We start from the raw sequence: 144179 nt of genomic DNA, 5'->3' as shown, positions 1-144179 counted from the left end.
TTGATCCAGTCTGTTCATATCCGTCTGCAGAGGGCTCCTACCCACAAGCAGATCGACACTCCTGCCCTATTTAGTGTCATCTGCAAACTTACTGAGGGAGCACTCAATCCTCCATTTTATCTTGGCTATAAATAACTCCTCATTGTTGTATTTTTACATTTATATATAAATGCACTCACAGATCTTACCCTGGAAAATAGTCGTTTGTAGGTTAAACCATTTAATCTATATTGCAGATTATTAAGTGCTATCCTATGTATGGAAAATATCTAACTACAACAACTCTATTTCTTCTTTGATTTTGTGAAGCAGTGCTTTTACTGTCATCATTGAAGGCCAGATGAAACCTACAAATGACTCTTTCACCAGTCTTAACCATTTAGCAATCCTTATTTAAAAAAAAATAATTTCTGAAACACATAAGAAAAATCTTTAGGTTTTTAAATTTTACTGAGTAAATCAAATAACATTATTTATTCAGAATCTTCATGTCCTTGCCTTTTATATAGCTTTCCTCACCATACATATCTGTCTATACAGTGATATCAAAACAGCAAGCTCAAAATTTGAAACTCTAAACATTTCTTTTTTTAGGACAGATTGATTATGTTAAAGATAAGAACAATGATGTCATTCATCTCAACCAGCATTAGAATCCTGTGTTATAGAAATAATCTGTATTTGAGCTATTTGTCTGGATGCTCTTTATCACTAACAAAAACAAAAAAGGATTCTCTTGAACAATTCATGTGTACTGTATTAGGTGTTTTAGAAAGAAACAAACAATTCCTTGAAGATATTATAGATTACAAAGGGAATTGAAAGAGGAAAAAATGTCGACTACATGCAGATATTTATATAGTGAAGGTCACTAGTCTGCCCAAGTCACTTTAGGCTTTCTTTCTGATTAATGAAGATAAAGACACAGTGGTATGCCAAAAGAAGTTCAAAGATAGCAAAAACAGCCCTCTGGGTTAAACAGATATAGAGGACACCATCATCAAATTCACAGCCAATGCAGAGACTGTGTCTGAAACAATCAGATTAGTTCCTGGCCCCTGTGGCCCTTCCTGTGAAATAAAGCCATATCAGGTACTTGCCATGTGTAGGCTTATATATGTCAGGTTTAGAACTGACCTTCTACTAGAATTCTTGCAAGCAAACATAAAGTTCTTCACCAAAGTGTGTCTATATTTAAGTGTCTCTTGCCTTACCTGCCCTAAGATGAGACATCTCCTTGGGGCACCTCAAATAATTCTAATTCTTTGTGTTTAGGCAATCGCATTAAGTTATGAGGGGGAGATTCAATTATAGAGAAACTATTGGAAATCAGGTGATAACACGTAGTCTAGGTGATTAAGCATTTATTTTATTTTTTTAAAAAGAAGAGTGGTTTAAAGAATACAGTCAATAGAGCTTCTAGAGATGCAGTTCTGTAGCCTCAACAGAGGCACTGGCAGCCATGTAAAATTCACAAAGCCATCCATCCTGATTTTCAGATGCTTCTCAGAGAGGATCTAGGTCTATCACGTATCTTCTGTTATAACTTCTAGCCTCATTCATATTTTTTCACATACCAGAAGGCATCTCAAAAGACCTTAGAAGATCTTGTTTGGTGAATCAAGCCCCTAATCTCTAATGACAATAGTATGAATTTAGATGTTTAGCTCAGATATTTAGTTCTCTGTTAAGTGTGTCTTAACTGCAGACTGAACCTCATCCTAAACTACTATGGAATCTGCACACTTCTAAACTATGCCAGTAGCCACTTCTGTACTGACACAGACATGAAGTTCCTTTGCCTCATAGATTTGAAAACTGTTGTGAAAAATGTGGCAGAGTACAACAGCATTTTCAATCTCCATTCTATATACTATCTCTGATTTGCTGTATTGGATTTGCATGGCAAGGTTTTCATAGCGGGGGGGTCTACAGAGGTGGCTTCTGTGAGAAGCTGCTAGAAGATTCCCCGAAGTCTGATAAGGCCAACGCCAGCTGGCTCCAGGACAGACCCGCCACTCACCAAGGCCAAGCTAATCAGCAGTGGTGGTAGCATCTCTGTGTTAACATATTTAAGGAAAAATAGAAACAACCTGCAGCTGAATGAAGGAGTGACAACATGTGAGACAAATAACTCTGGAGACAACAAAGTCAGTGAAGAAAGAGGGGGAGGCATTGCTCCAGGCACTAGAGCAGAGATTCCCCTGCAGCCTGTGGTGAAGACCAAGGTGAGACAGGCTGTCCCCCTGCAGCCCACGACGGTCCATAGTTGAGCAGATAGCCACCTGCAGGCTGTGGAGGGCCCTACGCTGGAGCAGGTGGATATGCCCAAAGGAGGCTCTGACCCTGTGGGGAGCCCCACCCTGGAGCAGGCGCCTGGCAGAACCTGTGGACCCATGGAGACAGAGGAGCATATGCTGGAGCAGGTTTGCTGGCAGGACTTGTGACCCTGTGGGGACCCATGCTGGAGCAGCCTGTTCCTGAAGGACTGCACCTCGTGGGAAGGACACACACTGGAACAGTTTATGAAGAACTGCTGCCCATGGGAAGGACCAACATCAGAGCAGTTCATAGATTCGTAGAATCATAGAATCATAAAATGCTTTGGGTTGGAAGGGACATTTAGACGTCATCTAGACCAACTCCCCTGCAGTGAGCAGGGATATCTTCAACTAGAACAGGTTGCTCAGAGCCCTGTCCAACCTGACCCTGAATATTTCCAGGGATGGGACCACCACTACCTCTCTGGGCAACCCATTCCAGTGTTTCACCACCCTGTTGTAAAAAATTTCTTCCTTACATCTAGCCTAAATCTACCCTCCCCTAGTTTAACGCCATTGCTCCTTGAACTATCGCAACAAGCCCTGCTGAAAATATTTTCCCCATCTTTCCTATAGGCCTCCTTCACGTACTGAAAGGTTGCTATAAGGTCTCCCCGCAGCCTTCTCTTCTCTAGACTGAACAATCCCAACTCTCTCAGCCTTTCTTCATAGGAGAGGTGCTCCAGCCCTTTCATCATTTTTGTCATCCTCCTCTGGACCCACTCCAAAAGCTCCATGTCCTTCTTGTGCTGGGGGCTCCAGATCTGAACGCAGGATTCCAGATGGGTTCTCACCAGGGCCGAATAGAGTGGCAGATTCACGTTCCTCGACCTGCTGGCTACTCTTTTTTTAATGCAACCCAGGATATGGCTGGCCTTCCTGGACTGCAAGCGCACATTGGTGGCTCATGTCCAGCTTTTCATCCACCGGTACCTTGAAGTCCTTCTCTGCAGGGCTGCTCTCAATCCCTTCATCCTCCAGCCTGTATTGACAGAAGGAATTGTCCCCCACCCATGTGCAGGACCTTGCACTTGGCCTTGTTGAATCCCATGAGGTTCACACAGGCCCAATTCTCAAGCTTGTCCAAGTCCCTCTGGATGGCATCTTGTCCTTCTGGCGTGTCAGCTTCATGGAGGACTGTGTCCCTTGGGAAGGACCCCACACTGGAGCAGGGGAAGAATGTGAGGAGTCCTTCCGCCAAGCAGGAAGCAGTGGTAGAGACAACGCGTGATGAACTGACCACAACCTCCATTCCCTGTCACCCTGCACCACTCAGGGGGATGACGTACAGAACTCATGAGTAAAGTTGAGTCCAGGAAGAAGGAAGTGGTTGGGGGAAGGTGGTTTAAGACTTAGTTTTTCTTTCTCATTACTCTACTCTGATTTGATTGGCAATAAATTAAACTAATTCCCCTAAGTTGAGTTTGTTTTGCCAGTGACTGTAATTGCTGAGTGATCTCCCTGTCCTTATCTTGACTCACGAGCCTTTCGTTGTATTTTTTCTCTCCTGTCCAGTTGAGGAGGGGGAGTAATACAGCACCTTTGGTAGGTACCTGGCATCCAGCCAGGGTCAACCCATCACAATGATCTACAGCCATAAGCTATAGCAAGGTGAGCCAACAGAATACAAGTAACATTCCACAAGCCATGATCACATATGACAGACTATAAATTGCTATTAGATATTGCTCACCAGTACATTAACTAGTCTTTTTCCGGAACTTTGCCTAGCTGCTCTTCATGACTCCTTTTACAAAATCCTGTGACAACTTAAAGTTTTTTTTTGGCCTGCTTAAGTATGCTAAGGGAGATGTCAGAGAAATGGAAGTGCACATTTTCCAATTTTCTCTATTGCATCAAAGAAGAAATGAAACTTTCACCTACGTGAGACCTGAAAAAAGACAGGAACAATATTTCTGTACCTGTCTTGGTTTTGTGATGACCAATTCATAAGCGAAGTGAAATAAAGCCACAAAAAAATAGGTTGTATATCTCATGTAACAGGAGAAGCATTTCCATTCTGTTTCTAGGGGGTCCACAGAATATATTATATACCTACAATAGGAGTAGCCATGACTGTGACGATATTGTTGGGTTCCGTATGGCACAGAAAGGGTTCACTAAGGTCAGCAATCTTTTTTATTTGAGAAAGCAAATATTTCCTTTTATCCACAGGTGATTCATAATCAGCAGCAGAATGCAGACCAAAAAAAGCTCTATGTTTAGTCAAGTGCCTGTTCTTGTAAGGCTCTTGATAAAGTGTTTTAAAAGTGTGTCTCTAGATGATTTGCAGCTTCAACTAGAAGTCTTTAAACAAAGGGCAAAGATCTTTTGTTTGTTCTAATGTTCAACTAGCAAGCCAAGTGTAGATAGCAGTGTAATAAGCTAAGTCTAGTAAGCCTAGTAAGCTTAGTTAGGCAAGTATTAACTGACTGTTCACATATCCAATATATTAATAAGTATATATTGGTAAATGCAGTAAATGCAGTAAATTAAAATATATAAGATTAAGAGATATTCACTTGTTTTACACAAACTTGAATTTTAGGAAGAGTGTTCCAATATGTAGAAGTCTTGATGGTTTTTTATTTCTTATGAGGTTAACAGGGTTCTGTGCAGAAACACGGATTCATATCCCTCCAAGATCTCCAAAGTAAGTCTGTGAGAAGTTTTTCTATGTGCTTATTATAATTAAATAAAAACCCAAAACAAAATAACCAAACTCAAAAAAACCCACTCAGCACATTGTTATCAGTAGAATTTTCATTTACTTTTCAAGGAAAGGCCAAGGAAGAATAAATAAAGAACGCTGGCATCCTGAAGCCAGCAACCAGTAACAACTAAACCAAAATCCTAAATGGAGCAGACAATTCAGTTACGTAATAATTACTCTGAATGTGCATGAAGAGACTTGTTTCACATAAATAAAAAAAGTTATGAAAAAGTTAGACTTTTTCTCATCAAAGATCAATAAGAACTTCCAGGGAGTAATTTTTTTTTTAAATTGAGGACTAAAAGTGTCTAGTAAAGCTAGACATCTAGGAAACCTCTTTTACTCAGGAAAGGGAAAGATTAGGAAATTTGAGACAGTTCTTTTTTCATTAAAAGCCTTGCTTTTCAATGGACAGCTATTAGACAGCTGTTGTACTGTCTCTGAAAAGGTAGCACTTATCCTAGTGAACAGCATACTAGTTATAACAAAGAAAAGAAAATAAATAATTTAGTAATTACTTCAGAATTGAGCCATATGTAAAGTAATAATTACCTAGCGTACTTTTAAAAAATAGTGGTGGGAAAAAAGTGTTTGTAAGCCAATTTTTCTTTGCGTGCAGAAACATCTGTTACTCTTTGTTCCTATTCGTCTGTTTTGAAACATCTGGCTTTGGAGTTTTTTAATATACTGCAGATAAGAAAAAAACAAAATGGCAACTAACAAACATCAATGTTTGTTAGAACAAAGCATTAATGAATCTTTCCACTACACTTTATGACACTCTGTCTGGACTGTTATATCTCTAACATGTCTATGAAATAAAATCATTAACAAAAGCTCTGTTGTACTTTGTTCATTTTATTTTCTCTTCTCAAAATTACTGAAAACTAAGACACAGAATAATAGGTCATTTTTGGCCTTCGCTGGCAACAAAGGACCACGCAGTCTCTCTATTGCCCCTCCCTCTGCTGGGGTGGGGAGGAGAATGGAAAGAAAAAGGCAAAAATTCATGGGTTGGGATAAGGGCAGTTTAACAGAACAGCAAATGAAGTGAACTGTAACAACAACAATACTGATAAGGAGAATATACAAAACAAACAGTGGAAATGCACAGAGCAACTCTCACTGCCCGATGCCCTGTGCACTCCCGAGAAGCGACTAAACTTCCTACCCCGGCCAGCTCCCCACACGGAACCCAGCATGACGGCACATGGTATCGAATACCCTGTTTTGTTTGGCCAGTTTGGATCAGCCAGCCCAGCTGTGTCCCCTCCTGGCCTCTGGTGAAATTCAACCCTGTCCTGACAGAACCCAGGACATAGTGGTTACATGTGCCAGGACTTAGATTGTCTCCAATATCAAAGAATATTTGATAACATATTTTTTTATATTTTGTGAACAAGTAAAATTTTTAAGCCAACTCTCGATAACAACTGTAAGCTATTGCTTTCCTCTTAGCAGTGGCACATTTTAATTAGTGCTGGCTCTCTTGTTCAGGATGTTGTTGAACTGTCAGGGTCAGCAAACTTTTGATTCAGATGAAAACTTTTATGAGCCAGATTTTATTTTCTGTCCTGCCCCTATAACTTCAAAATGCACTAAGTCCCTCTAGGATAACCCAAGGCAAAATTTATTCCTGTCATTAAGGCAACACAAGAATAAAGGGAGAAAAAATTCTGAATAAACATTTCTGAAAAACCAGAGATAATGCAACATCCTCACAGAGTAGAGAAACTGCATTATTGAATGAATATATTCATATATCATAAAAAATACATATTGTCACGTTTTTGGCAATTAGAAAAACAGTCCTTTGAGATTTTTCCCAGGGGACCAGTTACTCACCATGTTTCATAACTGAGAAATAGTTTGCAGGTGACATGTTTCTACATGCAATACATCAAGACTCATCATCTTCTTATGTAGAACGTCTATTGTAGAGAAGAAATGCATTTTTGCAGACAGATATAAAAAACAACACTTTGAGTTGAAAATGGTTAATTTAAAATTTATGAAAATCCTTGGAAATTAAGGAATTAATTAATTAAGAATTAATTTCTCTGGAAAAGAAGTTTTATTATCTGTAATTGATGGCCAACTGGACTTGTCAGTGCAAGAGGAAAGACATGATCAGACTCCGGCGTTAAGAGCCAAAGAGTTAACAAATGGAACAATTAACTTGTGTTTATCTTACCAGCCAGAAGTAAGGGGGATAGCCCATTATTGTAAATCAAGTGATCTGTGGGGCGTGGTGGAGGTTGCACAGCCAGAGATTGCTTCAGATAAAGAGCAGATGGCCCCCTTGAAGACATACCAAGATGCCCGCTCCATAGGCGTGTCAAACTGCCGAGTCCCACTTGTGACAACACAACATTCCATGCCAAGGGCAAATCGACACATAAGAATTGACTTAGTCCCACCTTGTCAAAAGATTTTCTAACATATAAAAATTGCACTTGAAAAACTCTCTTTGGGAGGAGGAGCCAAGAAAAACTCTCTTTGGGAGGAGGAGCCAAGCGAGAACCTTATCTGATGGACGGGTTGAGGGGCCTGAACCTCTCTCCCCTGTCCAAGAAGGGATGTGTTTTGGTAAGAGTTACACCTCTGACTTTGTCAGGTGTATCCCTGGGAACACATTGTTAACTAAAGCACTAAATCATTACTTTGAGCTCAATTTTTGTAAATAATGCATTTATCAACAGCAATCCTGAATGCGTGATACCCATCACGTGAATAAATTACCTATTGTTTCAACTTTGCAAAACTGTTTCAGTGAAAGTCCTTGGAGGGGCTCTGACAGGCAAGTTGAATCTGGTCAACTGTTTATGTCTAAAGAGTTAGGTGTGTAGCCACTTAGCAGACTGCCTTACCCCTTTTAAAGTGACAATTATCTCATTCTACAACTTGGTCTTACTTGTCTTGTTCCCTATTAATATTTTAAAATTAATTCTTGGATTGACATCAGCTTTAGAAAAGTATTTACATGATGTAGCTGTCATATACTGACACTAGGAACGCTGTAGAGCCTACTGAATTTAATGGAAGTGGCTAATACTTTCCACCTGCTGTAGATTAGACCCTGGATATTACCAATTTCATAATTTCTGTTAGATGCCTTTAATATAGTATTTAGTAAAAAAAAAAATCCAGGAAATAGAATTTTATCCCTGTTTTTCACCTCTTGTGGTGCTTAGAACAATGAGGATATACCTGTAGCACAAGCCACAGTAAATGTATTCAGTATAATCTGAAGAAAAATTGAAAAAATTTAGTGCAAAAGTTTTTATAAAGCCTGTTTTTACAGATGCCTAAGTTCAGGTTATTTTTCTACCTGAGAATGGAGCACTGACTAGAGATCTCTTAAGAGCTCAAATTAGAAGGTAGGTTTTGCATTCGTTGGTACAGAACTATTTAAGGATACTAACTCATGGCATAAGAAAAGCACAGTCAGGTCAACAGGGCACTGTTTAGCCTAGAGCTGATGCTGTTCCAATATCATAACTAGCTTCTTAATAACTAGCTGAGACTTTTCTGTGCAACACACCACACTGTGGACAGGACATACCTGTAGGCTGTTAAACCCATGGTAAATCACATTTGCTGAGCAAATGGCATGATGTTCAGAGTGACTGAAGCTCTTCAAATAACCCTGTAGATTTTAAAGAAAATTATAAAAAGTTCAGACATAAATGTAGTTAGTTATGAATGAAAAATTCATTATATTTTTACTCACATAGTTCTGAAGTAAGTTTGGGGGTGGAGGTGGTGGTATGAGTGTTGTTTGGATTTTTAATTCCAAATGTAATATTATTTTTTACAGCATAAACCAATTAACTCTATTCAGAAATTCAGTATCAGTATGTCACATAGAAATGTTAAAACTTGGGTTTATTAACCTTGGAGAAACAAAATTCCCTATACGATTTTGGATACAAAGGTGAAATTAATTAGACAGATAACTTGTACCCAAACTTCAGAAGTTTAAATGGATGATTTGGGGGGAGGGGGTGTTTGGATTTTTTAAAGTCAAGTACAGTTTTCCTCATATAAAAATGAAGTGATATGTCTGTCTTTGACTTCCCCAGAGACACATCTGTGAAACTAAGTTTAAGTATTTAAGTTAGACAGACTGGAGCTGTTCCATCCTTTCTGGGAAGAAGTGATAGACTATTCCTGTGGTTTATATTCTAGCCATATGAGTAATGTGCTTTGATTATGTAGAAATATATATACATATATTTAACCATTTAGAATCTTAATTTCCTTTCATTTACTCTTTGAAACAATTGGGACTTAAACAAGTACTTAATCTGTCACTTGTATGCTTTGTGAAATAGTTTACATCATCAGAATCAGAAAGACCGTATAGATGCAGGAAGAACTTTTTCCAGAGACTTCAATTTGAGGAGATATAAGACTGATTTGAATAGAATCGGACCTTATTTAGTCATTTCTCAGACAATGCTTTTGACCTCCTATCAAGATGTAACATATCAGACTATTACCCTGAAAAGAGAAATGAGAGATAGAACAAATAATTTAATTGAAGTTGCTTTCATTTATTACTAAAAACATTCCTACCAAAAGCTATTACCCATGTGTTGTGGGTTTGCATGGCAAATTTTTGGTAGCGGGGGGGCTACAGGGGTGGCTTCTGTGAGAAGCTGCAAGAAGCTTCTCCCATGTCTGGTAAAGCCAGTGCCAGCTGGCTCTAAGACGAACTTGCTGCTGGCCAAGGCCAAGCCAAACAGCGACAGTGGTAGCATCTCTGTGATTACATATTCAAGAAGGGGAAAAAAAGCTGCAGTGAAATGACAGTGGAGAGAGAGGAGTGGGACTATGTGAGAGAAAGAAGTCTGCAGACACCAAGGTCGGTGAAGAAGGAGGGGGAGGAGGTACTCCAGATGCCAGGCCAGAGATTTTTCCCCTACAGGCCATGATGAAGACCATAGTGAGGCAGGCTGTCCCCCTGCAGCCCATGGAGATCTGTGGTGGAGCAGATATCTACTTGCAGCCCGTATAAGGGACGCCATGCCGGAGCAGGTGGATGTCCAAAGGAGGCTGTGATCCCATGGGGAGCTCCGCGCTGGAGCAGGTTCCTGCCAGGACCTGTGGACCTCTGGAGAGAGGACCCCATACCGGAGCAAGTTTGTTGGCAGGGCCTGTGACCCAGTGGGGAGCCCATGCTGGAGCAGCCTGTTCCTGAAGGACTGCACCTGTGGGAAGGACCCATGCTGGGGCAGTTTGTGAAGAACTACAGCCCTTGGGAAGGACTCACATTGGGGAATTTTGTGGAGAACTGTCTCCCCTGAGAGGGACTTCACACTGGAGCAGGATCAGAGTGTGAGTAATCCTCCCCCTGAGGAGGAAGGAGCGGCAGAGACAATGTGTGATGAACTGACCATAACCCCACCATTTCCCATCCCCCTGTGCCCCTTGGCGGGGGCAGACGTAGAGAAACGGGAGTGAAGTTGAGCCCAGGTAGAAGGGAGGGGTGGGGGCAATGTGTTTTAAGATCTAGTTTTATTTCTCATTATCCTACTCTGATTTGATTGGTGATAAATTAAGCTTTCTTTTTCCCCCAAGTTCAATCTGTTTTGTCTGTGAGAGTAACTGGTGAGTTATCTCTCCCTGTCCTTATCCTGACCCATGAGCCTTTCATAATATATCCTCTCTCCTATCCAGTTGTGGAGTGGGAGCGATAGCGCAATTTTGGTGGGCACCCGGCATTTTTCCAGGCTAAACCAAAACACCACGAAAGCCTCCTAATGCATCATCCGCTGCTCTTCCAGGTTGTACTAAGTCCTTGCTTCATTGCAGAGCAATTTGTATAGGGAACAATGTTTATTGGTCTTTTTTATCTCCTTTTTATAATAGAACTTCCTAATTCTTTATTTCTGCTATACTTTCAAGCATGTTTTTTTTTCACCATGCTTTCTTAGAAACAGAAAACACTGACAGTCATTTACACCTGATATTAAAAGATGCATCAGTTTTATATACTTCATTGAGAACCTTTTTCCACAATATTTAAGACCATTATTTTGCCAAAGGACTGGGAATAACAGCACAAGACAGAAGTTAAGTATAGAAGAGAATGATGTAGACAAATAGGTGTCTATTGGGTGGATGCATACAAAAGTATGTGCACAGATCAAGATACACATAAATACATGCACAGACATATAATCTATTTTTAGTAGAAATTATATCCATACTAACAATTATTGGAAAGACTAGATTTATGTTGATTCCCCTAATTTTTAAGACAAATCTATTTTTATTTTTCCTCCAGGTTATGCTTCCAGGTATGAGTTTTAGGGCGGTAAGAATCAAGGAAAAACTACTTCTCTGTGTTTAGATAAAAAGAAGAAATGTTTCCTTTTACCTGTTGCTTTTTTCCCCCCAATCCTAGTGACTGTCCTGAGAAAGTATGTATGAGAATGTAGAGAGTACATGTGTATTTTTAGATACTTTCTGTCATTAATAGATCATTTTCTGTCACAAATCAGCAATTTCTAATTCAGATCAAATACCTCTATTTGGTACAAATAGACCATCCCTCTGAAAGGGAGGCACATGAGGTATTCTGCATTATGGGAGCTAAGGTCCAGGTAGTTGCTGAGAGGGTGTCACAACTTGTCAAGGGCACTGACTGCTATCCACTGCTACTCTTTCCTGTGGGTACAGGTGACACTGCAAGCCGGAACCTGGGCAGAATTCAGGCAGACTTCAAAGGCCTGGGGGTGCAAGTGAAAAATGTTGGTGCCTAAGTTATCTTTTCCTTCATTTTGCTGGTTGGACGAAAGGGGGCAGCCAGAAATAGACACATAATACATATCAACTCCTGGCTTCATGGCTGGTGCCGTCACGAGGATTTCGGCTTTCATGGGAACAGGACATTCTTTGATGACTATAACTTGTTAGGGAGGGATGGGATCCACTTGCCTAGAAGAGGCAAGGTAATCTTTGGCAACAGGTTGTACAGCTTGGTGTGGGGGGTTTTAAACCAAAGGACTTTGGGGGGCAGGGTTCAAAATCACAATGCTCATGCCATTGCAGACAACTGGAGAATAAGCCAGGACAACCAAAGCAGTGACAAATGTTCCTTAGCTTCCTCCCAAGCTGAGAACCAGAAGTCCAAGCACCTTAAGGGGGTGTATGGCTATGGTGAATCCTCTTGAACCCCTCCAGGGAAACCTGCTTACTCCATCAGCTCTCTGAAAAGCCTGTACACCAACACACACAGCATGGGGAATAAACAGGAAGAACTAGACATCTGTGTGCAGTCACAGGGCCACGACCTCATTGCAATCACAGAGATATGGTGGGACAGCTTGCATGACTGGAATTTTGTCATAGATGACTAAGTAATTTCGAGGAAACACAAGCCAACAAGGTGAGGTGGTGGAGTTGCTCTGTATGTGAGGGAGCAACTGAAATGTATTGAACTCTGCCTAGGGGTGGATAAAGAATGAGTCAAGAGCTTAAGGGTAAGAATTAAGGGACAGACTGATATGGGTGACACTGTTGTGGGTGTTTACTACAGGCCACCTAATCAGGAAGAGGAAGTCGATGAGGTCTTCTACAAACAGCTGAAAGTAGCCTCACAATCACAGGGCCCAGTTCTCATGGGAGACTTCCACCACTGTGACATCTGATGGGAAGACCACACAGTAAGGCACATACAGTCCAGGGGCTTCCTGCAGAGCATTGGTGATAACTTTTTGACTCAGGTGGTGGAGGACCCAACAAGGAGAGGTGTGTTGCTGGACCTTCTGCTGACAAATAGAGATAGACTGGGTGAGGTTGTGAAGTTTGGGGGCAGCCTCAACTGCAGTGACCGTGAGATGGTAGAGTTCAGGATCTTGCATGAAGGAAGCAGGGCAATAAGTAGGATCAGAAGATCCTTAACCTATGGGATTCCTCCAAGTAGGTCCCTGAAGAGGCTAAAATTAACTCTCCTGAAGTCCAAGTTTCTGATCCCTGAACCTTCATTCCTCGATCTTTTGTTCCACATATAAATAGCAAAACAATAGGTAAAAAAATTATTAATCCTAAACAAAATAATAATTGGCCTTGGGGTACTCAACTTCTACATAAGCAAGTCCTCATTTCCAGATACAATTCATAGAAGGTCTGTGGTCAACCAAAGTTTAAATTCTCCAGTTGGTGCTTGGTAATGTTTTGGCGCCTTGTTTTACCTGCATATAATGAATCCAGGAATCAATTCCCTCTACCTTGAATATATTGTAAGTCTTGTATTGCACAGTATACGGTCCTTTCCACTTCTCTTTCAATGGTTCATCTTTCCAGGACCATATATAAAAGTGACCCCTGGAAAAAATGGGTGAACTTGTGAATTCAAGGGAAGTGAAACCTTTTTATTTAAGTATGTATGTAGCAAAGACAGAGTCTGCAAAAGAAAAATCAAATATTTTTTAATTGCAGCCTGTCCTTTTATATACATTTTATTTCCCTTGATATTTAAAAGATTTGTGGGATATGATTTCCCATATATGAACTCAAAAGGACTTACTCCTTCCTTGACCCTAGGGGTTATTCTAATACGCAAAAGAGCAAAGACTAAGGTCCACTTAAGGAGTGCTTCCTGAAAATCTTTAGAATAATCTGTCACTTGAAAGTCTGATTCTTTTTTTCTCTTTCCGAGGGGTATACAAATCCCACTTAAATTGGAGAAATATTAACATTACCTGAACTACTTCTGAAAGAAAGTGATGTCCACAGTCAGAAGATAAAACTTCAGGGATCGCAAAAGTGGGGAAAATTTCTTTTAATAAAATTTTTTAAACTTTCCTAGACTGATTGTAGTGATAAAAGAAATCTTCAGGACACCCAGAAAGCGTATCTACTAGAACAAGTAGATAATGAGTTTGTCCACATTTTGGTAACCCCAAGAAATATATTTGCCAGTACTCCCTAGGGGCTGTTCCCCTTTTTACTTTACCTATTGGTGGCTTTCTTGGGTTCTTAGGGTTAGACATACATTGTTTGTACATTGTTTGTACAAGGTAGTCAGGCCTAAATTAAACAGTGGAAGGACCTGTGAGTCCTGGTGGATGATCAGTTAACCACGAGCTAGCAGTGTGCTCTGGTTGCCAAGAAGGCCAGTGGGATCCTGGAGTGCGTTGAGAAGAGTGTGGCCAGCAGGTCGAGGGAAGTTGTCCTCCCCCTCGACTCTGCTCTAGTGAGGCCCCATCTGGAGTACGGTGTCCAGTTCTGGGTTCCCCAGTTCAAGAAAAATGAGAAACTACTGGAGAGAGTCCAGCAGAGGGCCACAAGGATGATGAGGGGACCAGAGCATCTCTCCTGTGAGGCAAGGCTGAGGGAGCTGGGCTTGTTCAGCCTGAAGAAGAGAAGGCTGAGAGGGGACCTTATGAATGCTTCTAAATATCTGAAGGGTGGGTGTCAAGCCGATGGGGCCAGACTCTTTTCAGTGGTGCCCAGTGACAGGACAAGGGGCAACAGGCACAAACTGAAGCATAGGAAGTTCCATCTGAACAGGAGGAAGCACTTCCTCACTTTGAGAGTGACGGAGCACTGGAACAGGTTGCCCAGAGAGGTTTTGGATTCTCCTTCTCCAGAAGAGGTATTTAAAGCCTCTGGAGTCTCTTTCACTGCAGATATTCAAAACCCACCTGGACATGGTCCTGTGCAGCCTGCTCTAGATTACCCTGCTTTGGCAGGGGGGTTGGAATAGATGACACACAGACATCCCCTCCAACACCTACCGTTCTGTGATTCTGTGATTTGTGCATTGAGAGCGCGGGTGCCAAAGCTCTACCAAAAACAGAAAAAATGTGCTTTTACGGAATTGTTGAATATCGAAGAACAATGAAGGTTATCAAGAGATTAATTTCACCAGAAAATCTCCCAGTTCTCAGAGTCTTACACAACTTTCCAGAGTTTCACACAACATGTAAAGGATGAATTTATAACATTCAGGCAAGATTTTTAAAAGTAAGTGATAACTTTGAATATCCATTTTTTGACATATGACCTAATTTTTTAAGCATCTGTGTTTAGGAGTACCTGAAAAGTTAAAATAAGCTTCAGGTTTTTCTTTGATAACTAGATTTATGCACCTGCTGAATTTAGACTAATTTCATTTAGAGAGAGAAAACTCAATTTCTTTTCACTTTGCTTTTTCTAACCTAACTCTTTAGCAATTTGTTGAAATTAATTTGCATTTCCCACTGAAAAATGCTCCATCCATACCTGGCTCAAACATTTCGGTCCACTGCCTACTGCTGATTTCGGTTCTGTCTACCACACATCTCTCTCTGTGAGATATTTCCCTCTCATGTGGCCTCAAATGAATTTCATAATTTACTTTATCCAAATGAAAAGTAATTCAATTTTTTCAAGATTTTCCTGTACTTGGATGAGAAAGGTAATATGACACCTTGCAGAAGCACAAAAGCAAACACTGTAAGAGGAGTGTTCAGGCAGGATTCAGAAAACAGGAGAGTAGGTTCAGACTACCTTTTCAGCTCGGTGCAATCACAGATCAGATTAAAGTCAAATGAGGAGCTACGTTACATATCCAACAGAGACACCCTAGTAAATAATCTGACTATAGGCCTAGGTTCTTTACAGTCCTGTCACCTTTGTTACGGTGTCTGTTTCATTGAAGTACAAATTAGTAACATGTTGACATAATAAAATGGTAGCATTTCTTAGTCTTTAGATATTTATATTAATACCTTTAAATGTTTTTAATAATCAAAATATACAATAGGATTTTTTTCAAAATTATTGTGTAAAATGTTGCATATCTTTAAAAATAACTACCAGAGAAAGAAATCTTAATTGTTCTGAAGGCATGCAGAAAATACAAACGTTAAAAATAGTAGAAATGAGCATTTCAGTTCGGTACTACTTATAACATTATTTTCTGCTGTTGTTTTACATGTAAATCCAAACAGAAGTTCTTATTTTTAATACAAAAAGATATTTTTTTTTTTTCTGTGAGACATTTATGTACTCGTTTTTTTAATCAAACATGAAAAATATTCCTTTACTAAGGTTATTTTGCTTCTTAGTGTAATTTTGCATCTACTCTCCAATCTTAGTTTTTGCTACAGTGTCCACAACTATAAATAAATTAAAATGTATATAAATACAATGTTCTATAAAGTATACCAGACAGTAACCTTCTTGCTTTTATTACATAGGTAGATTTTTAAAGAACTGTATTATTAAAAAATTTTAATGTGGGATTTATATGTGTCATACAAAAAGAAAAGTCTTTTTGTGCATATAACTAACTTGCCATTTCTGGAAGACTCCTCCCATTAGTAAAATAGAGGATGCTTGCACAGTCCTAGTAATGAAACAAATCCTGAGGTTTGGACAAAGGACATCACAGATTTTGGCTTATTTCTGTCCTTGCACACCCCAACAGTATCAAACTTGGGTTTTTTGTCTACGTAAGTATAAGCAAAATAACACAGTTGAAATAGTTTGTCAAGAATGAAAGGAATAATCAACTGAAATCCACAGTTTTAGTTGCAGGTTTGAAAGAAGGCAAGGAAAACACTAAAAGAGCGACGTGATCTTTTTTCACTTTATCTGAACCCTTCTCCTTGCCATTCCCAGGATGGTTGCTTCAATGCCACACAATTGTCCTCCCACTCAACAGATGTCACTCCCTTCACTGGTATCTCACAGTTTCCTCTTTATCCCAGCAGCCCATCACTGAGCAATAAGCACCGTCCCACACTGACATGCACAGGGTGAAACCCATACACCTGGAAGAGCTTCATTAGTTTAGATTTTGTGTGCAACTCTGCTCCTACTTTGGAGAGCTGGATAGCAGACCCACACACTTGCACGCAGGTACACACGTGGACCATTGCTGTGAACGAAACAGGTTGTTCTGAAATCTACGATAGCCTTCTTAAAAAAAAATCTAAACAGAGCCCTAGAACAAATTACAAGAAAACCTCAAATGAAAAAGGCATAGATATCTGGTCCAGCCCTACTAATAGTAATTGAAGTCAGACACTCCTTACACTTGCTAGATGGCATAAATAGCTTTTATAAATTATTTGTATGATGAAATCCAAAATCGCATTTTTTTCACAAAAAAGTCTTTTATTCAGATGAACTTGTGACAATAAACTTGGTCATTACTTTAGACTGCTATGGAGCTAGGCAGCCAATTCATTTTCGGTTTTGCTGTTCATTTTCTGCACATCAAAACATGTTGCTCCATATCAAATAATGGTCCTAATTCAATAGAAGAATGAGGCACTGCCAATGTGTTTCTTAAAATCTTGGTTTTTTCTCCAAGTTTGGTGTTCTTTATAGGGTTAACTAATATTTTTTACAGAAGATATACAAATATACTGTTACATGCTTTTTATGCAACCACTATATCGGTCTTTTTCTTCCTTTATAGTTTTCTCTTAGACACTTTGAGACGATAAATCAGAAAATACTTTCTCAGAATACAACAGGCACTCTGAAGTACGGTTTCCTTTCCTTACTCTTCCTCTTACAAAAAAAACCAAACTTAAAAAAGTAGCATTAATGATCATCTTTTTGACATATATGGCAAGCACTTACAGGAGGGGAAAACTGAAAGTATTGTTTATCTTTTCTGGAACAACTTTATAAGATGCAGTATCTTCTCATCCCATGACAGGTGATTGGTGCTGAGATCGGGCCAGTTATGGGTGTTATTCCTTTCATGCTGAGGAAAATCTAAGTTACCTGCAAGTTAGCTGAGTGTCTTAATCACAAAATATTATTTGGAAAGTGTAAGACGGAGAGAGAGATGCCATTACTATTCTGTCATCCTGTATGTTTTCTTTTCAAAGAAAGCAGTGTCAGCTGAAGATTTTTTTGTACAGAGCTCAATCACAAATAGTGCTCCAACAATAACAACTGGAATGAATCACTCAGGCAGAAGTGTGTCTAGTTTCTGGATATACCGCATGCTTATGTGGGATATAGAATCATAGAATCATAGAATCATAGAAAAGAATCATAGAAAATCTCCAGTTGGATAGGATCAATAAAGATCATGGAGTCCAACTCCTTGCTCCTCACAGGACTACCTGACACTAAACAATATGACAAAGAGCACTGGCCCTAAATATGATCCCTGGGGAACCCCTCCGGTGATTGACTGTCAGCCTATTGTAACCCCATTCACTATGACACTTTGAGAAACACCCATCAGCCAATTGATCACCCACTGTATTACTGGACATTTTGTCCGGAAGGATACTGTGAGACACAGTATCAAAAGTTTTGCTAAAATTCAAACCCACCACATCTACTGTCTTCCCTTGATCAAATAGATGACCTTGTCATAAAAGGAAATTAAATTGGTTAAGCAGGACTTTTTCCCCATGAACGCATGCTGGCTATGACCAGTGCCTGTGCTGTCTCTCAAGTGTTTTTCAATAACTCCCAGAATAACGGAATAATCTTTTCCATAATTTTACCAGGCACTGAACTGAGACTAACAAGCCTGTAATTACTAGGGTCTTCCTTCTTACCCTTCTTAAAAATTTGGATATTTGTCAGCTTCTAGTCGACTGGGACCTCTCCAGACTCATGAGACCAATGAAAAATAATGGAGAGAGGTCCTGTGATGCTATCAGCCAGCTCTTTCAGTACCCTGGGATGAATCCCATTGGGTACCATAGATTTGTGCACTTCCAGCTGGAGCAGCAAGTCTCAAACAATTTCAGGGTCGTCTGGGAGTTTATCATCCCTTGCAGTCACAGCCTTCTAACACAGGGCTCCGGGGGTTCCAGGGCCCATCACCAGTGTTGAAGACAGAGGCAAAACAAGCATTAAACATCTTCACTTTGTCTCTTCACTATTTGTGAGGTGATTGACCTCATCAAACAACAGACCAATTTTCTCTCTGATTTTCACTATAGAAGTAGGCACCTAATGGCTCATCTCTGTCAAGGCTGAAGCGTTTCTGAATTGAAGCAAGAGCCAAATGGTAGGCTTCTGTGTAACTTTGAGAATGGAGTCAGAGTTCTGAGATATGGAGATTGAATACGACTCATTATTTCAGATTTGGTACAGGAACATAATTTCGGGACTGGGGGGAAGGTTCAACTGTATAAATACTTATATTTTATAGGAAGTTTACAGCTCATGGGTAAGTTTAGATTATTCATAAGAAAACTTAGATACTCCACAGAATGTTTTGAACTGAGGTTGACAGAAACAGAAAAAAGAATGGATGAAGAATTGCTTCATTCTGGTCATATCTGAAAGCTGCATCTTGCACTATTTATTTCTGAAGCTGTTTTTATAGACTCTATCCACTTGCTGTAGAAAGAGGTTTTTTTCCAACAGTTCACAAAACAGTTTTACAAACTGTGCTTAAGATCTGTACAAATGACAACTTGGAAACAAAGGGAAAATAAACCATTACCCAAACTCTTGTCTTGACATAACTTGCTCAAATGCATCAATCTCTCATGCTTTCTGAATGAAATTAACTTTAGCCGCGAGAGTTCTGCAAAAATCTGTTTAGTTTTTGACACTTGGTGGGCAAGGAAACATCTTTAAGATGATATGACCACAAGGTTAGTGTGATTGGGAAGTGACTTTTTATGGATTTCTCAAGGTAGATTTCAAATCTGAAAAACTAGGCTTTCTAATTTGAGAGTTCTTATAACCTATATTGAAATTTAATTTAATATGAACAACCTTTGTTAATGAATGTAAGGAACAGTCATTCATGTAGTTTAAAGCTATGCTACTTTCTATTAGGCTTTTTTTTTTACTTTTGTCTTTCAGATTAACACGTTTGTTACATAAATTAAAAGAATTCATCAAATATCCTGGTATGTAATAAATATTTTTGATGGATAGATTTGATTATCATACATTTGTGGCATGTATGGTAACACTTACAATGAAGATAGTCTTTTGAGACCAAGTAAGAATATAACATAATCAGACATAACTTTGTTTCTTTTTACAGAATTGCATTTATTCATACCATCATCAGTTCTTTAATATTTCTGATATATTTACTGCTGTCTAAAAATTTCTCCTAGCAGTAAATTGTGCTTATCTTCAAGCACAGATATAAACGAAGTTTCTGTTATCTGTGTAGCAGGTTTACCAGGCTGTGGAGACGTTCTCTTTGTTGTGGGCACCAGAAAGAACTCCGTGGTCCTTGGGCCAGATTGTGCATCCTGTCTCACGTCAGTATGTAGGGTTCAGAAATCAGCACAGATGACTCTTGGGTCCATTATCATTTTTTTACCAAAAATTCTATTAATTCTTTCCTGAATGGAACAAGCATTTCTATTAAAATATATGGACTGTAAATCATCAGAGCTACATAAACTAAATAGAGAAGGTTTCCTTGGAGCCTTCTCTTCTCCAGGCTGAACGGCCCCAACTCCCTCAGCTTGTCCTCGTAGGATAGGTACTCCAGCCCTCTGATTATCTTCGTGGCCCTCCTCTGGACCCGCTCCAACACATCCATGTCCTACTTATGTTGGGGGCTCCAGAGCTGTATGAAATACCTCGGGTGGGGTCTCACGAGAGCGGACTAAAGGGACAGAATGACCTCCCTTGACCTGCTGGCCATGCTTCTGTTCATGCAGCCCAGGATACAGTTGGCCTTCTGGGCTGCAAGAGCATGTTGCTGGCTCATGTTGGACTTCCCATCCACCAGTACCCTCAAGTCCTTCTCCTCAGGGCTGCTCTAGAGCCACTCTCTGCCCAGCCTGTAATTGTGTTTCGGATTGCCCTGACCCACTTGCAGGACCTTGCACTTGGCCTTGTTGAACTTCATGCGGTTCATGCAGGCTCACCTCTCCAGCCTGTCAAGGTCCCACTGAATGGCATCCCTTCCCTCCAGTGTGTCAACCACACCACACAGCTTCTTATCATCTGCAAACTTTCTGGGGATGCACTCAGTCCCACTCTCCATGTCACCGACAAAGATATTAAACAGCACGGGCCCCACTACCGACCCCTGAGGCACACCACTCGTCACTGGTCTCCACCTGGATATCGAGTCATTGACTGTAACCCTTTGAGTGCATCCATCGAGCCAGTTCCTTATCCAATGAGTGGTCCATCTGTCAAAACCATGTCCTTCCAACTTAGAGACAAGGACATCATGCAGGACAGTGTTGAATGTCTTACACAAGTCCAGGTAGATGATGTTAGTTGCCCGCTCTTTGTCCACAAATGCTGTAACCCCATCAGAGAAGGATACCAAGTTAGTCAGGCATGATTTGCCCTTGGTGAAGCCATGTTGGCTGTCCCCAGTCACCTCCTTGTTATCCATGTGCCTTTGCATGGTTTCGAGGAGGATCTGCTCCATCATCTTGCCAGGCACAGAGATGAGGCTGACTGGGCTCCCTGGGTCTTCCTTTCTTCACTTTTTAAAAATGGGGGTGATGTTGCCCCTTCTCCAGTCGGTGGGGACTTCCCCAGACCTTCACGACCTCACAAATAGAATAGAGAGTGGTCTGACAACTTTGTCCGCCAGTTCCCTCAGGACCCGCGGATGCGTCTCATCAGGCCCCATGGACTTGTGCACCTTCAGGTTCCTTAGGCAGTCTCAAACCTGGTCTTCTCCTACAGTGGGTGGTTCTTCATTCTCCCAGTCCCTGCCTTTGCCTTCTGCAACCTGGGCGGTGTGGCTAGAGCACTTGCTGTTGAAGACTGAGGCAAAAAAGTCATTCAGCACCTCAGCTTTCTCCACATCCTGGGTAACCAGGTCTCCAGCTTCCTTCCAGAGAGGGCCCATGTTTTCCCTAGTCTTCCTTCTATCAGTGACATACCTATAGAATGCTTTCTTGTTCGCTTTGACATGCCTGGCCAGATTTAATTCTGTCAGGGCTTTGGCTTCCCTAACTTGCTCCCTGACTACATGGACAATTTCTCTGTATTGCTCCTAAGCTACCTGTTCTTGTTTCCATCCTCTGTAGGCCTCCTTTTTCTGCTTGAGTTTGGCCAGGAGCATCTTGTTCATCCATATAGGCCTCCTGGTGTTTCTGCCTGACTTCCTCTTGGTCAGGATGCATCACTCCTGAACTTGGAGGAGGTGATCCTTGAATATTAACCAGCTTTCTTGAGCCCCTCTTCCCTCTAGGGCTTTATCCCATGGTATTCTACCAAGCAGATCCCTGAGGAGGCCAAAGTCTGCTCTCCTGAGGTCCAGGGTAGTGGACTTGGTGTGTGCTCTTCTTGCTGCCCTCGGGATCTTAAACTCCATCATTTCGTGGTCACTGCAGCCAAGGCTGCCCTTGACTTTCACATTCCCCACCAGCCCCTCCTTGTTGGTGAGAACAAGGTCCAGCATCCCACCTCTCCTCATGGGCTTCTCTATCACTTGGAGGAGGTAATTGTCCTTAACGCATTCCAGGAACTTCCTGGATTGCTTGTGCCCTGCTGTGTTTTCCCTCCAACAGGTGTTGGGGTGGTTGAAGTCCTCCATGAGGACCAGGGCTTTTGAACGTGAGGCTTCTCCTATCTGCCTATAGAGGGCCTCATCCACTCGCTTGTCCTGGTCTGGTGATCTGTAGCAGACTCCCACTGTAATGTCCCTCATCCCTGCCCTGCCTTGAATCTTGACCCATAAGCTCTCTGTGGGCTCCTGATCCATTCCCAGGTGGATCTCCATGCACTCCTCCTCATCTTTGACATAGAGGGCAACACCTACTCCTCGTCTCCCCTGCCTGTCTTTCCTAAAGAGCCTTTATCCTCCCATCCCAATACTCCAGTCATAGGAGCTGTCCCACCACGTCTCTGTGATGCCAATGATATCATAGCCGCACAGATGTGTGCACATCTCTAGCTCCTCTTGATATTCCCCATGCTATGTGCATTTGCATAAAGGCATTTGAGCTGAGCTCCCAGTGAAGCTGCACTGTTGCTGCCGCACAGCTGCCTGTTCCGTACCCTCACAGACTCAGCAGAGTGAAGGTCCTTGCTAGAACACCATCCACTAGCAGCTGAGTTGCCACCCCCAGGCTTTTCACTAGCTAGCCTGGTTTTATCCCCTTCCTCCTTCCAATCTAGTTTAAAGCCCTGTTGATGAACCCTGCTAACTCCTGAGCTAGGATCCTCTTCCCTTTTTGCGACAGGTGTAGCCCATCTGTTGCTAGTAGGCCTGGTGCCATGTAAACTGACCCATGATCAAAGAACCTCAAATTTTGCCTATGACACCAGGCTTGGAGCCAGGTATTGATCTGTTGACTCTTCCTGTTTCTTCCCTCGTCTTCCCCTGCAATTGGAAGGATAGAGGAGAACACTACTTGTGCTCCTGATCCCTTAGCCTGTTGCTCCAGAGCCCTGAAGCCCCTTTTGATTGCCCATATACTTTTGTCCCTAACCTCATCACTGCAAACCTGAACAACTAAGAGTGGGTAATAGTCAGAGGGCCACACCAGACCAGGGAGTGTCCTAGTGATATCTCTCACCTGGGCCCCAGGGGGGCAGCAGACTTCCCTGTGGGATGGGTCCGGTCAGCATATACGGCCCTCTGTTTCCTTCAGAAGTGAATTGCCTATGACAATTACCCTTCTTTTTTGATTCGTGGAGGCAGTCGTGATGCGTGGGGCTGACTGTCTAGTTCTAGGCAACCCCATGCATGGGCCTTCGTCCACCTTGTCATTTGCCTGGCTCCACCTTGTCATTTGCCTGGCTCCACCTTGTCATTTGCCTGGCATAACAGATGGCAAGTCATAGGACTAGAGACAAAGGACATTTCCATTTACTTATCAAGAAGTGAAAAATGAACAGATCTGCATAATTTTTTGGTAAGGTAAATAACTAGAAACCAGTTTTTAGACTGGATAGAATAGAATGGGATTAAAATTGCTTCTTAAGCAAACGTATTAAGTGCCTCTTCTTCTCAAAGAAGAACCTGTAATTCATGGGCACAGATAACAGCTGTACTGGCCTCTGTGTGTCAGTGCAGTTATATTTCAAATAGAATATTCTCATATATTATATGATTTATGTAAGAATTTATAATTATTCAAAAGCACCAGAAAAGCAATTTATACATTTACTACTTATAAGACTTGTCAAAGCATTAACAACAGTAGATTTACTTTTGCAAATTTTGTTGTCATTATATATCATACCGCTTCTAATATCACATCCCTGGACTACAAGAAGCTCATTATAAAGTAACGGAAAGGATAAAATTAACCTGTAGAAATTATTGTGAAAATAACTATATTATACATATCTATTTGTGAAAAATTTTTGTGTCTAGAATTTTTTTCATGGAGAAATGATAAAGAGTTCATTTGCACAATGCTTTCATCTCTTTAGTCTGTTTACATATTCTGACAACCAAAAAAGCAAAGGATTCTCTTATTTATTGACTTGAATCTTTTCAGATTTGGTATGATTTTCCTATTATCAGTGTTTGTAACAGGTTAAGTCTTTCAGAGATCTTGCCACAACGTAAACCATGCTGGCACTGTACCTCACAACTTATTGTTATTCTGAATACTCTCTGCATACTAGTGATTCAGCAAATTTAACAAACAAGTAGAGGCTGTTTTTCCTTTCTTATAAAATGAAGTCTAGACAAACCTTTTTGACTATCACTTATGCTTAGTTCATTGAAATTGAAACTAAGACATCCTTGAAATATTTCTAACAAGTCAAGTTTAATATGCACATGATTATATGAATGATTGCCATAAATAACCAAAGTGGTGTGGTATAGATGTCCTTACAAATGCAATCTTCTCAGAGTCTGAAATTATTAATAGGCTATTGCTCTAGCATTCTATATTTGGTCTTAGTGTCTTCTATGTGGCAAACATCTGTCTTTTCAGAGTAAACATTCTCTAACAGTTTTTTCTCTGTGGACCTTATAGCACAGTTTACTACTGTTACTGAAGAACTGTAAAATGTTGAGTGCAAAATATTAAGTAATCTAATGTGCCTTTACCTGGTATAACTCGCTATAAAAGCTTACTTATAAAGGTAGTGTATGACATCTCTAATAAATAAATAATGCTGTCAGTGAAAACAAAGTTCAAAAGTTTAAATAAAAATCAAAGTAAGAATCCTTAAGCCATCCTTTTTTTGAAAAATAATCAGCCATAATAAGTAACAAATAAAAAATTTTGAATTTCCCATACCTCTCACCATCGCATTCCTGCTCAAAAGCTGTTTAGTCTTGCAAACAAGTAGATTCATCTCAATCAGATTCAGCCATCTATACTAGGGGTTACTTACAAAATACAATATACAGAAATTATTTAAAAGCATGATCTTATCTGCTAAAGTTGAAGTTAAACTTCTCTTTGTTATTAGTTTGTGTTGAGTTCATTGAAACTGAAACTACTTTTCCCAGGGACATCTTCTAAGAAGAGAAATATGATCTTCTTCATCCTTGCTCGGTGACTCACAGTCCTTAGCTGCCTTATTTCTGTCAAGAAACGATGGAGAACTTAAAATCCAATCTTCAAAAGATTCTGCATTAGTAACTGTATGCATGTACATACGTGAAAGTTATGTGTCTTTTGAATAGTCATAAGCATAAAGTACAGATATTTACATTATCAGAAACAACCCTGACATACTTGATGCACAGTTCTTACCAATTCATAACTTTAGACAGAGAATCTCCCTTAGATCTCTTGAATATCTTTCAACCTTTTCCTATCAATCTATTTCTTCCAGAACCTGCCAGGTCCATTTACTCTAAGCTTGTCAACGCTTTTCAGAATGTCTATTCTAATATCAGTCTTATAACAAGGGGAAATGTTTCTAAAAATATCTTTTTTTATCCAAGAACTACTTAATTTAAGGATCCTATCTTGCCCTAGTAAGTGTCTACAAAACAGTTACCACAGTACGCTTTGAAAGAATTGTCTTGAAACACCAAAAGCTTTCTAGGCTTCAACGGAATATGTAGATATTTCACACAGCTCTATTTTAATGTGTCTTACTGGGAATTTTATAAATAATATCTTAATGGAAGGTGATAGGGCAGCTTTCAGGCATTTCAAACCTGGGTAGAGATGTACCTGGTATATATACAATCTACCTGTTTCGTGAAACTTCTATACTGTCCTTTACTCAGAGCCCACTGTGAAATTGGAAGCAAAAACTGTCGCTTATTTTGTTTGAGTGCCAGAATTTACTTGGGAATGTTAATACTCTAGCTGTCTTTCTGTGTCGATCTACAGCAATCCTGAACAAAATAATAAAGTTCAGCCTGTATTAGAAATGGTTTACAGGATTACAACATAACTAATTACAGTCAAAATTATTTTCTTACTAGTGGGTCTTCTGAAAAATCTTGTCTTTGGGCAAGAAATTGAAAAGGAATATTTACTATTACGTATTTAGATAGCTTTCAAAGGGGTAATTATATGCCATCCTGATTCAAATCAACAAAGAATACTAGTTTATGCTCTAGCAGTTACAAATATTTCATGTATTATTCATACAGAAGAAAAAAGTCATCTGTCCTACTACAGGCACATGGATATGATCATCCCAATGTACAAGGCCTAGGAGAAATCGGAATATAAGAAAAATTGAAAAATATGAAAAGAGTTTCAAAGAAAATTAATTTTTTCCATTTACTTGATAACATATATATATGCATATCTCATAAGGTGTATGTGCTTGAATCTATCAGAGGAATGAAATAAGAAGCTTCTGTCTGCCTAGACTTCAACAAAGTACTGATATCGCACAATATGAAAAACCACAGGTCAGATTAGAAAAGAAAACAATTAGTAGAACTACAAAATTATCAAGATTCTAATTTAAGGGAAGAAGACAGCAAAAATTATTGATACTAAACATGTGATGAAAGAAAAATGAAACAATGGTGGTTTTCAAGGACTTGGCCGGTAATAATCTAACGTAAAATTAATGATCTTGCATATGAATGAGGAATATCTTGATGAATTTTGCCAGTGTTGTAAAGGTAGAAGTCATTTTAATCCTAGAGATAGTGAAGATTAATTCCACACATGTGCTACTCAAATAATTAAAAGTAATCAGAATACAGTTGTTGAAGAATACAAGCAAAACAGGAAACAACTTCCTTTGAACATGTTTGCCCTTCTGTACTATAAAAAAAATTTGGTTACTTTGAATTTCAGTGCCAATTTCAGCTAATATATTCTTCGTGTGGTAGAAGGTTACTTGTACAGGTGTGTACATTTCGCTAACTGGTGAGTAACTGATGAATCAGTTCTACCTGGTAGACTGTTAAATTCAGCAACTTTAATCTGATTTTTTACAAATTGTTCATATTCACAGGAGAAAAGTTGGGTGAATCATGGGACCAAGGAAATAGACATAGTAATACAATATTTGGTAATGCAAAATTCTCTATTGTGAATTTGGAAACTAGTAAGAAAAATCATTGACAAAACCTGAGGGCAGAAATTCAGGCTTATTGAAGCAGCTGTGTCATATTCAAAGAAAAATCGTTGACAAAACCTGAGGGTAGAAATTCAGGCTTATTGAAGCAGCTGTGTCATATTCAGTCCTTTGAGGTACCAATATGTCACAGCTGTGAAAAATGCAAATTCTGTCCTATGATTTGTCAGCAGAGTTAGGACAATATTAGTTCCATTATACAAATTTCTGGTGAGATCTCCCCCGAAATATGTGCTCTTGTCATTCATATTGAAAGAAGACTAATACAAACTGACAGATGGAAAAAAGACCTTCTGTGATAATGAGGGAAATTGGAAGTCTGTTACACGAGAAGAGACTAGAAGCACTGGTTTTGGTTAGCTTGGTGAAATAAAGGCTTAAAAGAGAATAAGATTGCTGTCTATAAATTCAGCAAAGGGTACAGACTCTGTAAGTTAAAGGATAATATTGGTACAGGAACAAATGGATATAATGAGTACTTTTTGCCTGAAATTGGAGAATAGCTAGTAATTCTACCCAGCAACTATGGGTGTCCAGCTTTTATGAAGAGTAATAAAGAGAATAACAAAGCATTAACAAAAAAAACCTACCTTTAAAACAGATTTTTTTTTTTTTTTTTAAGGATAAACAGGTGTGATTCCTGCAATAAAAGAAACTGTTGTCATATCTATGGATTTCATGGACATTAAAGAGTGCCAGTGTCGGGGGTGAGATCCACAGCCCAGCTCAAGTGCATCTACACCAGTGCACGTAGCAGGCTTGCTTTGATTCTACAGAGCTCGAAGATTGTGACAACAAAGTTGAATGTTTATGGGTAAAGATGACAGGGAATGCCAATGAGGCAGATACCTTTTTTGGGGTCTGTTGTAGACCACCCAACCAGGATGAAGAGGTAGATGAAGTTTTCTACAAGAGGTTAGCAGAAGTCTCACAAACACTATCCCTTGTTCTCTTGGGGGACTTTAACTTACCGGACATCTGCTGGAAATACAACACAGCAGAGACAAAACAGTCTAGAATGTTCCTGGAGTGTGTGGAAGATAACTTCCTGACGCAGCTGGTAAGTGAGCCTACCTGGGGAGGTGCCTCGCTAGACCTGCTGTTTACTAACAGAGAAGGACTGGTGGGAGATGTGGTGGTCGGAGGCTGTCTTGGGCACAGCGACCATGAAATGATAGAGTTCTCGGTTCGAGGTGAAGTTAAGAGGGGGGCCAGCAAAACCACCACCACGGACTTTCGGAGGGCAGACTTTGGCCTGTTCAGAATGGTGGTTGAGAGGGTCCCCTGGGAGAGAGTCCTGCAGGGCAAAAGGGTCTAGGAAGGCTGGACATTCTTCAAGGAGGAAGTTTTAAAGGCACAGGAGGAGGCTGCCGCAAGACGAACTGGAGGGGAGGACGATGGGCCTGACTGAACAGGGAGCTCTTGCTGTGACTCAGGGAAAAAAGGAGGGTCTACTACCTAAGAAAGAAAGGGCAGGCAACTCAAGGGGAGTACAGAGGTCTCGTTAGGCTGTGCAGAGAGGAAATTAACAAGGCAAAAGCCCAGGTAGAACTCAGGCTGGCCACTGTTTTAAGGGACAACAAAAAATGTTTTTACAAATACATCAACAACAAAATGAGGGACAAGGAGGGTCTCCATCCCTTATTGGATTCGAGGGGGAATATTGTCAACAAGGATGAGGAAAAGGCTGAGGTACTTAATGCCTTCTTTGCCTCAGTCGTTAATAGTCAGACTAGTTATTCCCAGGATACTCAGCCCCCAGTGCTGGAAGATACAGTAGGATTGTGGAACAAACCTCCCGTAATCCAGGAGGAAGCAGTTAAGAAGCTGCTATGCCACCTGAACACTTTCAAGTCTATGGGGCCAGGTGGGATCTACCCAGGACTGCTGAGGGAACTGGCAGAGAAACCGGCCAAGCCACTCTCCATCATTTGTCACCAGTCTTGGCTGACAGGGGAGGTCCCAGATGACCGGAGGACAGACAATGTAAAACCCATCTACAAGAAGGGCCAGAAGGAGGATCCCAGGAACTACAGCCCTGTCAGCCTGACCTCAGTGCCGGGGAAAATTAGGGAGCAATTCATCCTGAATGCGCTCACCGGGCATGTGAAGGACAACCAGGGGATCAGGCCCAGCCAGCATGGATTCATGAAAGGCGGATCCTGCTTGACCAACCTGATCTCCTTCTATGACCAGGTGACCTGCCTAGTGGATGAAGGTAAGGCTGTGGATGTTGTCTGCCTGGACTTTAGGAAGTCCTTTGACACTGTTCCCCACAGTATCCCCCTGGAGAAACTAGCTGTCCATGGTTTGGATGGGTGTAGTCTTCGCTGGATAAAGAACTGGCTGAATGGCCGAGCGCAGAGTGGTGGTGAATGGAGTTAAATCCAGCTGGCAGCTGGTCCTGAGTGGTGTTCCCCCAGGGCTCAGTTTTGGGTCCGGTCTTGTATAACATCTTTGTCAATGATCTGGATGAGGGGAATGAGTGCTCCCTCAGTAAGTTTGCACATGACACCAAGCTGGGTAAGAATGTTGATCGACTTAAGGTTAGGGAGCCTCTGCAGAGGGATCTGGACAGGCTGGATCAATGGGCCAGCTGTATGAGGTTCAACAAGGCCAAATGCCAGGTCCTCCACTTGGGTCACAACAACACCATGCAATGCCACAGGCTTGGGGAGGAGTGGCTGGAAAGCTGCGCAGCTGAAAAGGACCTTGGGCAGTCGGTCGACAGCCGGCTGAACATGAGCCAGCAATGTGCCCAGGTGGCCAAGAAGGCCAACAGCATCCTGGCTTCTATCAGGAACAATGTGACCAACAGGAGCAGGGAGGTGATCGCATCCCTGTACTTGGCACTGGTGAACCTCTACCTCATATGCTGTGTTCAGTTTTGGTTCCAAAACTTTTTTTTTTTTTTACTTTTGGAAAACACTGAGGCAGCACTTATTACTTGTGCATACCAGAGACTGTCATGAACATGCAAAAAAGCAACTAGGACTCAGTTCCTCATCAGAAACTCCTTATCCCATGCTCATAGTGAATTCTTAGTAGACTAACAAGTGCAAAGATAATATTTTACTCAATTCCTCTTAGCTTTACAAACTTTGCAAATACTTAATATTTTTTCCAGAGTTTTTCCTGATTTGTACTGTTAGATGGATAGATATACATACAGATTATTTAGATCTGCTCAAAATTGATTGTTTTGTCTAGTTAGTTGAAGAAAATCTTAAAAATAAAAATATTATAAACAAAACACTACCCTACGCTCCAATCCTTAAAGCCCGCACAGACTAATACCAAAAAACAGCTTACCATTCTTTTTATCCCACAATGGCAAGTAAATTTTCCCATAAGGAAACAGGAATCAAGCTGCTGTAATGAGCTTCCCAGAACGATTCCTAAAAACATCATGTGCTTTCCGATATATGTTCATCAAGATGATTTCTGAGAGTGTACAATGCTCTCTGGAAAAAAAATATGATATAATGTATGAAAAAATTATGAAGAATTTTTTTAAAGAAGAAATTCAGAAAGTGTGCTTTTTTAAAGTATTTTAGAAGAGCAGTAGGTTTTTATACAAGACCTCCTTCTCATAGTTCTTTATAGGGATAACATAATTTTATAGATTTATTATTGATTTGACTACATGAATATCTTCTAAATCTTGCTACTTGTCAGCTTGCCATAAAATCAGGCCTAATTTCAATAAACTGAATAATTTGATAGAAAAGCCTAAATGCAGACAGCTGCATTAAACCATCTTCGTCTAAAAACACATAAGAGCCCCTAGGGTCTCTGAAACTGATAAGGTGATATGAGATTATACAGGACCTACAAGAGACCTGCACTGGCTGCTGGGAGGCAGAATATTCTGCAGCATCTCAAACAGTATTAGATGCCTGTGTGTAGGCAGAAGAATCAAACCCCTGGTATCTAACTTAAGATGAGCTGAATTGTTCTCCAGGCAACACAGACTATGCTGATTAGCTTTCCACTGACTATAGTCTAAACCCAGACACCCAGCTGACATAGAGACAGCTAGATATAGACAGATAAATACAGTGAGCTCAATCTCACCGCTTAGGCTCATTTTATTTGTTTATGTTCAGGCAGTTGAACAAAGCCCTCTGTTTCCTTGGCTATCATTATCATGAATAACCTTATGCAGTGTTTAGGAACACTTCAGAGAATTTTAGCTCTGAAATACCTGACATGGAATACCAAGGAACTTTTGGAGCTATAAACACTTCCTGGTTTATTTAAATACATCTTTGAGAAAGAGGTTTTTAAAGATACAAGTGGAGAGTAGATGCATATAAATCATCAGTTTTGATCCTGATTTAAACAATCAGTTGCAGTTCTGCGTTTTTTTCTACACAAAACTTGAGTTTCATTAATTAGTAAACATTAAGGCATTCAACTAAACAAAGCTTTTACAGTAAATTGACTGTTTCTTTTTTGCTAGATTAGTAGGTACTCCACATACCTGTTGAGAACTAGAGAACTTCATAAAAACATATTAATTATATTTGCCTTTTTTAAAAACTTTTCCTTATTTTATAATTCTTCTTATTGCTGTTGTTGTTAGTATTGATGTTATTATTATTATTATTATATTTATTTGTGCAAGGCTTGCTGTGAGTTTAAACTGGAATTCAAATAAAAATGGAGAAAAAGAGCATTTGAAATTGTTAATTAAATACTTTATTTTTTAAATTCAAATTTTAAAATTCACATTACATACACATTTTATTTTTATACACTTATATCTCAGGATAACAATTTACAAAGTATGACCAGTGTCATATATTTTAACACATAGAACTATTTCTGCTTTTTATCCACTGTGAATTTGTACCACTTCATGGCCTATTTCCCATTAACGTTTACTGGAAGAAAGGCACCCAGCTGCCATTGATGCCTTTGAAAATAATTCCTGAACCCTTATCTGCAGGGAGAGAAACTGCAATTAGCTTGGTTACTAATAAAACCTGACAATTAAAACGGATTTTACTTTTTCAGTAAAGCTAAGTTGTGCAGCCCAAATCCAAGCCATGTCATAATCTGAAAATAGAGTACAATTTCATTCTAGCTATCTGTTATGGTTTTAAGAAGAAAGTACTGTCTATTTTAACACAAGTGGTAAATAGATTGTTATAAACAGCTCAGAAAATTACAACTCCTTGTTTGTGTGATCTGACAACTAAAAGAAATTTATTCAAATCAATACAAGTCACATGTTCACATGATGCTAAGAAAAACTTGTAAGCATCAAACACATAGATCCCCAGATGTTTCAGAGATGTAAATGGTTCAGGTGGCCTACTTTTAATAGCTGAACTCTACAGGGGTATATCTTTCAAAGTATATGTTTTAGGCAAGATACCTTCATTTTTCAGTAGCTTGACATATGAATCACATTAAGCATCTTTGACATGACAACAACAACAACTAAACAGAACAAAGAAAAACAGCAACAAAAACCAGTCAAAATATGCCAAAATCAGGACTGAGATGTAAGTTTTGAAAATGTATAATACAGCAAGACCTAACACCAGAGTTGTGTAGGGAACACTTGGATAACTTCAGGTGATCTTTCTCCTGTCATAAGGGGATGTTGACAGGTTTAGAAATGGATCACAGAATCACACAGTCTAGAAGTGACCTCCAGAGGTCATCTAGTTCCATCTCTTGTGCAGAGCTGGCTTGGTTAAAGCAGATTACTCTGGGATGTGTGCAGTCAGGTTTTGACTATTTCCACAGACGGACATCCCACAACTTCTCTGGGCAACCTGTTCCAGTGTTTGACCACGATAACTTTAAGAACTCTTTACATTTTTCTTGGAAAATTTCACAGTGTGTTTCTTTCTCAGGTCCAGTAGGGATATGATTCATTCTTCCAGAGCTGAAAGGTATCCAAGCATTAAAAAAACAGTTCACTGAGCATTACTGATTTGTTTGGCTCTCCATAACTATTCACTCTCTTCATTTCGTGCTATTAAAATCAGTATTACCACAGGTGTAAGGTGTAAGATTCCTTTAAGGAAAGAAGGGGATTAATAGCACTGCAAGCTCCTCGAGCAGTCTTGTCTTGTCTTTGAAATTATGTTGATCTCTTAGAGCCTGAATCTGTTAAATTTTTGTGCGTGACTGCCATTTTCTCCTGTCTTCTGGTGAAATGTTTCGGATTCGGGTCTGGATAAAAACAAGACTGGGAGACCTGTTGCAGGAAAAGGGAAAGAACTGAATGTGTGAAAACAGACAGCAGATGTGTTTATATGCCTTATACCTCCTAATGGTTCATTGCTTTATTATACAAAAGAAAGCTATAGAGAACAAGGGACTAAACTCTTGGCTTACTTTTTTCTATTTTTACCTTCATTTACTTTTTCTTTCTCTTCTTTCCATTTTCCTCTCTCTTTTGATTTTAAAAAATATATTTATTTATTATATATTCATGTACAATTATTTATATATACCAAACCACAATAAAACTAAAACACCCTGCTATTATAAATCTGTAATATTCTTTTTCTATGCTTTAAACAAGCTCAAGAGTAGATGGGGGAAATGCAAGACAAAGGTGAACATAGAATCATAGATTCATAGAATTCTTTGGGTTGGAAGGGACCTTTAGAGATCATCTACACCAACCCTCTTGCAGGGAGCAGGGACATCTTCAACTATATCAAGTTGCTCAGAGAGTCATCTAACCTGACCTTGAATGTTTCCAGGGATAGGGACTCCACTACTTCTTTCGGCAATCTGTTCCACTCTTTCACCACCCTTATGGTAAAAAATTTCTTCCTTATATCTAGTCTAAATCTACCACCCCTCAGTTTAAAGCCACTGCTTCTTGTCCTATTGCAACAAGTCCTGCTAAATTGATATTCCCCATCTTTCCTATAGGCCCCCTTCAGGTACTGAAAGGCTGTTATAAAGTCTCCTAGCAGCCTTCTCCAGGCTGAGCGAGTCATAACACTTTTGCAGTCAAAGAAGTGAAATGGGTACTTCCTTTGTAGAGACCTTGACGACATTCTAAGACTGGCAGACAAGAAAGGTCAGAAATACTATCATTTGCGTGTGTTTATTTCTCAATTCCAGTCCAGAAGATGAAAGTCATATAGTGTAGACCTCTGGAGCATATGCAGAATAAGTGAAGAATGCTTTCTTGGAGGCAAAAAGAAGTGTTGTCTTGCTCTTTGAGTAGCCCTTTACATGGCAAGAATGGGCATGGTCAATCTTTCAATAAATTAGGACTGTTCAGACAACATGTGCGTGTGTGTATACATGTGTTCTTAGTGAAACTTGTTTAAAGCTGTTCTTTTTCATATCAGAATGACATCGACACACTTAGAATTTCTGTAAAAATTCAGAAACAAGAGCATAAGTGATCCTTAGACATTAAAAAAAATTCTCTGCACTCTGCTTTATCACTCTATGAAGTGTGTGTGGCAAGGTTTTGGTAGCAGGGGTGCTGCAGGAGTGGCCTCTGCAAGAAGAGTTTGGAGTTGTCCTGTGCCAGGGACAGACAGTTCCAGTCTGCTCTACAATGGATCTTTCTCTCATCAGCAAGATTGGTGGTGCTTCCGTGAAAACAGATTTAAGAAAAGGTAAAATACACACAGACAGACAAGGAGGAAAAAAAGAGCAAGAAATAGTAGTGCAAGCACCAAGGTGTGAGAAGAAGTGGGGGGATGAGGTGCTCCAGCAGCCGGAGCAGTGGAAGAGACCACAACAGAATAAACGTCCACACTGCAGCCTGTGGAGGAGCCCATGCCAGAGCTGTGGGATACTTCTTGAAGGGATTGAGCCCTGCTGAGAACCCATGGTGGAGTAGATTGTTTCTGACAGAAATAGCACCTGTGCATAACCCACTGTAAAGCAGATTTTTCCTGAAGGACCTCAACCTGTGAGAGGACCCATGCTGGAGCAGGAGACAAGTGCGAGCAGAAAGGCAAGACAGAGAAGAGTTAATAGGGACCCATAACACTGAATTGCCCATCCCACCTTCACGTCTCTGGGTGTTTCTGTAAAGGGATCAGAAAAGAAGGAGTGAAGTTGAGTCTGGGGTAGCAGGGACAGGGGAGAAGTGTTTTAATTTTTTGTCTTTGTTTCTCTTTTCATAAATCTATTTTACTTGTCAATAAATTAAATTATTTTTCCCTAAGTTGAGATCATTTTGTCCATGACAGTAAATAGTAAGCAGTCTCTCTATCTTTATCTTGACCCATGAGGTTTTTCTTCCTATTTTCTCCCCCTGTCCTGTTGAGGAGGGGGCGTGAGTGAAAGGCTGGGTGGGCATCTGGCTGCAAGTGTTGCTAAACAACTATAATCACAAAGAAGTTGTTTTTCTCTGTTTCCTTCCCAACAAGTATTTGAATCTGATTGATAAGGTAAGTATGAAATTTTTACACTCAAATTACGTTCAGATTCACATTACAGAGATTTGAAATACTTTTTTCTAGTAAAATATATATATATTTCAAGATAATATAATTAATCTTCAGATATTGAAATAATTTTAAAATGCTATGGCCTCTTACAAGGAGTTCTTAGTAATATTGACAGAGCTAACTTCACAATTAAATGCAGAATACGTGTATGAGTGTAACAGTGTATCTGAAATTATTAGTTAGGGAAAATCGTAATAAGTCTTACCCCAGTGCCACACTCTCAAGACTACCTGTGATTTCAGTCCTAGTCAGAATCACTACAGTACAATGTATCATGCTTCACTGACACACTAGGTTACTCACAGTTCTCAGATATGAAACTACGTTGCACAGTTCTCAGATATGAAACTACATTGCACATATCCACTATCTCTCTGACGGAGCCTGTTGTTGTCTGTTTATGTGTATCCATTGTGCAGAAAGAAAGCAGGGCTTTGTATTGCCATTGATCCAGACAGTTCTCTGGACACTAAAAAAGTGAGACATATCTCCTAAATCACCATCATAGACATGATTATGTCTAAAATATAATGGACATTTGGACAACTCTAGTGTCTGGTGAAAGTCAAAACAGAAGAGCACCTAATTTAAAAAATATTCAAAAGCCTCTATCCTACAAATTCCTACGAGATTTCAAGAAAAGCTGCTTTGTATGGTTATTTTGAAAGTGTGGCCTTTTGTTTTCAGTATCTGCATGGAAGCTTCTGGTTGATAAACAGTAGAAAGATGTAGGTCTTCATATCCGATGTCTAAATATGAATTTATCAGCATTTGAACTTGACAGTCTTAGCTTCATCTACAGTTCTTTATTATCCTCAGATGCCTTTTTCTCATTACTCCTCTCACAGAGCTGTTCTTGAATGTAGCTGTCTGTATTTAAGCTTCAAAAGAGGTTACTTTATCACTTCTAAAACGCTGTGATAGATGTGTAAATGCTTTGACATTTGTGGGTAAACATTTATTTCGAAGTTATTTTCTATCAGTTGCCTCTTATTTAACTATCTGTGTTTTTTCTGGTGGTGTTTAACTTCTAAAAGAATTCTTGAACTAATAAAAGCTAGTGTGAGCTATCAACATTGATAACAGTACAGCTGAATGTTCATAAACCCATCAGTAGGACCTAGTGAACAGCAATGAACCAGGGGAGGAACAACCCCATGCACTAGTACAGGCTTGGGGCTGACCTGCTGCAGAGCAGCAACTTGGAGACAGACCTGGGTGTCCTGGTGGATGACAGGTTAACCATGAGCCAGCAGTGTGCCCTGGCTGCCAAGAAGGCCAATGGGATCCTGGGGTACATTAAGAAGAGTGTGGCCAGTAGGTCAAGGAAGGTTCTCCTCCCCCTCTACTCTGCCCTAGTGAGGCCCCATCTGGAGTACTGTGTCCAGATCTGGGCTCCCCAGTTCAAGAAAGATGAAGAGCTACTGGAGAGAGTCCAGTGGAGGGCTACGAAGATGATGAGGGGACTGGAACATCTCTCCTACAAGGAGAGGCTGAGGGAGCTGGGCTTGTTCAGCCTGCTAACTGTTTCGACAAAGGTAAAGGTTGAGGAGCAGTCTAGGGATACTCCTACCCCGAATATGTGTCATGCTGTTAATTCAACTGTGTTTCTAATTTTCTACTGAATTTTTACTAGAAAAAACTTAGAAGCCCTTATTTTCCATTTTGTAATCTTTTTTTTTTCATCTTTTGAAACCCTAGATTTTATTTTATGCAGCAGAAATAGTGGTTTATGGCCAGCTGTTTTTTTTCCCTTTTTTTGATGAACCATACAGCTGAGATCTTTTTACATACATGGATATTCATTAATATTTACTGTTTGGTTTCTTAGATTACGTTACACATTGGATTAGACTTCAGGTACTTTATATTATTTAACTGCATGTTGAATTTCTAGACCAATTATGGAATTCATTTAGGTACCATTTAATTTCTTATGACATATCGTATTTCTCTGAATATAAAACTAGTAGTAATAAAATTCTGGTTAAATGATGGCAGTACACATATAATTTACCCACATGTCATTTAATCTTTTAAAGTCATTTGCCTGTCTGCATTTACACTGTTGAAGTACTTGGTGGCAGGGAGAGAGGAAAGATATTCTGCTCTGGTTATTTGTTTGCTTCATTTTTGTCTTTTTATTTTTCTAAACATAAGACAATATTGTTTCTAAAATTTCTTTAAAGGTCCTACAGTGGGAGATATCTGGGTTTTAATTTGGTTAATAATTACATAGCTGTTCCAGTGGTAGGTGAACCATCAATCCATTAGTTTTAAAAATATTTTTTTCTGAAAATTCTGTTCTCTGTCTCACTGAGATATTCTGTGTCAGTATGGAAACAGCAGTGCATTAGCCTTCACAGCTTTCAGGTATTGGGAGGATTCTTGAGCTAAATACACTGACTTGTGCGTCATGTTTGAGGGACCATTGTGGGCTGTACTTACAAGATCTGTGTAGGCACTAGGTTCACTATGCTATAACAAGAAAAAAAACCTGTTTTCTGATGTCAGTATCACTTTGTTCAGACTATTAAGACATTTTACATCAGCGATAATCGGAAATAATAAAAATAAAAAATAAACAGAAAAAAAATCCAAAAATATTCCTAGGATATCTGATGAAGAAGTCAGTCTTCCCTCTACCACTGCAGTGGTGTACAATAATCACTAGATTATACCTTTTATCTACTCCTTATGAGTATCTGGATTTTGTTGTATAGTAATTCAGTTTCAGTAGAAAGCATGTAAGACTTCCAGTGAGGTCCCTTTTTCCCCAGAACTAACTGTAGTGTGGCTACTTACTGAGATATTTTGTTTTGCAAGATGAGGAACAAACTGAACCACAGTGTTCTATTTTTCGTTCAACGGACTTATTTAGTAAATCTTTATTAACACTATATTGGTAAAGCTCTGTCCTGACTACCTTTTTCTGTAGTTGTGTTTTAGGAAGAATGTCCTCCAAATACCACTGTAAGCACCTAAAAAGGTATGTAAAGAGAAAGTTTTCAGATTCTGGATACCAGCTACAGGGGGCCACTATTTAGTCTACTATCTTCCTTGAGTAAAAATGTTCAAAAAGATACTTAGAAATTAAAAAATGCTCAAATAATAAAAAATGGTTTGATTATCTTTTATTTATCTTAAATCAAAACATTTTAGTCTTTCATAGAGAACACAAGTATAAAAATTTATACACTGAAATGGTCTATAAATTTCAAGAGCTGTCATAGAAGTCTTTTTTTTGTAATATTTCTTTTTCCAGACAAAGAAACATGAATAATGAAACAAAAATAAAAAGCAAATAAGAAAATACAGTGAATAGTTTAATATGCACACACAAAGCATATAACAAACACTGAACCAAAGTCTTCTCTGCAGTAGCACTTTTTGAATATTTAATGTTCTGTTGGTGGCTTTCTACCTGCACTAGAGCTATTAGTATTAATGCAAATTGCAGCTCTGTAGCCTCAGATGTTACATTCAAAGCTCATTTTCTGATGTCATTATAATATGGCTTTTTGGAAAAGTGATTTACTTTATTTTCTAAAATACTGTTCACAAGAATGTTCTGATATAATTAAATCAATAACATTACTTATAATCTCCACATAAAAGTAATTATTTCATTGTGAAATATTATGCTGATGAATGTAGACTGACCATGTCATTTTCTACAATTACTGTTCTTTTCTGAAAAATCTGTTTCAGCATGTAACCCTACAGGCCTGTGATTTCTTAAAGGCAGAACCAGTGGAAAGTAACTCCAGATTACTCAGAAACTGACAGGCTGCATTCCCCCTATTTTGAGGAATCCAGGATGAGCATTTCAAAAACTAGGAAACTATCCTACTTGTGGCTCCAAATGCTTTCTCTATATTTGCTCCAGAAAAGCAAGCCACGAGGTTTTGTGCTGTTCCACGTGCTGAAATAAACAATACGCTTTAACTATAGAGATATAATCCACTGTGGTGGCCTCAATAGCATGCTTAGACACTGTACATGAGGAATGTGTTACATCTGAAATTTATTAATAGAAAACTTGACAAGCTTTTGGGTAAGTCTAAAGTGGGATTACAAAGCACTGTATGTAATGCTCTCCAAAATAACAGTATTACTATCTTTCTGCTAGAGGTGCTTAAAAACCTTAAACTGACAAGTCCTAGTGCTGATCCCAGCCTCACCTGCTCGCTCCTTGTATAGCTCCTAATTAAGTCACTGTGGCATTAAATTTGTCTGTACTCTTTCTTCTTCTACCTTGAAACATCTGAATATGCATATGCATATACTTAACAAGTTTATTTTATACTGCCCACGGTGGTCCGCAGCACCTGAACAGCCCTGGCAGGGGCAGGCAGGTCTCTCTCAGGGGACTGGGGCAGCCTTGGACTGTTGGAGATGGTTGGAACCGGTTGGAGCCGATTCCCCCAACCCTCACATGACTGTCACCTGCCCAGCGGGAGCTGCTCTTCGCTCAGGTGCAATGACCTGACAGACCCCAGGGGTGGGAGGGACAACAGCCCTTTGTGTCATGGAAAGGGTGGGCATCTGCCACCTCCCTGAAGGAGGCCAGAGCCAGACAGGGACTCATGACATGGGAGAAGAAGGGTTGGTGTTAATGTTGGTTCTCTTGTGCAACAGTTTTAAATGTGGTGTTGATGAGTTTTCTGAATGAATTCTGACTGTGTGTATAGGCATTGGTGTAATGGCTGGTGATAACTCTTTCAGTTAAATTGTTGGGTTTTTAACTGGGATAACAGTGAGTCCTTGGCTTCACATGTAAGTGCTGGTCTGTTTCTACCAAGTGTATGCATGAGTCTGTACCAACACACACAAAAAAAAGTATATGAAATCTACTTTTCTGAAAAATAGAACTGGAATACTTCGAATTTCTGTCCACATCACCCACTTCTATTTTTCACTACTGATGACTTCTGCCTGGAAGCAAAAGGAGTAGAATAATCAGTGAGGACGCAGGAACAATAAAAACCTTGCATGATGACTCGTACAATGAAGTTAGAAGGCACTGTTTCCTTTATACCTCTTCAAATATGATTTTATAGTGTATTGAATTTCCTGAGATCTGTGGCTAGGCTGAGGTATAAATAGAAGCATACTTGTTTCATCTGAGTTAGCTGCAGAGCCAGAAAACAGGAAAGAGCAAGCAGAGACTTTCCGAATAAATACTCACAGACCATTTCAGGCAAGGTGGCAGTACAACCACATCCAGACCATTATGATGAAGATAAGTGGATAGAAGGGTTCTTTCAAGAAGTACACAGACATGCTATTTGCCTTCTGAAATGCAGTTGTCAGAGAAGAAATTGGAAGGACTGTGATGGTTCTGCTGCTTGTCTGTTAAGTGATCTCTCCCACTGAGAGATTAGATCATGTTCCAGCTAAACTAAAAGGAGAACAAAAACGCCAGACACTTTCCAGCAAAAGACTTGTAAACCCCCAAACTTCTATTTCACATATTGCTGTAATTCCTACCTTGGAAGACCTTACTGTTAAAACTTAGGATCTGAGAAAGCAGAATTTACAGAATGAGAAAACAGTTTTCAGATTGGAGTCCACATCGCTTGGATGGGCCTTAATTACCCTTTTTTCCCCAGAGATTATTTCCTTTAAACCATCTGACCAGCATGCCATATTTAATTTGAAATGATGGTCTATCATCAAAGATTCCTTTTGTCTGACAATTTTAAGTTCTTTTTCCCTTTAATATTTTGTTCCAAAAAGGTAATTGTTGTGCAGCAGCTTTCCATTCCCTGGGGCAAAGAAATCTGCTAAATTCTTTTATTCAAGCATTTAGTCAATGAGGGTACTATTCTTCCAGCATGTTTTTTCTTTTCCCCTATTAATTTCAGTCCTCTCTTTGGTAACAAATCTGATCCTGGAAGTTATGATAGGTATACGATTAGAGACAGCCAATGTGGCTTCAAAAGGGCAAATCATGCCTGATATTTCTGTTGGTCTGCTATGATGGAGTGACTGCATCAGCAGACATGAGAAGAGCAACAGATGTCATCTACCTGGACTTCTGTAGCGCCTTTGTTACAGTCCCCCACAACATCACTGCTGCTGAATTGAAGAGACGGGGGTTTGATAGATGGACTATTTGGTCAATAAGGAATTGGCTAGATGACCATGTGCAAAGACTCACAGTCAAAGGTTCAGTGTCAAAATGGAGATCAGTAACAAATGATGACTACTCAGGGGTCCATACTGCGACAGTACCGTATAATATCTTTATTAATGACATAGGACGTAGGACTGAGTGCACCCTCAACAAGTTTGCGGATAAGTCCAAGCTAAGTGGTGAAGCTGATATGCTTGAGGAAAGAGATGCCATCCAGAGGAACATCAATAAACTTGAGGAGTGGGGCCCATGTGGATCACATGAAGTTCAACAAGGCCAAGTGCAGGGTCCTGCACCTGGGTCAGGGCAATCACAAGTATCAATACAGACTGAGGGATGAGTGGATTGAGAGCAGACCTGCGGACAAGGATTTTGGGATACTGGTGGATGAAAAGCTGGACATGAGATGGCAATGTGTGCTCACAGCTCAGAAAGCCAACCATATCCTGGGCTGCACAAAAAGAAGCGTGGCCAGCAGGTCAAGGGAGGTGATTCTTCTGCTTTACTCCACCCTAGTGAGATCCCTCCTGGAGTACTGCATTCAGGTCTAGAGCCCTTAGCTCAGGAAAGACATGGACTTGTAGGAGTGGGTCCAGAGAAGGGCGACAAAAATGATCAGAGGAGTGGAACACCTCTCCTATGCAGAAACACAGAGAGTTGGGGCTGTTCAGCCTGCAGAAGAGAAGGCTGTGGGAAGACCTTATTGTGGCCTTTCAATAATTAAAGTGGACTGATAAGAAAGACTTACGAGAAAGACTTTTTACGAAGACCTGTAGTGATAGGAAAAGGGGATTTAAACTGAAAGAGTTTAGATTTAGATTGGTTTTAAGGAAGAAATTTTTTATGATGAGGCTGGAACAGGTTGCCAGAGAAGTTGTGGATGTCCCATCATTGGAATTGTGCAAGTCAGGTTGGATGGGGCTTTGAGCAACCTTATCTAGAGTAAGATGTCCCTGCTTATTGGGGGAGGTTTGGACTAGATGACCTATAAAAGGTCCTTTCCAACACAAACCATTATACGATTCTATTATTCTGAGATTTGATTAATAAAGCTTCTATGTTCATAACAGTGCTATTGTGTAAAAGTGCTAACAAGAAAGACTGAAAAACATGGAAAGATGCTTTTAAGGACAGATAAATTAAATGTGTGAAGCCTGAACCTAAACTGCAAAACACATATAGAAAACAAAACAAAGCAGGGAAGAAGTGCATGCCTACACATTTCTTTTGTGTGTTCCATTTGAGGCCTCATAGATATTGACAAACTGGAGAGAGTACAGTGAAAAGCCAGTAAAGAGCATATGACATGTGAGGTGTGACTGAACAGCTTGGAGAAGAGATAGTTAAGGGGCCATTTAATGGCAGTCTTCTACTGCCTAAAGGCAGGGTACAGACAAAAGAGTGTCAGACTCCTTTCAGGGATGCACAGTGAAAGAACAAGGGACAGTGATCACAAGCTGCATGAAGCGAAATTCTGATAGGACATGGGAGGGAAGAACAAACAGAAAAAAACGCAGTGAGAATGGACAAACACTGGAACAGCTTGTCCAGAGATGCTATGGAATCTCTGTCTTTGGAAATATTAAAAATATGACTAGATAAGAGTCTAAGTTATCTGATCTAACCTGAAGGTTATCTAGGGTTTGAGCAGGAGGTTCAAACACAAGACTACCCCAGTAGAGCCATTCAAACATTTATTTTTTCTGTGATTCCATAATTCAGTATATTTTCAGTAGCTAAATTACAGATAAGGACAGCAAAAAATACCAATGGAAAAAACAAATCTGCGTGCAGCAGAAGTGAGGTCAATAATCATAAATTTCTTAATATATGTTCAGAGGAAATGAAGTAGTAATGTTGGTACAGATACCAGATAAGAAGGAGTAAGAAAGGCATTAATTGTTCAGATACAATAGATATACACAAAGAATACATTTATTCTTCAGTAAAAAACCTCAGACACTTTATATTGATAAAAATTCTTTTGCGTTTCATGTTTAACTGGGTGAATGGTAAACTTTCTGAAAACTCTCACCACAAAGACCATTAAATGAATGGATCAATGGAAAGGATTTAAAAGTATGTGTGATTTGATATTTGGAAAACAGACTGCCTAGTGAAAAACAAATGTAATTCCGGCTATTTAATTCACCCAGAGAGTAAGAAGTGACTTGATGATATTCCAAAGTGTGTTCATAAATAATGGATTCTTCACTGTTTCTATAATACAGCAGCAAAAGGTGTCATGAGGAAGGTATCTAATATTTCTTAATCTTATTCCACCAAAGAATCAGGAGATGGGGCTGGTAATCAGAAGCCTAATGTGGGGCTCAGAGTATGCTTTACTTTGCTCATACGTGTGATGTAATAACATATTTAAAGGTGCTGGTACAATGCAGTTTCTATTTTGTGGTGGTGGTAAGTATCTGAGTGAACTAATTCTGGCACTGCTGTTAGAGATATTAATTTGACAGAGTAGTATGTGGTACTCAGTCTATACAATGAAGTTTAATCCAAATCACCCTTGGAGTCTCTGCTTTCTGAAATTTGCTTTTATCTCAATCTGTTACTTGAACAAGAAGAAAAGGTTCTAATATTTACAAAAATATATTCATCACTATGAAGCTCAGCAACAGACCTATAAAAGACTGAAGACTGTGAGCCTCATCCTAAAGTATACTAAGGGTGTAATCAAATCTAATATTTGCCGTGGAAAGAGTAAATGACTGCGTAGAATTATGTGGGAAGTGAGTGCCTTTTGTTACGTAACATGAAAAGTGTCTGAATCAGGCCTTCCTAGTAAGTTATATTATGTATGACAGAAGTTCTTCAGAAATTTAGAAGGTACTTTAGTATTTATTTTAAAAGGAAGCTTGTGATTCTCATGCAGAAGTGAATCAAAAAACCCATGTAATGTTATTTTATATTTAAATATATTTACATGCCTCATCAAAAGGCAGTAGATGTCTTCAACAACATTCTTAAAGATTCCTGCAGATAAACTACAAGAAATAGTGAGTCATTGCCCAGAGGAATTAATAAAGGCTCTGTAAATGTGTACATATACTGTCACGATGTTGAAGCATTCAGTATTTGCAAAAAAATATTTTGAATAGAAGTAAAAATCGATAAAACAACAAAGCTGAGGAATGACCTTTTTTAAAAAAAATTGTCTCAAAATACTAGGAAGCAGAAAGCAGAAAACAGAAAACATGCAAGTTACTATTTTTGCCAATCTATACAGTTACTGAAATCAACATGAAGTTTGCAAGATTTCAGTGAGTTGCATTTTCATTCTCGGGAAAAATATAGTAGTTTGTCTAAAACGACATAAACTGAAAGCAGTGCCATTTTAAACATAACAGCTCTTCACTGTCTGTTCAAACGTAAAGCTGGTTTTATAATTGGTGATGTTCATTGAGCTATACCTGTAGAAAAGGTATTTTCAGGGAGTGTATCTTTAAGGTACTCTCCAGAGTATTTTAGCAGTAGTTGTTATGCAATGTGAGTGCTCATTTTATCCCGTACTGATTAGCTAAAATAAAAACCCTTAATTTCCATGAGATTCCTTGACTTTGATCGCTGACGATCGTAGTGATCAACTCTTAGAAAGGGAGAAGACATGTCCTGGTATGGTTGGACTATAACACTATCTTGGGCCTCAAAGGCACACACCTGTGCAAGGCAGTAGTGATCTACTGCACCTTCGTGGTTACTACTTATGAAGATCTATATTTACCCTAGAAAACACGTCGTGAGGGTAAACAGCTAAAAAACATACTTAAATTCAAAAACACTTAAATGTGTGTATATGGGCATTGCTTTAGGAAGAGATTTGTGTACTCGCAAAGGATAGAAGAAAAAGGAAAAGAGATGGGAATTACAGAATCACAGAATCACAGAATAGTAGGGTTTGGAAGGGACCTCTGTGGGTCATCTAGTCCAACCCTCCTGCCGAAGCAGTGTCACCTACAGCAAGCTGCACAGGACCTTGTCCAGGCGGGTCTTGAATATCTCCAGAGAGGAGAATCCACAACCTCCCTGGGCAGCCTGTTCCAGTGCTCCGTCACTCTCAGAGGGAAGAAGTTCTTCCTGATGTTCAGACGGAACTTCCTGTGCCTCAGTTTGTGCCCATTGCCCCTTGTCCTGTCACTGGGCACCACTGAAAAGAGCTTGGCCCCATCCTCCTGACACCCACCCTTCAGATATTTGTAGGCATTTATAAGGTCCCCTCTCAACCTTCTCTTCTTCAGGCTGAACAAGCCCAGTTCCCTCAACCTCTCCTCATAGGGGAGATGTTCCAGTCCCCTCATCATCTTCGTAGCCCTCCGCTGGACTCTCTCCAGTAGCTCTTCATCTTTCTTGAACTGGGGAGCCCAGACCTGGACACAGTACTCCAGATGAGGCCTCACCAGGGCAGTGTAGAGGGGAGGAGAACCTCCCTCGTCCTGCTGGCCACACTCTTCTTGATGCACCCCAGGATCCCATTGGCTTTCTTGGCAGCCAGGGCACACTGCTGGCTCATGGTTAACCTGTCGTCCACCAGGACACCCAGGTCCCTCTCCGCAGAGCTGCTCTCCAGCAGGTCCACCCCAAGCCTGTACTGGTGCATGAGGTTGTTCCTCCCCAGGTGCAGGACCCTGCACTTGCCCTTGTTGAACCTCATCAGGTTCCTCTCTGCCCAGCTTTCCAGCCTATCCAGGTCACGCTGAATGGCAGCACAGACTTCTGGTGTATCTACCACACCTCCCAGTTTGGTGTCATCAGCAAACTTGCTGAGGGTACATTCTAACTCTTCATCCAGGTCGTTGATGAAGAAGTTAAACAAGAGTAAGCCCAGTACTGACCCCTGGGGGACACCACTAGTTACAGGCCTCCAACTAGACTCAGCACCGCTGATGACAACCCTCTGAGTTCTGCCATTCAGCCAGTTCTCTATCCACTTCACCGACCACTCATCCAGCCCACACTTCTTCAGCTTCCCTAGGAGGATATCATGGGAGACTCTGTCGAAAGCCTTGCTGAAGTCTAGGTGGACAACATCCACGGCTCTCCCTTCGTCTACCCAGCCAGTCATGTCATTGTAGAAAGCTATCAGATTGGTCAGGCATGATTTCCCCTTGGTGAATCCATGCTGACTACTCCTGATAACCTTCTTTTCTTCCACTTGCTTGATGATGACCTCCAGGATAAGCTGCTCCATCACCTTTCCCGGGATGGAGGTGAGGCTGACCGGCCTGTAGTTCCCTGGGTCCTCCTTCTTGCCCTTTTTGAAGACTGGAGTGACATTGGCCTTTCTCCAGTCCTCGGGCACCTCTCCTGTCCTCCAGGACCTCTCAAAGATGATGGAGAGTGGCTCAGCAATGACATCCGCCAGCTCCCTCAGCACTCGTGGGTGCATTCCATCGGGGCCCATGGATTTGTGGATGTCCAGATCGCTTAAGCGATCCCTCACACAGTCCTCCTCGACCAAGGGAAAATCATCCTCTTTGTAGGCTTGTTCTCTTACCTCTGGGGCCTGGGATTCCTGAGGGCCAGTCTTAGCACTGAAGACTGAAGCAAAGAAGGCATTCAGTAGCTCTGCCTTCTCCGCATCCTCCGTCACCAGGACAACCGCCTCATTCAACAGCGGGCCCACGTTGTCCCTAGCCTTCCTTTTGCTGCTGCTGTAGTTGAAGAAGCCCTTCTTGTTGTTTTTGACATCCCTTGCCAGCTTCAATTCCAGGTGAGCCTTGGCCTTCCTCGTCGCATCACTACATGCTCTCACCACGTTTCTGTACTCTTCCCAAGTGGCCTGTCCCTCTTTCCACATTCCATGGACCTTTCTCTTCTGCCTGAGCTCCGCTAGAAGCTCCTTGTTTAACCATGCAGGTCTCCTGCCTTCTTTGCTAAATTTCTTTCTCAGGGGGATGCATTGCTCCTGAGCATGGAAGAAGTGTTGTTTAAAGAGCGACCAGTGCTCTTGGACCCCCCTGCCTTCGAGAGCCCTGGCCCACGGGATTCCTCCCAGTAGCTCCTTGAAGAGGGCAAAGTCAGCCCTCCTGAGGTCCAGGGTTTTGATCCTGCTTATCGCCCTGCTTCCTCCACGCAGGATCCTGAAGTTCACCATTTCATGGTAACTGCAGCCGAGTCTACCTCCAGCCTTCACATCCTCCACCAGTCCCTCCTTGTTTGTTAACAGAAGGTCCAGCAGCGCACCTTTCCTTGCTGGTCCTCCACCACTTGCATCAGAAAGTTATCATCGATGCTCTGTAGGAACCTCCTGGATTGCACCTGCCTAGCTGTATGGTCTTCCCAGCTGATGTCAGGGTGGTTGAAGTCCCCCATGAGAACCAGGGCCTGTGACTGTGAGGCTGCTTGCAGCTGCCTGTAGAAGGCCTCATCAACCTCCTCCTCCTGGTCAGGTGGCCTGTAGTACACACCCACCATAATGTCACCCTTATGAGCCTGTCCCTTAATTCTAACCCACAAGCTTTCAACTTGTTCCTCATTTGCCCCCGGGCCAAGCTCAATGCATTCTACTTGCTCCCTGACATATAGAGCAACTCCCCCACCTCTCCTTGTTGGTCTGTCTTTCCTAAAGAGTCTGTAGCCATCTATGACACCATGCCAGTCATGCGAGTTGTCCCACCACGTTTCTGTGATGGCGACCAAGTCGTAGCCGTCCTGCTGTACAATGGCTTCCATCTCCTCCTGTTTATTGCCCATGCTACATGCATTGGTGTAAACACATTTGAGCTGGGCTGTCAATCTCACCCCTGGCCTTGGCACGCCAAGCCTAGGCTCATCCCTAGTGAGCTGGGCAATATCCCCTTCCCCCTTTGAACCTAGTTTAAAGCCCTCTCAATGAGCCCCGCCAGCTCGTGGCCAAGAATTCCTTTCCCCCTTTCAGATAGCTGAGTTCCACCTGTCACCAGCAGGCCTGGTTCTGTGTACACCTCCCCATGATCAAAGAAGCCAAAATTTGACTGATGGCACCAGTCCCTGAGCCACCTGTTAACCAGGTGAGTTTTCCTGCCCCTTTCAGTGCTGTTCCCTGCCACTGATGGGATGGAGGATGGGAAGATGATGTCTGTGATTACACCATTCTGCAGAAGCTGTCCCAATCTGTATTTGTGGCATGCTTTGTGGTTTTACAGTTTTACCAGTTCAGGATTAATAGGGGAAGTAGAAATTTTATTTTTTTTTGTCTTCGGGGAAAAAAATTACAGTGGGAGAACTCAGAAATGTTTCAATGTATGATGGAATTGTTCTGTACAGAGACTAGTTACGTGTCACTAGGAAAAAACAGGTAGAACTTCTTATTGACTCTAGAATTGCTAATACAATTACAATACAATATCCATACATCCCTATTTCATTCGTCTGGAAATCTTGATTAGAATTCTTTTTTACCACGACATAGTGCCAAGAAATGACAAAGGAACTGAAGAAACTGCAAACAAAATGCAACCTAGCACACAAGGGAAAGATTTGATGAGAAAGAACAGCATTACTACCATAGCAACAAGCTGTCATGTATAGTGTTTCTTAACTTTAAATGCAGCTTTATCATTTTAGTGGGTGAGGGAAGTGCTCAGCTGTAGCATTTTCATGTCTAAATCTTAAACTTAGACTTCCAGCACTGAAGATATTTTTATTGGTATTAGATCTGTTCCACTGAAAAGACGTTAAATTGGTTCACTGTATTCTAATATAACAGATGGATTTAGGCAGTGAAAAATTTTAGTGTGATAGAGAACATTTACTGCCAAAAAAAAAAAAATGGAGGTGTTGCCATAATAGTAATTAAAAGAAGCAAACATCTAGTGTATGAGGAATGAACTGAAGATATTAAAGTGGAATCTGATCTTAGAAGAGGTGAAATGAAGGACAGAAATAGCCACAAACCACAAGGTGGGTAAGGGTTATAGGTGATTCACAGAATCACAGAATCACAGAATGGTAGGAGTTGGAAGGGACCTCTGTGGGTCATCTAGTCCAACCCCCCTGCCAAAGCAGGGTCACCTACAGCAGGCTGCACAGAACCTTGTCCAGGCGGGTCTTGAATGTCTCTAGAGAAGGAGACTCCACAACCTCCCTGGGCAGCCTGTTCCAGTGCTCCGTCACCCTCAGAGGGAAGAAGTTCTTCCTCATGTTCAGATGGAACTTTCTGTTCCTCAGTTTTTGATTCACCTGAGTCACATGAATATGTGCATGTTGCTTTGATATTTCTGCCTAGAAAACTCCATGAAAAATGCATGTGCATGTCATTCATGCATGTGCTATACAATTGCCTGAACACTGAAGCTGAAATAGAGGATATACTATAATTGTAAAACATTCTGAAGGACTGCAAGTCAATTCTGCAGGTCATGAAATACATCAAAAGGGCATTAAAGTTGCTATGCCTGAGCAAACCACATGCACTGGGAATTTATAGTACACTAAATGCATCCCAAATCTATCAACACATTGAACTAATTGAATTTGTGCTATGCTGTTAAACTGCATATACGTTACAGCCATTTTTTTCAGGACTCAGGATTCCAGCTATTACGCAGCCTAGTCAGAACAACTATTCTTTCTCTGTAGAATACCATGGATTAGACTCAAAAATCTCTATCAAAAGTTTTATAGTTAGGATACCAAAGACTCACTGGGTCCCTCTTTCAAAATGGCACCTGAGTACAAGAAAAAAGAATTCCTTTGAATAAGTACAAAAGAAGAAATCAGAGGAACGTGAACAGAAATTGAAAAATTGAATTAAGGTTGTTCTAAACAAAGAGTACAGAAATAGAATATTAAAAGGATTTTAAAGCAATTGTCTTAATTTTTGCTGGCTTATAGTATGTTATCATGTAAAAAAGGACTTTCAAAATGGTGTGGGAGCTTTAGTGTGAATAAGAATAGATTATCTTACTTTATGAGCCTGGCTAGGCTATGACAGAGAAATGGGTACATCTATTCCTACTGATGTATCTTCCAAAGGTATGTGCACAGTGTCATCATACTTGAAGACTTCACACCGTTTTCAGGATTCTCCTGCCATTATACCTTGAAATGATATACAGAGACACTTTCAAGGTTCAGCCTTCCTCTTACAGGTAATGCAGACATAATTAGCTATGGCAAGATGGTCTATTACACTCCAATATGCCCTCCAACATTAAAATACAGGCATAGCCAGAAAAGGTAGGTCCAAATACAATACATAGGTAGGACACCCAGAAAAGATCCTGTGCACATTAGCATCTTCGGACACTGATTAAAGTGTACAGACACACAAGTTTTCAGATTTCTGAAATCTATTGCTCCCCACCACCAGACTAATTTTCATTGTGGGCCAGGAAGGTCAACACCTGTTCCAAAAATAAGAGACATGCTCAGCTGGAGCGAAGATTCACCTAGAACTGTATCCCATCTCTGAAACCAGCCAATACAGAAGCCTAAACAGCAGTAAATCCATAAATATTTATTTCCTTGCTATCCATCAACTGCTTCCAGATATTAGTGACTTAGATGTCTTAGTAAAAAACAAGTGTCTTACTACAGCACATTTTGCTTAATTTTAGATGTCTTCTGTCAATGCATGCAGCTCTACATCTCAGCTAGTGTCCAACATCAGTAGTCCATGGAGAGAAAGAGAAAGTCTGGGAACAGTTTAAAGAAACCACAGAGACTGAGGTGACTACCTCAGATTTAGATCATTTCTTCAATTTCCACACTTGCGTTGTGAACCAGTATAAATATTTGGTATACAAATGTCTGGCACTCAGTTCCACAACTTAGCTGTGTTCTGTGATCTATGTTTTACGCTCTTCTTCAGACCAGAAAGGTTCCCTTCAGTGAAGGACACTGAATAATAGGGTGAACATTTCATTTTCTTACAGTGATACTGTGTCACCTTGCTGAAAGTATTAAAGAGAAGTGACACCCAGGTATCCCACATCCTGCATAATTATTTTGTAAGAAAATCATTGAATAATGTTGTTGGAAGGCCACATACTTATGTGGCAAAACTGTTTACAATTTGAGTACTTAAATCCATGACAAGGATCTTGTTCTGGGTATATAATATGGTGTTAATTCTCCTACGTAATTTGTCTAATTTAATGTCTTAATCAAGGATACGAACTACATTCCAGGAACATCAACAAAGGAACAGGTTTCAGTACTGCCGATCCCAAATTATCTTTGGATGTACTCCTACAACAGCTCCTGGGGTTACACTGGATTAATGTAAACCTGCAAAGGTAGGCAGATACAATTGCAGGACAGGTATGCATGAATGCCTGCTTCAAAAATACATGAGCAGGCTATGCACAAAGCATCCACCTACAGGAGCAGGAAAGGCAGACTATTTTCATTGTCGCAGCTTGTCAGTCCAACCAAATGTCTGCCTGATTTTCAACTCAAGTTTAGTGTGCCTGGAAATGTAATAAATCCACTTTAAAGATGGAAACTATTCTAAGAAAGGTGAATAAGTTTTCATGTCATGTATTGTGTCTCACTAATGCCCATATGCTAGTGTTTCCAGTTTCTCCTGTTCCCATCCTCATACATGAACTTAAAAGATCGTGGGAGAAATTCCTTGTTACTGTAATGTGATTTACAGACTGTGCATTGACTGAGGCAGAATTAGTTTTTTACTTTTTTTTCTAACTGATATTCTTACAAATTCAACCAGGGATCTGACATACAAGTTAAATGTTTCTGTGTTTGTTTGGTCTACTTTTTATAAATCAAAGCCAGCAAAAGGTGTTTTCTCAAAGTATATCCTCCTGTACCCTTTTGCAACTGATTTGTCTTTAGATCCAAAATTACATATTCAATGTTATAATTGTACGCATAACTTTGTCAAAAAATCAATTTGGTTTTGTCTTACTGTAGTACATTGGATAAGAAAAACTAATTTTACACATCAAAGTCCAGATGGGGTTCAATTTGATGTTATGAAAAATATATATTTTACTGGAAAAAAAGGAAAAAAAATAATATCTGATATGAAAATTAGTAGGACTCATTATCAACAGTACATCATTTACATTTCAAACTTGCAACTCCTTTCTAATATCAAATATTCAATATTTGTAATTTTCTGGAAAATGTGTCCTGGGAAAACTTTTGTATATTATGTATTTCATAGGTTTTCATTTTCTTGTCATTGGAAGTTCAGTAAAAATAGTTCTTCTTCAAGACACAAGAGAAAAAAATCACCTTCCATAACATTATCTGTAACCTTCCGCTAACCTGGTGATCGCTGGATGTTGAATGCAAAGTTAATGCGTTCATCCTGAAAGGCACTAGTCAAGGCATGCAAAATCACAGATAGACCAACTTCTGGGCTTAAGCTTCAGAATAAATAATTGTCAAAATTAATTCTTGCTTCTATCTTATAAATGTGATAAAGTGTATAAAATGAGTGATGATGTGTGAGTGTGCATGCACATGCATGTGTGTGCATAAAGTAACTGACATAAAAGATTTCTTTGTGTGAATATTTTGTGATAAAATTATAATGCAACATTCTAAATTGACATGATAACAGAATTCTTTAGAAGAGAGCAAACCAAAACCACAGATGGAACCCATGACAGTTTTTAGAACATTACATTTGAGCTTAAAGACGGCTTTGACTTGTAAGAAACGAGCCAATTTGCCTTACAAGGCCAAGTAAGTATTTTTAACCATGAAATCTGCTAAGAAAAAGAAATAATTTTCTCTAGTTCTTCTCTCTCTATATATAGTATAAGTGAAAGGAAGGAAATAGACCTTGATTTTGATTCTCTATCTGCTATTGAAATATTTTTTGTAAGGTTGAAATATTTCAGTGGGAAAAATAATCCTGATAACTTTTAAAAGTTCATGTTTCAGAATAACAATTTAAATCATTATACACATCAAACCCCTTCATTTTGACTACTGAACACCCTTGCAAAACCATGAACTTTGTGATTGTTCAAATACAGAAATAGATATATATAGATTCATTGATATACAGAACATATTGATTATATTGTAAAATTACCTTGACTTGTTTTCTGTAGCGTGATGTAGTAATCTATGTACAAAGTTGATTCCTTGTACAACAGAATGTGACCTTTCTTTAAGACCATGTGTCATTTTGCTGTACGCTACACATAGCGAATTAAAATCTTATTCTAATACATTCTTACTTAGAAGCCTTTTTTGAGTTTTTTTATTATTATTATAAAATCACTGATGTCTTTTTTTTTAAGGACTGAATGGGCTTTTATTTATTGTTACAAGAAATTATATTTTTTCCCTCCTCCAGAACTACAATTTTGATTCTCTTAACAATTGAATACGTGGGGTATCCCTTGAATAACTTTAACAGAGGGTTTGTTTGTGTGGGGTTTCTTACTATTAGCTTTATTGTGCATACTAAAAAGATAATGGACAACTACGTTTGTGAATGTATGGGAGGCTCCCTATAGACCATAAGATTAATTACTGAATGCATATACAGTTATACTGGGCTGTGTAAGAATTTAGGAATCCATTGGTTCTTTATTTTCCCAGGTTGTGCTTTAAACAAAAGTCCATGTTTTTTGCTTATGATCATACTTTCACCGTTAGCTTTTTTATGATTACAGCATGATTCTACTTGGATACAGATAGATTGATTAAGGGCAGTTCCTTCACTCATCTTTGAGAAGTGCATACTTCTCTGATCGATCCAATAATTGCTGTAGGATAACTGTATTTATATACAGGAGTTACTTTAAATTGACCTGAATCTTCTTAAAACAAGGTAAGAACAATGCAAAGTAAAACAACTAATAAAATAATAATAATAAAATTATGTAAAATTATAGCAAATAAAATAATATAAATTAATATAAAAAGAAAATAATAAAATAATGTAGAAGTGCTATGTCAATTCTGCTTTTATCTCACTGGCTTTATTCTCTGACTCAATTGTCTTGGCTCTCATGTGTCAAGTCAGACTGCTGCACCACATCTTTTGGAATACATGACAGCTTCAAACTTGCTGCAGCTCAGTTCTGTCACTGGTGGGCTCAGATTTCCATATGTTCTTTCTCTTATACTATAGTTGGATTTTCTCTTGTGTCGCAACATATCATGCAAGGTCTGTCACTGAAGTTACTCTATAAAATATCTTTATCTATCTACCCATCAATCTATATATTTATCTACCTATTTATTTACAATGTTGAAATTTAGTTTTTTCTAGACTTCTGCTTAAATATCCATTCTGAAACTCATGGAGCAGGTTTGATGGGTCTATCTGGTGTCCTACCCTGCTGGGATATTTTGGGACACAAACCACAATGGCCTAGTCTGCTTGTCTGTGATCATTTTGAGCAAAGTATACATCTCATTCAGACACCATTTCATTTTTGTGGTGGAGAGGACTGTGTAGGCACATCGTGTTCCAATTCAGAGGCAAAATGTGAATGAAGAGGAAGAAATAGGAATAATGGTGTAGATAGAGCTGCAGAACTTGGGGAGATTCCAAAAATCTTAGAACAAAGTCAGTGCTACATTTCATAAATGGGCTTTTTGCCTTTTCCAGTGTCTGCCAATTTCCTTTTGTGTTTGCTGTTCATTAGCACTTCATACAGCACTACTCATCATCCTGTCCAACTATTCCAGAAGATACATATTCTAGTTCTGTTGAAAACCTGTAGAAAAAATATTGCTCTTGTGCAGTGGAATTTGACTTCTCTCTAAAATCTATCATATGAAGAAAAGGTACTAATAGTTAGAATTCTCAATTATTGGGATTTTTTTTTAATTAAAAAAATTAAAAAGAAAGAAATATGAAAGCCAGTCAAGCCATTGATAGAGAATTAATTTCATAGAATCATAGAATAGTTTGAGTTGGAAAGGACCTTTAAAGGTCATTTAGTGTAGCCCCTCCTACAATGAGCAGGGACATCTTCAACTAGATCAGGTTGCTCAGAGCCCCATCCAACATGACCCTGAAGTTTCCTGGGGATGGGGCATCTACCACCTCTCTGGGCAACCTGTTTCACTGTTTCACCACCCCTGTGAAATATTTCTTCCTTATAGGAACTCTATATCTACCTTCTTTTAGTTTAAAACCATTACCCCTTGTCCTATCACAATAATTTCCAACAATCTGAACAATTTCCATCTTTGGATTCTTGGTTTAATAAAATATGAAACAGAAAAGATAATGAAGGTTAGTAGGGCTAATCCTCATGCAACTTGCGACAGTGATGTACGTCAGAAGTACTCCCAGATAGAATGGCAAAGGAAAAAATACGAAGAAAATAGGAATGCAGAGTAAAAGTGACAAAACACAAAAGCTGCGAAGTATTATAAATTACAGCTGTGATAAAGAGGGAGGAAATGAAACATCTTTTTCTGCTTCTATCAGAACACCAGAAAGACTATGTTTAACTTCTGCAAACATACATGAGACTGCTGAAGTATTTTCACTTTTGTCAGCCATGCATTACCTCTGCCTACTGGAGAGTGGACAGCTACTTAGTATAGTATAAATTCTTTCACTCCCCAAAATCCATTATTACTAACTCTATATATGTCCTGCACATGTCTCTATTGTAACACCCAGAAAGAAAACAATGAAAAAAGGATGGAGCAATATATCAACATTTTTTCCATAATCTCAGGTGAATTTCTGTCTTTGCAGAAACTCCAACATTGCTTAAGGAAATATAAAAAAGTGGTAAGAAAATAAATACTTTCTCCATAATGTGTCCCTGTGTCTTGTCATAGGTGTATTTCATCTGTGAAGGATGTATTCTGTAATGTATTCTGGATGCCCAATGGCAAGCTATTTCCCACAGCAGTGGTTCTACAGAAGTAGAAGTCACAGAGGTTAAGCTGGTGGCTCTGGGACTGATTTTCAGCTGCTGAGGCTACAGGCATCCTGACCTTCTGTTAGTGTGAGACTCAAGGGCGCATTCACAGTCAAGATGCAACCAAAATTTTTAAAAAACTGAGTTAATTTCTCTGAAGCACGAATGAATGCCATGAAATCCTTTACCTTATGCTTGATACTGTTAAGGAATCTTGCCCCAGAAGAAGCAGCGTATTCCAGAAAGCAAATATTCCTACGAGAAGAAAAAAAATTATATTATTTGACTTCTACAAGTTTCTATATATGTGAAGGAAAATAATTTCCTATTGCTGGGAAACTATCCTAATTAAAATGTGTAGAAATACAAATGTGAGCAAATGCAGCATAGCATCTTTTTAAGAATATAGACATGAAAACCACCAATTAGTTCTTAATGTGAACTATCCAGTGTTATGACTCACTTTACGATTCATGCAGTGCGTATTGTAGAAAGCTGTTTATATTATCTTCCAAACCATTGTTACTTTTCCGTGGCCAGTTGTTTGGCCTCCACTCTTAAAAAAACTTCTATATTTTATTCCATAAGGTATTCCAGTTGAATGGACCAGTTAAAGGTAACAAGTTAAATCTCCCTATGTCTGTTTCTTTATGTAGTGATTGACTAATTAAAAATATATGGAGAGATGTCGTATTGACCCTATAGATCTCTGCTCCCAAGAAAATCACCTAATCATTTGTCAATGGTGCAATCCATTCATCCTGTATGACTTCTACATTCCTGACTGCATAGTGATCCAGCTTCAAATAAAGGAAAAGGTAGCACCTTTTCCCAGAATGCCTAAGAGTCTAATAGTTAAGATATTTTCCAGCACTGAGAGAAGTAGAATTTTCCTCAGGTTCTAGAGAAAAACAGAACCCAGGTTTCACATTTCTGAACACAGGACCCTAGCAGCTTTCTGTTATTTAACTGATGTGTACCAACACTGGCTACCTTTGATAAATGCAGACGTTCGGTTCAGTGCCTACTAAAGGACACTCGTCAATATTGAACATTTTTTTTGGCTAGCTCTAGGTAGTGCTTCATTGAGCACATGGACATTTTAGCGTATGCTTTGGATTAGTCTAACTTAAAGGACTATCATGGCACAGCAGGTGCATACAGCTCACAAGGTGTCATGTGTCTCGTGCTCAAATGCTAAGTCAAGGTTAGTTATACTTTTAAGCAAAAGATAAAAATAAGTGTTTCCAAAGAAAAAATAATTCTATCCTAGATCAGTATCCAAAATAACTCAGCGAAATCAGTCTTTGTAAAAACTGTTTCCCTTTTTAGCTATCTGAAAATAACAGGCTGATTTCTTTGGGGAATTTTTTTAGGAATTACAATGTGTAACTTTTACAATCCAAACCTTGAGTCAAAATATAAAGACCATAACCAATCTCAAATGTTAAACCAAAAATAATAAGTAGGCAGTAATGACAAACAAGATCCAAGTATCATTGTAGTTATATGAGATACACTGATTTAGATCCATCTCAAATGAAACAAAGTAACAAAACAATACAGGAGAGATATTATATAAGTAGCTGCTTGTTCATAACCTTGGGACAATTTGGTGAGAGTCAGAAGACACAAACCTCCAGTCTTTAGAATTCCTTCAATTCACAGAATGTTCAGTACCTGTTTGCCTGTGCTCAGTTTGTCTTGTTCTTACTTTTGTCTTCTGAACTACAATATTGTTAATCTCCTATTGACTATATTTAAATACCTTTCTCATGGATGAATCCAGGTAAAATTGACTTCTGTTTTCTTGGTTGCTACTTTCCTTGATAAATTCTGAATCTGTGATGTCTTGTCTCTTGTTTACTTACCTTATCAGTCATGCCCTTCTTTTACATTGTCTCACAAGTATTTACAATATACATCAACAGCAATCAAGAGCCTGGTCAAATCTGCATTTCTTTGTTTCAGAATTATTGTGGTTGTTCATTAAAAGAAAGAGAAAGAATACAGAATGTGATTTTCTTATTAAAGCAAAATGGAATCTCAACACAAAAAATGGTCTTACTTTCACTTTACTATGTCACAAAGAGATTTTAATTTTTTTTACAAACAACAAATAGAATTGTTTATGCACTAAATAGATATTTTATTTAGACTGAAAGTCTGAGGGATTATTTCACTGGAGATTTATACATTTGAAATATCAAGCAGCTTTCATATCAGCTATTAACATTGTTTATAATTACTTTTTACCAAGAAGAAAATATATCTTTTCTTACAGTCTTGACTCTGTTTTAAACTAATATATTATGTTTGTCACTATTCACTGACAAATAAAGCACACAGGTAGAGAAAATAAAAGACTGATCTTGTGTTGTATCACTTTTACCTTTAGACTGCTTACTTTAGATTACACAACAAAGATTATTTACCTTTTTTAAAAAAATAAAAATCCCAGATTTTATGTGCAAATACACTTCAGAATAGGGATGAAAAGAGGTTATTTGTTTTTTATGCTTAAAGTTAAAGGAGGTTATTATATATATAATTATATGTAAGTATACACACAAGGACATGAAGTAGTAGTTTTCCCACAAGAAATGTCCTACAATTTTCATTTTCCTATCATTATCGCTTTAAAAGGTATGTGATTTGTTGTGCTATGATGTGAAGCACTCACTGGTACAATGAGTAATAGATGGTTCTTTTGGTCTGTTCCATTTAATAGAGAGATTTTTCCTCTCGTAGTTTGATTGTTCTGTTCATTCTTTCTGTCTCTCCTGAAGACTGACATTTTTGTTTCAGTCCTGATGTTATCTGAAAATATTTTCATTAAAGGAAAAAAAAAATCCTGTAAAGCAGTTTTCTGAGCCAATTATAGTTTTGCAACTAAACCCCAAAGGGAGAACACCTGTTTTACAAGTACGTGAGATGTTACTTTTTCTCATATTGGAAAAGTTTCTGTCCATTGCAGGGGCCAAGAGGAAATAAAAAAAATTTAGAAAACTATTCTATACTTACTTTATTTTCTCATCATAATGAGGGAGGGTCCAGGAAAAAGCATTTGTAGCAGAGACCTTAGATGATTTTTGTTGAGTTCTGAAGTAGTCCTTCTTGCTCCTCATGGCTGGTCTGTGTATGGAGTGAGGTAAACTCTCAGAATTATCTCATATGATTCTTTTTGTGTCCATCACTGTCCTGTTTTCAATCTTTTTGTGGATTTTTTTGTTCCCTCAAGTCCTACTGAAGGTACTTGATTTGCCTAAATTCTGCTAAATTTGCTCCAGTATTAACTTATTTTCTTTGCACGTGAACAAGCAGCTGTATTTTACTAAAGTTAATTTTGGTTCATAGGATTTTAATGGAGGCTTCTGTGGCAGGAGTTTGCTTCTGCCAGCAACAGAAGAGTTTCTCTCTTTTTTACTATTATTGCAGCAATATTTCTGATGTATGAGACAAGTAGAAGAGATGAACACATTACCACTGTAGTTATTCATGAAGAAAAACAGTGAAAGTTATAACAGGAATTTTTAAATTAACTTTGTAATTTTACGAAGTTCTGGGTAGAAGAAGTATGTACTTCTCACTTTATTAAAAACAAACAGAACAGGACAGAATATAAAACAAGCAAAAGGAAAACTCTGTAGTAACTCTGTAGTGCTGCTTCACAAGCGAGCCTGATGTTTCGGTGTTATGGAGATTGTTGTGTGACTGAAGAAGCAATTGAAAAGTAATAAAATCTTGATATATTTATTAAAATCACAGCTCTTTCATTTTTTATAAATTTCATTTCAGCCTGAGTTTTTGTCTGCAGAAACAATATGAGAAAGAAAACTTGCAGGTTCTGGATAATCTAAACCAGACCTCAATATCTTTTACTGCTTTGGAGCTGACAACTGCTATTCACCAGTGAAGAGAGTTTAGATAACCTTGATAGTTCTGCGTCCATACAGTGAAAACTTTTCTTTGGGAAAACAAGAAAGTAAGCAAAGAAAAATTTAGTCTGTCATAAATTTAGAAGTATAAAATTATCTATTTAAGCCGGAGCTAGTTATCTTAAGCTGTCTGTATAGTCAATAGAAATTGACACCTTCAGAACACAGATCATCTCCTTCTATCTATCTGTGACAGATTAAAAGTCACTCCGAGAAGATGGCTGCTTTCTTTGTTGCCTATAAGAAATCATGAAGTGCCCACCTAAGAATCAGACATGTAATTCTTAGCTGCTTAAGTTGGTAAAATGAAATCAAGCCTAGGATTTTTTTTTTTATGTAATTACAACTGTTCTTCTGCTTGAAGGCTCATGGAATTTTAAAAGCATAGAAGAAACAAGCAAACTTTAGAGAAAGCATGGATATCTGCACACCTCATTCATTTTCTTTTTGATGGATATCATCTTAATTAAATGAATAAATACTTTGGGGATGGGATTCAATTTTAAAGTAGCTCACATCCTAAACTCTTTAAGATATTAATGGGCTTCCAAGATACTTATTTAGGATTCATAGATATGACACAGGACCCAAAGGAGATCCATCTCCTTCTGAAACAATAACTAGACAAAGGTGGAACAACTCTGAGCATGTAAAATGACATCTATGATTAGGCCTCTGGGTGGGACTCAGCTTGTCCTGGCTTGATATGTCCACAATGAGGATGCCTTTATGTGAACTAGGTGCTTAAGCTCCTGTTATGTTCAACAGAGATTAAAGGAAGAAATCACCCATAAGCACTTAGTACCCTTTTATATGTTCCAATATATGAAAGATATCTGTTGACTTGTGTGACTTCTTGCTGACACAGGCTTTAAGAGAAAGTCACACCTTTCTGAGTGGCAAGATAATCTATGATACCTGAAATGGCACTGATATGGTATGTCATTTGATTAAGCTGCTAATGTATATGTACCTACATATTTATGCATGTATATATGTGTATATATACACTTGTATATATGGACAAATTTTCAGAATATCCTAATAATGTTGTGTGGATAAACAACAATATTTCAGAAATAAAAAGACAGGAAGAAAGAACTTAAAAGAAAGTACTTGGGAGTATACGTTACTTTATGTGTGCAGAAAAATAAAAAAAAATGAAGTATACATGAAGATAAAAAGAGAAAAAAAAAAATTCTGTAGCTCAAATTTACATGAGGGACTATTCTTACACTTATTTTCCCCCTTTTTTCCCTGCTACATTGGAACACATCTAATAAACAATTTCTTTGGTATATTGTCTATGTTTCTGCAAAGTACTAATCATACCTGTGAGTGTCTCCGTTTAGAGCAAGGCAGCAATAAACAAAGTGGCAGATGCTCTTTATTAAGCCTTGCCCTCCCCACCAGGGGAAAGGAAAAAGGAGCAAAAGGGAGACAGACTTACAAATCGGAAACCAAAACTGTTTTACTAATAATCCTAATAATAATAGAAATGATGCAAAATATACAAAACCAATGTTGAGTTTCCAGAAACTGCGTGCTGTAGGGGCTGGGGTGGTGCCAGTGGTTGCAGCGCAGACACCAGAGAGTCCTGGACTGCACTTCATACTAGATGGGAACCGCATTCAGGAATGCACGGATTGGAATCTGGATCAGGATCGCAGGTAGGACAAGGAGCAGGGTCCTCTTCAGAAGGTGGCCATGGACAAAGAGAGCAAGACCCTCATGATCACTCCAGCTTTAAACTGAGTGTGATGTTTATAGCACGGAATATCTAGTTGGTCAATATTGCGTCCCCTGTTCTGTCTGTCCCTCCTTGCAAGTACGACCTAAACCAAGAGGTCTATCAATGATCTTGGCTGCTGTGGAAATGACGATAAACATGGGCCTTTTCTGCATTCTATTCCTACTGTTACCTCAGTAAAACTATAAACATCAGTTGTTATCAGCTCTGGAGCGGACACTGAAAAAACATGCCACCAACTTCTGAAAAATGCAGTTACTTAGAAGAACTTAGCTGAAAGGAAAATTCACTAAAAGATAATTGCCTCTGTTTTAACCAAAACAAGGATAGTGAGTAATATAAATCTAGTAAATAACAACCCTCATGGTCTTGAGCAGAAAACAGTTCTCAGAGAAATGTGAGTATAGGACGGCTATCACTATAGAAATACTGAAATTCTTTGTCATTTTTGGGAAGAACATTAGTGCCTGATCTTATGTACAAGAAAAAGACCAGAAATCCTTCTGGAGACCTGTAGACTGCTGATATGATTTGAAAAGCTCAGTGTGTCAAACATATCGATCAAAATGTCCTAAATAACTATTACATCCTTTGCAAATAACACAAAGACCTCGGTAAAATGTATTGACTGACCTTTTTTACTTTGAAGTCACAGATTATTTCCTCATGGTGCACAGGCTTGCTATTTATTTTTTTCTTGTAAGACATATTGACAATATACATTAACTCATCAGGAGCAGAACAGCGATACTGAAGTAGGAATGAAATACAAATCTTTGTTTCCACCAGCCTGTGAAGTGTGCATGTGTGTTTATGTGTATGCGTCTTTATCTATCTATCTATCCATCCATCTATCTATCTATCTATCTATCTATCTATCTATCTATCTATTTATCTTTAACTGTGTATTTTCACTTTTGAAATGCATTTTAGCAACATTAGCAACATCAGATTCACTTCACTTGTGCTTCATGCTGTGTTCTGGCAAACACAATATGCCACAGCTGAGACTCCGCACATCCCTTGGCTTTACCAGAGACCTTTGTGATGAAAACAGCTCTCCCTGGTTTCCATACCACTGATCTGCCTAAGCTGTAACAGTGGTCCTCTAGGTTTGCCTTAGAGTCACTATAAATAGGTAAAGTCCTCTGAGAGCATTTATCCTATTAAATTGTACTGCAGAGGTTGATCTCCATCTGTCTCCTTCCAGCGGCCTCATTAAACCTTCCCTCTGGAAATTTATCAACAAAAATGACAGCAATATCTGTAACTTCTAATTACTGTGATGTCATCACAAGGAATACGTTAAAGATACTGGGTGTTAAAACACAGGCCATTTACCCGCTGAGCTTTTCTTTTGTGGGAATCTACACACAATGGAGCCATGTCTAGCTTTAGCCACTCATTATTTCTAGTAAACTCAAGAAGAAATTATACTCAATTGACACCTTAAGTTTTTAAGGTTCTTTCGGCTTAAACAATCATCTGTAGGGCTTTTTATGATTATTTTTGCACAACATACCAACCCATGAGATTGCTTTAAAGTCAGAGTGGCATTATCTGGAGAGTTTAGGTTATCACTAGAATCTGCCTTGCCCTAGCTAGTCTATCAGCTTCTTATCACAACATTCATAGATCATCTGTCTCCAGTATCATTCTTTTTTTGTCAGAGGTATTGTTTCTTGATAGTATGTTGCTTACACTTGAACTGTATTGTTTTGGTAGCACCATTAAATCCTCATTTTAGACCTCTTCCTATGCCATAGAGGCTTACATAATTTAAACTGCTGCTTGACAAAATCACTTGTGTTCTAAACTAAAAGTAAAAACACGTATTCTTCAAGATGTTTAACTAAATGCTCTGCTTCTTATTCATGTTAAAAACAAAATGCAAAAACTTAACTCCCTTTCTATACTGGCACAATGACAGAGAAAACTGTTTTGAAAAACACAGTTAGTAGCAAAATAGTATTAACTGTAAAATACCATTAACAGTAAAATACCATGAGTAATATTGTTAGCCACACTAAGTTGTCCTGAAACATCGGTGCCGTAGATGTCCATTATATAGCCCTACCCTTGCTGGTTTAAAACCAGACAAGAAATTAATCTTATTTAAACAATGTGCCTTTGTCTAATAAGCAGGAGATGGTGGTTGAGAGCAGAAGTTTAACTGATCTATTACTAGCCCAGCTAGTAAACCATGAAGAAATGCCTAGACTTGCCAAAAGAAACAGGCAACTAGGGGAAAGGTAATTCAGGCAAGGGGAGACTGCAACCACCAACTCACAGACCACCTACCCCAATTACACCCTAAAATCCAAAGATGAAGAAGCTAAGCATGCATACTAATTTACATGCAGGACAAAGAGACTTTAACCAATCTTTTAATAGAATAACAAAGCATATGTATTAGGAAGTTGAATATATTAATGCTTTGTGTGTAAATAACTGTTGATTTGGAATCTTAATGCTGTCTTGGGCCAGACACAAATATTTGCGCAAGTATGCAATAAAATACATCTGCTCCATGTGTATAATGGCATACTGCACACCAGGTAAATGAACCCCAGGTTTTGGGTCAACATTTTTGGCAACCCAGATGGGACCACACTGACAACCTTGCCTGGATTGACTTGCTGTACGCAATGGGGAGAGGCGGCCCGACTGGACTCCAGCGCCCACTGACCTGTTGATCGGGGACTCCATCGGCTGCTCTCCTGCAGTCAGACGGGAAGTGACACAACAGTGCAATGCTAATGGATAAGAGGTATTTTCTGATAAATAAGGAAGCGAAAAAGGAAAAGTCTTTTGGGAAGTAGCAGGCATTTGGGAACATTTTTGTCCCATTTGGGATCTGCATAAGATGTACTGGGAGCGATACCCAGCAGTAGCATAGTTCTATTGCTTCTTACACGTTTTCTTAGTCACAGGAGATATCCCTTGTTTTGTGTTTGAATTTGTATGTAATAAATGTTGGATTCCATACCGATATGGGCAGTGCTACTTCTCAGGAGACTCCCCTTTGCTCTCCCTTGGGATGCATCCTAAAAAACTGGAATAAGTTTGGAGGGGACCTCACGTCTAAGGATAAATAGAAACAATACTGTAATCAGGGGTGGCCACAATACAAATTGGATGAAGGGGAAAAATGTCCTGAAAATGGATCTATTCAATATAATACAGTATAGAAATTGATCTTATTTTGTAAAAGAAGAGACAAAAGGGATGGATACCTTATGGGCATTTATTTTTTTGCTTTACAGAATGACTGAGATGTCAGAAAGAAATGTGGGTTAATGGACCCTAAATAACAAGATGGTATTTACTTACTTAAAAAGAAAGATAATAATGCTTGTTGTGCTTCTTGTAGAACTCAGAAAAAGGGTGCAGAGGAAACTGGTGAAGATGTTCAGTTGCCAGTTGTTCCCCCTCATGAAAAGAATTAAAGTTCTAGTGAAGATGAAGTTAGTACTCTGTAGCTGGAAGAATTAGGGGCCAGAAAACTAGTATACAAGCTCCTCTCAGACAAGCTGTTGGTCCAGGTGGTGATCCTGTATATGTGCCTGTACCTTTTACTACTTCAGATTTGTTAAAATCAAAACAAACTGTGGGATCATATCGAGAAAATCCGGAAAGAATATACAGTACAATTAAAACTGTAATGATGATCCATAATCCTAGTTGAGGGGATCTACAAGCTCTTTTAGAATATTTGTTTACAGCAGAGGAGAGAAGAACAGTTGCAGAAAAAAACTAGACATGGAGTAATGCAGGAACATGAGGGAGTGCCTAACATAGATACTTATCTCCCAACAGGGGATCCTGGGTGGAATCCAAATACTGGGGGAAGATTACAGAAAACAAAAGAATACCAAAAAATTATTCTATATGGTATCCAACATGGATTTCAGAAATTTCTAATTTGGGCAAAATTGTATGAATGCAACAGGAAGATAAAGAATTCCTATCTGTTTTTGGTTTGGGGTTTTCTCAGTGAAAAATTAGGCAAAGAAATGTTTGAAAAAGTCATAGTAATGCTCCGTTAGGAGCAAATCAGTGTGCCTACTGTAGACAGGACAGGCACTGGAAGAAAAATTGTCCACTTTTATTTTGGTTGAGGAAAAGGAACGGAGGCAGCTGCCAAGATATTGACAGAGTTAGGATTAGACTGAAGCGGACCAGAGGAATCTATGAAAGTCTCCCCAGCCAATCCTCTGGTTCCAATAAAGCTGGGGAACGAAACAATAGTTTTTTTTAATAGTGGAGCAGCTCGTTCAGTACTTACTGATTGTAAAGGACCTTTAAGTGGAATAAAACTAATGTAGTTGGTGCCACCAGGGAAAGCACTCTAAGGTAATTTTTTTGCAGCCAACGGAACATACTATTGGGAATACTACAGTAACTCATTCATTTATCTACATGCCAGTGTCCCTTGCCACTGTTGGGGTGAGATTTGTTATGTAAACTAAAAGCACAAATAACTTTTTTTTTAAATTTGGTACAATTACATATTCCTCAAAAATATGCCTGGAAAGCACAGATGTGTTTGCTGACTCAAGGTGAAAAGGATCCTGAAGAAGTATTGAACGCAGTGATACCACTGATTTGGGCACCAAGGAAACCGAGACGAGCAAGAAGTGTTACCGCAGTTAAAAATGAGTTGAAATCTGGAGCCCATCTAGTAAGCAAGAATATATGTTGGTACAGGACTTGTAGGAAATTAACACTCAAACAGTCACTGTCCATCCTGTGATGCCAAACCGGTGAACATTCCAATGAACAGTCTTTGCTTTCAAATGGGAAAGCCCAACCACTGGACAAAAGACTCAGCTATGCTAGACTGTATTACCACAAGGATTCAAAAACAGCCCAGTATTACTTGGTAATGTACTGGCAAAAGAAATAGAACAATGGCAAGGTAATAATAGACACATAACATTGTGGCAATATGTGGATGAATTATTAATTGGCTCAAGTAATCATAGTGAATGTTTAGAAGCTACAGTTAGCCTCTTGTATTTTCGGGGGCTCGCAGGATATCGCATCTCAGAAGAGAAGACACAAATAGCAAAAGACAGAGTTTAATACCTGGGATTTAAAATCATGCAGGGACAAAGGAGACTGAACACAGAATAGAAGGAAGCACTTTGTAGAATTTCTGTGCCAACAACAAAGAAACATCTGAGGGTATTCTTGGGTACGGTTGGAGTCGGTTGTGGATTCCTAATTTTGGGCTGATTGCTAAACCTCTATATGCTGCCATCAAGGCTCCAGAGCGACTATTTGAATGGACTACTGAGTGTCAAAAGGCTTTTGATTAAATCAAGAAAAGACTTATGGAAGTTCCTGCATTGGGACTTACAAATGTAGGAAAACCCTTTCAGCTATATGTACTTGACAGGCAACAAGTGGCTTTAGGAGTCCTAACTCAAATGTTAGGTAGCTGGAAGAGACCTGTGGGGTATTTCTCTAAGCAGTTGGATGAAGTCAGTAAAGGATGACCTACTTGCTTGAGAGCTGTTGCTGTAGCAGTTGTTTTAATTGAAGAGGCCCGGAAACTGACCTTAGGACAATCTACAGCTGTGTTTGTATGTCATGCTGTGATCTCTCTCCTAGAAAAGAAAGGACGCTATTGGATTTCTCCTAGCAGACTGGCCAAATACCAGGCTGTTCTGCTAAAGCAGGATGATGTCACCCTTTGTATGTCTGCCACTTTAAATCTTGTGACTCTGCTGCCTATCTCACAACTAAATGAATTACAGCACGATTGTCTGACACCAATAAAGCAAGTCTACTCCAGCCCACCAAATCTTCAGGATACTTGCCTGTCTGATTCTGATTTAGAGTTATATACAGATGGAAGTAGTTTCATATCCAGAGGAAAGCAATGTGCTGGATATGCAACGGTAACCAGGGACCATGTTCTGGAAGCCAAACCTTTAGCTTATAAAGCTTCAGCCCTAAAAGTGAAATTGATTGCTTACTGGCATACAGCACACTGGGTAAATGAAACCCAGGTTTTGAGACGACAATAATATCTTTCCCCTGTGTTAAACATTAGTTTTTTTCTGAAATTCTGGAATCTTTCTTCAAGCTAGTGTATCAACATTAACCACATCCAAGCTGTAGAGGTTTCTCTCTTCTTTCTCCCTCAATCATGTCCTCTCTCCTGTGACAGACTATATTTTTATAAATAGGACTTTTTGAATAATTTATTTTCATTTATGATAGCTAGTCACATTGTTTAATGTTATACCAACAGCATTAAGAGAACCACATACTTACAGTGCGCAGAACAAGTGAGAAATTACTTCAGAATGACAGACACATCCAACAGTAGAGTGAATACTTTCCCTTTGCTATTTTGTGCTGTAAAAGGTGTGTTTCCATTTAAAAAATAAATCTCTGCATATTAAGGCTACAGAAATATTCTGCTGTTTTGTGACAGTAGGGTGCAGCCCAGGTATTACTCTCTACAACTCACTTCATGTAAGAATCTGATGATTCTTTTGCATTTTACATTAGCAGATAGATTTGGAAAAATTATGAAAACGACTCCTTTAAGGGAGATTATATCTGTAGTACTTGTAAATTGTATCTTTTTGAGAAGGCTGTGTTTGGTTTTGTTTTATTACTTGTTGATTACATCGGCACACAAGCTGCAAGCACAGGGTAAAGAATCAAATCAAAGGTCACCACTATACAGGTCACACAGCAAGAACCATAGACAGGCCCTCAAGGAAAAGCAAGAACAGTGAAAGCATACATGGTATTTCCCCTAATATCCTTATATTTTCCTGTCATTTTCAGTTTAGGTGATTTCTTGAGCTGGGTTTTGTTTTGCACATTTTATCTCCCTCAGCGTTGGAGTTTTTTTGGTCCAAGACGGTATTTTTGAGCCTATGTATTTTTTTGCAACCACAAGGATTTCTTTCCAAAGAATTCACAAGATTACTAGCTACTGACTGAAGAATCAATACTTTTTATGCATTTAAATTGCACTATGCCTTCCTAAAGATTTGTAAATGCTTCTTTCTGATGCATTTCTTCGGTGTACCAATATATGCCATTTTACTTGGCATCATTTTACCTGACATCATGGAGCCATTTCTGAGAAAACTTACTGCAGTTCAGGATGAATAGTGTATCAAATGGTACATCAGAGACAGTCTTTGTCACTACCGGTCCAGGATCTGTGCTGGTTTCAAAATGTAGTCTAAATGTGTATTTTGGAATTTTTGTTGGTTGTGTGGGGAATGTTTCTATTTCAGTTTTTAATAATTCATTGGCTGTGTATTTTTTGTCACTTTTGCAGAGAATATTTAAAATCCTCAGTATGAACATCAACTGCTACCAGAGTGGTTACATTTTTTGCTTCTGGAATACTCTCATAGCTTTGGCTGGCAGAGGTACTCAGAATATATCCTCCTATGCATTCTGAGTCACAGCAAATTTTCACACAAGTGGCTCAGCAGAGCCTTAATCTAAAAGGGAGTAAGCTCTCATTAGAGTGCATTCAACAAGAAAAGCTTGGTTCTGAAACAGATTGGAAAAATTATATTTAGTAGTCTTCAGAAAAAGTTGTTAGAGTACCTATTACTACAGGTTTCTATTCAGGCTGAGCTTTGATAAGAATTGATCTTTGAAGCCAGCCCTAAATATACTGTTCTTCATTAACTCAATGTTCTGTTGTTCTAGGCTAACTTCTATTAAGTACTTTTTGTGTTGATTTTTACCTCATTAAAATAACACATTTCTGTGAAGCTTGAAGTTCTACAGCACAGATCCACAATGGATTTCAGGCTTCTAATTCTCTTTGGTTTTAACACAATGCAGATTTCTCAATCTGATTGTCTATGTTTTGCTAAAGCACTTGGTAAAAATCACTCATGTCTTGTTTTTGAAGGATTGCGCTTTCCTTTCGATGAATAAAAATATGTAGCAACATTATTTGTGATTTCAATACTCTAAGTGCAGGTTTTCATTACTTCATTTTAATGGGCATCATTAGCTATGGTAAAAAAAAGACGTAATGTTAGCCATCAAGATGCTTCCAGAAGTTTTAAAGGGGTAAATGAACTGTAAAATGTGAATATCTGTTAGCCTTGGATTATACTTCTTGATTAAGCTATTAATATCTGTTGATCGCTTAGAGTTAAAAGCAGTATAATCACTTCAGGTGCATGAAAAGTCAAAAAATGTTCCTCAGTTCCTCTAGTATACAAAAGGTAAAACAAAGAATCCTAGTTGATAGAAATTGTGTTTGACCCTAAAAAAACTTTAATAATTTCCATATTTATTAAAAATATTTCTGTTTTTTCCATTTCCTTTTTTGTCCATTTCTCCCAGCTGATGTTAACAACTATAACTTCGATGTTCCTCTGCAACAGTGACTTTCAGCCTCCTTCAGTCTACAGACCGCTACAGAATTTTGAATGGACACTTTATAAAAGTTAAATCAACTGACAGTTGGATTAGAGGATTGTTTTTCTTACTTGTCCTTCACAGACTCCTTTTATATACTTTGTAAACCTTTACAGGTCCATGTATCACTATTTTAAAATACACTATTCATATTGTCCGTAATCAGCTGAAACAAATAACTCAGTCTAATTCATTAGCAAAATTTCAGGGTTTTTTTCCATGCCTAGGGACATAGAACGTAATCTAATCCCTTTTGTCTGAGTCACAGTTTGGGATATGGACCTCAAGTCACCATCTGCAACTCCTATTTATTACCTATTTACATATGTGCCTCCCATAACCGTCTAGGCTTTGGGCATAGCAGCATTCTTTTTTGATTTCTCATAGGACAGTAAAGTAGTAAAGAAAAAAAAAAAGTATTGGCAAAGAATTGCCTTAACCACAAAAATGTCTCTAGTTATATTAAGCAAGAGCTAAAAGTATCTGAAAATAGGTAACAATCCCGAGATAACCTTTTCCAGTATGTGATACCTTTGAAGATATATGTGCTGTGTGAGTGGGCCAGAGTCAAGTGTGGTCTATACAGAAGTGACACATGCTCTTGCAGTGCTGCCTGCTTTCCATTGCTTAAAGTTTTCAGGCCTCCATGGAGACTGTGTCAAAACTGCCAAACTCCCTCTGAAGTAGGATATCTGAAATGACACACAATCTGACAATTTAATCCTGACACTTGTTTAGGCACAAGAGTTCAGGCACAGAAGATTAACTGCAGATAACAGGGACACTGACTAATGTGCTCGAGCAGGAGGAACATCAGAACCCTGTTGGTGTCTAGGGGGCCAGAAACACACTGACGAGAAGATATGATGTCCCTTTGATCATTTGTGCAGGTTCCTACACAAGAAAAAACTTTAATTTATATTTTATTACATTGCATTTTATTGTCTTCTATTCTTGTCTCTAAATTGAAGAGACGTGGATTTGACAGATGGACAACTCGGTAGATGAGAATTGGCTGGATGGTCACACTCAAAGAGTTGCTGTCAAAGGCTCGATGCCCAAGTGGAGGCTGGTGATGAGTGGGTTGGTATTGATACTGGCACAGTTTAACATATATTTTAACATATTTGTCAGCCACATGGACTGTGTGATTGAGTGCCCCTTCAGCAAGCCTGTCAACAACACCAAGACTTGTGGTGTAGTCAACGCGCCTGAGGGAAGGGATGCCATTCAGAGGGACCTGGACAGGTTTGAGAGGTAGGCCTGTGCAAACCTCATGAGGTTCAACAAGGCCAGGTGCAAGGTCCTGCACGTGGGTCAGGGCATTTCCAAGCTGAAATACAGGCTTGGCAGAGGATGGATTGAGAGCAGCTCTGGCGACAAGGACTCGAGGGTGCTGATTGATGAGAAGTTCAACTTGACCGGGCAATGTGTTATTGCAGTCAAGGAAGCCAACCGTACCCTGGGCTGCGTAAAAAGAAGCATGGCCAGCAGGTTAAGGGAGGTGATTCTGCCCCTCTACTCTGCTCTGGTGAGACCTCACCTGGAGTGCTGTGTCCAGCTCTGGAGCCCTCAGCACAAGAAAGACATCAACCTGTTGGAGTGGGTCCAGAGGAGGGCCACAAACATGATCAGAGGAATGGAATACCTCTCCCACGAGGAAAGGCTAAGAGAGTTGGGGCTGTTCAGCCTGGAGAAGAGAAGACTCTAGGGAGACCTTATAACAGCCTACCAGTACTTGAAGAGGGCCTACGAGAAAGCTGGAGGGGGACTGTTTACACACACATGCAGTGACAGGACAAAGAGTAATGGCTTTAAACTGAAAGAAGGCAGATTTAGATTAGGCATAAGAAAGAAATTCTTTACTATGAGGGTGGTGAGGCACTGGAACAGGTTGCCCAGAGAAGTTGTGGATATCCACTCCCTGGAGGTGTCCACGGTCAGGCTGAATGTGGCTTTGAGCTACCTGGTCTAGTGGAAGGTGCCCCTGCCCAAGGCAGGGGAGTTGGAACTAGATGATTTATATGGTCCTTTCCAATCCAAACCATTCTATGATTCTATGATTCTATGGTATTTTCCATAATTTTACCTTACTTTCTAACTTTCCTCTCATTCTTGTATTCACCCCCAAACAGTAATTTACCTTCAGAGGAAACAGAAAGAAAGTTTCCTATAAAACTAATAAAATGTTGAATTGTTTGACAGGATTTGGTTTGAACGCAGTGCTTTATTCTTAAAAAGAAGAAAAAAAGGGAAATTTAAAACTTAAATCAAGACACAGAAAATATCTTAAACAAGAACACAAGCTTCAGAAACATCAATGGGCTAAATCCAAAACTGTAATCTGAAAAACCCATCGTCATGTGCCATATAATTTTATGTTTTCCAAACTTCTGTGTATAGTTCTTGGGATAAGCAGAAAAGAGACAGCTGAGCACATTTCAGTGTTCTGGAAATGAAGTCTTGCCAGTGAGTCATTATGTCAAAGAAACTTTCATGTTTTTAATCACACCTCTATTTCACAAAAAAAAAAAAAAAACCCTCAAATCATTCTAGGAGCAGAGAAAAGTACTCACATATGGCATTGTGCAACATATAATATGTGCTCATGGTAGCCCTGTGAACTTCTCAATGTGACAGGTGTATGCTGATTTACATTCTCTTCTGTGGAGTGTAAAACAGACCATTGGGTCACAACTACCTTCTTCGGTGTCTTATGATATATCTAAAAAGACCAAACCCATATTATTCTTTTTCTACTCCCTGCTAAAAGATCCCATCCATTCACTCAAATAAATAGATATATAAACAAATAAATAAATGGGATAAAACTACCATAATGGGATAAGCTAAGCTTTGAAGGCTCAATGAAGGAAATCTTCCCACATCCTGTCCTAGTGAGTTCTTCTACAGCTTTACACCAAGTGTCCTAATTTCAGCAATATTTCCATTTACAATATTTATTTTATTTTAAACACCCACATATTACACTGTCTAAAATCTCTTTCTGAAACGCACTACTCCGAGTAACTCTCTGTATACATTACAAAGCATCTGGAAACCTTACTCATGGCTCTGGTTTCAACTTTGGTGGCCAGAGATCTAACCATTAGAAGTTGCAGCAGCTAAATTTTGACACGTAAATCTTATTAGTCTCTTTCTGTCTAATGAATAAGAAAAGGATGCCATTCAGAAGCATAACTTGTCTCTGGACTGATGGTAGAATTTCCAGAAGTGCTATCACATATCCAAGTGCAATACCAGTGCAGTAAAAATTTATACAGTACAGTTACTATAAATTATTAATAGACAAGATTTTTTTTAAATTCAGTTAACAGATTATGGTCATATTTACTCCATATATTGCTTTTTATTTTTTTAAAGTAATGAACAATAAGGCAAGAAGAAACACAAATAAGTTTTGGAGAAATTTCCATATTGCTGCTCCTACATAATGTTATAATAATTATGTGGGGGGAAATTGTCCTGGGCTGTGTATTTATCTTTTACTCTTACAGTCAAATACACTTGTTACACTGTGATGTGCTCAGAAATTCCTTCATTATGCTGCTTAACAGGATCGTGAGAGGTCAATAGTTTAGTTGTGAACCATAAGAAAAATTTCAGGGATGTTTGTCAGAGGTAACTAGAAAAGAACATATTTTTTCATGTCTACATGATCAATAAGAAAAAAGTCCAGGTCAGTGGTAACAAGCACATTTTTTCCTGATAATTACTGGATCATTTGGTGTCTTTCTACCCAATCTGAAATGTCACATGTCAATTTTTGCTGCAGAGCTTTTAAGTTTACTGGACATCAGCACCGACTGTCACCCTTTTCACTGCCAGCAAGAAAGTCGTAGACCATGTAAGTGTTTGAATTAGTATTACTGTATTTCTAGTCACTTTTTAAAGTAACTCCTTGAGGCTGAAGAAAAGACATAGTGGGAGGAAGTCCATACTGTTAAATGTTATGTTGATCCAGGCAGGGTGGTAGAAGATACCAGTACACAGCATTCTGGTACATTTTTGAAAGTGATATGGTGACACAGTGTTGCAGATATTGAGGAACAGGGAGGGGGGAAAGCAAGAAAATGAAAAACCTCAAACCAAACCCAACCAAACAAAAAGCTATCGAATCCAAGCTAAAATACCAAAATCAGAAAAATTATTACAAAAAAATTTATACAATGTATTTGGCTAGCAAGTACACTTGTGACTGTGTTTAACTTAAAATTTGGAAGAAGACAGGAAACAAGAAGTTGCTTAGACAGTGGATAGCAGAGCCAGAGGCAAGCGAAGAAAATGTGTACAAATCCCTGTGGAACTCACCATGAGGTCCAGATGCTATTGTTAGACTATCCTCCAGAGGTAGTAGGATATGTTTGTGTGTCTTGTTAAATACATACAACAGTGAAGTTCCCAAGCTGAATACCATCTTCCACTTGTGGCAGTGGAAGTCAATCCTGTTAAACCGAAAAAGTGAATGTACCTAACTGGGCACATTCATTGAGAGTTATAAAGTTTCCTTTGCAATATTTAAGCCAAGTATTTTATTCTATCCAGCTGTTTGGAAATTAGATGGGGTGGGGAGGGACAGATTTGGACTTCTCTAAATGTTTTTCAACAGCCCTGTTGGATTTCCAGAAGTACCCAGGCTGTAACAAGAGTTCTTCTCTATTGCAGCACTGCTGGCAAGCTACACGGCAGCACAGGGAAGGGAGAAAGAAAGAAAGAAAGAAAAAAAAAAGTCATTCTGGTTGTTCCAGTAGTTTTTTTTTGCATGTTCAACTGTGGAAACCCTGTTGAAACCACAGCTCAGCCTGGGGAAAGGACTAATAAAAATTTGTTCTCCTTCCCCATAGAGAAACCAAAGGCAGACCAGGAGAGAGAGAAAAGAAAGCCTCAAGCCAAGTCTCATATTTTTTGATCGAATCCTAGTGTAAATTAGAAGGATGAAGAAAAAAATAATTCTAAACTCTTCTTTCAGGGATTAAACAGTGTTCTTCACGTCAGCTGTTCCTCTTTCTTCTGTATGCCCCTCCACACTAGGTAGAATAGAATAGAATAGAATAGAATAGAATAGAATAGAATAGAATAGAATAGAATAGAATAGAATAGAATAGAATAGAATAGAATAGGTTTGGCTCAGAAGGGACCTTTAAAGGTCACCTAGTCCAACCCTCCTGCAATGAGCAGGGACAGCTTCAACTAGACCAGGTTGCTCAGAGTCCCATCCAACCTAACCTTGAAGGTTCCTGGGGATGGGGCATCTACCACCTCTCTGGGCAACCTGTTCCTGTGCTTCACCACCCTCATCGTACAAAATTTTTTCCTTAGGTCCAGTCTAAACCTACCCTCTTTTAGTTTAAAGCCATCACCTCTTCTCTTATCGCAACAGGCCCTACTATAAAGCTTGTCCCCATCTTTCTCGTAAGCTCACTTTAAGTACTGAAATGCCACAAGAAGATGTCCCCCGAGCCTTCTCTTCTCCAGGCTGAACAACCCCAACTCTATCAGCCTTTCCTTATAGGAGAGATGTTCTATCCCCTTCATTGTTTTGGTGGGCCTCCTCTGTACCCACTCCAACAGGTGCATATCTTTCCTGTGCTGAGGTCTCCAGAGCTGGACACAGTACTCCAGGTGGGGTCTTACCAGAGCAGAGTAGAGGGGCAGAATCACCTCCCTCGAGCTGCTGGCCACGCTTCTTTTTATGCAGCCAAGGACATGGTTGGCCTTCTGGGCTGCCAGTAGAAGGCAGAAAGATGAAAGTAAAGGAACTATTTATGCTGATTTAGAGCTCCTGTGTGATGACTTTTACTGCCCTTACTCTGTGCACGTGGCATGTCCGAAGTTACTCTATACAGCCCTTGTGAATTCAAAATGAATGTTCATTGTTGAGTGTTGAACTTTGTGTTATCCATTAATGATCAATAATATGCCTAGAGAAATGTATTTGCTTTTATCGCTTCTATATTTTAAACTGAGGCTAAAAAATATGTTCCTAAACCAGTGTCTTTTTAAGACTGTTGCCTTACAACCTTTAGAAATAACAAAAGATTTTTAATAGAAAGAATCTGGTTTTCAATGAACATATTTTAAATAAGTCTACAACATGTAATAATTTATGTTTACCTTAATGATAAATTTTCTTTCATGTTAAATACGAGCAATTCAGTGATCGAGGAATAATATCACATGTCTTCACTACCCATCTTAAAACAGAAGCAGTGGATTCGGAGTCACTGCAACTTGTGAAATACGTGAACTTGAAGAAAAAGCCACAGGTAATAATCAACCACAAAGAGTATTTTATGTGCCAATGTCTGTATAACTCTTTGCCACAGGGAAGTGTTACAGTACTGTAGTTAAAAATTCTCTGAAGTATTGTCTTAATGGCTATGAACTTTTTCCTCTGCTATGATTAGAGATATGCTTCTGCCACCAGCTGAACGTTTTTTTGCTAACAAGCTGATGTTTTTCTCTTCTGTTTAGAGATTCATCAGAGATGTAAACATTGAGGATAAAACAGTGAGTTTTGCATCCCAGCTCTTCTGCAGAAAGAAGTATTTGTGCAAGGAAAGCTTGCTAATAAATATATTGTTTTAGTCAGTGAATGAATGATGATTTTTTTCTGATTCTGCATCAACAGATTTTTAAATATCTGCCTTAGACTTTTTCAATAAGCTTGTTTCTTCTCCATATTTTTGTAGGTTTTTGATTAACTACACATCTCCTAATTTCTGTTAAAATAATTTGAGCTGATGGGAGCTGTACATATATCATGTGGCATTAACCACTGAACAGTTCATTATAGCTGATTTATTGAAGGGAATATGATTGTCAGTCAATTTAACTAGGAGTTTGCCAAACAAAATGCAAAATTATGTGGTGTCCTGGTGAGGGCAGCAAAACATTCAACATACATGCTTTTAATAAGCCAGTTGCTGTTCTGTGCAAAATAATTCTGAAATTGCAAATGACAGGCAAGTATGCTTTTTGATTTAGGAACAGATGCTAGGAAGTTGTGTTTTTTCCATTTTATCAGTCACTGTCTAATAAAGTTTTCTAATATTAATAAAAAAACTTATTCTTAGAAATTTTTCTTCAAACATATCCCAAATTAGAATGGGTCTGCAGGTGAAAACAGTGTTTGAACTGGAAGGGATTCAGAGCATTAAACTCAAATGATGGTGAAAAATGTGGAAGTAACCTGAATTTTTTTCCTTCTCTTGACTTGATATACGCTTTTAAAGAAAATGCTGCAACTGGGATAGGTTATGTCCTATGAAGAACACATTATATTTTGATGATTTAGACTAACTGCTAAATGAATTCTTTTAAAACTAATTCTGATTGCCTTTTATTGCTCAAAAATATAGAATGAGGAAAAATATAAAAAGTAGATCTCAACAGCTAAGTATCTGGAAACAAGTAGAGAGAAATTCACTCATCTTCCCTCCAGGATGAAGATTCTCTTTTTTAGTGATTCATTCAACAGCATCTACTCATGTCTTTTTATTTGTGGTAGAAACAGCTACCCAAAATGGAAGACAGTTGCCAAATTCACAAATATTTAGCCATATGTAAAACTAAAATGAGTAGTTGCTCTTCTTTTTTTCTTGAAATATAAAAAAAAAGACTTTGTAAATATCTATTAATATTGCCGATATGGTACTGAGTTTGACTTCATTTTTTGCCTGCTTTATGTCAGAATCTGAAATACCTATGAGGGAAAAATGGTTATCACAGAATCACAGAATAGTAGGGTTTGGAAGGGACCTCTGTGGGTCATCTAGTCCAACCCTCCTGCCGAAGCAGGGTCACCTACAGCAGGCTGCACAGGACCTTGTCCAGGCGGGTCTTGAATATCTCCAGAGAAGGAGACTCCACAACCTCCCTGGGCAGCCTGTTCCAGTGCTCCGTCAACCTCAGAGGGAAGAAATTCTTCCTGATGTTCAGACGGAACTTCCTGTGCTTCAGTTTGTGCCCATTGCCCCTTGTCCTGTCACTGGGCACTACTGAAAAGAGCTTGGCCCCATCCTCCTGACACCCACCCTTCGGACATTTATAAGCATTTATTAGGTCCCCTCTCAGCCTTCTCTTCTTCAGGCTGAACAAGCCCAGCTCCCTCAGCCTCTCCTTGTAGGGGAGATGTTCCAGTCCCCTCATCATCCTTGTAGCCCTCCGCTGGACTCTCTCCAGTAGCTCTTCATCTTTCTTGAACTGGGGCGCCCAGAACTGGACACAGTACTCCAGATGAGGCCTCACCAGGGCAGTGTTATAGGTTTTTGTCAAATGGAAAAATAATGTTATGTTTCATGCCGAGCAATAAGCAGAGAACATTTTTAAAGAAAATGTGGACTGGAATTACTTTTAAGCATATTTCTTAGGTTTATGTTTGGAATTATTTCCAGCATTCAGTCTCAAACTAACCCTGAATATGAATTACACTTTACATTTTGAATATATCTGTTGCTCTGTGTAATATAGATGTTTTTATTTTGTATGATGTGCATTCTGTTTAGAAGGAAAGGAAAGCAGTTCAGATCTTAAAAGGGTTGTTTTTAAAGACACTGTCATGAAGCTCTGCTTTCTCAAATTACATAAACTAGTAAGTCATCTGAAATGATATGTGGTTATTCATTTCTTAAAATTTCACTGTCTAGGGGATTATTTGAATATCTATTGCTAGGTTAATTCTCTGTCCTCTTTTTTTTTGTTTATCTAACACTATAAAAATTATGTGTTACTACATAACTGTCCTGAGGCTATTTTATGCAAGTGTAGAGATGAATAACCAAAACATATTTTTAAAGGTGTACTGTTGTTAAATAAATCTTGGCAAACACTGCATTCTTTGAAATTTACAGTGGAGGTACTACACAGCATACTTCTTCAAGAAGGATATTCATGATATTTGAAGAAAGAAGACATTGACATTATACATAAATAAATAAATAAATAAATAACCTGATATAAAAAATCTCACGTTTTGACTGTATTATTCTTATGGGCGTTTCTTCTGGCTTTCATAATAAATATTAGGTAAACTGCTACAGATTAGTTGCTCCTCATCATATTAAAAAAGTTACGTTTTTGTGACTGCATTTCTGATTCTTTAATGATTTCTCTGAAGTCTCTAATTGTGGGGTTTTCAGGAAAAAAAGGAAAGGACAAATCATGAAATTATGAAATCTAAAATATGTGTGGGGTTTTTTTTAAATACATGAACAAAAACATAAAAGATGTCGTGAGCATAGTTACATAACCACACACAAGACTGAAGTTTGAGGGAGTCTCATTCATCGTCCTGTTCAGATTGACCACTGCTGGATACCCTTTCACTCTCATAAAGTGAACAGCAAATGGATAGATGGACTTCAGGATAACCTATACATTAGAATTTCTCTGTGAGAAAGAAGATGAACACTTAGCAGTGGATTCTTTGAGGTGGTGTGCTGTGTGGTCTTCAGTGCAGGGTTTCAGAGACAGGAGGGTAATAAAGGGATTAAAGTGTATTAAGTGAGGACAGAATCTTTGTCGGATAGGGTTTATTTGCTCTCTGACTTTTTGCAGTTGAAGTCTTTAGGCCAAGGAAAACAGTGTAAGGAAACAGGGAAAGAAAAAGAAAAAAGGAAAGAAAGGGAAATTCTGCTAACGAAAGCAATGTTTCTATGCATGAGAAGTAATAAATCTCCTTTCACCTCCTAGTGCTATCTTTCCTTTTTTTTCCCCATGAAGGTCAGTGGTCAAGACTGCAAGTTAGCTTTCTGGGTTTTGAGGAAAATTAAACAAAAAGGAGACTCATAAAAGAGAATTAGTCATCATGGAACCTAAGAGAAAAAACAGATTTGTTATTCTTATCCAACCTGAAGGAGGAAGTGAATAGTATAAATAGCCAGAAAAAGATCTCTAAAACCCTGAAAGGAAACAAAATTCCTTCCTTCCTTCCTTCCTTCCTTCCTTCCTTCCTTCCTTCCTTCCTTCCTTCCTTCCTGCCTGCCTGCCTGCCTGCCTGCCTGCCTGCCTGCCTGCCTGCCTGCCTTCCCTACATCATCTATCACTTATCATTAACAATTCCAGAGAGAATTTAGATAGGCCAAGCTGGTGTCATGTTGACACATCTATTTTAATTGCTAAGTATAAGAATTATATTTACAGTCATGAGAATTACAATTATTGCAGTCCTATTTCTTCTTCCAGAATGTAAACTTCTTTTCAAGACTTCTGAAATTGCCCCGGGCTAAGATTTGTGGATGATATGTACAACGACAGTAGTCAGAAGTCCTAACCCTATAATTCATGTTAGTATTTTTCTCTGTTTCTGCTGGACAGAACTGGAACTAAAAGCTAGAGCATAGCAATTACTGTTCTGTGGCTTGTATTATGCTAAATAGCTTTGCTAAGGACAATGGCACATGCTCTTCTTGAAATCTACCTGACAGAGTAATTGTCAGCACAGGAAAATGAAAACATAAGAATGCACCAGATAGGTAAATCCTTTTATCAAACTAATCTGCACATATCTTTGCTTCAGCTTCACTAGGCAGTATGATATCTATATTTAGGTTTTCATTAGCATCCTTGGGGAAGTAAATATTCCTCCGACTCATTTGATTAATCTCTGCTTGTTTTCTACCTACCTTCTCACTCTACTTTTTAATAAAAAATCCACAGTTTAATTTTTATAGGATTGCATACTTTACACTTCAGTAACTTGCCAATAATACGGAATGTCTTTCTTTCCCCCAACCCTCCTATGCTTGAGTTGATGACTGGGAGTTTTATAGCTCTGTCTGCTAGCATTTGCATATAAAGACAAGGATTTTTAACTTTAAATATAGATTTATGAATAATAAATTCTTTGCATTTTCTTAACATTTTTAAATTTGTTGCTGTACAACTATGTATTGCTATGCATATGAGGTAGAGCAAATGCATCCACACACAAAAATGCAAAAAAGTATACAGAAGAAAGTATATTTAAACATCTGGAGTTGAGTTCTCTACAGAATAACTTTGGATTTAACTATACAAATAACCCCTCTGAAAATCACCTACAAAGTGTCCAGATTATATTGTGTGAATATTTTTACAAGATCAGAAGGGAGGACTAGATCATAATCCTACAGGAAGCAGATATATGCATAGATGTTATGTTACCTAGCAACATAGATCCCAATCTGCTGTTTACTCCAATTCTCCAATCTTACTATAGTACATAGGGGGAAAATGACACACGTTAGATCTACAAAGTCCTTAATCTCTGGTTTCACAGGTCCAGAAAGAAATGGAAAATGTGTATTTGTGTGTGTCATTCTGGAAAAATATTATGAAAGGCTTATCTTCCTGTACATGGCAAAAACCAGTCCCTATTATTAGCTAGTGTTTCACAGGAATAAGAAATGTGTGAAAGTCTTTACAGATCACAAGAAGAAGAAGAAAACAAAAGCCAAACCAGAAAAAAATCTAAACCTCACAGCCCCAACTGTTGTAATTAGAGCAAGTAATTTACTTTAGGTTCTACTGATGTGACATCATGGGACAATAGCGTCCGTTATTCGGTCTTACATACAATGAGTATCACAGGGGATACATTTGAAAGAAAAGCTGTTAATATGCGCAAATGTTTATCAGCTCAGAGGGTTTTTTACATAAAAAGGTTAGGAAACTTGCAGGGGAGTAGTAACAGTTACAATTAGGCAAAAATGGAAAATGTGCCTACTTTTTTTCTTTCATAGATGCAGATTATCTATTTTTTTTTATCCATAACTCTCACTCTGTACAGTCTTCTTTCTACCTGAAGATCAATCACTAAAAAGTAAGGAAGAAAGCATGAAAAGTTTATGATCTAAAGCTTGTTTAGATAATTTTTTTTTCTGCTAGTTGACTAGGGTAAGTTTGGTGCTCAATTTAAGGAAATTACTGATTTATACATGCCCATGTGCCTGTCTCTGTGGGTAACTTCTGGATATCAGATTTTTTTCATGCTGGAAAGGATGATCAGTCCCTCTGTTATGTTGGGTCTTCGAGGGATACTAATGTAGTTTTACAGGCTTTCAGAGAATCTTGGAAACCCTCTAATCTTGTACAAACTGGAAAATTCTCCACAGGCAAAGACTTCTGACTAACTGTAAAATCTGCCATTAATAGAGCAACCCCAATGACTTTGCATGCGTAAGGGTGTGTATGTGTGTCTAGGATTGGACCTGCCATCCATGTAAGTCTTCTGTTTAGGAGTCTTTTTTAATTTCTACTGCTGAACAGAATGGTCTACAGGGTCACTTGGCTGTTCCTCAGATATTATGTAGCACAGCATATCCATTTATGTCTCTTTTTTGGGTCCCGACTCAAGCATGTTTAATTAGTACAAAGGTTAAAGTTTAGCTACTGCACTGGGCTATTAGAGGGTCTTTTAATCTTCTGAAAGGCACTACAGTAATCACAGTGCATTGTGTGGCCTTGTGTACAAGAAGTGCAGCAAAACTACTCTGAAGCCCAAGATACATGATTAGATCCGCGTGCTCCAGATAACACCGAGCTCGCTGAAAGTAAGGACTACTTGAGGAATAATTCACTACTCAACACTGAGAAAGGACAACCACTAGGCCTCAGAAAGGCTACAGAAACATAATTAGGAGATCAGAGAAGCTATGACACATTGGTAGATGATGCTGAACACTAAAAGAAAAGGAGATTTTCTTGGGACTAGCCCAAGTAATAGCTAAAACTGGATGTCTACCTCATGAAAACAAAGTATATATTTATTTAAATAAATAATTCAGGTTAAAAAGCCAAAATTTTCAATATTTCTTTTCTAAAACAAATCAGAACACTTTTCCGCACTTGCAATTTTTTGTATTACTTTAATTCATGTGTGTGTTTCTATCTACATTTCAAAGCAAAATAATTTTGGAATGAAAATCTAAACTTCTCATTGTAAAATGTAAAACTAGGATTTTACAGTTCAGAAGTCTCCTCTTCATGTCAGTTTTCATTTCTTCTCAATTAAATACCACCTGAATCAAATTATTAGTTAATTATTTTTTGTTGTTAAAAAGGTGTTTTCTCAGGAAAGCCTCTTAGACATTTTATTTCCTAAAAGGATCTAGTCATGAAGCACTGAGCATCTGGCTGTGTCTTACCATTTCCAGAGGGCTTCTGGAAGCAATGTTATTTGACTTCCATCACTGCTGCTTTCTTGTGAGTGCAAACCATAAATACTCAACAGTAAGCAAAAATGAATGAAACTACTAATAATGGCTACTACATGCATCAAAAGCCTTCACTGCCTTACCCTTTAACAGTAAAGCTCCTGTGTGCTTTGGAAAGTCAGGCACTGATGTAGCTGCCGTTGTGCAGCTTGTTTTCTGACAGGCAAGTTTTCAGTCAACCAATACTGAGAAGCAGTGGCAATAAGATTTTGCTTCTCTACATCTCTTCAACTCCACCAATGCCTACAATCAGGGCAATTTAGAAGTGAAAAAATAAGGCCAAGGACCATTGCTTTGGTTCTTCTCTCTTGGAGTTTCACGTCCCAGAGGATCAAATGTCCTGGCATTTTTTTCTGTTAATAAAAAGAAAAGAAACAGCTCCACAGTATGTAAGAGATGACACAGTATTTTCTAGTACAACAAAGTTCTTCTTTGCTAACTTTGTTCCTTTAATTAATTTTGTAATTAATAACAGAGTTTTTTGAATTCTGTTTCCTTTTTCTTAAGCATTCTGGATTACAGCTGAAAAAAGTGCCTTCTGTAGAGTGCTACTAATCAGAAGCCCACAAGGAACTGTAAGCAGCAGCTTAGCAAAAGCAATCCAAATTCCTATAATCCAGGAAATAGAAAGGAAAAGAACCCAAATCAAATACACTTATGAATCCACAGAGGCAATTAGAGAAGGCAATAAAAGGCAACAATGATGAGTATCCGTATCACTGTAGTAGCCCTATATTTTCATCAGCTGTTCTGCTATATTTTAAATTTTTTCAGCTAAATGTTTTTGTAAATTCTCACTGCATTAGAAGGACAGGCTCCTTTGGCAGGTCATTTTCTTCTCATTTGTTTTGCGAAGAGACTATTATGTGGAGTGTACTCTTAATTAAAAATAATTGGTTTTAATTCTCAAGAATTATGAAATTAAAAGAGAAAATAAGCTCTGGTTATTTTGGAGAAACCGAGGAGCCAAGCATTACCCTGAATTACAGTGATGCAGTCAATTCTTACAATATAATCATGAATTACCTTTTCAATGTTTTAGATAAAGTTTAGCTGGCAAACTTTTTTTTTTTTTAAATCATCCAATTTTACTTAGCAATGTTTTCCACAGTCTTGAAAAAACAATTCAATACTGTCCATGCTGGTAGTTGGTAGAAGTTGGGAGTAGAGAAGTCTGTGTTCAGCCCTAGTCAGTGAAGAAAATCTTTTGTGGTTATTGCCTTCTTACAACTACTGTTACCGGTATTGATCACAGCTAACTATTGAAGTACACTGAAATCAATCCAGCTGTGTTCCTCGAAGCCACCTAAAACTATAGTACTCCATTGTTGAATGAAGTCCATTGACTTAAAATAGCTTTATTTGCACTGGAATGTTACCACAACACAGAGAGAGCATTTGAATGTTAACAAAACACAGAGAAATACAGGGGCATTCCCCCTTCTCATGACTCGGAAGCTTGCACAAAACAACAACTGGTGGGGTTTGTGCTGCAAATAATAGGATCTGAAGGGAAAGAAATCCTTTCCTATACGTAGTTTCCTTTATACCCTAGAAAACAGAGGGTGTAGAAAGTGCAGTCTCCATAAGAACTGATTTAACTGTAGAAATATCATCATTAACCTTACTGTTAACAATCCTGACTGTTTCTGTTTTGGTGTAACTTTCTTGGCAGAGATGTGCTATTTTAGTCAAGATGGCTCATATTCAGACTATTTTGTAGATGAAGGCCTAAAACATCCAGTGTGTGAGCACCCAATGATTATATGCTGCCATGAAGACAGAGCAACAAGCATGACCACCATATGTCCTATCTGTCTGTTCATTAGTGCAGATTAAACATTGCTATTGTTTGTGGGACTTACTGCTAGTAAGGGTAACCATTAAGGAAACATTGAAAAAAAAGGTTACTTTGGACTGGTTTAGCTGTTAGATAACCATGAACGTGATTGTCTATACTGTCTTCTATACTTCTGCAACTGAATCAAACTGCCAGATAAAAAAGTGAGATACCCTTATGCCCCTACTTAAATGCTAGGAATTAACCTCATGTATCTACTTCTAGTAAAGCAACAGGAGCCTGCCTCACCTAAAAATCGATGGTGATATAGTTAATGTCCATTTTTATCTCCCTACGGAAAATAGTGTTTTCATAAAATCATAGAATCATAGAATGATTTGGGTTGTAAGTGACCTTTAGGGGTCATCTAGTTCCAGCTTCCCTGCCGTGGCCAGGGACACCTTCCACTAGACCAGGTAGCTCAAAGCCACATCCAACCTGACCATGGACACCTCCAGGGAGTGGGCATCCACAGCTTCTCTGGGTAACCTATTCCAGTGCCTCACCACCCTCATAGTAAAGAATTTCTTTCTTATATCTAATCTAAATCTACCCTCTTTCAGTTTAAAGCTGTTACCCATTGTCCTATTACTGTATGCCCTTGTAAAATGTCCCTCTCCAGCTTTCTCATAGGCCCTCTTCACGTACTGGAAGGCTGTTATAAGGTCTCCCCAAAACCTTCTCTTCTCCAAGCTGAACAGCCCCAAATCTCTCAGTCTTTCCTCACTGGAGAGGTGTTCCAGCCCTCTGATCATATTTGTGGCCTTGCTCTGGACCGGCTCCAAAAGGTCATGTCTTTTCTGTGCTGAGAACTGTTTGAGGCAGTTAGGGTTTAGCCTAAGGTAGAGCTGAGGGACTATTATTTATGCTACTTTATTTTCTTAGCCTACACAAATTTGCATCAGCTTTTTCATTCATCACACTCATTTGCATGTATAAGCTGCTTGAATACATATATGTATATAAACATATACATACATACACACAAACATATGCATAGATGCATGTAGCTGTACGTGTGCATTTATACAAAAAAGAATCTGGTGAGCTGCTGTGTGGCCTGTTAGTAAATATTTCTTGGTTGCTCTCTTCCTCAAATAGCAGTGTTTCATTTGTTCTGCTGTGCCAAGATCCTTCTCTCATTCACTAATCCACCTTTACTTATATCTTGAATCCAATAGGATGTACAGAATATTGTACCGGAAATAATGTAGGCTAGACAGTTAGACCACCAAAAACCAGAAAAATCTACCCTCATGGATAAACCAGTCTTAATGGATTTTTTTTTTAATTGTCCCACTTGAGTGGCTCCTAAACATCTTTAGTGCACATACTATTTTTGGTGTATCAAAATTAGTTAATACTTTTGCAATTGCATCCTTAATCTTTCAAAATCTAAAACCAAAACTGCATTCTTCTTGTACAATGTACATAAAAGATGCCAAAGCACCTCTGACTGCTTAGGATGGTGTCGCGTTAAAGGGTTTGAAGAAATCTGGTAAGCGGCAAGGAGGGGGGGAAAGCACTCCAGTTGAGTCACACAATTCAGAGTGGACCTGCTTGCTTTTCTAAAGTCCTTCTCAGAGAGAGGAGCCTGGGTGGGGCTAAATCCACTCCTAGTCCCAAACTTGGTCAAAAGTTTATGTCTAAGGGGTTAAGTATGTAGCTACTTGTCAGAGCCAATCTTTTCCTGTCAGAGTTCTCCCAGGGACTTTCAATGAGACAGTTTTGCAAAGTTGAAAGAGTAGGCAATGTAATCACGCAGCAGGTATCACAGTTGCAGGACTGCTGTTGATAAATGCACTATCTACAAAAATAGGGCTCAAGTTAATAGTTCATCACTTTAGTTAATAATATTTTCGAACGGATACATGCATCAAAGTCAGAGGTGTGACTCTTACGAAAAAGGCATCCATTCTTGGAGGAGAAGAGTTCTAGGCCCGTCGACTGTCCATCAGATAAAGTTTTCATTTGACTCCTCCTCCCAACAAGGGTTTTCAAGCACTTGTTTTATACTTTTGAAAAATCTTTGGCAGATCTTGGTGAGGTGGGACTAAGTCAATTATTATGTGTTGATTGGCTCTTGACATGTGATGTTGTGTTGTCAGAAGTGGGACTCAGTTGTTCAGTACACCTTTGGGGCAGGGAGCTTAGTATGTACTTGCAGGAGGCCTTTTCTTCTTTAACTAAAGCAACATCTGGCTGTGAAGATTTTGCTTCACTCCAGGTGTCACACAGTTGATCTAAGCGTTGGGCCATCACCCGTTATTTCTGTCTGGTAAGATAAACTAAGCTCATTGTTCAAGTCAAACTACTCCCTTTTGTTAACTCTTTGACATTTGACTCATCAGTCCGAGCAAGACGTCCTCTGGCAAGGACAAGTCTGGCAAGGCCACCAACCCACAGATGGATTTCACTATAGTTTAAAGCAAGGTCCCTTTCTAAAGAGAAAATTTTATTAAACAGGTCTGCTGGTTCAGATCAGTTTAATGAAAAAAACTTGAAAGAAATTTTAAAAAGGAAAATAAATCTTTGCTTTATTGCCATGTTTTTTCAGGATGAATGTGTTCCTCTACTCTTCTGTTCTAGTTCAGCAATTTTCTCTTTTTAGGCTTTCTAGTTTAGGTCATGGCTATCAAGGAACATCCATCTTTCTATCACCCTGAATCTTAAAGCCATTTGCTGTCTTCCTGATCTGGACTAATTAACCCTCTTCTTTGCACAGGGACGTCCACTATCATTAAAGAGAAAGGGATCTCCTGACACCAAAGTAGTACTCAGCATAAGGGTCAAGTTTCCAGGATGACACTGGCTGCAAAACATTAAACAAAACTAAAAGTAATTTTAAATTCCAATTTGATAGCTTTGAGATGTGGTATAATGCTTGTTTCTTGCAAATGATAAATTGCTTGTCTCTTGCTAGTGATAAACATTTGTTTATTTGTTTAATGATAATTCCCAAGTTGTTTTGATTACTTTATATATCTTAAATACAGTACCAGATGTTCAGAAAACAAATATCAAATTGACAAATTATGAAACAAACACATAAAGGTCAAAATATATTGTGCATTTCTGTTAGAGAAGTCCTGGTTTAGGAATTATTCTGGCTTTATTTTTCAAACTCCTGACTGCACTGAAGATGGTATAACAAATCCAAAAATGATCACAAAACACTTTAAAAATGTCAGTAAAATAAACATCATATATCTTCTCCTGATTTAATGACTTGGGCTGTGAGCACATATGACTGAATGACAAAAATTCTTAGCTCTTCCTCAAGTGATCTGTAACTTGCGGGAGCAGTTGAGCTTATTTGTTCTTTATTTTTCATTCTAATGCATGCAAGTGGCAAAGCTTGGAGCAAGAGTACCTTACAATAAAAATTTTTATTTTTAAATAATTTTTAATTTTAGGGGGCTATTTTTAAGATTCTGCAAACTCTAGAATATTCTTATTAGTGGTGGAGGTAACTATACATGTGATGATCTAACATGGTTTTGTAATAGATCTTCATTTCCAGTTTTTTTACACCTTTGCCAAACTGAAACATTTAGGCTGATATTTTATATGACTAAGTTGGACTGGATATTTGGAAAAGAAAAGTTTAAGTTAAAATAGCTTAGTTATTTATCTCACTGTGATACATAGTTAAATTATATTTAAGAACACATTTTTAAAAAATTGAGAATTTCTAGTCAGTTGCAGAAAAACTTGAAACTTGCCAAGGTCTTCTTGAGCAATGTCTTACGATTTAGTTTCTTTATGAAACCTTGACTGCTTCAAAGCTAAAACAATATCCCATTATATCTACTGAGCTAGGTGGTGATAGCTAAATTAATTATAGTTTTGAATTACACACAGGCTGAACAGAGGACTATAATAAATATTCTACTATAATGGACAAATTGTCCATCTAAGCTTATAGCCCTTTTCTCACAGTGACCAATATTAATTAATGTGGTTGTTTGCAGCACCAGGAAGAAGTAGCTTCACAGGTTAAACAAATAATTGCAAGCATGGCCTACTTTTTCTCCCCGTCCTTTCTTTGTGTTATCAATCTGCTTTCAAGATTTTTTGTTGTTGCTGCTTAATCAGATTATACATTAGAAGATTCTACACAAATTTACTAAAAGGTTGAAATTTATTTATTTAACTATTCATTAATCATTTTTTTAATTTAAAAGAAAGACACATTCACCCCATAAACAGTAGCTGGAATCTGCTAGCAACAACAATACCATTAAGATGTAATTCTTTCTTATCCTTTTATTTTTTAATCATTACTATTATAAATATCTTTGACTCTTCAGAGTGTCTGAATTAAAATGCTATCTTGTCATAAGACTGAGATCTTAATAAAGGTTGATTTCTTTGATGTTAAAAAGATAATGTTAACTTATAAAACAGATAATATTCAAAATGCTTGTAAGAAATAACTTACGGAATAAAATATTCCTAATTATTCACAGAAAATCATTAATTCAAGGAGTTTTTGTAGTAATTAGGGAAATTGCTTCCCAAGCATATTTTTTTATGAATCAAGATTCAGAAAAATACAGCTACTGATACACATAATATAATAAATAAAATTCTGCTTTTATGACAGTAATTATCATAGCACTCTTTTGTTTCACCCCTCATTTCTTTCTGATATGTTGGGAAAGACATAAAAGAGAAAATTAGTGAACAGCCCTCTGAAATACCGCAAGGTAAGAAATAACAAAATAACATTCCTCTTGTATATTTATCCTTTCAAAAAGACATTTTAAAGACACAGCTTGATGACTTTTCTTCTGCTTATTTTGCTTTGAACAATAATTTCATATTTTTATATTGAATATCTGACTGCACCTAGATGACAACTTCTGTTCAGCTGTTCTTGAAGTACACTAATGAACTAAAATATTTCAACTGTTCTTTCTGTTCAAAAAGTGAGTGAAAAACAGACTTCAATAATTTTTTTTTTTACAATAACGGCTTTGTTGTTTTTAATAAAAGACTATTTCTCATAAACATCCCCTTGATGTCAGAGTTAATCCCTTGAATGGGATTAGCCACCTCTACAATTAGTCATCTAAAAGTTAGCTAGTTTAGTGTAAATTAATGTAAACTGTAAGGGTCTTAGTAAAAAAGTGTCACAACCTAATCTATTCTACATGTTTTGTACGTATTTCAGTACAAGCTGAATGACTAATTTCTCTCCACTGACTATAAGGATGCCTACATGGGTATCTCAGACTACATGTTAAAAGCTAAAGCTATCACCAGAATACTGAAGTGTTCCATTATAGATTTGCTTCAGTTTCACTTCTAAAAGCAAAGTTTAAAAACAGCAAAATATTTTATTTAAATGATTTAAATATTTAAATAAAACAAAAAAAAATTGTAATCTCTTCCCACTTTCCTCAAAAAAAGCCAGAAACTATATTAATTAAGAAAAACAAGGAAATGGTTTAATCCAAAAATCAGGTTTTTGTTATATTCCAGCAGTGACCTAAAAAAAAAAAAATCAATTGTTCAGTGAAATGTAGCTCTACCCTTTAATCTCTTTAGATTTTGAGAAATTCACCAAAAAGAAGAGCTGTTACTCTGAGTCCTCAGACAAAAAGCCTTATATTTTCAGCTGATCTCTTTTTCTCTTTGTTTTGGTTTTTCTTTACCTTTAGTTGACCTTCCATGGTTAGAGTGAAAGTACACAAGTTATTGAGTCAGTCCTCAATAACTTGAACTTTCATGAAGAGTGTTATGAGGAAGAAAAATAAAGAAGAGTGTCAGAGAAAAGTGAAGTGGGTCCTTCAGCACCAATCCTGCGTGACCTCCTACAGGTATTTCCAACTTGTGGCTATGGAGTCCTTTAGCAACCTTTTACACGCTCATAGAGAGGGCAGTGCAACTACAATTTAGGGATGTTACTCACAACCAGATGCAATAAAAATAAAAAAGTGCATAATTCCTACAGCTGGAGGGGTATATTTGGACTATGGTATGTCTGTGCTCCCTTGAGGGTTAGGCCACTTTATTTCTCTTGGTCTAAGAACGGAAATAATATATTTTTCTATGGGTTCATCAGATGTCTGGTAGCAGGAATCACTCTGCATTGTGTGCAGCATAGTGGGTTTATGATGTCTGTCAATTCATCTGAGGCTCACTTGTGTGGTTCTGCAGTGCAAATCCTGCACCTTCTGCACCAAACAATTTGTCTGTTTTAGAGCCAAGCACGTGAATCCCAGATCATATGCGTTCTACAGGACCATGTAATGCAGATGTGGTCTAGAGCTTATGAATTTTTTTTCCTAGTTATAAATGCTGAAACTCTAGAATGCAAATAAGTAGTCATGTCAAAGAAGGCAAAAGAGTAAATGTAAACACTATTTGAATCATGTGGTAAATTATTTTGATTTTCCTCAATCTCTCCAACTGAGAACATGCCCTTGTACTTGAGAGCTTGAGAGTAAGCGAGGAACTTCCATCAAAAAGAGAGAGTAGAAGCTTACTTGATAAACTACAGCCCAATTTTCAGGCCAAGTATTAAAAGCAAATACGAAGCATACTATTTTCAAATATTTTTTGCAGAAGTTAAGAATACATTTATGAGTTTTAAATATCTATGTAGCTTATGGAGTAGTTTATGGAGTAAGTATTTATTTTGCTTAAATAGAAGACTTGCTCACAAAGCAGAGACCTGTTGCACCTATAAAGTCTAAACACATTGAGGAGGGCATATTTGGTATTTGTTTGCCTGGAATCTAAACACAAGCAAACTAAAGTGGTTGAACAGCGACACTATAACTGTGAGATTGTACATTTTGTGATGTTACTAGTGGCATAACCAGCAACAATGTCTGAGCACCTGGACACAGCTAACTATACATGTAAAGGTAATATGTAACTCCAAGAGGCAAAAAGAGACTTCTGTGATGTAATTGCACAAACACGGTACAATGAAAATCATGTACAAGGCATAAATTCTACAAGATAGTGGATGTAGAACAGGTAGGAAACACGGCTGGGAAAATGACCAAGTCTTCCTGCTGGAAATAAGATAATCTGTGTTGCTAGCATATGAGATTCATCCTTCATTGTGGGGAGGTTGTGAGGTTCGTAAAAATATCATGGATATATAATAAAAAAGAGGAAGAAAGATGACTCTTGACTTTGGCCTCAGTTTTTCTCATCAAAGAGATATCAAAACTGATCCTCAAGCCTGACTGCAGCCATCCCTGCTGACTACATGGCATCAGCTCTGTGGTGTTGAATACACACAGTTGATGTAGGAGATGGTCATTAAGGACCATTTGAATATGCAGTAATTATAGCTAACAATGTGGAAGAACTTACTGTTGGAAAACGTGTGTTGTTAATGAATGCCAGTCTAGTGAAACACTATTTTGATTCTGGCCTGATTTCTGTCTTTTAAATACTCCCATCACAGTTGCATCCAACTACTTGATACACACATACATTTATACCTGTACACACGCACGTGTGCTCAGTTGCAAGAGTCTCAAGTGAAATTGCATTGTTGCAAGCATCTCAAGTGAAGTTACATTTTAGATTCAGTATATTTCGTATAATAATTTAAAGATAATAAGGTCTAGATTCATACAAGCTACGGTTTTGTAGGGGCTGAATTCTGGACTTCAGTAGATACCCACCCCATCTAGGTATAGGAATAATTCCTTAGCCACCTCAGCAGCAATACTGATTTGATCCTCTCATCAACTCAGGAAGGACAGAACTGTTTGTGGACTGTGATATGAACTGGACCAAAAAAATTATCTTGGTTAAAGAAAAAGCCTGAAGAAGTTAGAAATAGTGGCTAGAGGCCCCTAAGGCAGTAAGCGATTTCTCAGATCAGCTTTGCCAATGGTGAAAAAAATAACAAACTACAACCTGAGTCAGCACTGCAATACTCTAGCATTACATTGCAATTACACATTTGAAATCATTTGAAATGCTGTGGTGCAAAATCAAGTAGTACAATGATTAATTGGGTCACCAACCTCTTCTCCCTTATGTTTCTCAAATGCTATTTAATTAAAGCTAAAATACCACATTGGACTGGTCCCAGGGCATGGTTTCTAGGCACTGCATAAATAGGAAGAAAGTATTATTGTATTTTTAATAATGTTTCATCTATTCAGTATTCCCACAGTTTGATAATGCCCAGTATGTCTCTTTTTAATATGCAGACATCACTGGATGCTCTCCTAATGGACAGTTTCAGAAAGCTTTTCAGAAATTTTCTATCAGAAAATTCCAATTCAAGTTAATCAAAGGAAAGGAAAAATAATTTTGACAATTTTGAAAAAAAAATATGGAAGACAATGAGAGACATCAAATTCTGATTTCCTGGTATTCTATTCTGGTTTTGTATTTCAAAATGTGCATTGTTTTGTATTAGAAAACAAAAATCACAAAACCAGAACAAACATTTTTCATTTTAATCAACTCAAATGGTTTGGTTCAGGTTTCTGTTTCGAACTACAAAGAGAATTATTAATTTGGTTTACATCTTTACCTGGTTGCTTGGTTTTGTTTTCATTTTGATTCATAGCAGAAAATAGGAACTGATAGACTTCGAGAAAACAAAATCAATTCTTCACAGTTCTCGTGCTTTAGCAGGGTTTTTGATTTTTTTTTCTGAAATGTTTCTGAAGTGAGAGGTACTTTGTGTTTCAAATAGTGTATTATTTGTCTCTCAAATCCCTGTGTTTATTGAAGTCTGAAGTCTGAGTCAGGAGAAGACAGAGGAAAGAAAACATTCTTCTTCCTCACTTAAAATAATTCAATTACAGTGAATTAAGATGTGAATTAATACAAAAACCAAATTTTGGTATTACTGTCACACTACAGAACTACATTAGGCCTCCAGAAAGAAAATGACTGGCATATGAAACCTTTGATGCATAAAATCAAGTCTGAGAGAGGAGGAGAAGGAGGCAGGAAGCCTTTAGCTTTTATTTTGGAACAGGCTTATTTCTATAAATCAGTAGTTCTGCATCTCTAAAATACTGGGGTAGGAGGCAGGGCTGGGCCTTCTGAGACTTGGGTCTATTTCTAGCGCTATCAACAGCTTGACATGTGACCTTCCCAAGGTCAGTGCTTCTGTTTTCCAATCTGTTGAGCAAATAAGTTTATACTCTATTCCATTGTAAAAGCCTCTGAGATGGGTTGATAAAAAGAGGAAGAACTGGATATTGCTCTTACATAAGTTTTGACTTTTCACATTGTACCCCTGAGTAATGACGGTAATCACCTCAGTCACCACGCTTGTTCATCATGGATTTCAGAGCACCTTTGGGCTGTATAATTCCTTCCACTTCATGAGACTAGGAAACTGAGGCATGGGAAAAAGGAATGAGTCATCCAGAGCGGTGTCAGGAAACTATTTGTGGAGCAAGTAATAGACCAGATCTTTGTCTCTGTGGTGTGTTTTGTGCGCTAAGAAGCATTTCCCTCTCCATTATTAAACAATGGAAATACTTTCTCATTAGAGAGAGCAAAGACAAACTCTTATCTGCTTTTGTCCATTTAAATGATCCTTATGTTGCTCTGAGACTGTGCCATGAAAATGGATGAGAAAAGAAATAATTATTGAAAACACATTATAGACCTATTATTCAAGTTGATGTGATTCAGTGGGATTATTTGTGTAAGCAACAGATGTAAAGTTTGGACACTTTTTTGTTGGGTTTTTTTGTCTCTTTTTGGTTGAGAAAGATACTTTCTAACACCTTGTGTAGGTCTAAATGACACCATGATTTGTGTTGCGTGAGTTAACTCAAGTTCTTCCTATCTTGATGTGTGAGTTTTAATAACATGACGAAAGCAATTTTTAACTAGCTTTAAATTGTACGAAAGCACTTCAGTAAACTACCACAGTTAGTTAGATATGTTGCAGAGTGACCAGCTATCTCAACATTTTGCAAGTTGGCAGTCTCTAATGTTTCAGGAAAGAATGAAATCAGCAAGCAAGCAAACTACAAAAAGGTCACATTAGTAAAAGTGCAGTACTATACTGTGTATTGATCACACTACATGGCAGTCAAGCCTTGCAAGATGTTGAGAACTGTTGTAACAGATACTTAAAACAATAACGCTGGACTCTGTTCCAAAAGAAAAAAAAAAAATGTGCTGAGGTTAGAATATGGTGCAAATGTTCTCACTTCTTATGAAGGGCTATGACATTATACTAGTACTTTCCCTGCTACAGCTGACCAAAGAAACAAATATGTCTCACAGCTCCGGTTAATTTCACTGTAATATTTTTCCCGAGCCTAAATGCATGTCTTTTATCACAAAGGAAAAAAAAAATCTGTGTACTTCAGTGCTGCAGTGCTGAATACTGCAATGCCAAACTTATGAAGCAGAAGCCTGGGGTGAAATCCCAGTCCCCAAGTCAGGCAACCAATCATCTCATGTGCTACACTGGGAAAAGCAGAAATCAGACCTTCACATCAGGATCGAGAGCATCGAAGATGCAGTTCAGAGGACATTTCCATGAAACGCTCAGTTCGCTTTCTGGGGTCAGGGCTGCAGCAAAACTATGTCCTTCCAGCTTGGTTCACAACTTGAAATTCTCCTCTGAAAATGGATAACCCACTTCTGTTCTACCAAACTTTTAAAGCGTAAGTGAGAACGTACGTGTGTGTGTGCATGCATGTGAGAGTTTTTGGGATGAAATGAATGAAAAGAGAAGGATGACTCAGCTCCTTATCTCTCTCCTTCTAAGCAACAGCACAGTGGGCAGAAAATGCTTTCCTGGTGGAGACACAGGGTCAATCCACTGCTAAATTGGAAGGGGCTTAAGTCTGTCCCTTGACCTCCCTACAGTATCCTCTTCATACCACTCCAGAAGATTATGCTGAAGACCATAGGCTGGGGGGGAGGGAGGGGCAAAAAAATGTGAAAGGAACAGCAAATGAAAAGAGAAAGGAAGATAAAATATAAATGTCTGTGTGAATTCAGTTCTTCACCAAACAGCTATTCTGGATACTGTCACCAGTAAGGACAATAGTTCTGGGACTCAGTCTTGTCCGAAGAACTACTCAGGTATTTCAGTTATTTTAATGCAAGTAATCTCAGTGGAAATTGGGTCAGAAACTCCAATCAATATATACGGTTTAAATAAGAAATTCTGATCAGGACCTTGGCCTGGCCTACTCACTAAATACACCTCTTCTTTTCATACCATCAGAATTTCAAAATGAAATGGCTACTTGGCTTTTATGGCAACCTACACCCAGGCTGGATGAAAAATCTTTCCACCTTTGTGACTCCTGTTCACTTTTCTAATACCTAGTGTTTGAAGCTTTGAAGACTAACCCTGACACCTATTCAGGCCAATGTTTCCAACACAAAATTATCGCAAGGTCTGATTGATATGTATACTGGAGAAAGAATGTTTATGGGCTTTGCTACTGGGTCCGTAGTCTAAACATCTGATGTGTGAAGTCTGTAAGGTCAAGCTCAGTCTTATGTGAAAGCACAAAGCAAGTGAGTCCTGACAGGGTGCTGCAAACCCTGGTGGGTGCTGTAAGCAATAGCCTGTAAACTCATTCTTCCCCCACTGCCTTCCTCTGATTCAAGGGTTCTCAAAACTATTTTTCTTGTAAAGTCGAACAGCTGCAGCAAGAGGGCTGGTAGCCTAGTGGTTGAGGGTATGAGCCAAGAAAGAGGAACATGTGGGCTGGCTCTTACACAGCAAAAGATATAGAATTTTTATTTTCTTATCCTGAGCCAGTCTCCTACCCACTAGACAGAAGTAACAGAAGTAGGCAAACCACTTCTCTAATTTTTTTTTTTTATTAAATCATCATCATCCTCCACTGCATCGTTTTGCAAAGCTCCATCTGGTGAACATATCACAGGGAGATTTGAAACACACTCACACATCACTGCCCTCAGGAAAGTGAAGAAAAACATCTAGTTTCAGAAACTTTCTTAGGCCTAAATGCAATTTAGGTAGAAATCCAGTAGTGCTGTGAGGACTGGCCTGTGAAACATACTGAGATGACAGAGAATTCTTGGAGGAGATCCTAGTATTAGTTCAACCCCTTCTAACCTTAGTTAAAATTGGATAATCTGAACTGGATTAAAGTCATTGTACGCATCAAGAAGCATAGTTTCTGCAGAAGCTGCATGAACATACAGAAGCACCTGTGTCAATTTTCAGTCTCAGCATAGCCAAAGCCTGAATAAAGCCATGATTTCAAATGAAATTAGTCTATGACTTCTGTATTTGCTGAGTCCATCATAATTTGTAGTGTGTATACACACATACCTTTTTATGCATTTGTATATATATGTGTGTGTGCACGTAAACACACACAGAGCACCATGTCTACAGTGTAGGATGTCTTTATTGTGATTATATCTCCCACGGAAATAATGAAGATTATTTTACAGTACATAGCACAAGTATTGCAAGAAAGATATCTACAGAATAAATTTTTGTTCTCTAGAAACTTTGCCAACACTCTGACTTCTGCTTTGCAGTCTCTACAACATTAGATGAGGTAAATAGCTTTTTAACGTGCTCCGGTATAGCACAAATACACCCTTACCAGTGTTTCTTGCATAGTCATAGCAACAGGGAGATAGGAGATTGCCAATCGGGAAAATGTAGAAGTATTCCAGTGCCTTTTCCTATTTCAAGACATTTTCCATATTAGCAGTAAACCCATTCCTATTCAACAGGCAACTGTGATGCCCAAGCCATTTTGCCAGTGTTTGGTTAAATACAAGACTTTACACCCAGAAGTAAGGTATAAGTAGCAAGCTCATTGTCTTAGGCTTCTAGAAGTTGCAAACAGGAGGTAAAAGACATCAGATAAGGAAAGGAGTCAAGGAAAATAGACTAGGGTGTTTTATCCCCTGTCTGACCTACTGAATAATTTGGATGGGATAATGTGAGCTCTGGTTATTCAACCTGTGTATGGATTGTAAACTCGGATGCATATGCTGAATTTTAAAGACCCAGATTCATCGACACTTCAGTGCTGCATGGTCTTTCACTTTACCACACTTTCTAAATAAAAGGGTAAAAAATTTCAGTCTGAGAGATCCTGATCAACCTGATGCAAGAGTAGGTATTTCCTTAAAATACTTAGAGGCAGGCCTGTTCTTCTAAGATGCATGTTTCCAAACTTAATTCAAGAAGATAATGAAATCTAGGAGTTTAGGATTATGGCACTGAGTAATGATAAATTAATTTCCTGGCCCTGACATACCTTTCTTGTGTAATTTGGCTTACAGAACCAAAACTTCAGATACCAAATCTAAAATGGGTGATGCCTCTTTTCTTCCTTTCTTACTTGTCTTCTAGATGCTAACCTTTTCATGGCAGATACTCTCTTGATACATGTATCATATATATGAGGCATAAATCTCTCAATATAGTCCAAAGTATACAGCTGGAAACATGATGGGTTCCTTATCTAAATGCTTTTTTGGACATTACATAGCACACGTAAACATTCTTGCATCTTCTGGCAGATTTTTTACCTTTTTTTCTTCTGTTTTGAAATTCTGGGGCCCCAGACGGTTTCCACTAGTTCTCACCTCTCAGCAGATCCCTTGCAAGAAGCAGGCAACTTGTCCTTCATGCTTTGAAAACAGGCCATTGTCTCCTTCTTCTTATTTGATTCATATTTATTTATTATTTTGTTAATGTTCAGGTCCTCTGGTTGCACTTTGATTGTTTTTACGGTGCCTGAGCAATTTTAATAACACGAAAGTAAAGATGCTCAGAAGCTTTGTTCTAAGCAGGAGGAGAGCAAGCTCCTTCGTCCTCCTGCTCCACATCCCACTGAGCGTTCACCGGGCTCCAGATTTTCAACCTTGCTTCCCCCAGCCTTTACCCACGGAGACCTTGTCACTGCTGCTGACACCCGGTGAGTGAGTCCCCTATCCCTCCCCCCGCCCCGACCCCTCTCCCCTTCCCCTGACTCTCCCGCCTCCCTCCACAGAGTTTGCTGGGTCCTGCCCTGCCTCCGGCTCCCCTTGCACTTCGAGCCTGCAATTTTCGACCCGCGGAAGGTTTCCAGCCAGCCTAGCACCGCCCCTCCCCCCGACATCACCGAGAGACAAAGTGAAAGAAACTGTCAGGAGAAACGAATTAATGAACCTCAGCGCGGCGCCAAGTTTCCTTTCCCTCTTTTTTTTCCCTAATGAAACCACTAATATATTTCGTGTGGTGCTTTCTGTCTCCGTGGCATTTTATCTCTTCTGGCCCGTTTGTAATTTATTGGGCAGGGTTTTTCAGGGCTGGGATTTCTCTCTTTTTCTGTTTCGTTTCCTACTCCTGTCCAGTTCCCCTCCCCCGCCCTCCCCCCGGGTGCCCCCTCCCTCCTCAGCCCCTGCCCATCGTAACGAACAGAAAAGCCAAATCTTCATCCTGGGGACCCGAAACGGCCACGGCAACTGTCGTAACTTGTCTGTGGTCTAATTACATTAATTTGATAAGATCATCTTCGGCAGGATGTCTAATTTACTTGCAAGCGGCAGCCGGGGAAAAGCTTTGACCAAATTAGCATGCCGCCGGGACCACGGGGTGCAGGCTCCATATGGCTCCCTGCCGCTCCCTATAAATAACCCTCCTCCAGCCCGCCCCCGCCGTTACATCCCCCCCTACCAGTATGCCGCAAAGTTCACCAGCGGCGCCGGACGGGAGAGGTGCAAGCCCCGGGCTGCAGGAGGCACCCGGCCGCCGGGCTCCTGCTGCCTCTCCCGCCCCCTCCTCCTTCTCCTTCTCCTCCTTCCTCCTGCTCCTCAGAGCGATTTGACAAGGCAGGGGGAAACGCGGGTTTCCACTTGCACCACCAGAGGTGTAGCTGGTTCTTTGCTCTTAGGCATCTGAAACCCGTCCAAATGATGCAGAAACTTTTGTATGCTTGGCTCCTTTCTTTAAGGCCAGGCATCGATTTTTCCGCTCTGCAATCGCTTTTGTCAGAAGGGTGGAAGATGGAAAGGGGGGGGGGGGGGGGGGGGGGGGGGGGAAGTAGGCGTTGTGTTTCTACAGGGAGGATACTAGGAGCATCCCTAGAGAAATATTTATGCATGTACATACGTGCATCTCTAGATTTGTATGTACATATATGTAGAGGAATGTCAAGATTCACAACTGTCAGTTTCAGCCCTCTCCTTTCCTCCTTAAGAGAGACAGAATACTCCGTGGGAACAGGTGGCGTGAATTGCTAACAGTACAGCAATCCCCTCCTCCCCACCCCTCTTCTTCTCTGTGATCATTTAAATTATTTTATATATATATATATACAAAATACACAATAATCCACCATTTGACATCACATAGAGCACCCCGGCAAGAGAATAAATCCGGCATGAAACACTATAGACTGCAGGGGAGGAAGAAATGCATTTAAAGAAACGATAAAAATGGCGTGCAGAATAATTACCTCAAATTGCTGTTCACTTGACACCCTGACACTAATTCTGTCCAAGCCATTGGGAAATTCAATAAGGCAAACGCACCTTCCTCGCCTGCTTGTGCAGGCGTGAGCATGTGTGAAAGGGGGCAACAGGGAACCGGTCGGGAGGAGGGGAATGCTGAACTTTCCATCTTAAAAGAAAAGAAATAAATTAAACAATCCATTTAGGAGAAAGCATCTAAATAGATCGACAGCTTTTAATGCCAACGTTTTTAACGCTTGCCCTGTACGTGGATTGATTTTTTTGTTTTCCTCCAGCATTCCCTCAGCAGATGGATTTTTGCCACTGCAGCTCAGCAGAGGGTGTCAGATCTTCCAGAGTGCACCAGGTTGAGACGAGCAGAGCCTCTTAGCAACTCTCCCCCTGCGTGCATGTGAGTGTGTGCGAGCGTGCGGCTCGGCAGCAGCGGAAGAGAACGGAGAGAAGAGCGAGAGAGCGAGCTAGCGAGGGAGCGACCGCGGAGGGAAGGCAGCGCGGCCGGCGGGGCGAGGCGCGGCGCGGCGCGGAGCGGGCGGGCGGCCCCGGCCCCGCGGCAGGCTCCGGCCACCGGCGGGCATGGGCAGCCCTGCACCGCGGCGGGGGCGGGCGCGGCGCGGCGCCGGCGGCCAGGCGGCGAGCAGCGCCTAGGCTGGGGCGCGCTTTCAGCACCGGGGCCGCTGGACAGCGCCCGGAGGGCGAGGAGCGCGGCTCCGCGGCCGCGCGGCAAGGTCAGCCCGGCGCGGCGCCGCGCACGGCGGCAGCCCCGCGCCCCTCCGGCATGCCGCGGCTGCCGGCGGCGAGCAGCGCCGTGCCCGCGCCCCGGAGCCGGCCCGGCCGGCAGACCTCGGCTTAGCCGCCCGGGAGGCGTCGGGGAGGGGGAATCGACCGGGGGGGGATTTCTTTTATTTATTTTTCCCCCCTCCCCTCCTTCGACTATCTTTTTTTTTTGAATTTTTTTTGCGTGCCTTGCAGTACGTGCCTGGATAGTTTGTGGATACAATTATTGACTGGAATCTGGGCTGTTGCAGTTGTACGTGAGGGGGGGGGGGGAAGAGAAGGAGAGAGGAGAAAAGCAAGCATCCTCCCCCTCCGCCGATCCTCCCTGCTCCCACTCCCCACATTTTTTTTCTCCCCCTTCACCCCTCCCCCCCCCCCCTTTGGTGGTGGTTCGGACATTTCCTGCATTGAATGAACTGGAATTGCTTTCCGCGTGAGGAGGATGGTTGCTGTTACTTTGTGATAAGATCGGGAATGAATCGCTGGGTTTAAAAATGCTGCTTTGGATTCTGTTGCTGGAGACGTCTCTTTGTTTTGCTGCTGGAAACGTTACAGGGGACGTTTGCAAAGAGAAGATCTGTGCCTGCAACGAGATAGAAGGGGATTTGCACGTAGACTGTGAGAAAAAGGGATTTACCAGCCTGCAACATTTCACCGCCCCAACTTCCCAATTTTACCATTTATTCCTGCATGGCAATTCCCTGACTCGACTTTTCCCTAACGAGTTTGCTAACTTTTACAATGCAGTCAGTTTGCACATGGAAAACAACGGTTTGCATGAGATTGTTCCTGGGGCTTTTCTTGGGCTGCAGCTGGTGAAACGCTTGCACATAAACAACAACAAGATCAAATCGTTCAGGAAGCAGACTTTCCTGGGGCTGGACGATCTGGAATACCTCCAGGCAGATTTTAATCTATTGCGGGATATCGACCCGGGAGCGTTTAGGGACTTGAACAAGCTAGAGGTGCTGATTTTAAATGACAATCTCATCAGCACCTTGCCCCCCAACGTGTTTCAGTATGTGCCGATCACCCACCTCGACCTCCGGGGAAACCGTCTCAAAACCTTGCCTTACGAGGAGGTCCTGGAGCAGATCCCAGGCATTGCTGAAATCCTGCTAGAGGATAACCCCTGGGACTGCACTTGCGATCTGCTGTCGTTGAAGGAATGGCTGGAAAACATACCCAAAAACGCTTTGATCGGCAGAGTGATTTGTGAGGCTCCCACTAGGTTGCAGGGCAAAGATTTAAATGAGACCACAGAGCAAGAGCTGTGCAAAAAGAACAGAGTGGATTCTAGCCTAGCTGCTCCCCCTGCCGAAGAAGAAACCTGCGATCCTGGTCCCATTCCAACCCCGTTTAAAATACATGGCAAAGAAGACCCTGCTACGCCAGGATCTGGTCCAAACGGAGGTACAAAGATTCCTGTCAACTGGCAAATCAAGACCAGACCCACTGCTGCTGTGTCGACAGTCAGCGTGAGAAGCAAGCTACCGGCTACCGTCTCCTGCCCACAGATCTGCAGCTGTGATCAGATCCCCGGTTCGGGTTTAAAGGTTAATTGCAACGACAGGAATGTGAGCAGTTTGGTGGATTTGAAGCCCAAGCCGTCCAACGTGCAGGAGCTGTTTCTGAGAGACAACAAAATACACACCATCAGGAAATCCCACTTTCTGGATTACCGGAAGCTGAATTTACTTGACCTGGGCAACAACAACATCGCCACCATCGAGAACAACACCTTCAAGAACCTCTTTGATCTCCGATGGCTCTACATGGATAGCAACTACTTAGACACCCTGTCCCGGGAGAAATTCGCTGGGCTGCAAAGCCTGGAGTACCTGAACGTGGAGTTTAATGGGATCCAGCTGATCATGCCAGGCACCTTTAATGCCATGCCCAAGCTTAGAGTCCTCATCCTCAACAACAACCTACTGAGGTCTCTCCCAGTAGACGTGTTCGCAGGGGTCTCGCTTTCCAAGCTCAGCATACACAACAATTATTTCATGTACCTCCCGGTGGCGGGGGGTGCTGGACCAGCTCACCTCCATCACCCAGATCGACCTGCATGGCAACCCGTGGGACTGTACTTGCCCTATCGTGCCTTTCAAACAGTGGGCTGAGATGCTGCGCCCCAAGGTGATCATGAGCGACCTGAGGTGCGAGTCCCCTGAAGATTTCTTCAAGGAGGATTTCGAGTCTCTCTCCAATGACATGATTTGCCCTCAGCTAAAAATCTCGCCCACATTAACTTCCACTAATAAAAACAGCACCGGGTTGACAGAGACAGGTACTCACTCCAACTCCTACTTGGAGACCAGCCGCGTCTCTATTTCGGTGCTGGTGCCAGGGCTTCTGCTGGTTTTTGTGACCTCTGCCTTCACGGTGGTTGGCATGCTGGTGTTCATCCTGAGGAACAGAAAGCGGTCCAAGAGGAGGGACGCCAACTCCTCCGCATCCGAAATCAACTCCTTGCAGACGGTCTGCGACTCATCTTACTGGCACAACGGGCCCTACGGTGCCGACGGGGCCCACAGGGTTTACGACTGCGGCTCCCACTCCCTGTCGGACTGAGGTGGCGGGTGGGAAGGCGGCGGCAGCCCTCCGGGACCGGCAGCCCCCCCGGGACCGGCCCCCCGCGCTGCAGCCGGCGGGGTGACAAACGCCGGGCCGAGGACGGCTCCGCACCTCGGCTACCTGTTGCGAGGAACGAAACCCACGCACGCCCCTCCTCACGACCCCCCTAGCCAGCACTGAGGCCCGGGGCGCGGCCGCGGAGGGGGGGGAACCGGGCGGCGAGGCGCATCCCGGAGCATCCCCGCGCATCCCGGTGAGGTGGGCGCATCCCCCCGCCCGTGTGCTGCCGGGGTAGGAAAGGACAAGCCGGGACTCGCTTCCTTCGGCTCCGGCAGGGCGAGACACGGCTCCTGGTTTTGTTGGGCTTTTTTTTTGTTCCGTTGTGTTGGGGTTTTGTTTTGCTTTTTTCCCCTCTTCCCCCGTGGACAGACCCCCCCTCCGAGAAGCCGGGAGGAGGAGGGGGGCGGAGGAAAGGTTGGCGTCGGCCTCCTCCTGACAGCAAAGCAGGAGTGGGAAGTTGCACGAAGGCATGAATGTAATGTACATAAATGACTCCGACTCCGAAACAAACAGAAAAAAGGACAAAAAAAAACCAAAAACAAAAACAAAAAAAAAAAACACTGCTGCATGGCTCGCATGGATACAACGCACCCCACGGACGCTCCAGCCCCCGACTGGAAGCAGCGTCTAGTTCACACCATCATCCCTCTTACCTGATAAGTCCCTTCGTATCAAACCTTCTATATACGAAATACACTATAATAATAAAAAGTGCCATTTCGCCATTTTTGTGTGATCAATAGGCAGTAGAGATCGTACTTTTACTGTGGAAAAAATTGTAAAGGTTTTATTTAAGACATAGTTGCATGAATATTTTCATTGAATTTTTTTTTCCTTTGTTTTGTTTTTTCTTTTTTTTGTATTTTTGAGGAGGGATTTACTTTGCTGGGAGAGATTTACTTTGTTGATGGGTTTTTTCGTTACTCGGGGGAGGGGGGAGGGGGAGACTTTGGTTTTGTTTTCTCCCTCTTCTTTTTCAATATACATATTCAGTATTGCCTTTCCATCTGAATGTAAAGCTTAGTACCCTTGATTTATATTATGGTAACAGTGTAAACCTTCAAAAAAAAAAAAGAAAAAAGAAATCCAAGGCAGTTAAGCATGACCAGTTAATGTCACTCTAGTGCTTAGGCTGCAAAGTTTGATGGTAGAAAATTCTGTGCTGTTGTAAATCTTACTATAACTTGAGGAAAGCAGAACTGAGGAAGCAAGTGAAACTTACTAATTCTATTCGAGGGTTTTATAATGGCATATTTTTTCAGTATTAAAGTGAAAATGTTTTCAACTCCTGGTCCTTACCATTTTTCCAGCATCAGTTCTTGCAGGTGGGTTATCTGGGTTTAGGGGACAGAGTCTCCTTTCAGCTCTCTCTCTCTGTGTTTCTCTTCCTCTCCCTCTCTCTTTTTCCCTCTTTCCCTCCTTCCCTCCCTTCCTCTCTCTCATTCATTAACACGCAGAGGAACAAGCACCCTTCCCTCACCCCTTCCCCAATGTAAATAACACACAGAAGTTTCCTGCCTCCTCCCCTCGCCTCCTGGTTTTTTTCTTCCTTTTTTTTTATTTTTTAATAATGCGGCAGTGAATCCTTTTATTAACACAGTGAATCCCTCGCTGCTGCCTCTGCTGCCTCCGCCTCTGCTGCACACGCTGCAGATATGTTAGGGGTGTTAGCGGGAATTTGATTTAATTGACTCTGGCTAGCTCGGTCTCATTAAGCATGAGCCGGATTTCACCGGTCAGCACTCCAGGCCCGCAGGCAGCTCGCCGGGCTGCCGGCGAGGCGGGGCTGCTGCGGGCGGCTGGGCTCCGGCAGCAGCTGCTGCGAGTGAGAGAACTAATTAGCGAGGGGACTTTCCCATCCCTGCGCTGGGTAGCTGCACCCTTTCATACGAAACGCCGAAAAAAACCCCTACGGCGCAGTGCTGCAGTTGGACTTCGGGCAGCTCGCATCTGATCCCGCTCCCGTCATGGAAAGTACCCCCAGATTCAGTAAAACTTGCCGAGGCGAAAGCCCCTGCAGATCCTTTGTAACTCGCAGCTCAAGTCCCAGTGGAGATATGAAGAATTTCAGTCACGTTGCTTCTGGCTTTCTCCAGGCAGAGAATCCTTTTAAAGAGTAAAACACCGTAAGGGACTTGCTAAACTTCAAATACTGATTCGGTTTGCTTTATAGAAAATGCCCACTTTTGGGATATGCGAGGAGAAAAAAGACATATGTACACACACATCGCAACAGACGTGCACTTGAAGATGAGGCAGAGGCCTGATCCCAGGTGTTCGCGAAGAATTAAACTTGGGGAATAGAACATTCCGCCAGAATCCTTTATCATTGTGGAAAGGTGTGCAGTCTCTTTGAAAATACCTTGAAGTTTGGTTGTGTGGCTCTGAAGACGGGATGTCCTGCTTAATTATAAAACCCGTTCCTATTTCCAGGGCCCTTCTTTGCCCCCCCCCCCCCCCCCCCCCCCCCTTCTTTGTTAGACTGGTTGTTCTGCCAGGACATTCTGTGTAAGACAAACTGATGGCAGTAGAGGCATTAGTTTGTCCTTATGCATTATGCAATCTCCCAGTTTGAGACGAAACTGCATTTAAATGTAAGTCAGCATTTCTGTCCTCAGGAGGCCATCGACTTTAGCTTAGGTGTAGTACAAAAAAAAACATTTAAGAATAAGCAAATCACCTCTAGGTGATTACAGAAATTTTGCTGCCTTTACCATGAAGTTGTGGTAATAAAATTGAAGAAATGAGAGCACTGAGGATGCATCCCATGCTAAAAAATCATAGTTCAGTTACAAGCACTGTTAGGGAAGTGAAGAGAAAATATATAGTAAATCAAAGATGTCAAGCCACTGACTGAGAAAAGACATGCATGCATTCCAGAGAATATCATGTTAAATACATGCCATTTTGATTTGTCTTCATTGTAGCAGAAACTTGTAACTTTGCTCATTTACCTTCCTTAAAGTGCTAGTTCATTAGCACACTTAAGTAGAAATATCAGATCAATTGAAGATACGCATTTGTCCCCCTGTTTCTAGGTTGTCTTTGAGGGGAAATAACAAAACTACCCCTTCAGTTTCTATGTAATTTTCTGATTTTAACATTCACATGATTCTTTCTTCCATCTTGCAGACACTCACCCTTAACACACGTAGATCACCTAACTCTCTGAGAAGATAGAATAATTATCAGGCTTTGAATTACGATGTTTATCTTTTTGCATGTTTAGCACCTCCAAGGTTATTTTTATCAAAACCAAACACTCAACCAAAGAGAAAAATAAGATGAAGATAAGGGATGACTGACGATATATTGAAGGAGAGAGAAGTGCAAATAAGTTAAATATGTTTAGCTGTATGACAGTAACAACCATAACAAAAAGATTAAGTGTTTATTTTGATAAATCCTAACGGTCATGATAATACTTCTAACACTGGAAGCCTATCTATGCTGTGTCAAAACACGTGCATTTTTTTCCTGCTGACTAAAGAGGAATCTCTTAACTTCAGGCCTAACATATGTCACATAAAGTTACTTTTTATCACTTCTTAATCATCACAGTAAAGAGATTTCTGTTGTTTCAGAAAGACAGGCAGGAAAAGAACAGATATCTTGTTTAGTTAAAAAAAAAAAGCACTTTTTTGTGCAAACACTGCAACTAAGAATAGCCTAGAATTTAAACTGTTGCCATAGAAATATATGCCTGTATGCATGGTAGCCTCTTGCATGCCATTGCAGAAGACTGAATGCAGAAGACTAGGAGCAACCTGATAAAATTTGGAATTAATACCCAGAGGTGATACATATCATCTGGAGCAGAAATGTACTGTTGAACCTGCACAGGGATGTGTTATTGTACGGTTTCAGTAATTTTTTTGGTTGTGCCAGGTTATTTTGTAACTTCAATGCAGTTGCATTGAAAAGACCGTTCCCCATCTGCTTGCAAACTAAGGTGATCAAAACATTTTTTTTTTTTTTTTTTAATTAGCAAAAGCAGGGTCGGATTTTATCTGATGGAAAAGAAAAGGCTTTTTCTGCTAGTCTTTATTCGGGTAAAACAGCCATTAACTACAAAAGGTGAACATTTCTCCCTTTCTTAAGCTGGTGGCAAAATTCATTAGGGTGAAAGTTAGGACAGCAATAAGCTGCAAGATGCTCCTCCTTGCCAACAGAATAATCTCAAGCTTCTGTTATCCATGAGAAGTCTTGTAAGATCTGTCAAACATGAAAGTCTCCCGAAGACAAGTAGATCTTAGTAAAGGTGTAACCTATTTCTCTTTATTTTGCGTTATTTCTTTTTTTTTTTTTTTTTTTTTTTTTGTCAGTGGCAAAACAAAGCAGAAATTTGTTCCAGCCTTTAGCATAGTGGTTTATACTATTTGGATCAGTCAGAGCGGGTATGGCTACATTTTTGTTCATGTGTGATTGAAAGTAAGCATTCTTAGATGATTATGGACTTCAACAGGTATATTCTTTTGTATTTAGAAAAGTTTCCATAGGTATATACAGGAAATAGGACAATTTGTGTGGCTGAATCTTATCCAATGTATTTGTACAGTTCAGATTTGTGGGAATTCTTTGTGATTTATGGTACAGAAATTTCCAGGCAGTGGGCAGGACTTCTGAGCTGGCTGCCGCATAAGTACCTCTTTTTTGTATTTGGGAATAAGTCAGAAAATGAAGAATTAATGGTTTGTGTTTTTAAACTACAGTTGCTCTCAGATCACCCAGTAATTTGTATAATCTGTTTAAAATATATAATGTATAATCTGTTTAAACTGTAAAAGGAGTATGGACATGGCCAATCAAAATCACAAGAGTCTTTTTTATCTTACTCAGCTTTTCCCGGACAGAGAAATATTAGCACTGGAAAAAAAGTGGACTAAAAATGTTGCAAGTATTGTGTTATATTACATTACATTCATTATGGGTACGTTTAGCAATGGTACCTTAATGGGTTAACGTGTAACAGAAGATGACATCAATTCAACATAATTGGCAGTTCCAGAAACTTTCATTATATTATTTTATAGGTGGAGAAATATCAGTGAGATCCATCAGTTTTCATTCTCCAAGATCAATTACCAGGTCAATTGACATATAGTTGTGCTGAATGGTTTCATTTACTAGCTAAAGTTTCTGAATCAATTTCTGTGTATACTTCTTAAATACACTCTGCAGTTATGTGAGAGAGGAACAAAAAGTCAGCAGAAATTCCCTTGAAGGAAATAGCAGTTTCCTGCATCAAGCACTTGAAGGCTAAGACTGAAAATTCATAGCAGAGCAAAGAATGGACAGAAACAGCCCATTATAGAAGATGCTGAATTGACTCTAAGTGGATGACTGCTAGAAGTGCCATTGTTTTAGTGGTATCAGAGGCACAAAGGGCTCTAGCATTCTTCCCATAGAAATATCAAAGCCATCAGAACTCCTCCATCCTTCTCCCTTTCCATTAGGTAACAAGACTGATCCCCCTCAGATAGTTTCCAACTAAGCCAGTGGACCAAATTCTCTCAGCTATCAATGACTTTTATTGATACCATGACTGTTCAAATAGACCCCTCAAGTTTTGGTCTCAAAGCATGTCTAAACATGGGTTGTGCTTGGTTTGTTTTACTTTATCATTCCTGAATCATCTGCAACTCTTTTGGAAGTGGGAAGTTTAGCAAACAAGGTGCATTAAAATGCGACTTGAGGAAAACAGACGAATGGGAAGATAATTGTTCTCTTTCCTTTCAATGAGAATTCAAATGGTAAAGATGGGCTGGGAAGCTGTCATGAAAACTTTGGAGACCAATGGAAAATGTAAGGCAGAACAGCTACGAAGAAATTAAGAAGCAGTATAGTCTGATGGAAAAAAGTAGGGAATCTTACTAGTGTTCCGGATCACTATGTAACCTAGAGTGTAGCTAGTATTTGTTTCACCTAGCTTGATGGGCTTGGATGAGCTGCCCTAGCACAAGCCAGTAGCAGCCTAAGAGGTGTCCTGGAATATCTGAGATGTGTGCATGAGGCTGCTAGTTACAAAATAAGGACTAGGGCACACTCATACACTTCCAGAGTGGCAGCAGGAGCCTAGGTGGGATACATCAGAGCGTCTGAAATAATAGGAGTAGACACCCATGTGTGAACAACTGAATTGAACTTTGTGTCTACACTGAGAGGCTGGTAGCTTAGTTCACTTGGTCCACATAAGTAATTTGAATTACCTTGGTAGCTGAGCTGTCTGCATGGTGCTAACAGAAAAGACTGAAGGCTTGTGGTACATACTGTCAGCCGGTGCCCAGCCAAGGGACTTTCAGATATCACAAATGACTTTGCATGTCTATGCAAGAGCAGAGGAGATGAATCCTAAACGTAGCTCAGCTATACAGACCTGCACTGCAGATAACTAAATGCACGAGAACTAAATCAAACTCTAGAAATTACACAAAAATAAATTATATCAAAGGTGGTTAGCTGAGACATGACCACGAATTTTTAAAGGATGACTGTTAATTTTTAGAGGGTACCAACTGTATCAGATGTATCCCACACACTTTTCCCCTCTGTTTTCCTAACTTGGATTCTATTTTTGCCTTTTCAAATTGCTAGCTCTTTGAGTTGGGGATTGCATTATAATAGTTGCTTTTGGATGGGGCTATTTCAGGTGATGCCTTTAAAAATTGCTATAGCACATAATAACTACAACTGAAACATCATAAAGTAATAGAAGGCTCAGGAAACAGAAATGCAACAACAATAATGACTGACAGTTGTTGCTGTTACTATAATGGTAAATAACAGGTTCTTGGGTCAAGCTTTGAATATAAATGAGGAATACAATACTCCAGGGTGGTAGTCATTACTGAAATGATTAAGATGATCACAATGAGAGATAAATGTTAGCAATGGATGACAAAATACAGTGGGAAGTATTTCATAAAAATCTGGTTTATGAAAAGAGAGTGCCAAACTGTAAGTATTTTTTCACAGGAAGATTAAAAACGGGAAAATATAATTTAATTGTGGACACCCAGTAGCAACCTATTCACATACGATATCTTAAAGGGAAGACAGATGGTAGGAATATTCCAGTGCAGGAAGTAGAATATGGGGCTAGACCCCAGAGACTATTAGTCACATTGTAAGTGGATGTATCAAGTCGTCCAGAATAAATATGGCACAACAAATTTGGCAGCACTGTGTACTGGGCCTTCCTCAATCAATACGGACTTTTAGAGAGGTGTAAGAACATAAGTTGGGTAAAAATGGAGAAAGAAACCATAAAAAGACTGGAAGATTTTTTCCACTCTTACAGTTCAGGAAGCAAATGTTTCAAAATTAGTTGCTGTGGTTATTTTATCAGGTGTCTTTATTGTGGAATTTTCTCTATTTTAGTTAACTTTGTAAGAAGATACTGATAAACAGGATCTACTCAAAATATAAACATAGTACTAATTCTCTGGTATGTGGTTAAGACCATAGAGGTTGAAAAACTGGTGTGTGAATGAAAAGATGACCCTTTCCTAGAAACATTTTTCAAAAAGCTAGGTTGATGGATACCTCAGAGTCACTGAAATAGAAAAAAAATTTTAATTTTTTAGGTGCATTTTCACTGTTGCAATAAACTTAGATCTCTATCAAAAACTGTGTTCTTCCCTGTGACGTTACATGTGGCAGAGAATAATAATATTATTGGCAGTAAAAATAATTCTGATACCTTTCATGTTTAAAGGTTTTCTGTTTTCTTAGTTCTTATAGTAAATTAAGATGCATATATGCTATAGGGAGAAAAATAACTAAACCTATTTTCTCTCTCTCTTTCTCTCACTGTCTTTTCTATTTCTTTTTCTTCTTTGTCTTTTTTTTTGCTTTAATTTAGATATACATACCTTTGAATGTAAGAACATGATGCACAGACAAAATATGACTGTGTAAGAATGAACAAGAATAATGCACTAAATACAGATGCTAGCCCCTGCAGGTTTGTTGAAACCATTCAGGAATAAGAACTGCAGGTCTGAACAGCAGAATGAAAGATGTTACTGGCATTGGCTAAAAGTGCTCATGGGAACAGGAAACACTTAAGTTTCTGAAAGGTCTTTCTAGGACTATGCTGCTGTTAATGAAAGATGATCTTAACTAAAATTTTAGTATAGTACAATAGTCCTCTGGAATTAAATAAATGAGAAGGTATGTTTAGGATAATGATTAGACTGTTGATTTGGGCCTTCTAATAAGGCAATATTGAAATTAAGCTGAGAAGGAAGTGGTTCTTACCACAGATTCATAAATTGCTCTCTGTCCAAACTTATTAACTCAGTTGCAGACATGTATGCTAAATTAGGCCCATTTGTGCTTTGAACAAAACCATAGTATTTGTCGATTCCAATCTAAATAATAAATATATGAATTCTTAGCCTCATTTTGTATTGTACCTGAGCATGTCCGTTATGTTATATGAATGAAATTAGGAATGAAACAAAAGTCAAGAAAAATTTTTGCTGGTAAGGTTTCAAAACAGGTTGTACATTTTAAACGATCAGTTCTGGCTGCTAGCATTCTATCATTAACAGAGTACTGGTCAGATGGTGTTGCAATATGGTTCACTTACATGGATTTTATCAGTGCAGTTGATTGTTTGAAAGCAGTAGATTTCTGATTATGAAGAAATAAGTTTACAATAAAGACATTTAGTAAAGAATGCTATATAATTGCTGTAGAAGGGTTGATAGTACTGATATTAATGGAGCCTTAATCATATCTGGCATTATACAGAAAGCAAATATACAGAAAGAAACATACAAGTTTCATCAGAACATATTTTTTTTAGACTAAATACCTTCCATGGATAAGTTTCTGTAGTTTTCACTGAAATAATGATTTTTTCCAATTGTCAGTGTATACTAAATTCAAACCCAATTATTCCTGTAGAGAGAAGAAAGTCAGTTGCAAATCCCTGCTATATCTGGATTGAAGGGAATCAATGTTAATCTCTCATGCAGGACTAAATTGTCAAACAGTAGTGGAAGAAACAGAAAATTTAGAAAACATAATAGTGTGACGTAGATGCTTTTGCATTGGATTGAGTGGCCCATACCTCTTTGACTGGAACCGAATCCTCTATCCTGCTAAATGAATGAAACTGGAACCTGAGTGAACTCGAGCATTGGAGCTATAATCTGTGGTAAATAATCCATAACTGAGGATCCCTTCTGAATAACTGTTATATCATAACATAGCTCTTTTTTGGACTTCTCCACTGGCTTTGTCCAAGACAAAATTGTTACAGACTCATTTCTGGCAATGTGAACATGAGCCAATTTGTACTTGGACTTTGAGCCTAGGATTTAATTCTAATTCTTGCTGATTTAGAAGTGTGAATATGCAGCATGTATCTCTTGTGGGGTCAGCATTTGGCCCAGATATTCACTAATGGGCTTAAAAGTTGTGGAGCTGCATTGTTGTGGTTCCCCCCCCTTCCTGCTCCCCAGGGTTTGACAATGCAATTCCTTCTTCAAAATCCTGTTGGATATCTGTAACCACCTTTGATGATCCTGCCTTTGGCTTTGACTGACATTGTCTGACTGGACAAGCAGACAAGAATATATCAATGAGAATTTTTATTTAATTAAAACAACAAAAAAAGGAACATCATTTTTTTGTGAGATGGGCTAATTATTTATATTAAAACTACTATAATGGGTTAGAAGGTTTAATATAAATTGCTGTAGTTACGAGCAAAAGTATTTGGATATAATTCCATCCTCTATGAAGTCAGGGTAGACATTTGGGACTGGTTTTTAAAAACAGTTTAAATATCATTTGAGTCATGCACGCTTAGACCATCTTTAAGGCATCCTAGGTTACCTGAGATACCTGCACAGGCTTAACACATTCTTTTCTGGACTGCAGTTGGAGTCCAGACGAGATACTTTAGCACACCTTAGGTGTTATGGAAGATTGTGTTAAGGAATCTGAAGTGCTCCCTGACTGAATGTAACAGCTGTATTGTGAGCACATGAATTTAGACATCTTAGACTGTAAGTGAATTGCAGCTTCTAAGGTTTGTTGACCTAAATCACAGCTAAGGTATTTAACTATTGCTAAAGTTAAGTATGATGAATTTCAGACTTATGAATAACATCCTTAGGATGGAACTTTCAATTAAAAATAAGAATACACACCTATAGAAGGCAGCCAAAGAGTATTCTTCAAATATTTTTTTCTCTGTCAAATCACAGTTTATTAAAAGAAAATCAAAATACTACTGACGATACAATTGATTATCTTTGGTGATGTTGGTTGAAACTTTAGGACACAGACAGATACATATTTGCTTATAAAGATCTTACATCATATTAAAATTTAATGTTACATGACATCATATCAGAAAGTAGGATAATATTCCAGTAAGATAACAACAGCAACAATAAATATTTTTCTTTTTGTGATTATTTTTCCTCCCCCCCCAAAAGACATCCTCAATTTAGTACTACACAGAAGGGATCAGAATAAAACAAAGAATATAAACTAACTTATTTTGTAATATCACAGTACACTTAATTATGAAAGAAGTAAATAATAATTTATGTAATATTGCCCCTAATAAACAAGGTAAAATTTTGCTTATTTTGCTAACATCAGTCCAATAAAAACATAATCAGTAAATAAAGGAGAAAGATGAAAATAACTAAGCCTGACTCCTTCCTAGAAAAGTAGCCTTAATATTTAATTTAATAGTGACTGAAAGTTAGAAGCCACAGACTTTGCTGCAGTATCTGAGTTTGCACAATGAGTCTAATTCTAAGTAGAATCCATAAAGCACACAGATCAAAATAACCACAATTGACGTTAATTGACAAGCCAAATTGACAGTATTAGGGCAGGGGCCAAGAAACCAGATACTAAATCTTTTTTTTTTTCCCTTGTCTCTCTATGATGCATTGATTCTAACAAAAGATCTAAACTTCCTGAAAACATAAATTTTAGATTATGTACATCAGATTAATAGATGTAGCTATTAAAATTTTTCATTGTTAAATTCTGAGGCTGAGTTTCAGTATACTCATTCTGCTGAATTTGTCACATCTATAGCATAGAAGCCCCCTGCTGAGAAAGTCACCTTTGGTTGTCTAGACAGTCAATGGGGAGAAATGGGAACTAAGGTTCATGTGATATTTTGGGATGCCAAGAACAGTTCAACTGTGGACTAAAAGTCAGCAAATTTAGGTGACTAAATGCTGTCATATGGGTGTTAAATGGGTGTCTAAACTCTTACTACAGTCATCAGAGGTCTAGTTAGTACCGTCAACAGAGAATAGAAATTGTCTCAGCTCAGTTTAAACAGACACTTAATATGGATCTCAACTTTTAAATGTAGTATTATTTTGGGTTTCCTGGGGTATCTCACCTGGCCTCTAGCTGTCACTGTAGAAGGTTGTAGATCGTTCACAGGTCCTGCATCTTACCTGTGAGCTCCATGAGTGTCCTGGATTTCTGAGATATCCCAAGGTGTCTCAGATGGTACCAGTCATCTGTGCTTCAGCCAAGACCAAGTTTTTCATTGACTGTGTCTGGAACTTAGATACTTATTTCATATTTGGACACCTATATTTGGATGTCTTAATCTCTAAGTAAGCCTTATCCATATTTAGAAAGAGATAAAACATATTTTAAAAGTTTTATTTCTTTCCATTGACTCTAATAGGAATCTAGGGCACCTAGTCTAAATATGTATCTACAATCATAAACAGCTGCATTTCCTCAAATGGATTCCATATTTTGAATCTTTCTCTTGGACCTTTTGTTCCTTTGCTGTAAAATTACAGTTTCATTGATCTTCCTGAATGGACAGACAAGGATTCAGGTGTCTGGCCTCTCTCTCATCCCTCTTCCACCCTGAGCCAGGAGCCATCACATCTGGAAAACACCAGACTCACAATACATATTGTATTGTTCTCAGACCCTAAAGGAATCCTCTCTCGCTTCAAGGAGTCTGACTCCATGAGGAAAAGGCCTTGTTGAGCACAGATGTCTTTGCTATGGATTATATCTTGTGGGAGTGGAATGTAAGGAATATGGAAGTTTTAGCTCTGAATATCTCAGGGATATTAAAAACACAAATGAAAATTTGAAAATACATGGAAGTAGTTTCCTGTCTCAGGAAGAGCTCACATATGCCGAAATGTCATGTCAATTCTGAAGAAACAGTGCAGATGGCTGATAACGGAAGTATTATTTTCCTCCTTACATGCATCTTTGTGGTATTTATTGCACATAATTGCATACTATCACACAACAGTCCATGTTGAAGGAAAATATGAATGTTCCTTCTGCAAATAATGTAGAAATTATGAGAAGGATTAGTGAAGATCTTGGCAGACTTTAGCATAAATTGTTCAGAGGGGATAAAACTGATAAAAAAGTTCCCTTGGATGGGTCAGAAACAAATTCTAAAATCTATTTCTAAGTTAAAGTCACTAGAAATACCTTTGGACTTATAGTAATTAACTGCATGGCCTGTAATCGTCAGTCAGTTTTAAAAAGATTGCAAGACACAATGTTAAAATGAGAATGAATGGGCCTAAGTTACTTAGCTTCAGAAACAACAGCGATGGTTTTAAATAAACTGAATGTTGTCTGCCTTCTATCTCTCATGAACAAGGCTGTACAACATAACCACCATACATAATTCACATAAAAAGATTTGGAAAAAAATGTCAAGTCTCCAAAAGCCTGCATTGAAACAGAATTTTCATTTGAAGAGAAGTCTGGGAAGGGTGAAGCTAAATGAGAAATTTCATGCTGGATTTTTCACCACATTAGGCAGCCTGTGTGTGACGAACAAAAACAACTCAAGTTTTCATTCCTAATTGACTTTGAATCCTTGCAAATTATGCATATGAATATAGTTCTGTAAGCAATTTTTAATTATTTTCATGTTAATATAACACTTCAAGCCTGATATTGTACATTACTATTAAGTTCATCACACTATCTTGCTCATCAAGTTCAGTGTGTTCTTAAAATTTTCATTGAATTCCCCTACAGAATGGTAGAACTGTTTCAGTTCATTAACTTTTCTCTCATTTCTCCATTTATCAAAGTAACGTTTCAATCTTGATTTTTATCATATTATTTGTGTAACAAGCTATTTGTAAATGACTGGGTAGATCCTAGTGAAGCTTTTAAATTGAGTGTCATATTATTAGCAATTTCCCACTATTTTGAAATAATCATGTGGAAAATCAGTTGTCACATGTAGAGCAGTCTTCAAGAATATGAAGGAAGACTTTTGCCTTGTCCAGTAAACAGATATTATTGTAATATTGATTAGTGTAAAACCTGAGACTTGTTTTGCAAAATGGAAAGCTTTGCTTAAACTTGAACTTTGATTAGTTTCTGAACTTTCAGACCATACTTATGGGCAAGGCTAAGTGAAAAGCAGTCTCACTTCTCCACATCTGAATTTTGATATCTTGTAATAAAATATCAACTCAAATAAATACAGAATTTCAATTCAAAATCAGTAATAATTTTATTAACAGAACTGAGAAAGGTAAATAAGTGGTATTATATTTAAGTTAAAAAAAAAAGAGAATACTTTGTAAATAGGGAGATACATGGAACAGCATTTAACTTCTTCCATAACCACTATCTTCCTACTGATTTTTACATAAGAATGTTGTTAACAAGCCTTTAGTATATCAGACACCCACTCACCCACATGTAAAATGTTATAATCTGATTTTACTTTGATGTGTAGTTCTCTAAACTGACATTCAAATCAAGGAGTGCAAGACTCTCCAGCAGTAGAATTGACATGCTTATTTACAGTATTTTACATTAATGGAAAAATCAGGATAAATTAGGCCTACTCAAAGTTAATCACAGAATCACAGAATGTTAGGGGTTGGAAGGGACCTCTGTGGGTCAAGTAGTCCAACCCCCCTGCCGAAGCAGGGTCACCTAGAGCAGGCTACAAAGGACCTTGTCCAGGCGTGTCTTGAATATCTTCAGAGAAGGAGAATTCACAACCTCCCTGGGCAATCTGTTCTAGTCCTCCGTCACCCTCAGAGTGAAGATCTTCCTGATGTTCAGCTGGAACTTCCTGTGCTTGAGTTTGTGCCCATTGCCCCTTGTCCTGTCGCTGGGCACCACTGAAAAGAGTCTGGTCCCATCCTCTTGACACCCACCCTTCAGACATTTATAAGCATTTATTAGGTCCCCTCTCAGCCTTCTCTTCTTCAGGCTGAACAAGCCCAGCTCCCTCAGCCTCTCCTCGTAGGAGAGATGCTCCAGTACCCTCATCATCCTCCTAGCCCTCCGCTGGACTCTCTCCAGTAGCTCCTCATGTTTCTTGAAATGGGGAGCCCAGAACTGGACAGAGTACTCCAGATGGGGCCTCCCTAGGGCAGAGCCGAGGAGGAGTAGAACCTCCCTCGACCTGCTGGCCACACTCTTCTTAATGCACCCCAAGAGACCATTGGCTTTCTTGGCAGCCAAGGCACACTGCTGGCTCATGGTGAATCTGTCATCCACCAGGACCCCCAGGTCCCTCTCCGCAGAGCTGCTCTCAGTACTCTGCTTGGCCATTTTAATTCTGTCTTGTAGTCATTGCACATTCAGATTTTCTGTGTATTCAGTGCAAGTAATGCAATAATGATGGGCAAATCTTTGACCAATAGATTCTGCTCTTATTTAAATCCCAGTATTGAGTTATGTTAATGTAATATCTAGAGCATATGTTTTTAATTGGAGATGATATAGTTATGAATATTCTGTTTGGTGAAGACAAAGGGTGTGTCCATCAGAAATCCAGATACTTCTTCTTATTTTGGGAACTAAAATACTATATGCAAGGAAGATATCTTGTCCATGTTGAAGTCAGGAGTGTGGAATGAAGCAGGGAAATTAGGACCCTGGTGTATGTGCCTAGTACCAGTGAAGATACCTTAAGGTAGCTGAGAAATCCATATAGTGATGACAGATGTGACACAGGACTTAGGAGAACATCATATCCTTCTGGAGAGAAGGTTGGAGAACAGATACCATATTCTAGAACACCTAAAATTTCACTGACGTATGGTAAAGTACTTGAATGAGAAGGACCTGCTGACCCTCATAACAGTTGGTTCAAGATTCCTGTCTCAAGTCCCTGAACATAAAGGCAGGAACTGGGGGAAAAAATGTACCTTCCATCATAGGAGAAGGTCCAGTTTGAGACAACCTGAGGAATATTAATATACATAAGTCCTTGGGATCTGACAAGACGCATCCCAGGTTCCTGAGGGAATTGACTGTTTTAGTTGCCAAGCCACTCTTGTCTTATTTCAACAGTCATGGTAGTCAAGCAGAGTTCCCAGTGACTGGAAAAAGGGAAACATTGCACCTATTTTTAAAAAGGGTAAAAATGAGGACCCTGGGAACTACAGACCATTCAGACTCATCTCTGTGCCTGCTAAGATCATGATGTACATCCTCCTGGAAGGTATGTTGAAATATATGGAAGACAGGGAAGTGATAAGAGACAAGCAACATGACTTTATCAAGTGCAAATTGTGACTGATCAGCCTAGTGGCCTTTTATGATGGAGTGACTGCATCAGTGAACAAGGGAAGAGCTACTGTTGTCACCTACCTGGACTTCTGTAAAGCCTTTGATGCTGTCCGCCTTAAGATTCTTGTCAATAAATTGGAAAGGTATGGGTTTGACAGATTGGCTGTTAGATGGATGAGAGATTGGCTGGATGGCCATGTCCAAAGAGCTACAATCAATGACTCAGTGTCCAAGTGGAAAACAGTAACAAGCAGTGTCCCTCAGCGCTTCATACTAGGCCCAATGTTATTTACTATCTTCAGCAATGGCATAGAGAGTGGTATTGAGTGCACCCTCAGAAAGTTTGCAGGTGACATCAAACTGAGTGGTGAAGTTCAGACTCTTGAGGGAAGTGATGCCATCCAGAGAGACCTTGGGAACTGGGCTCATGCAAACCTCGTGAAAGACATCCATGACCATGGCAGGGCAAGTGAGTAGTGATATTTAAAGGTCCCTTCCAACCCAAAACATTCTATTCTGACTCTAAGGTTCTATGATTCCTACCCAGTACCTTTCTTAATTTTTTCAAAATTTACATGGTTTCTTATTTTTCTATTCTTTCTCATGAATTAAGTTTTTATTTGCAGGTAAACTGCACACAGAGATTTTCTTTTCAACTCATGTAAAGTTATTTATATAGGAATTTCAAGTACCTTCATCTTTTGTGACTTATAACAGATCATAGAACAGGAATTTTACTTTGAAAGCCTTGAAAAGGTAATAGTATCAGTCTCTATTAACCTATTGAGGCATGTCTTTTAACAAAAATGTAAAAACAAAGAACATTAATTAAAGAAAATGTTTATGGCTCTATAGCCAAAATAAAGGAGTGAGATCTCAAAGATATTCAGATTCTTCCTTTATGAAACATGCAGGCTGTATAGAGAAAGTATTTGTGTTGGAAGTAGAAGTGTATATAGTTTTAAAGTTCATCATGAGGGATTAGTATGAGTGAAATACATTTTAGACTCTAGCTAATCTTTTTAAATCCTTGGGCTGGGTTGATATCAAATAAATTATGGCACCTAGAAAAGGTACCTAAACTAAGAATTAAACTATTTATAGCTATTTCTGTGGTCAACAGAGAGCAAGACAGGTATTGCTAAAGCCTGATTTTACTAAATGTGAGATCTTAAGTGAGCGGAAGTGCCTAACATTAGCCTGGATGAACGTATGAGTTGCTATTTAAAAGCTTAGAATTTTCTGTTTAATTACATAAACTTTTTTTTTTCTTCTTCTTTAGGAAAGGTTAGCTTCTTTTACCCTCACTGAAATTCACCTGTGTAGGGATTCCATTCTTCTGAATATTAGGGTCCACTCACAAATATGCATCTAAAATTGAAAGATGAAGCACTCATGTTTGAAAGAGTTGGCTTTTGACTTTCAGCGTTGTTACAGTTTGGCGTTACTTATATAGGATTTGCAATGTATTGCATTTTTCTCTAACTGCAGAAACTCTTTTACCTTTTATTGAAATCTTATCTAATAGTCTTAGTGAATTATTGGTTATACTAAATAATTTTTCAAGATTATATATTTTCTGCATTCAGTTTAGGTACTTCTGTGCTTTTATTTCCAGGCACTTTTCATTAATTAGCTGGATTTGGCATATTTCAGTGCAATACAACTTTTGTTTTACATATTTTTCTGTGAGTTTGTAGTGTATGTAAAAGTTCTTAGTATTTTTATACTCTGGATTATCTGGTTTGGGATTGATTTAAAGGTACACTTATAAGACAGGCAGAGACATAAAATCTCCTAATATTTCTTTTTAAAGTGTGCAGAAACTATCTCAGAGAGAAAAACAAAGTCTGTTTAGTTTTCAGTAAAGTTCTTTAAAACATTCATGCCCAAAACCTGAAAGGTAGGTATTTATTCTGAATCCTTTCACAGGTATTTCAGATTGTACAGTGTAGACTTTTCCTAAAGAGGTGAATGAAAGTACTTCTTTTAAGCAACCATTAAAGTATGACAGAATCAGAGAATCACAGAATCACAGAATGGTAGGGTTTGGAAGGTAGCTCTGTGGGTCATCTAGTCCAACCCTCCTTCGAAGCAGGGTCACCTACAGCAGGATACACAGGAACTTGTCCAGGCGGGTATTGAATATCTCCAGACAAGGAGACTCCACACCTCCCTGGGCAGCCTGTTCCAGTGCTCCGTCACCCTCAGAGGGAAGAAGTTCTTCCTGATGTTCAGACGGAACTTCCTGTGCTTCAGTTTGTGCCCATTGCCCCTTGTCCTGTCGCCGGGCACCACTGAAAAGAGCTTGGCCCCATCCTCCTGACACCCACCCTTCAGATATTTGTAAGTATATATTGGGTCCCGTCTCAACCTTCTCTTCTTCAGGCTGAACAAGCCCAGCTCCCTCAGCCTCTCCTCATAGCAGAGATGTTCCAGTCCCCTCACCATCCTTGTAGCCCTCCGCTGGACTGGCATAAATCTCTCTCATTCATTCATTCATACCAGATCATCATGAAATATGACAGATACACCAGGATGAAGGGGAATATGGATAAAATATAACATGCACTGCTGTGTGTGGGCTCATGAAACAATTCCAAAGAAGTTACATTTTCCATGTAAGAGTTCCAGGAGAGGGAAAAGTCAAGCCTAACCACCTATGCATCCTACTTCCAAGGTGTTTGAACAAAGCAAACTCATCTGTGAAAGTGGCTCCTGAGACTTTTCTACTTTTGAAAGCAGAAAAAAAAACTAATTTAATTCCATGTCCTCAGGATCAGTTCCTGAATTCCATCAGATAAAGAAATTACTGTCTCACATGATGGGAAAGAGAGATCATAACAATGATCTTTTTGTATCATGGATATTCCAGTTAGAAAAACTGTGTATTATTATTACAAAATAACATAAATTATTTTAATATTAATTAGTACAGTAATTAATTAGCAATTACTAATGATTGATTATTATAAGATACTAAAAATAAAACCACATAAAAGTAGAAATATTATGTGTGCATCCTGTCTATAACATACCTTATTAAATCACAAAAAAAAGAGCTCAGAAGACAGGTGGCTACAGATGCCTGTACAGAAAATCAGTATATTTCTATAGACTAAATAATAAACATTTCTTTTAAAAAATCATTAAAAAAGGGATGTTTAGCTTTCACAAAATAAAAATCCATTTGATCTTGTGAATTCTTGCTTGATTCTATGAGTATAAAATGACTAAGATTTGTGGCACAAGAAACCAGGGGCTATTTGCACAGAAGGAAGAGAACAGTTCTCATTAATTCAGCAGGGATATACATGGAGTAAAGTTTCTACAGAGTGTGGCAAACTTGTTCCAGAGAACTGAGAGTTTACAGGAACAGTGTCTGTTTGTCTACCTATCTTTATCTGTTGGATATTACTAGATGCAGTGGGATAGTCCACTACCTTGTCGCTGTTCTCTAGACATAAATCAATGCAATGAGCTGGTATATTCCAATGTGCCATGTCAGCTCTTTAAAGAGATATCAGCACTTCCTCATGGACACAAAAGGGGTGGAATGGTGGTATATCAGAAAAAACATCGACATTGATACTTTAAAATATTTAAACCAATTCTCTCAAGGTACCAGTCTAGTGATGAATAAATGAAAGAAGGAAGTTAGAGCTATTGCAGGATTTCAGGATTTCACCTTCATTGGGCACATTTATTTTATTTTGTAGTTTACATATTTAAAACTGTGAAATATTTCTTAAAAAGGTGATAATGCTAGAGCTTGAATAAGTTCTTCCATATAGACATTAAACATTTAATATTTTTTTCAAAATTTCCACAAAATAATGGTAATTTTACTCTCTCAAAGAAACAGCCATATTTTTCATTTTAATTCAAGAAGTTTGTCCCAGAAGTCTTTTCTCCAGGCTAAAGCATCGCATATGTCTGACTGCTAAGCAAAATTTTTAACACAGAAAAGCATTAATTTTTATTTTACAGCCCTGCAAACATAAGGGAAGATTACATTTTCAGATGGATTTCTGAATTTGGCTAACCGAAGAGCTTCATTTTATAACACGGATTATAAATTGCGCTGGCAATTAATCTGTAATGTGACTAATCCTTTTTATTATCTTAATAAAAATAAAATATGTTTCACATATTCAGTGAAAAAGCATTTCAGGAGTTTTTAGCACAGGGACTCAGCATGCTCATGTGCATTCTCCTACACTTATCTACAAGTTAATACCTTGATCTTGCAATAAATGTCACGCAGTCAGAACATGGCTTTTAATCCCTCAGTACAACTGAAAACTTCTATCTATGAGGGGCTTATTTTAAAGGGAAGTGCTTTATTCGACTCCCTTTACCACTGAGGAAATAAACAAAAAAGATAAAATCCACAGCCATGAACTCTTGACTGAGACAGGCTATCATCATTTTTTATTAGGCAGAAAAACCTGTCAAGAAAAGGAAGGGAGTTTTCTCGTCTTTTAATGAGGAGTTAAGTTATAGAAGTAGGCAAAAAGTAGTCTTGTCCTTCTGGCACTTCATTCATGTCCTTGGTAACTATACAACTGAAAACTTAGCAAAATTAACAAATGCAAGTGTTGGGCTAATATTTATTATTGAATTGGCTTACAATTATTTTTTATAACTTACCTGTGTTCATCTGTGTTGGCACACTGCGTTTTTTCATGGGTAGCTAGCTGAAATGAAGCTAATAAAAAATAATCTAATCCAAAATATTGATATAATTATTTCTTTAAAAAAGTAAATAAGTATCTATGGTTGTGATTGTGAATGGAAGGGAGGAGGTGCTGGCTTTGCTAGCTACTAGATGTACCTCTTTAAAAGGCTCTCTGGTAAAGCTGTAGAAACCTTACAGCTGAGCATGGATGGTATTATTGTAAACATGCTAATTTCCAGGAAAACCCATGCAGAGCTTTTCTCAGAGTAATCAGATCTCTTTCTACCTGAAAAAGGCAGCACATGGAAATATATTTTTTTAATAATTTGGTTTATATTTACATTTGAATTCTTTAAGAAGTAATTGAACAGCTTGCTTTATTTCTTTGGGTAAAAACTGCCTTTGCTGGGAGGACACTTAAATAATTATTCATATACTATTTTTCTACCACAGAAGAAGAATATCCTACAAATCATTTTTTGCCAAGGACTGAATATTTTTTGGGGTGGGACAAAACATAAAGTGTTATTTTAATTTTTTTTAGTAATAAGAGAATTCAGATGCACGTACTTCAACAAATAGATCTATTTTCAAATCATTTTATGAACCAAATACTATGAGAAAATTTTGTTGTTTTTTTTCACTCCACACCTTTTTTGCTACTTTGTTGGTATGTAGCAAATGGTTAATATGTTGTGCTCTCACTATTTGCCACAGAGCTTCAAATCCTCAAAACACCAGAGTGAAAAACTTTACAGGTGTATTTTCTGTTGTCAGGATGTTGTGTTGTTGTGTTTGAGTACCATCATACTAACTGTTTCTTAGTAGATAAATCAAAAAGTCTACTTCTAATTTAATTCTATTTTGTACTCAATATATTACTCAAGAATATTTACCTCACAACATTTTCCCTAACCTTGCTGTTGCCTGGACACTTACACCATGAAGAATTTGTGTGAGTTATCAATTTACCAGATGACCTAAAGCTTATGTTTCATGCATTTGTCTAAGCCAAAACTTTTGTTAATGCTCTACAACTACTATCTGCTAATACTTCTGCATGAATAGGTTTAATTTGACATAAATGTCTTGCAGAGTTTATATACTTGCAGTAAATGTGTCATCTGAAGCTTAAAATCTTTTTATATACCATTGTTTGTTCTTCTACTGCCCATACTATTTGTAGATGTAATTAACTTACTTTGTTCACAGGAGAAACTTGAAATATTTTGAATAATATTGGTAGCTGCTGATAACATTATGTTTCTCCAGCTAACTGAAGCTTCACATTTATTCCATTCAGAATTATGCCAAGTTCCAGAAATAGAAAAGGATTGATTAAGGACTTTTTTTTTTCCTATTAGACATATATTTTTTTATCTATTAGAAGAAGTCGGTTTCCCTTTTTACCCGTACGATATTCACTTTCAGAGTGAATTTATAGTTTGATAAGCCCTTGCTATCGTTAGCCGATTTTTTCTAGGGCTTGGTTTCGCATTCTCCCATGAATTTTTTAATCCATAGTTTAGATTTACGATCAAAAGGAAACTTCTAGCTTTTTGCAGTTCATGCATCTTCCCAGATAGTGAAGATACTCTGCTATTTCCAACTTTTAATGTATTTATGACAGTTATCCACAAGCCTAATTTCTAACCTAGAAAAATAGATAAACTCTAATTCAGTGCAAGAGACAGTCAGATGTGACTGCTAGAAGGAAAAGGCGGTGAAATTTTGTAGAGTTTTTTTCCACAGGATTAGGATATTCCATTCACTCAGGTGGAGTAATGGACATGCAGTAAAAGGCAAGATAGGCCCAGTGAGGAGTGAAAACGCAATTTGTCAAATAAAATAGTTATAATTTGTACAGTAATTATTTTTTTTACAACTTCACTTCTTCTCTTTGGCCTCCCTCTAAACTCGTGTAGGTTTTCACCGAAAATGTATTGGTTTTTAATTATACAATGGGGCTGATACACAAACACAATTGAAATTTAATGAGTAGACACATGTGAAACTGGGAAGGCATGATGAAATAGAAGAAACAAGCTGAAATAATTCCCTCAAGGGAATCGCTTCAGTGTTCCTCAGAAAAGTCATATTTTGAGGAGAACACTGATCAAATTAGTCTTTATAAAAGGTTCAGAAATGAAGGGAATTACTTTCCATTTTTAAAAATCTTGACAATTTAAATACGTAAATAAGCAACCAGCAACTGAACCTCATTCACTGGGGACCTATGCAAGTCAAGACTTAACCAACTATTTTCAAGTAATTATGCAAATTTCACCTCAGACTTTACTTCCTTTCTTCTTTCACCTTTAAGATCTTCTGTTCCTTCTATTCTTTTAGGTTTTTCCTGATTTTTTTTTTCCTTAGATCCTACTAGTTTATTTCAGTTTCAGACCCTAATCATCTTAGCAGTATTAAGACAGAAATACTTTGTTCTGTATTGTGTAGCAGATTGGGCCAAGAGAAAGAAAAAATGCCTTCTAGTTAAGGCATGACTACCTTCATAATATTGAAAAGAACAGCCTCTCCTTCTTGATTAAGAGGCAGAAGCATTCAGTTGCCCACAGCTAGGTAGATGTGAAATGCCCTATGGTAGTCTGCTGGGCCCCCAGCAGGTCCCGTGACCTGTCTGTCAACTCTGTAGGTGCCTCCTTTATGCCAGAGCGCTTTCAGTGGTGTGGGATGCCTGCTGGTGGGTAGCCAAAGCACACCTAGATATGTGTTAGGATATTAGGCACATGTTTAATCTGTAGCTGTCTACATGGTAACACCTAAATTTACATTGTTTGAAAGCTGAATGCCAGCCTGAAAGACCTGACTCTACTGATATGAGTCAAAAGCTATTTTACCTCCTCCTTTACCTGGATTCTTAACACGAGGATATGCCCATGGGTTTTCAGCTGCTTGCAGAAAGACGAGGGGTCCTCCGGCACACATCCTGCTCTAGAATCTCTTCTTCCAAAGAAAATAAGTATACTTATATTACAAAGGTATGAGCATTTGGATCATGATTAAAGCAGGCTGTACATCTTTCTTAGTACTGAGGATAGGGAGTTACCTAGCAAAAATAACATCTTAAAGAGTGAATACATATGAACAATGCAGTACCTTATGAAAGCATTTTAAATACTTGATTTTGTGTGACTGCATTAGTCACAGGAAATAAATATTTTCCCTAATGCAGCCCAGTCACACCAGAGATTTTAGTACTATGTGATGATATTTCACAGCTGGGGAAAAAAAGGAGAAAAAACTAGGATTTATCTAAAAATATATACATTGTATTTGCAAAAAAAAAGTAGTTTTCATGTGTTCAGCATAAATGGATTAGCAGCAGTGTTAAAATATATCATAAGTACATCATAAACAGTGAGACATATTTATACAGATGTACATGCATGGTCTTTTTTTTTGTAGTTAAAATGAGAACAAAGAGTAGAGAGAAACAGTAAAGTGCCTGAGGCTTTCACATTGTCATCAATTTGAGGAGAACAAAGTGGTCTGCTGAGGACATCTGTCTTTCTGCTTCTGTGCAGAACCATAACTCTTAAACATGGAAGAGAGAGTAGATCTCTACAAATCTCAAAAGAATTCAGCTTAGTAGAGTGTAGGAGAAAAGAAGCACATATCCAAGTCATCTCACTGTAATTTACCACTGCAGAAGTTATTTTACTCTTAATTGGCTTCCACAGTAAGTAGCTTTGCTTGCTACAGTGATCAACTCACTGCAGAGCCAGGACTGAGAAGCATCTTTTCCAGCTTCAGATGACTGCAAAGAAAATCTAGTGATAAGGAGTTGTTTGATGCCCTGTTTCAACAGAAAGACCATATGTTTAAATAATGTTTTCTCCCTAATTTCTCAGGCAATGAGGTTCCATAATGCTATCAAAGGTGTTTTTTTGTTATTATTTTTTATTTTCCAAGGCACCAAAGCAAAGCACAAATACATTGCCTTAAAATCAGGAAGGATGTTTTATTAAGAAACACCGTAAGTGTTGACATTATGAACATGTTCATTTGTCAAAAACATTTGTGAAGATTTTGCTTAAACATTTTCTTTAATGGCAGGAAACAAAAGACTTTGTGTACCAGTCAGAAATATAAGAGTTAATAATTCCCCCAGAACTTTCAAGAATAAAAAGAGGGTAAATAGATGAGCTCCAATTTTATTTCTTCATCTGTTTTTGCTATTTATAATCTCTTCTTTTCAATATATTAGGTAAGTGACACTATATAAATAGGAGAAAGTACATTTTTATGACTTCAGGTACAAATATCTTCTGATATTTATTGACAGGTTACTTTCACATCATTTACTCTGCATAATTAGGCAATTGTGGTAGATGTTTGAGTGGACTTTTGCTGTTGACAATGAGGAGTGCACCACTGTTTTCAAATGAACAAATATTAAGTTTCACTTTGTCTTCTAACCATGCATAATATTTATTGCATGTATATAATAGAGGCAAAAGTGTAATAAGTGCCTGTTCCACTATGCAGTGCATGGGAGTATATGCAAAGAACTTTTCAGATATGAGAAATATCAGAATATGGAATGTCTGAATCTAGTACACTTTCTGATATCATATACTATAAATGCTAGATCAAAAGCCAATGAAGTTAATAGCAGTCTTTCCAATGTTTACAGTAGGTATATTGTCAGGTCAAGATTACATATGTACAGATTATATGTATATTATGTACAGAACTTAACTGATTCCCAAACTAAATATCTCTTTATATTTATTGAACTATTACGTTGCACTCAGTCTGAAGACTCCCATCACTTCAGTGAAAAATGAATGAGATCCTTTAACGGTAGAGATAGAAAGTTATAACATCAGAGAAAAAAAAATAGTGACTAGCAACACTGTAATTGTATTTTGTATGTGCAAAGTGTATTACATACTGCAGAAGTAGATGCTTACACTAATCAATATTGTTGGCCAATAAATTACCTTTTGAATCATTTGGGCAATATGAAGAGTATATTTTTTGTCAGTTATTATGTTAAATCCATGCATATTCTCCATCACATAACTGTGAATTTTAAACATTAATTTTTTACACATAATCAGTAATATTACATACTTCTAACTTTATAGCACTTACTAATGACTGAATTATTCTGTTAACAAGATTTTTGTTTTTTATTTATATTGTGATAACTGTCCTAAGCAAGTACTCTTTCTATTAATTTGAATTTCACTATCACATGCTTTCTGAAATGATTACCAGATACAGCTGTACACTTTTTTTGTAAAACTTTAGTCCATGGATAAATATGGATAAATCAGTGTACAAATAATATTTTTTTGTGATACTTACCAGGAAAAAACAAAACAAAGCAAACAAAGAAACACCACCACCTACACAGAATTTATTAGATATTTAGAGAATCTTTGAAGATATTTTTGAAATTTTCAAAGAATAAATAAACTAGAATTTACAGTACTTATATTCTGTTACTTTTGTACTATAACATTCATTTCCTTACTGTAAGCATCTACACTATACATTACAATAAACTTTTGTTGGTTAAGATGATGTGTCATATGTAAGTTGCCACCAAATGAAAATCACAGATCCCTCTTAAAGGAAGGAAAATCAAGTATAAAATCATTGCCATTTTGAAATTCAGGAGGCCATAGAAATTAATTTATAAATGCAGAATAAATTGTGGAAAATAACAATATGAACCACAATTTAGAATGTGATTACACTTTACCATGCACTGGGACTTTGGTAACACTGAGGAAAGGTGAGGTGCAAAATAACATTTTTAAAATGTATTATGGATCCCAAATTAAAACAGTTGACAGTAGGTGTTACCTGAAAGGAAAAGTAAAACCACAGCCAGTGGCATGTGTTATTGGAATAAGATGGATTATGTGGTAGCTGGCTGATACGTATATGACATAATTCTACAAGGATGGAATCTATTATCTTGTAAGGGTCTAGAAAAAAAATTATCTTTAAATAATCATATTTTCATCTTTTTTTGTGTTTATCACAGGAAATAAGTTTGTAAAAATAAACATGAAACAAATCTCAGTCAGAATCTAATTTATTTAAATTTACCAAAGTTTTCAAAATGTAAAACACTTGAAAACTGTCAGAAAGGTAGCCTGCTTTTATAACAGACTTTCCTCTCTTGTTTGAATCCTTATTAGTGAAATCTCTGACTATTAATGTTTGTGACTAGGTTTCAAAGATATTTCTGAAATATTTTCTTCTTTATGAACACTGTGGTTACACAACTATGTGGTTACCTAACTTGTTATGGTTACCTAACAGAGACCTTACTTCAACATTCAGCTAACAAAGATATTTTCTAGATTTACTGCTGATATGGATAGTTGAGTTTCCACATAATTAAATTTAATATGCACTGATCTGAAGGTATAAAACTTGTTGGTTTTTTTTAATGCAACTGTACAAAATGCTTATTTGAATAGCTGATTTACATGCGCAAAATAGCTGTATGCAGAAATAGAAGACGCTAGTTGGCAATATTCTCTGTAATATAGGGACCATAACTAGACTTCATCATGCAATGGAATTTTTATGGTATTGAGCTAATGAAGTGTACCTAACAAAGCATCTCTCTACTTAGAAGATGGTTGTGTAGACTTTAGAGGTGATTGGAAAGGATGGAGTTAGCATCCAAACTGTCAACATAATCCTGAAATACTGTCTCTGAAATCTCGATTTGACTCATACCAGCACATTTAATACTTGTGTCTATTCATGGGACCCTTTCCTCTGGTTAGAAAATTCACTGAGCACGATTCACTCTTTTCTAAATACGGTACAAAATATGTATGAAGGTGCATACAGCACCTACGTTTTTTTGTTTGTTTGTTTAGAGATTTTACCTCCGAAAAGGGAAACCTGGGTTTATCACGTATTTCAGGTTAATGGAATTCAAGATCATATCTTCTAGTCTGAACAGGAAAGTTGTCCATTTCTCTATACAGGAATCACTGTATTAGAGACTGAAAACCTGATAGAGTCACATGGAGATTAATAAAAAAAAAAAAAACATGACTCTGGAGCATACAAGCCTGTGGAAAAAAAAAATCAGGTTTCTAGTCACTAGTCCCAGAGTTTGCAGTCTTGTCTCTACCCATGGTGTATTGGTCACTGGATTAAATAACAACATAGAGAAGAGGAAAGAGCGAAGAAGTCTGTTACTTGCTAGGTATCATCCTTTATGTGTTTTGATGAAAATGATGCATGCTTTTTTCTGATTTCAGTTTTTGTTTCACAGCTAACAAATAAGACAACTCCTATGGACCTATCCAAAATTCAATAGCCTAGGTGCAGTGTAGAAACCCGTAGATTTACCAGTCTAAATAAATAGGATACTTTGTAAAAAGCAAGCACTTTTTAGACCAGATAGTTACTGAAATAAGAACTTTCTGTATCACTTATATGTATCTATGCAACTAAATTTATTAATTTCCAATATAGGGATGTAAAATATTGATTTTGTTATCAGGCAGGTTCAGTTCACCTTTGTGTCTTAGAGTTCTGACTGTAGCCTAAGACTTGATCTGTAATACATTATGCATAGTTTCTCTGGATTCATAGATATTCTGTGGTTTTCTCTGAATGATAATACCAGCAGTGAAACTTTCAAAACCTCCTCCTAGATTTGAGCACAACCTAAAAAATCTAGAATTGTATTCATCCATACAAATGCCTTCAGCAAACAAGGCAATTGGATTTATGGCTCTATTTTTCCTATATAATAAGGCATTATAATGCATGTGTTGTGAAATAAAATCATTCCACATCACTCAAAATAGATGGAAGTACTTACCTTTTTGCTCCAGTGAAAAGTTAGCATCTTAATTCGTCAGTGTCATAAGTGACTTTGTGGAAAGAAAAGCATGCATCTTTTAAAGATACACAAGTTTCCTGTAATAAGAGTGTTTTGTTAGTCTGATCCTACAGATACACTAAACACATTTCTCACAGATCTCACTGAGAAAGCCACATGTAAAGCAAAAGGAGAACAGACCCTTATTATTAACCAGGTCCTTCATTTGTCTTAAAATGTTTTATCAACTTGTGGGCACTATACTACATCTAGCTGTGTATGGTTAAAGGTTATTTATTTACATATTTCTCTATAGTTGGAGAGGTTTCTTTTTGTTACTTGCTAAGTTCATATCCAAATGTTGCTTGCCAATACATGAATTTAGCATAACCTGCATTACCACAAGTGATTTTTTCCTGATATGGTGGAAGTGCTATGGTATACCTTCCTCTTAATTCCTTTATCTTTTCTCCATTTATTTCTGTTTCTCATTTTCACCGTTTATTTTCCTTCTTACTTCTTGTTTTTCTTTGTGTGATGTGAAGATACTCTTTTTTGTTGTCTTGACATTCTGCAAAATCCATTTTAGTTACATAATGCTTTCCTATTTCTGAATTGCATGTGTAATTTTTTTAATTTTGTGTTGTTTACAGAACATATTTAATTACATTGATTTTTAAACATAAGTATATAAATGTATTTACACACTTATGTACCCGTGTATGTAAAATACTAGGACAACATACCTGATGATAGTTGTTGAAAGATCCCTAGCTATTCAACAGTATTTTCCTGAATTTAACTAAGCTGATTTTAGATAAGTTTTATACCAAAGTTTCTCAGTTACACTCAGTTTTCTTGGAGTGTTTATATAACTTACTGTATGTTGCCATTGACAGCAAAAGACTTACCAGGGAGCTTAACTTCTGCCTTGCTGTTAGTACTTTGGAGCAGCAATTGCGAGACTCCTATACATCACCCAGGTTTCCTAACACTCTAGCATCCCACACAAATGAGTAAATGCATTCACCTGTATTTCTATTTGGACTTCCCACACAGGAGTATGGGATTCATGTTTGACTGTGATGGCTATACAAGTTAAATATGTATTGCATACATATTAATGCTGATGTATTAAAATCACTTTTTTTAATAAATTATTTTTGTAATTTTAAAAATTATTTATCTGCAGAATGATATATGTGTTTTTTTTACTCTACAGCCTTCCAGAATGCATCTTGTCTCTTCTCATCAGAAGCAAAAAGCATATATTTTTTTAAACTCGCTTGCCTAAGAGTAGGCACAATTAATCCGTATTTAGGTATTCAAGGAAATGCCCTGATTTTCTGAGATAGTAATAATAATGGATACTGTAAAAGCACCTCAGACAGTAATGACAGGGGTTTTTTATGCATTCTTTTATTGTTGTGACATAGAAATATTTCTGTATTAAATTTATTTCTATGATTTTATGATCAAACCCAGCATTCTGAAAATAGTAAATGCTTTTCCTGTTAAGTCTGGAAGTAGAGAGAGTAATTTGAGGAAGGCAAGATGACTGTTTGAAAGCTAAGGTTATCTGCCTTCTTCATTCTCTTTCAGCCTGCTCTTTCCTTCTTTCACCGTTTAAAAGCTACTAAATTTTTTTATTGTGCAGCTTGCGCATCTGCTGTCTGATCACCTGCCTTTTCTGGTGTCAGTTCAGCAATTTCAAAAGCAGGGCCAGCTAAACATCTTGTATGTGTACCTGTTCTGTTTCACAACAGAACAAAGCCACTCAAAACTCACTTTTGCAGGTGACTTAGGAGAAGGGTGACAGATCTTTAGTCACCTCTTGAGGCCAAGATTTACCAATAGCACTGTTCTTTTCATGAAGTGGAAGTATGATGGATCATGGTTGTTTTAAAAGATCCCAGAGAAGTATTGTTTCAATGAAGCAACCCATGACCCCTTATTATGCTCAGAGCACATAGGTCTAGTCAATATTTAGAAGAGATGAAAATGTTCTGTTATGTTGTAGTTGTTTTTTTATGTACGTATTTTCCCTGGTAATGTCAACTTAGTTGTTGAATACATTCCAAAACAACACAGCTAGACTGTCAGACAGACAGACTGCACACTCACACACATACACCCACAGAAATACCTACCTTGGATAGGTTGTGTCTATTATAATTATTATAGAAATATAATAATTATAATATTGTCTGCTCCCAGATGTAGAAACCGTATGTATTATAACACTGTATTTTTCTTGCATCTGTGACATTTCAAAGAATTTTTTATTTAATACTCATCACAAATGTCAGACAGATCCACAGGTCAGCTTCTGTTGTTTCTGCAGAGCTCCGTACCAGGTGTACCATCAATCTGAATGAACCTAGACTCAACAGAGTATAGAAATCTCATAAAAATGTAAAACCATGACATATGTGACACAACATTGATCTGCTTAGTCAGTCTTACAGAATTTACAAAATGGACAGATATCATGAGAGACGTATAGATCTTTAAAGACAGAAAAACTTTATGAATACCTAATGTTACTTATCTCACATCAACAAAAATCTTCATTCTTTCATTTATTCATCGTATCCCTAATGAGGTGATTCTATTAGACCAGAAAGTCCAGTGCAGCGTCAGGAATTCATTGCATGAAGAACGTTGTATTTTCACATAGTATCATATATTTTATTCCTATACCATACAGCCATAGTGTATGGCTGAAAAAAAGCTCTACAGTACTTAAGACAATATTTTATATATTTTCCTTAAGTAACAAAATTTAAAGTATCACCTAAATTTTGAAGAGTAAAATTTTTATTTTTTAAAATAGTCAGAAATTGTTAGCACTTCAATGGGCATGAATCGTGCTACATCCAGTGCAGGTCTGTCTCTCCCCACTGACTGCAGAAGGAACTTACTAAATTTACAGAAGACATCTGCAGATAAAATGAAGTCTTCACTGCAATACCTCAATTAAATAAAATCAGTAATGAACTTTATACAATACATCACTATCTATCTGTTATGAAGGTAGTTCTGCATCATAAAAGACTGATTTATCTGCTAATATATGAGAAAAAACTAGTCATATGAAACTACACTCAGCAGTGATTTAAGCTAACCCTGTGGCTTTGCACTGAAATGGATTTGGAGTAATCACATGTTTTATTCTGGGGTCATAGATGTCAGGACAGTAGCTTCCAGCGAGGAGTGTAGTGGCATCTTTTTAAGCTGTTCCAGATACATTGCTAAGACTGCATTACTATTCTCCCTGTCAGATGCCTCCTGATGCATATATTATTAAGACCGTCAGCCAAAAAATCAGGCAAAATAGCTAAGTACTTTCTGACTGTATCTTCTTCTCAAGGTACATGCAGCTTTTCCAAATTCTGTTATCCCAGGATATTTTTGCTCATAAACTTGGGAACTCTCCAGTCTTGTTCCAAATTTTCTCAGAATATTCCTAGGATATTATTTAAAATCAGTTATTTTCTAGAGAAGCTGCAGATAAATGGACATTAACTTTGCTTGCCTATGCTAAGTAAAGATAGCAGAGGAACAAAACATCATGCATTGCTAACAATGAAGTGGAGAATGGATCTATTTCATACATAACACATTGATATTTTTCAGAAGCTGTTCATTCTGCTTCTCCGGTAGTGTTGCTGAAGTCCAAGGGTCTTTGTACCTTCCTGCAGTCACATTAACAAGTATTACCCAAGGGCATTTTTACCTTATGCAGCAGGTGCTACAATATTATGTAATTTTTCACGGTTTTCTGAAATTGCTGTAAAATGCTTGTATGGATTTTCTTTTCTTTACCTAGCCTTGAATGGACTTTCATATTCTACTATACAATTGTGACAAAAAATCCCTACTGATAATGAGAAATTCAGATGGGTAAACTGGAGTTTCTCCTTGACTTTTTCACAAGAAATGACCTGTAATTGCATTTTTGGGACTAAAGAGGCTGCTGTACATATACATACATGTATAGGTAGGTAGACAGACAGAGGGACAGACACTCTGTGCACATATATGTGTGTATGTACAAAAAAAACACAGGGAAAAAAGAGAGTAGTTTAATGTTTAGCAATGGAAAAAGAGGCTTTTGGAAGATTTAAGACTTCAGAATTTTTAGATTTTAGGACAAAAGCTGTGTTTTGGTAGTTTAATTTTCAGCAGTTACAATGAAAATACTGTTCTTGAGAATATGCATCTTCATACACTTTCATGTGCAGTTGTTTTCAGTCCACCTTCTGTAGAGTTTGGGATTCAGAGCTGACCTCTCAGCAAGGCTCTGTGGCAGCCTGGGTGGTCATGTAGAGTAATTCTCACAAGAAGGAAGAATGGAATGTTTTTTGTTTGTTTGTTTGTTTTCTTAATAAACAAGATATTAAGAGAAATAATACACAGCCATGAAGACTGACACTTTCTAGAAACATAAATATATATTCCCTTGTATAGAGTTTACAAATACTAGGAAAATGTAGCAGCTAAGTTACCACCACAATTCTACAGCCAAGTTTGCATTTGAAACAACTTGTAATGGCACAATAATTTTTTTTTTTAAGAATATTTTTATATGAAAGCTCTTAGCGCATTTAATTATGGGGAATTTAAGAAAAGGGAAATTTTACGAATGTAACAGAAAAACTGGTGAATTGCTGCAAGTGACACAACAACAGACTTCTACCCATACCTTTCAGGTAGAAAATCGGTGCACCACAACTCAAATAGCCTGCTGCCAAAAGTATAGTTTTTCTAGTGACAAGATTGACTTTGGTATACAACAGAAAACTTCATTTGGTGTTCTTAATGATGTGCAAAAGAGGTATAAGATACTTTTTACGTGTGTGATGCTGTCCAGATGGTAGCTACTATATGCAGCAACAGATAATACCCTTTCTGACACTTTCCTTCCTTATAAATCAGTGTCTCAAAACTGGAAATAAAGGGAAATCTGTTGAAAAGAAGTAAGACTTCGAGTCAAGAGTTCCTGGGAATACGCATTATTCCCTGCTTGTGTGCTGTGAATGACAAAATACTGCAAATGTGTGAGGAGGTTCAGGGAAGATTCAGGAATGTTTTTCTTTTTCCAGCATCTTCTTTGTGGATGTTGAGTTGACTGGTTGTGGAGAGAATGAATACATTCTGCTAAGGGACAACATGTGATTGACTTAATCACTTGTAATTTAACATCTGAAAGTTAGACATCTAAAATCTGAGCCAGGCATTTTAGGATCCCTTTATAGCTAATGGAGAAAAATAAGGTCCTCCAGGGATATTTGTCTGTTCTATCTTATGATGAGATTAATGACTCTCTAGAGGTGCCTGTTCCTTTCCATTAGCTATAAAGGGAACAACCACAGTGATAGTAATCCCTAGGATACGGCGGGGATATTTTACTTTAACCAGGTTTTCTCCTTGGAGAGTGAAACTTGCTATCATTTTTTCTCAAGGCTTGGTATACTCAAGCTCATGTTTCAATTTGTTGAGACAACACCCACTAAATCAGTCTGTATGAATGAAAAAGAACTGAGAATCAGAAGTTTCATTGTTTGAAAGCATCATGGTCATAAATGGAACACAGACAAAAAAAAGATTTATTTTGAATTAAAGTTCAACCTCTACAAGTATAAATGTGATAAGTTCATGAGATGGAAATTAGGACATTGTGCCTGCTTAAGGCATAATAGTCTGGCTGCTTCTTGTACTCTGAGACTTCACACAGTTCAAATGGGCAGGATGCTTGTTGGGGCCAGTAGTCATGTCAAGTAATGGAGCATGAATACATTTACACGATTTGGCATTAACAAATGTAAACATACCCCACCTGTACATTTAATTACTGTGTACTCCAAGTTTGCTTCAGAAGCTGTGTGTGTGTGCTTTTATGACACTACGTGCCAGCACACCTAACGATTTCTTTTCAGAGGGTTCCTACAGAGCTGTGCAATAGCTCAGGCACGGTGATGTACTGGTGAACCTACTTGTCTTCAGGGTTCCTCAGGCCAATGCACAAGCCAGACAAACCTGCAGCTGCCTATAGCCAGTTGTAGACACACCCCTCAGCTACTGTTGACTTAAGGACAGTTACTGCTCCTGAATATGAAGCAGAATTCCTGAATTTAGGTCACTGTAGCCTGAGAACCGAGTACATAGCGATTATTTAGACTTTAGTTTCAATTTTCACCAGCAGACTCTGTTTGTGTCGTAATAATTCTGGAGGATATTCTTTCTTGGCAGGACTGAGCAACCCAAACCTGTCCAAGAGCACTCAGCATCTGGTGTGACCTCCACCTTCTTCTAAAATAGAGACAATCCCTCCTTCTTAATAGAGTAAGTAGCCTGATGCTTAGAATTAAGTATTCGGGAAGAGTAAGACAAAGCTATGCAAAATAAACTTGTATATTTCCTACATTAGTCTGAAGAATTCAGACTCTTACATTTCACCTGCAGGGAGTGTTTTCTGACACAACTCTACTGGCTTGTGAATCTGAGGGGTAAAGGGGCTGTGATGTACACACCAGGGTACGGAAATGGCTTGTAATGCAGTCTGCAACCTTCTTCCTGATGCCCTTCTTTCTAAGAGCACCCAAATCTCATTAAGGAGTGGCCTGTGCTGGGTGAATTGTTTCGGCAGCTCACAGCCAGTTGCCTGGAGTTCTTTATGCTCAGGGCTCCCTCCTTGTCACACAGTAGGAGATGTCCAGGGTTAAAGTGGAGGCACAGTTTGTCAGTCGACTGGCTACTTTCAGCTTTGTGATGGGAAAGAATGTGGCTCCCTAGGCCTCCAAGGCTTTTCTAGCTGAAATACGTTTAGGGCAGCTGAAATGTTTAGGGTAGTCAATGTCAAATTCTCCTTACACATTGCATAAAAATCTCGAACACTTTATGCATGATATAGGTACAATTGCAGGGTGTAGCATCAAAATACAGATGCTTCTGCAGGGCACCTTGTGGTTGCCTTATTTTTAATAGTTTTCATGTAGATGGATTTTTATAGGTTTCACATAAATATTCCTCCCATTAAAACATGAAATGTACACATTAGTAAAGGATATGTAGTGTATTGAATAGGAAATGAGTATTTCACAATTTTGTATCTGTCCCTCCATGAAAGGATAAGAATTAATACATATTCCAAAATCCTGATGAATAGTGCATGTTTCTTAAACAGAGTGGTATAATTAGGGCAGATGCTTTGTCTAAAAGAAAATCTGAGTTTGTGCTTTGATTGTGGATAACTGTTTGTTAAGTTTCATTAAAGTGCAGGTCATTGATGGCCTACTAATCTGTGTCTAGAGGAAGGACGATTTAACAGGATCCATTAAGGTGAAATAAAATATGCATTCTAATCTAATATATAGCATAGAAATGATTAAACATTCTCTGCAAGATGAATGGTAAAATTAACTAAATTAAAAATTTCTTATTCTTAACAGTGTTGCAACTTTATCTGCAAAAGCAGACTGCTAGATATGCTTGAAGGATAAACTGAGGCCTTGTTGTCTGGATTTAAGGATGCTGGAAAATCCTTTAAAATATTTTGCTTTACCAAGGTTTTGAAATATAATTTCAGTTGAATTAATTGTCTTTGCATTACAGAAAGACAAAATTTCACTGATGAAAGGGCCAAAAATGACCTGCAGTGAAGAGATACACTGATCCAGACAACCCTTTTATCATGTTGCCACTGTTGGCAGCAGCATGTTGAGACCGTGCTTTTATTTTGAATTTATTTGAATTAGTGAGGGTCTTGCTCCAATTCATTTAGAAGAAGCTTAATTCCAATATTCTGGTTTATCACTCAAGCAGCAGGGTCTGTAGATGTCTAATCTAGTAATTATCACACTATCCTCCTTGGCCTCTATTAAGAAAACCAGAGCCGCCTTTCAAAAGGGGATGAAGGAAGAAACATTCTTTTTAGTCTGCCTCATCTGAATTTTCCACACTGTAGGGCAAAGGGGAGGGGTGGGGAAGGGGGATGGGAGAGAGAGAAGAAGAGGCAGGAAAAAAGAAAAAAAAGGAAAATATTCTTGTTTTGTTTCTTCATGGTGTGATTGTTCGAGAGTCCTTGATTCTACTTTACAGTATTAAACAGTTTATTTTATAGCATATCATAGCTTTTTAAGAGTAATTCAGTATTCGTACTATTGTGGCAGTGAATAGTCACAAAACATTTTGCAGCTTTCTGGCACCTGCGTGAAGCTGTGACTTATGAATATGCTAATGAGACTGCAAGCAGAACTGGCTTGGGTTCAACACTTGCACACAATTAGCACTCAGGCTACCAGCACTGCTGGGAGGCCGACTACGGAAAGTAATATTTAGATTGACCAATTCAACATTATGTACTTTCTTTAAAACAGACTTTAGTAATAACAACTTAAAGTTATCCTGTGTGAACACAGGGAAACCTTTAATTTTAAATCCTTTTTGCCAGAATTCTGGAAGGTAATTATTCAGTTTAAATACTTAGCATTTCAAAAGTTGATCCTTGTTGCATGTTATGTATTTTAATGGCAGAAAAAAAGAAGCACATATTAATAATTATTGCTCCACTTATTAATGTCTAGACTGCATCTCCTCCATAATATCCATGTGTCTGTTAGCCTTGAATGCTGAAAAACAGCTCCTTGAAGTACATACAGAAAGGTCTTGTATCTAAATCTGGTATTTATGCCTTTATATTAGGAGAAGTACTGTCTACAAGCCACCTGTACGAACTAGGCATCAATATTATGAGCAACTATTCCCACTTACTGCACATCCCTAGAGTTAAAACATTAAAGACATGTCCTTAGACTTAGAAATACGAATATAAATTTAAAAAGTCTAAGTTTCAATGATTTACTGAGACAATATATATTTAGATAATAAACCCCAAAAATTTTCAGAGATGAACACCACTAGATTCTACTTATGCTATTAAATGAGAGCTGAAAACACTACCTGCTATTTTTAGTAACTGACTGATATTAGATACAGACATTTGAAATTAACTCAGTTTACACATCTGACACAACCCTAAGACTCGGGATATTTGTAAATGAATTAATATGTATTATTTTTAAACTTGTGGAAAATCATCAGATGAAAGTCCGTACCTATTTTTAAGTGTGTCAAAAATAATTATTGGTTTGATATGATTTTGATAATGCTACTAGAAGTTAAAAATGAATGTGGCTCTACCTAGGCAATGAGAATTAATACCAAAATATCCTCTAGGTGCTATTTGCTTCTGCAGGCAACTTGTGAATAGGACACAGACACAAATAATTTCTAACAGTTCTTATAATTTTGAGTTCTGCATATCTTTTGCTTTCAAGCAAGCATTTTATCAGGACTGTATGATATATCACACTGAAAGGGCACCCTTATGAGCTTTCTGTTTCACTGAAAATGTATCAGAAAACAGAACTGCTGTATGGAACAGTGTATTACTAGACATGGTGAGAATCCAGGTTAGTGCTTCCACTTTTGATATTTTTCTCCAAATTTAACACAACAGAAATTTTCAGGCTTACATTTCTTAGGCTCTTATGATACACGTTCTTTCTAAAATCTGATTTGCTCTCTTCAGTTCTAGTTACCATATTCCATGGCAGATGGTTTGTTTCCGTGTGTACCTTTGGAAAAAAAGAAAGTAACTTCTAACTAAGTAACTTCTAAATCCTTGGAGATAAACATTACTATGGGGATTAGGACATGGTCATTACAAACAGCTGGAAGTATTCATACTAGAGAAACACAGTTGGCACCTTTCCCATAACGATAACTGTTTATTCACCAGTCTGGCCTCCCCAGTTTTAAACCTGAAAATATGCAGTATGTCTAGAAGGGCAGCACAGTTGGTTTATTTCTTTCAGAACCTGCGAGTCAATGAGCCCTCTCTAAACCCTCTTTTAAGTTGCTGAGTTCCCAGCTCAAATGGGTCTGCCCAACATAGCAGTTGCTTTGTGACAATGGAAGTAAATCTTAGTACTTTGGAATAAGAAAAGCATTTTTGTTCCTGGTCAGTCCACCCTGTTTCAGTAGTCATTATTTTACTATGAAGTGTATGTATAACCCTGACATTTGCAGGAATTCAAATCATAGTCCAAGCAATTTTGTGGACTGGCTAATTTTTTTTTAAGCATGACATGTAGTTTTAATAGCTTCCACTAATACATGATAACGTGAAACATAAATTTTTGATTGTATAGGAAAAATGAGTGGACAGAAGGAATGATATCTTACTTTCCTGCAAAACTTTAAACATATTTTTCCTCAAGGGAAAAAAAAAAAAGATTCCCTTTGGTTTCCATCAGTGTGATGACTGGTAAACTCACGAATATTCTGTCTTCTTTGTCTGTCTGTATTCAGGAGCAGAACTATGTTTTTTAGGAACCGTCTTTAGAAGCACTGTTGTGAGTTTTTCTCTTGAATTGAGAAGTTCGGTATCTTGGTTTGTCAGATCAGTGTTTTTTCTCTCAGATCACTGATGCCACCAGAAGAATAATGTTGAAAATAGTTTTACACCTCATTTATAGTTAACAGTAGTACTACAGAAGCCCATATAACTTCTTGAGCAAATTGTTATTGCAAATATCCTCATACAAAGAGGAGGAGGTGATAGATAACCATAAAAATTACCATCTCAGGACAGACAGCTGTACAGAAGAAGAAAGATGATTTTCATGGTGGTTTCTTGGACTTCTAACTTCAGTATTTTCCTGTGTTTTAATATTCATTATTGCAATGATGTGGAGAGCTGAAAAGTAAATTACACACCTACAAATGTAAGAACAAAGGAGATGAATCAAAGACAGCAGGAGGATTTCTTTCAGCCTTGAATACATCCCTTAGAATAATTATAATCTTGAGATGCGCCAAAGATCTAAGCATTCATCCAGTTCTTCCCTCTCAGATGTATGTTTTTTAGCTGTTGTTGGCTTTTGGGTTTTTTTAATCATAAAGCCAAGTGGGTTTTTCCTCCCCATGTATTCTACTGATAAACAGATGGAAATAAATGATATTAAATGGGGCCTGAAAGGAGGATCCTGTTATCATGGTAGATCCACATGTGCTTCCACGTGTGAAATATATATAGTGAGGCTCTGTCAAGAAAATATTTCAAAGGCTGTCACAAAAGACAAATACTCTGGTTGAGAAAGCTGGCAAAATACTTTTTTCCAAGTGTTCTCACAAATAGGCAAAAGGAAAGGCTTTTCTTCTAGTCAGAGAT

General features: G+C 38.6%; 1 protein-coding gene and 1 long non-coding RNA gene across 2 annotated transcripts; one reads left to right on the top strand and one right to left on the bottom strand.

The window, feature by feature from the left end:
* Positions 1-32204: 32204 nt before the first annotated feature.
* LOC142362994 (uncharacterized) lies at positions 32205-100874 on the bottom strand. Its single transcript, XR_012765428.1, has 4 exons — positions 100672-100874; positions 99543-99750; positions 57047-57113; positions 32205-33661 (listed from the first exon to the last, which is right to left on the bottom strand). It is a non-coding gene; the product is annotated as an uncharacterized LOC142362994 (long non-coding RNA).
* Positions 100875-102248: 1374 nt separating this feature from the next.
* SLITRK1 (SLIT and NTRK like family member 1) lies at positions 102249-106182 on the top strand. Its single transcript, XM_009941224.2, is given in 2 exon segments — positions 102249-104266; positions 104268-106182. Coding segments are annotated over 2 exon segments (2079 nt in total). The 5' UTR covers positions 102249-102736; the 3' UTR covers positions 104817-106182.
* Positions 106183-144179: the final 37997 nt, after the last annotated feature.

Source organism: Opisthocomus hoazin, chromosome 1, assembly GCF_030867145.1.
Source record: "Opisthocomus hoazin isolate bOpiHoa1 chromosome 1, bOpiHoa1.hap1, whole genome shotgun sequence".
NCBI classification, from domain to species: Eukaryota; Metazoa; Chordata; class Aves; order Opisthocomiformes; family Opisthocomidae; genus Opisthocomus; species Opisthocomus hoazin.
Note: the sequence above shows the minus strand (reverse complement) of the source record. Positions and strands in the feature narration are given on the sequence as shown.